Raw genomic sequence first — 144,179 nt, forward strand, 5'->3', positions numbered from 1 at the left:
CAACTAGAGCCCTATTTCAACAGCTTCGTATTAAAATGTTAAACAAAAAGTATACAAATAATCCAGGCATCATAAAAACTAATCCTATGTGACATCTCATGCTGACTGGCCACCTACTTTTAGTAGAAGAAAGTGATGTATATCCCATTTGAAGTTCCAGTTAGGATACTACCCTAAGTATGGGTCTGCTACCACTCATCTGCATAGTGTGTGTGTGTGCGCGCGCGCGTGTATTTACCAACACACACGCAATAAATGGAAATATAATATAATAGGTTGCATTTTCTCACAGTAAGGCTACATCTACACCACAGCAACCTTTCAAAAGAAGTCCCACTAGAAGATCTCTTCCGAAAGAACTTCATTCAAAAGAGTGCGTCCACACGCAAAAAAACAAAGGATCAAAAGAATGATCTGCTCTTTCAAAAGAGAATATCCATGCAGCCACCACGCCTTCAAAAGAACAGGCCAGGGATTGAAAAATCAGGTGCCATGAGGACTGCTCTTTTGAAAAAAAAAAAACGGGCCTGTGGAGCATCTACATACGTTTTTTTCCAAAAGAAGCTTTCAAAAGGAGGCACTCTTCGTGAAACAGAAGTGGAAGAGCACTTTTGAAAGGAGTGCCACATTCTTCTGATTTAATTTTGAAAGAACACTTTTTGTGCGCAGATGCTTTGCTGGATATATTGAAAGAGCCCTTTCTTTTGAAAAATTTCAAGAGAACTTGCTAGTGTTGATGCGGCCCATGGGGAAAAGACACTAAAAATAGGACTATGGAATATAAAACCACAAAAATAAACAGGACGATGCGAGTGCAACTGACAAATCCCCTGTTTTTTAAAAATAGACTGGATTTCCATTTAATTGTTTTTAAACAATTAGCATTCAGGTTAAAAATAGTCTGACACTAGTACCTCCTGGGGGTATGAGGCAGTGATGAATACAAAAGAACAAAAACAGTATTAAAACCAGGTCTAAAGTAGGCAGCCAGTCCTGTGCTCTCAAAGAATACACTATTAGTAGTGAAACCAGAATATTTAACAGTCACAGTGCAGTATTCAAATGTGACAACTGTAGCAAAGAAACCCATCTTATTCTTTTCCTTTTTTAAAAAACAAAGATTACAAAATTGAATTTTATTGAATTTCACACAAGATGCACTTATAAAATTGATACAGAATGTCATTTAACAGATGAAAATCATTCCAAGCTTCCTTTAGCAACGGCTAAGTAACTGAAAAATTTAAGTTATACCAAATTCACAGAGTATCTGAGTTGAATTTTAATGTGTAAATTTCTCAATGAGCATAAAATACATCAAAAGTAAAACATTTTAGATTCTCCGCTGCCCTCTCGCAACCACATCCATTGATTATGGACTCTACTGCTGCTGCTGTTAGTAGGAGAGGAGGAGAAGGGGTAGCAACAGGCTCCCTTTTTAGCAATGATGCTGACTTGTATGGCAAAGGCATTTTTCACGACAACTTCACATTCTGCTCAGTTTCATAACATTATTTCTGGACATTTCTCTGACGTGTCATATAATACAATTTGGCAGATTTTAGGAATTCACATGTAATTTTCCATATTTCATATTCATAAGACAAAATACTAAACTGTCTTTTCCACTCTGATCACAAATTAGTTAATAAAAAAATCTGTGGTTTGCGCCTCTCTGAAATCTCTGTATCATAGCCAAAACCCAAAATAGAATTCCAAAGGGAAATAATATAGCAGGCAGCAACTTAAACCTTTTGAAAGGATTTTGAAAACAGAGGTTAACGGTGCATTCAGTTCTCCAGCCTAGTTATTGAGCTGAAATGCAGCAGTTCATTCTTGAGGAATTCAAAATGCCTTTCATCAATCCCCCCCCCCAACAACCCTGCCCCACACACCAGAAATTAAGATGCCCTGTAATTCAAACCAAGCGCGTTATAACAAAACTGTTCAAATCTACTTAAATTTGCTTAAAAATCTATCAATTAAAATGGACACTTGTGATTTTCTGTATAATTCTTCTATGGACAACTTTTCCAGCTAACATACAGATGCCATTTTTATCAACTTGTTTAAAGCAAAAGGTATGAGTCATCATTTCTTCCATTGCATTGGAATTATCTGGAATTGATGCAACACTGATGTTGCTAGTTGCAGTTCTCACTACTTTTCCTCAATATAACAAAGTGTCTCTCTACAACAAAATATTTCTCATTGCAAAAAAACAAGCCTTAGCTTTTTTTTAAAGCCTTTCGTATTTATAAATGTGTACAGTTTGCCTTGCAGAACCCACTGTAACTGAACATAAAAATGATGAAGTTGTATTTGCTCAGTTATGTGGAACCTTCACTGCATTTTTTTTTGTATTTGTGATCCATTTCCCTCATTGTTTCAGATTTTAGATAAAATACTATACAGTAGGTCTTTCATTTGAGATACTGCAGCATTTTATTCTGATTAGTTCAGATACATCTTCAAAGATTTTTTTGGTGACAAGACTAATTATCATGACTTACTGTTTAATCTGCCAGTGATTTTCTACATGTTGGCTGATAACTACAGGTTTTGAAAACTATTTGCAGCAGTTTGCCAAAACAACATGACACTGGAAAGATCAGCTTCCTATTAAAGTTGTCACATAACGCCAGGTACATCCTTATACTGGAGAGACCTTCCTGAAAAATGATATGTTCTGGAAGCATGGTTTCAAAGAGCAAAACAGGATTTTGATTTTTTTTCAGTCTACTTCCAAGACGGTGATATTGTAGCTCTGCCAAACAGACAGGAGACTCTCACAATCCATTATATTTTCCAAAGAGCCAAGTTAAATATTTCTGTCACTTGATTTGACCAGCTACTAAGCCTACTTACTTGCAGAAATGAATATCTGTTTGCCATTAATAATTTAAGTTTTTAAATAAATATTTAAGTGCCTTTTTTGGCAAGTGTCTATTCTGGTAGTCCCAACAGCTCAGTATCCTAGGCACATCTATCCAGAAAACTTAGTCAATTCTGTTTCCACAAATAGTAAACCTGTCTATCTCCAACAAATCCTTCTTTGAAGATCTTTGTTTTAATTCTGAATTGTCTTGGCTTATGTCTTTATCTTCTCCATCAGGAGTCGTCAGGAATTGATCGGAGTTGCTTGTCACAAGTAAAGACGTAGTATTTTCCTTCTGAGGTACAGGCTGATCGGTAAGTGTTGTAGAGAAACTTTCATCTGTGGAAATTCCTAATGAAAGAGCAGAAAACACTGAACAAAAACATGTTAATTGTACAAACACATTAATGTATTTGAAACTGATGGATCTGCCCATCATCAAAGCTCCTCTGAGGGCTCAGAAAGGTAGTCATGAGAAGAATAGTAGCGGCAAACAATCAAAGTACAGGAGCAAATGAACCAGTTTTGGAAACCGGGCATGTGTTAATATTCTGTCAAACCACATCACTTTTTGTTACCACTGCCATTAGGGTCCTAGAATGCTTACAAAAGCAGAAACATATTATGTATAAATTTGCATTAACACTGATAAAAAAATCCAGCAAAGTAAAAAAGTTCAGGAAAGCCAGGAGTATGCCATATGTCATTCAACAGTGAGGATGTAATAAAACAAGGAGCTAAAGGTCATGGTTATTGTGGCATCTTACCGAAATGCATATGGTAATTTTTTTTGCTTTACTTGCTTGTTTTTGATGGTTTGTGTAATAACTTTATTTTTTCCACTCATCCTATCTGAAGCCAGCTGAAATTATTTCAGTCAACAAATAGTAACATATCTGATTTCTCTGAAAGAATCTGAATGTTAGCACAGGTTGAAACTCTCTTGCCCTGCAACATCTTGTGATCTGGCATGACTACAGATGTTGCTGGACCAGAGAGCACCTGAACCAGAGAGCTCCAGCTGCCAGAGATGGGCTGGCGGGATGCTGCCAGTGATGGCAGGGAGCCCTGTTGAGAGCCCCATGGCAGCAGGGGTCAGTGAGCCCCATGCAAGGAGTCCATACAGGGGCAGGAGCAGGGAGCTGCGCTGGGCTGAGGATCCCACAGGAAGTTGTGCCAGGGAACCTGGGAGCAGCCCCATAGCATCAGGGAGCCTAGCTGAGGAGGGGAGACCCCCCCCCAAGGCATTCTGGGGGCACACAGCTGGTGATAGCCAGGAGGGGTGGTGTCTCCTGTACCTCACCCCGCAAGTCTGGAGGCCTGACCTCCCTTGTTCCAGCATATTCCCTCACTCAGGACCACTCAGGTCCTGAGGGTGCTGGACCAGGGAGGCACAACCTACAGTGACAGGACAGTATCCCAAGGCATCTGCATAGGAAAAATGGATGTCCTCCACTGGCGAATGTTCAGATATGGTAAAATAACTGTATGTATATTTTTATGCAATCTGATCCAAAAATAACTCCATGAATCCTTAATTTGTTAGGATTCCTTTCTTTTGTTTCCATAGAACTGAACACTGAATTCATTAACAAACTTTTAAAAAGGCAGTTATATGAATACTTGATACTTATCCTTCTATGCTTTATTAAAAAATGCATGATTTTTTCCACCACACAGGGAACTGGGCAATAAGAGTATCAAATTACTTTTTGTGCCTCTTAGAAACAAGATAATTGACATATTTTAGGGGAATTTTTGGAAAACCTCTGGCTTGGACTGAGAAGCTGTGTAAGTCCCAGCCAAGAGAACATCTTCTGACACAAAGTAATAATCACCAAAACAGGGGGTTAGTAAAATAGGGGTCAGTAAAATACAAATCACAGGCTGAAGGAAAGTAGGCTAGATGAATTCCTTGACACCAGAGACTAAATAGCTAGCAATAAATATTGTGCTGTTCAAGCCTGTAACTGGGGCATAGGGATTAATCAATAATGCAGAATTCTGCAATAATAATGAACAGTCAGGAGTAGAGGCAAGCTAGAAAATTTCTGCGTATGATCTGGCTATATGGGGAAAAATTGTTGTTCAGAGTGTCACTGTATTTATAATGAAGTGACACCACTGAAGAATTGAGCATTTTTCCACCTTGGAGGATTTTATAAAAGCTGAGAATATTTTTAAGTGACATTCACAGAAAAATGTAGGTCTCCTCTTCTTTTAAAATTGTGTCATTTGAGATATAAGCTCTCTGCTGGACTGACCTGGGTGAGCTTACTGCAGCTTCTGCTAAAAATAGTCTTCAGGATGTATTTACTGGGAGCTGTTGATAAGTTTTAATGGTCAACTCTTAAAGCAATGAATTATTAAGTACTGTATACAAATGAAGTATTATAATACTCAATAATTCAGGAAAATTAGCATGGTAATACTGTAACATCTAGTGAAAGCTTAGAAAAAGCATCTAGACCCACTGTACATACATTTTTTCACCATGTAACCAACCCCCCCCAATGTTATGGATTTAAGCCATTTTCAAATAAACATACTAAGTTTCACCCCAGTGTGATTCGACACAGTTAACATAGGATTTTATAACCAAAAGGCTGACAGATTTTTAACTCTAGTATGACTGGTGAGACACTCACTATGATGTGTAATAAACACCCTACATTTCATGCTGTTCAAGTCTTTGGCAACCCTTAGAGTAAAACATAATAAAGCTTCACTGTTAAATTCTCAGGGACTCCCACTGGATTCTTCCCAGGGATCATATGCAGTCCAAGTTTGTTGATCAGAACAGTGAAGGTTTCTGTTTTCTCCCATATTATGTTGAGGGAGATAAAAATATACCATTCTAAGTATTAGTAATAAATTTTAATTTTTAATTTTCAAATACCAGATGTTAAAGGTACTGTATGTTAATTGCACAACACTAGTGTACATGACTGTCTAAACAACAAAACCAAAAACAAGGAGGCAATCCTCAGACCAGGGGATTTAATGTTAATCCCATTTAGAGAATGGAAAGCTGCCTGATATGCTTCTATCTTCATTACAAAATTTTAAGTAATTATATCTGCTGCATGCCGTATTTTACCTGCATTTCTAAAAGAATTCAGTGCAACACTTTTTATGGGACCTCAGCACTGCCACAGCTCAAGCCAAATGTGAAATATCAGCATTTACAAAAGGGTTCTTCTCTGAATGTGCATGCACATGCACACAAAGCCAGTACAGTTTTGCTTCCCCACCTTCTTCTTCATACGCTGGAGGAATTTATTGTAGCAGAGAATATCTAGGTCTGTGAAGGATGAAGTACTGAATAATGGAAAATGAACGTTTCTGTTTTCAAAATTGTGCTCCAGCTGTTACGCGTATGCTCACAGTCCTAATGTGTTATCATGTGGTAGAGTTTGTGGTAAAGGTAGTGTTCATCAGCTGAGATGGGAACCACTCACTGAATATTAAGTTTAATCCGGAAACACCTTTCTTGTCACTGAACATTGGAATAAGGTGTTAAAACTTACCTTGCGTAGATTTCAATTTGCTTTGGGGTTTACTGAGAGGTTTGCTTGGGGTGCCAGCAGGTGGAGGATTGAACAACTTCTCTTCCATTTTTGCCTCCTTAACGTATTGGCACGACTTGCCCAACAACACAATGCTGTTAAGGACTTTTAGTGTAATTAACCTGAAAAAAATAAAAGGGCACATTTACATATTGGCATTAATGGATGTTCATATAAAATCAGCTTTGTATCTGGTTTCTGCTGTTTGAAAGAGATTTAAAGAGCTAATTCTTCAAACTGTAAGCTTCTTTCTTATGGCATATAGACAGACAAAACAACAGAAGCAGCATGCTAATTTGGTTTCAGGCTTAATGTTTTAATGTAAAGAGTTTCATAGGGTAAAAAATTCAAATGTTTGTAGAAAACATGTGGATCCTGATACCAATATTTTTAGTCACCTGATATCAACACTTACTTAATGAAGCAGCTAGGGGAATTTCAATAAATTTTCAATATATTACAAAACACCTAATTTAAAGAGCATATAAAAAATGGCAGCAAATCTGTGACAGCTTTCAACTGTCTCTACTAATGCACACTATGTGGAACTCTCGATTTTGCTAGACCATGGGGCACATAAGGAGTTCAAAGACTATACCTAATTTCCATAAAATGACCAAACTGCAGCAGCTCTCAGCTTTAATATTGAGATATATGATTTGCAGGGTCTATAAGCCATATCCCATTTCTGACTGAATAGCAAGGCTGCGAGTAATGTGACACAGTAGATCTGGAAACCTAGATTCTTTTCTGCTACTGATTTGCTGTGTGAACTTTGAAAAGTCACTTTGGTTCTCTCCTTCAGTTTTTCCATCTGTAAAATGGAAGAGAGGTGTAAAGTGCTTTGAGATTCATGGGTGAAAAGCACTTTATAAAAACTAATTACTACTATTATTGGCAGAACATTGCATGCAAGGATTGGTCATATTTTTAGACTACATCTCCATATTGAAGATGAAGGTGGCTGATTTATAGCTTTGATTTACAGTCTAGTCTGATGGGCTCTGCGCTCACAATTTGGGTCTCCTAAACTTACTTCTCATTCAAGGAAGTGCAAGAAAAGTTTATATTTCTCTCATTATATAGCCATGCAGCAGTTATGATACGATATGCATAAAGCCCTATGTCCCTGCTCAGCAATAGTGTAGTAAATAGGTGGAGAACAATATGAGGACATACTGAGTATGACCACCTCAATACACACCGTGATGATAACCTATATTCAGAAAATTTCCTGGAAAAAGTGATTGTTTTCAAGTTAAAATCCTTTGAGCAGGTCTAACATGCTTATAAAGAGAGGTAAGAATACTTCAATGGCAGCTCAATTATCACAGTGCATTAATATGAATGTCAAAAAGAGAAAATCTTAGTATATAACATCTCTCTCTCAAATGAACTTTTAATACATTGTCCTGTAAGAGAAAATCAGTTTGAGGGATTGTAAGATAAGCAGAGCAACCCAGCTCAGTATTTCAAACATCTTATTTTGCTGTTGAAGCAACCACAAACTAAACAAAACTAGATTCCCAGAGGTCTGTAACAGCAGTCTAAAAAGTCTCTTCTATTAGGGAAAGAGAATAGGTTTCTTTCCACAGAGACATGTCCCCTGCCTTCTTTCCCCACAGTCCCAAGCCTTCAGGAGGTGTCCCACTCCTTCACAATAACAACATATTTTCACAGATCTGTACCTGATTTTGAAAAATGAGGCTTAATCCAGTTATATGAGAACTGGATCAGGATGCAGGTGGGTTACAACCTACCCACTGCATGTAGCAACAACAGCTTGTCATCATGAATTACATAGGGACTTCCAATTTTATTTTCCTGTCACAGAGTTTTGGGTTTTTCACGACTGGGAGGGCAGAAGTTGGTTATATTAATCTGCTGGGAACAGCTCAAAATTCTGCAATATTAAATCAAAATGCAAGTTACAAATGTAGATTACATTTAAGAACGTAACTTAAGAATTATTGTTGCACCTCATCAAAACAATTTTCCTCTTATTTTACTCTAAATCCTTTGTGATAAAATCTTAATGCTCCACCTAGGCAGTGGTTCTCATATGGCTGTATTATACTTAAATTGTGTCTCTCACATTGCAGATAATGCCACTCATGTAGATTATAATTACAGACACTGAATGCAGTGTGTAGAACTTGAAATTACTCAGAGGATTTAGAAAATGCACTAACTCTAAGCCTGAGATCACAGCAAAAGAGTATGGTCCATTCTCACTTTGAAATTCATATAGTATGACAAACACTAATCTAATAAATTAAATCCAAAGAAGGAACAGCTCACAGCTGTGTTTATTCATGTACGCTTAAGACAACATAATAGCCTCTATCTCCTGTCATTTTTAAGGTCAGCGTCCCATCTGAAGAAGAACTGGTGAGTTGCAGTCAGGTGTTTTATTAGAGTATATTGTTTATATAGAAAATACGAACAGCTCCTGTTTCCTTGAATAAGGCTAGTAACAAACGCCACAAAGTCAGCTCCCTGCTGGACCCAGGATTCTTGCATTTTGTCATTTTCTAAGTCCAGACCCAAGTCTTACTGCACAGAGTACTCCTGGGGGAATTCTGCGTCACTGAGCACGTACAGAATTCATCATGGCCCCTGCAAATTCCTTTGCTTCCCTGCAGAAAAATGACTTTTGATGAGGAAGTAAAGGGAAACCACAAAACTAGTCTCCAGTCCTTCCCTGGGAAGTTGTTTTGGACGTCCGCAGCAGCGGGTAGAGATGTAAAATGACTGCCAGGGTGCAGGTCTGGGCAGTCATGCGAGAGAGAGAGAGAGAGAGAGAGCGTGCATGCGTGACAGACGGACACAGACACTGTGTGCTTGCAGCATGGTTGGCATAGAAGACCATGGCTTTGGGGGTGCTTCTGAGGAGGTAGGAATGGGGCAGGCTCTGCTCCCTCAGGCAGAGAAGAATTTTACAGCTTACTTGCTTAGTGAATTGTTCCCATTGTTCTTAGCAAACTCCCCCAGGAGTATAGAAAGATGTAAAAGTTTTAAGGCTGCTTTGCACTGCCAAAGTGGTGTAAAGGAGCCTTATAATAAAAGGATAGTATGGCCATATAAATGCTTGGGGTACTTTAGTGTTTAGAAGAGCTAGTCTAAGTTTTTGAACTGAAGGAACTTCCTGTCAAAATGCGGTCCATGTACTGTTTGCTACTGACCTTTCTGGAGATGGTCAGTAGTCAGTATAAACTGTGAGTCTCCAGGCCTCACTTGCTCGTCAGTTGTCTGTGATATAATACTGCATATATTAGCTGACTGGTAACTAGAGGGGTCAATGCTAGCTACATTACTATTGGGCAAAGGGGATTTGAGGAGTTCCTCCAGTGCTACCCAATCCCATTCTCAATCAACTATACCGTAGTTTAAATGGAATTACCATAATAACTAAAACCAGCCCGATTATATGTCATTATTTTAAGAAATAAAATGTGCTGAATTTTGCAGAGCTTTACAATATGGTGTGCAGAAGTTTTACTTTTTGGAGCAAAATTCCCCAGGAGGAACAGAAGGTATGTCTGAGTACGTCTATACAGCGAAGAAAAACCCAGTTCTGGTTCGTAACTGACTGGGCGCTTGGGACTCCAGCAGTAGGGCTATTTTATTGCTGCATAGACCGTCAAGCTCTGGGACTCTACCACCTCACAAAGTCCTAGAGCCGGGACTCCAACCTGAGCCTAGGCAGCTGTACAGCAGTCAAACAGCTACACAGCCTGAGCCCTGATTGCCCACATTGTCTAGCCGAGGCCAGCTATGGGTTTCTCTTTGCTGTATAGACATACCCTTTGTGATCCTGCTAGCCCTTCAACAGCAGCTGTCTGTGGGATCTCCCCCAATAATGTAAGTTACATCAGCACACTGATGATAGAAGATATACCTTTGAAGTGTCACACAAACCATGTATAAGCTGGTGACATGCAGGTCCTGGAAATCATAGTGTGATGCATGCACGGGTTGGATACAAAGAGTTATAGATGCACGATGCAAATCTGTTCTTAAAATATGTTTTGGAAGACAGAATACAAAATCTAGCCTGACGGAGACAAAGGAATGTATATATGTTCAACACTGACTGGCTTGGTTGCCAGCAGAAGCCAATGGAAAGTACATTTACATACAAAGTAAACAAAGCCATCAAGCTAAACAGGGGAGAAAAGTATTTAACAATCATGCTGAGGGATAGAATCCGTACAATAGGAATTCTTTCCTGGCTCTTGAAGCAGACACATTAAACTGTAAGTAATACAGATTGAACCGCTCTAATCTGGACTCTCAGGCCCTGACTAGTGACAAACCAGAGAATTTGCCAAACCACAGGAAGCTGATATTGTTTAGCAGCATCACCTACACTTCCACTACATACTAGGCTCTTAGAGGACATTTAAGGGTAAATTACAGCTAAATAACAACAGCACAGCTCTTCGAGTTCCAGGACTGGTGGCTGTAAACAAACTTTATGGGACCACAGGAAACTTGGTCCCACCCATGGTAAGCGAACATCCAGCTAGCTAAAATCATGCTGAACCTCAGATATTGCCCGACTAGAGAGGTTCAACTGTACAAGAGCAATTTTTTGGTTATCCATCACTGAAGGGATCCAGGCTATACCACTTAGGAAAGTTGGATCCTCTTTGTCTGAAGAAAGGCAAGAGCAGCTGAAAGCTTTTTATATTGAGAAGATGCTTAGGAAAAACTAACTTTTTAAAGTTAAGGGTGAGTCACTGGAGAGAGTGTTTTGTTTGTAACCAGACTAGTCTCTTCTTGCCTAGTATCATTTAAATCTCTATACTCAATCTCTCTTATTTTATTACAAAACTATCTTTGTGCTGATGTATTAAAGAGAAGCAGGAGTCTTCAGCTGAACTAGCTGGCACAGTCCTGAAGAGTCTGTTGACCTGACACATAGCTGAACAACAGCAAAACTCATACGAAGAAGTATAACAGTGGCTCACAATTCTGGGTATTCTGAGCAGGACGTTAGCCTTCTCTGATGCATCTGATGAAACGTGTCTTTGCCCACAAAAGCTTATGCTCCAAAATATCTGTTAGTCTGTAAGGTGCCACAAGACTTCTTGTTGTTCTCAAAGCCTTCTCTGAGGGAGTTAACTTGGTTTTGCCTGGCCTGGGTGTGAGCAGACACATTGCAAAGACACACAAGTTACAATGCCCTCACGGGTGCTGTGCTCCCCAGTGAGATGCAGATGCTAGGACTTCTGCAGAAATATTGCATAATTTTGTGCAGCAGTTAGCTGAGATACTGTCGAAGAACTGTTGGAAGGCATGGAATGACTATCAACATCAAGGCGGTTATCTTGCATCATTGGGCTGGTAACCTGCCAATATGAAAGCAGCACCAGGCTTTAGCTTATACTGGCCAGCTAGGTGGGGTTGAAAGTAACATTTAACATGGGCCAAATAATTTTATATGTAGATGAAAGAATCTAAGTGAGTGTCTGGGTTAGTGTAACAATGAAAACATGTTCAGACATTCTCAAAATTACCCCAAGCCCTATAGTTTTACATGAGGAAAACCTCTAGACCAACACTACTTACTGAAACCATACGCCCAGACTCTCCTTTGTAGGTCACCTACCTTCCTCCTGTGCAGAATCTCTGTAACATGGAGGCTATACCTCTACAATCACTGTGTCCAAACACATTTGGCTACTCACCACATATGGCAAATAGGATGCTGCGTTGTGGCGAATACAGGGGTGGCCAACCCCTGGCTCTCAAAGCCTTTAAATGTGACACCTTCTGACACATTCATGCACCCCACTGCTTGGTGAAAGAGATGCGCCATGGCCCTGGCAGCAGCTCCACTGGCCGTGGCCCGGGCAGCTTTGGTGAGTTGCTCGCATTGAATTAGAATATGGGGACTGGGGGTGCCTGGCTCTGGGGGAGGGCATTTATTTAGAGGGAGGGGCTGGGAATGAAATATAGATCACAGATATTGGGTAAAAACCTGGAGGCAGAGTTGAGATGCTCAGTCAGCGAGGCCCTTAGTAAAAGATAAAGACTGGCAAGTGTCACACTGATTTCTAATATTATTAATAAATTAATCATTTGAAATTTTGTTGTTTGAATTATTTAGTATGAAATACCTATCAATATTGTTTTATTATTTAATAAAGTTTTGTGTAATATAATGTGGCACATATGGAAAGATGACAACCACAAGTGTAGCGATCTTTGAATTCTTATCGGACACTGCTGCTCTATAGTATCCTTAGTGACTCGCTGGGTGTGGTTACTGCATGCCATCTTTAGCTCTTTCCAGAGGGACTTAATCCAGGAAAGCATTTACATCAACAATCCCCAATGTGCAAGGCAGCCCTGTTTATCATATGATTTTTCAATTTAAAATTTTTTTTGTCTAGTTCTTCAGTTTACCAGTTGAGTGGTACAAGTATTCAGTCACTAAATACAATGGGAGTCATTAGCAATTGTACATCTCTACATTGCACACTATAATAACCTATTTTAATTTTAAATGCACTAGTGTTTCGTATTTTCATGCAGTCTTACTTATTAATTAAAAACTGTTTTGGGGACTGGAGTGATGGGGGAGTGAATTACCAAAATGTTCCCTTAACCCAAATGAGGCATGTAACTACCTTTTCTTGAAAGCAGAAGAGTGGCATACAGAATCCACAGATACCATAGCATAGCCATTTGGACTTGGATGAAATCTGTGAGGATGTATGTTTTCTAGGGGCAACAGCTGGGTGTTCAAGACAGGGGTAAACAATCTGCTCCATTCTATCCGCATTTGATGCCATCCTCAAATTTCTGGCCAAATGTAAAGTTACCTCCAGCAGAGAAAAAGATGTATGCCTCTGGTTTAAGCAAACACAGCATCAAAAATTATTGCACAAGATTCAGTGAGGTCTTATAAGCTAATGACTATATTTCATAACTATGGTTACATATAACCTCAGAAAAATGTAAAATAACCCAAGTTTCATGCAAATATATAAAACATTCCTTATACTCTATTTGATGCAGACATGAAAGATAGTACAAGCATTATCCCTTCCTTTTTTAACTCCTCTTCTTCTGTTGACCATAATCATAACTTCTCATTAACTGAAAAGGAAGACTTTGAAGCAGATGTAAGTGTATCTGCAAACTGCTCAGTGATGGCCGTTCACTGCATGACTGTTATTTTTATTCTCCCGTGCCTTTGCAAAGGGTGTATTTCACTTCTATTGGAATTCTGCAACTGTGGTATTTGGAGCCATAGTACTGTTGCAAAATTCCAACAGAAGTAATTCTGTGATGAGTCTGAACTCCATACAGCTAACCTCTGCCTCTGCTGCTATGAATCACTGTTCAGCCATGCCTTTTATGTAAATTGCACACCTACTGGGCTCCATGGACAAGTGATTGTATTATGTTTGTACCATGAATCAGAGCAAATTATTTCTTACAATCACTTAGTTAAACAATAGAAATATTGCATAATTGGTTATTTTACATTCTGCTTACCCACAATAGAAGAGCACAACACAGGCGTAAGCCAAGACTCCTTGTACTTTTATCGAGCTTGTTACGACTCTGATGAGCTGTTTTAAAAATAAAAGTTCAATAATTCAGGCACATGTATTAATAATTAATAGCCTATTTAAAGAGCAAGTCTGTGACAAAAATGAGACATTTACACTAATAATAAGCTTTGTAATGTTCTGCATTCTTCTTCATATTGTTAATTATTCAAGAATTGTCTAACTAAATATTACACAAGTATCTTCTATTACTTGATTATCCAGCAGAGCTGTAATTCCAGGAATAACTTTACAGTTTGTTACTCTATAAATGATTTATATCTAGTTCAGTATTATGACTTCACTGCAGAATCAAGACAGAAAGGATGGGATGGAAGAGGATATCAGTTACAGATTACAAATATTTGTGGAAACTACCCAGTGTATGTATGTGGGGCAAATCACATTAGATATTGACAAGAATAATAAGATATCACTCTGCACAAAGAAAACTTGAGACCGAGCTCTTGTGTGGAGTCAACACGTTATGGAACCTGTAGGTGTGCAAAATTGGAACATTAAGAAATCTCAAGTTTCGTTTCAGTGTAGTGATTAAAGTCCCAATTCAGGAAAAAGCCTATCCCTGGGCTTTAGTACCACCTTATTCAGGACAGCAATTAAAGCACATGTTGAACTTTAGACATGTATTAAGTCCCAACTTGAATAGGGATACATATCACGTAACAGAAATCTAAATAGGTAACTACTGAACTTAGACAAAGTTATCAATAATATATTTGCTTAAACCAACCCCAACAATTTTACATCAGTAGTAACTCTACCAGTATCATCATCAGACTTTGCTGGCAGAGTTGGTGCTTCTGGACAGACTTAGGGCTTAGCTATTCAGAGATACTGACCAGAACAAAAATCGCTGAATATGGTATTCCAGAACAGCTCCCTTTGTAGACACTAGTTCAGAATAAAAGTCACTACGTCAGCTAATTTATTAGCTCAGAAATCACAAAATGCACTAATCATTCCAATATAAAGTGACTTTCATTCCAGAACAGCAAGCCCACCTTGTGTGTGTTGGGGGTGGTGGGGGAGGGAGAGAAGATGAGCATGCACAGAGAGCTATTCCAGAACAGTTTATACCACAATAAACTCTTTGCCACCAGACTCCTTGTTTTTGCTGAAACAAACTAACACAGATACCTCTTAGTCTACAATAGTTGTTATAGACACCTTCCATGTGCAGACAAGCCCTAAACCACTGAACATAGCAATGCAAGGAAGGGCATGATAAGAGAACACTGAAGGTGTTTTTTTAAAATTTTTCCCACCAACAGCCTGAAAAGCCTGCACTACTGTTAGCCTCCTGGCAGCCAACTGCTTTTGCTATTCTGACTGAACAATCAGGATACTTGCCAAAAGGAATAAATGTTCAATCAGCAGGACAGCAGCCTCTTCCACTATAACAGTCCAAGTCATTATAAACTCCATAGCAGTAATCTGCAGTTAACCCTCTATGTTGCTAGGCTAAACACTAACACATACAATCAAGTCACGAGTCTGAATCAAGTGTATCCTTATGTTGAGAGCTAATTCATACATGTAAGCCTCATTCAGATGTGTTAACATACATACATTCTCATTCATATATGTTTTTACAACACATTGAGCTGCACAGCCAACTGATAACTATACTTATCAAATCCCTCAACAGAAGTAATAATTAAACCCTTCACTCACTTCCTCCCCACATAATGGGGGGTGGGGGAGGGAAGGCCAGGTCCATCCCTGGGGGTGTGGCAGTGAAAAGGGGACAGATGCCCTGGGGCCCTGCATTTCAAAGCAGCCCAGAGCTCTGGCGGCTGCTGCTGCTACTTTGGCAATGGTGGCAGCTGGAGCGCTGGGCCCCTCTGAAGTACTGTGGCAGGTGCTGCTGGTCCATTGTATATGGCTGTGAGGCCAACTGAGGGCTGATTGCCCTAGGCCCCGTGCCTTCTGTCTTTGACCTTGCCCCTTTCAGGGTATGGAACCAGTCTCAGGGCTCACGGCTGTTGTAAGCCTCGCTGGAGAAGGCTGTTCCAACATATCCAATAATAAAGAAAGTAACTCTTTTCTAGACTAAGCTGTAGAGTGAATTCTGAAGTTAAGGGATTTTCAGGTACAACACTCTTGTGGTTAAGGCACTGAACTTGAATTTAAGTGATGTAGGTTCAATTCCTGACTGTCAGACTTCCTATGTGACTTTAAGCAAGTCACTCAATTTCTGTGCCACATTCTCATATATTAAAAGAATACAACACTTTCCTGCTTCACACAGAATGTGAGGATCAGCTGAGTGTTTGTGAGGCACACTGATATTAGGGTGATTGTGGCCACAGAAACAGACAGCTCCCTCTCACTTATATGAAGGAAACTCAAGCAAATGTATATGCTGACCACAGCTGTGGCACTAATAAACAGAGAAAGTTTTTTCAGGAAATCAGGTTGCCAAGCCATTTATAGGCTAAAACGTAATGTTATGAATTCTACCAGGAAACTCAGAAGCAGCCAATAAAAATCCTGGGGCATTTATGCTCCCTGCATGAAGTTACACCTAATAATCATCCACCTCATTCTGCTCCAGCTTCAGTTTCTATGTGACCTTAAAACAGAGCACCAAAATCAATATTGTCTCCTAGTGGCAAGCCATGAGTCCTTGTCTATTTCACATGGAGTTTTTTCAGCAAAATAAAACATTTTTCTATGACCCTGAATTAATATTTTATCCTGAAGCAGAATCACAACTAACCACTGAAAGATTCTTCTTTGAAAAGTTAAAATGCATTACTTACTAAAACAGCCAATGGAAGAGGAATAAAACCCATTCTCCTGGAAACAGAATCACTATAATCTGTGTATGCCTGGAAAAAAGAATAGGAATTTGAGGCCTCTCTCCCTTATTTATGAACCGCTAATAAATGGACTAGAATAAGTTTGTTTTGACTTGGCATGCATTCTAGGAAGGTAGCAATTACTACTAACGCATATGTAACTGATAAATAAGCAAGTATTTAAATTGGGAAAACAACAAATTTATATGGATATGCAAATACAGATGTGTGTGTGAACACAATTAACACTAACATGACTTAAAATTAGCCACAGAAGCCTAAATCAAGGGCAATTAGCAAGTTATACCTCAAACCATGCCAAAGTATTTGAAAAGTGCACTACTGCCACTTCACTTAGAGATATTTTTGTCATCCGTTTGGTTCTGATCCCTAAATATAAAGTGCAAAAATCCACACCGCGAAAGAACAGGTGCTTATCCATTGCACGTAACACTTTCAATAGTTATTCCAAGTTCCTCCATAATTACGCTCAAGATAACACCTCTTCCTACTCCCATTTACAAAATCAATTAAAGACTTTGTTCTCATTGGCACTTTAAAAATTGTCTATTTTCCCTGAGAATTCTCGCATGGTGCTGAAACTTTTCTTACACTCAAGAACAGTTATACAGGTTGCACCTCCTAAAACTGGCACTCTCTGGGGGACTGGGAGCAGCCACTCAGTGCCAAAGTTGAAACTGGCTTCCCCTGGGAGCTCAGTGGGGCCAGAGTCATGTACTGGGCAGTCCCAGGAGGCTAGGGATGATGGCAGCTGCACAGGGCTGGAGCCACCTCCCAGCAGCCCCAGAGCTGTCTTCTTGCCTCTTGTAGTCCTACAGGACCAGAGCAGATGTCTCCCAGCAGCATGGGTAGGAGCACCAACAGCAGCCTAGGCCTAGGTGACCACCCATCTACAGATGGGTGAGCAGCCTAATGGAGCAGGGTCTTGGTGCCTTGGGGGCCGGTGACAGGAAAACTCCCTGGTCCAGCAAATTCTCTTACTATGCTGAATGTACCGAACTTCTCTGAATGTATTGCCTTTGAAGATCCAAGCTGCAAGAGTAACGAGTATGGCACAAGGGATTAGCAAAGGCAATTCATATGGTTGTAGAAAAATTACCAATGAATGTTGGTATCCAGAGATAGCGGAGTTTGGTGACCTGCCAGAGTTAAGATTAAATGGGAAGAAAATGTAGACCTATTTTATGAAAGGCTGAAGGTAGTACAAAATTACTTCAGGAGAACACAAGTTTGTTCAGCCAGTTTACTAAAACATATCACACAATTAAAATGGCAATTAGGATAAACATAATAAGGCTTTTGTTATGACTATCAATGGACCTGTGCTAGCATATTTCTTTTAAAAATCAAAAGCAATTTATTGCAAGAAACTGAACACAAGTTGTGACTAGATCATGATGCAATGTTCATTTACAATAGTGTTGACATTTGCTGTACTGAAAACAATACCTCAGTAAATAAAAGAACATGCCCTTTTACTTTTCATGCTCACATTTTTCTGTCGACTGCTAACAAGGTCAAATGCCAGGCTGGCTCTGTACTCACTGTAGACCTAACAGGAAAAGTCAAGCACATTGATGTGAGATTAATTTACATGAGATCATAATTTACAGCAGCAACAGGATTTCATTGATAAAATATTTATCAGTAAGACGACATTTATAAGGCTTTTGCAGGAACTGATGCACTCGAGCTTGCCCTTTCATGGAGGTAGACTGTCATATAATTAAGAAAAACTATTGTATGCAGCTGAGCAAACAGATGCCAAGTTTTTAAAATACAGTACACAATAGTGCATGATACAGTTAGATTACTGAATTAAATGCACACTTACAGTATATATATTTACTTTTGGATTTTAGATTAATTAATTGGGCCACCTGTATTTTGCTAGGATGATTATCATGGATATTAAAACCTGTGTGTGACATCTGGAAAAGAACTTAGAAATGAGGAAACCCATGTTCTGACCAAATTCCAAATGAGAAGTTATATTGGCTTGGATGCAGAAAAGAAGTTTGCTTCAGGATAGGTATTTGGTGCATTCTGGATAAACAATTAGTTTTTCTGGTGGATACACAAGAGAGCAAACAGGCATGAAAAAAGACACTACAGTTGGGTGGTTAGAACACTCATCCAGGCTGCGGAAGACCCAGAATCTAGTCCCTTAGTTCCCTGCACGAATGAATTTTTAAAATATATGTTCATAGTACAACAGCTTCAACAAGAACAACTGAGGGAGGAACTCCTTCAGACTGTACTATAATCCAATGGCCAGAACACTCACCTGAGAGGTGGCAGATCCCTGTTCAAATCCCTCCTCCCCCTCACACAGAGGGAATATGTAAAACTGGGGTCCCCATATCCCAGGTGACTACCTCAATGACAGGACCAGAAGTCCCTCAACTCCCCATCCTGGTCTGTTTTGTGTGAACTCCTCTGAAAGGCAAATCCAGCAGGTGAGCTCAGAAGGTGCCTACTAGATTGGGCCTCAAATGTGACTTTGGTGGCCAGCTGCCTATCTTCTCTTGGTTTATGAATCACTCAAGGGGTTTCAGTGAGAGCAAGATGTCCAGATATGTAGAGTGGGAATGCAGGTAGGGATGTTAAAGTTTAACTGGTTAACCTTTAACCCAAATCAATGAGGCTTACCCATTATGCTTAACTGGTAAGGAATGGAGCAGGGCTGCCATGTGCAGGGGGTGCTCCAACTGGGCTAAAACTAGTCTTGCCCATGATGGTCCTGGGTGGCTGGGGAGGCTGCTCCAGCCCCGTGGGGTTGGAGTGGCCTGCCTTGCTGTCGACACAGGTTGCTTTGGCTTGGATAGAGCGCCCCTGCTCATGATGTGCTGGGATCGGGGCTGCTTTGGCTTGGCTGAAGCACCCACGGTTGCCAGGGGCTGTTGTGGACGGGGGCTGCTAAGGCTGTGCTGGAAAACTCCTCACAACCAGGGCAGTGGTGTGGGCAGGGACACACCACCTGGGCCAGAGCTGCCTGGCATGCCATGAGCTGGGGCACTGCAGCCCAGCCACAGCAGTCTACATATGCGGCGGAGGGCCACTCTGGCCCAGTAGCTTCCCCAGCTGCCCCCTACCACGTTTCATCAGTTAACTGGTTAAGTCTAGCCTTTCACCAATCAACCAATTAAATGGATTTTACACCCCTAACTGCAGTGTACGGGTTCAAAGGCAGAAACATAGGTATGTAGGGAACTTTTTAAAGCAAAAGTTTGAGTACCAGATAAATTAAGGCAACTAGAGAGTTCAGTGAGATTTTTGTGCATCCAGCCATTCTGTCTGTCGAAAATGTTTTCAACAATGTCAATTTGATACAGCCGTGCCATCTTCTTTTGTTAGGTACCGTGATGCATGCTCCACCACGCTTAATGACAGTGTGTGCAATTTGTGGTGACTGCATTTCAGTGATGAAATTACTTTGTGCATATATAGGCACGCAGTTTTGGGAATCTCTTTATGAAGCCACTGTGTAAATGTCAAGATATTGGTTATCTAATCAATTATTGTAAATGATCAGCAGCACCATAACATAAGAGAACCTGTGGAATCTTAATGCCATTAAATTTAAACTGCAGATCTTTTTGAGTCAGGACCAATAGCACAAACTCAGAAGGACATACTGTAGTTTGAAGGTACTATGATTTTTACAGTTTGAATCAGAAGCTGCATAAAGGATTAGACTCTGTTGTAACAAAGCACTGAACTTGAAATCATATGCTGACCTATTGATCCCATAAAATGTTATATCAGGCAGCTAGGAAGGAAAACAGGAAGACTACTTAGATAATCTTTGCAGATACTAAGGAAAAAGTAGCTATTTTAAGATAAAGAGGCTGACCAACCACTTCAATTAGCACTGCAGGTGCTCAGCACCTCTGAAAATTAGGCCCAAAGGCTATAAATCTTTAGAATCGACATATTATATGGTAAAGGAATGTGTTCAATAATCAACCTTGCAGGACAGTATATAACTGATTCAAAACATTGAAAGATGTATTTCTGGCTATTAATTCATTATTCCCCTCTTCTGTACTCTTTACATGAAAGTAGGGCACGTGTAAACGCCTGTGGCATAAGGGAGCTTATTAAATGCCTCTATTAAACTTGTTTCTACATGACATACTCTAGTTATTTTAAAAGGATGCTGAAAGTAATAGCATTTCCAAGTTTTGACCTCATTTTTAGAAAAGGGGATTAAGGTACTGAGAAGAAAATTCTGATACAAGGATGCTGAAAGTAATAGCACTTCCAGTTTTTGACCTCATTTCTAGAAAAAGGGATTAAGGTAGTCAGAAGAAAATCGTGATACACTCACTCTCAAATTTACAAAAAAACCGCTTGAATCTACACATCAGTTTCTAAGGCCTTGTCTACACTTTAAATGATTAAACAACTGCACCACTTCAGTGATGCTACAGTAACTATTCAGGGTAGACACAATCTGCACTGACAGGAGTGGTTCTCTCTCATTGGAACAGGCAATCTGCATACTCCCAAAGACACTAGCCAGATGGACAGAAGAATTCCCTTCTCAGCCTAGCACTACGGTTTAGATTAGCTTAAATGCACCACTCAGACGTGGAAGATTTTTTCACACCACTGAGCAATGTTCTTAAGCAATATTCTAGTGCAGATCAGGTTTAAGACAAATATAGCATGTGAAGTATTTATATTCATATTAACATACAACATAAAACAATATTATCTAGTATATTAAAGAAGGCCCGCATACAAGACACATCCCCTAGAAACTACAGGAATGGGAAACCAACACTAATATTCAGTGCAGGAGGGACAGAAAAGAAAAAAAAAATTCTGATTTCACATTTCATCTTTAAAAAGATACTGAAACAGGAAGATTCAACAGTCTCACAGAGGAATAGATTCTTCTAAAATATGAATTGTATATGAATCCATTTTGTTTAGAAAAATATGCTCTGAGTGACTAATTTAAAACAAACTCTATGTTTATGTTTTCTTGACCTAGCAACTGCATCAGAAATGAGCTATAGATTACGTGAATTGTATCTGTTGCCCAACAGTCTCAGGTTTAATATACAGATGTGGAACTCTGAGTTTAGAAGCAGAGGTGTTTAACTCTCATTAAATTCATCCTCAAAAATGCACTCTTTATAAGAAAATTATTATTGGAGCTTTATGAAATGGCTTTCCTAACTAATAAAAATCCACATTTTCTACATTGGACGCAATCTTTTTCTACTCTTTATAACTATCTTTAAAACAGGGTAAACCACGAGAACAAACTTGTTTAGAAGTCCAACAGAAAACCTACATCTGCTGTGATGTCATTGAATTTTGTTATAAATGCATGCTTCACAATATCCACGGCAATTTCTGATGCAATGACCATGCAGACATCTGGAAACAACACCCAAAGGTGATCTAAAGGTTATAAAAAAAAAATTAAGTCAGTTATACTATACAATTTGATCTCACACGTAAAGAAAACTTACAATCATTATTTAGCAGAACAGTCACATTTTCAATAGACAAAAGGTAAGTTTTAACATGTGGTAGCTATTGTGTTTTAAAATCCTACTGCAGACAAAGCAGTTGGAGTTTAACAAGTTACTTGGTAAACTTGGCGAACCTGTGTTAAAAACTCCTTTTGTCCTAGGGGGGAAAAATGCACAAACCCAGGCCCCAAATCACTAAATACATTTCCAATCTGCTACATTAGAATAAACATCAACATTTATTTGAATTCATTATTTTTATAACGTTTAACCAATATTAAAATCAGGCTAGGAACTTATTTTTAATGTTATATTTATTTCCTTTCTTGCCAGTATAAGAAACTAACTATACTTTTCTCATGGGATTTCTTATACTAGTAGAGTCAAATATCTAAAAAAAAAAAACTCTCGAAACTTTCGCAAAACACATCAAGTTTATTTACATGACAAAGAGAATCAATGGAATCACTGTCAACAGAAAAGTCACAGTAGTTTTCAGATACTTCAGGTCTTGTGACTTAAGGTCATAGTAATCTTCGGGTATCTCTTCTCTACAGAAAAGATTCACCATGTCAAGGTTGATCTTCCAGAGTTCAGTTTAGCACTCCTAGTAGGGGATCAAACTTACAGGGCACCTGCATTCAGTGTTAGTCCTCTTGCTCCTTGTTAGGAGTAAGGGAAGTTGACAGGAGTATTCACTCCCATAGACCTCCCTTACTGGAGATGGTGCAGAAGCCCGAATTAAAGTTCACCAGCTTTAGCTAGGTAATTAATGTAGCTGGAATTGCATACCTTAATTCAAGTTTCCACTGTAGTGTAGACCTGCCCTTAGATTTTAAGAGAGCTGCTTGCTGTTTGTCTTTCAGATAGATGCACTGAGTAATGTATGAATGACTTATATGTGTACCTGCAGCACTGTAAATTTCATACTAACAAAAGCATAATTACCTGGATTCCATGAGAACTGTTCCATATTTCTCAGACATACTATCAACAACAACACATAGTTGGTAAATCTCTCCTTTATATCTGAAAAAAAAATTAAACTGTCAACTCCAAATAAAATATTCATGTGTTTTACACACACACACGATATGTACTTGGTGCTCCAATGAACTCAAATGACCTTAAGTTAATTGAGTGCACCATATTTAAAAGATTTCTAGTAATCTGTCTTGAACATCATTAAAAGCAAGTTGGAAGAAGTTGTCAGTTCTGCTTTCATTAAGGTAAAAAATGGTGCCACAAAGGCAGTCAAGCTTGATATAGAAACACTTGCCATACCAGATCAGACCATGTGTCCTCCACTTTGGTATCTTGCCTATGGCAACAGCTAATAGTCAATACATTATGTGCAGCATCTATAAATATAGTATGACAGACCAAGCTTATGAGGTCATCTGCTCAGCTTGCTAGCACTTCTGTCTGGATGTAACAAAATAACTTTGGAACACTGCATTCTATCAATTCCAGCACTTCAGTGATTTTTTTCTAAGCATCAGTGGGCAGATCCCTACTTGCTTTGGTTAAAAACAAATTGGAAAAATAGAATGTGGGAAATGGATGACACATGGAGCTACAGGCACACTTCTGGTTAGCAGAGCTAAGCAGCTTCAGCTGCCTCTGTAATGGTCCATAGAGCAAGGAAGCAGCTTATGGCAGCCATTATCACATTCCACCTTAATAGCCTCATTTGAGCTCACTACATCCTGCCAATAAAGCGTCAAAATATTCACCCTCCCAAGCTGAAAAATAGGTAAGATTTGGGAGGTAAAGGGGGGGAATGAGAGGGGTACAGTGGTAGGGAATACACATAAAACTCCTAACATACAGAACATTGCAGATGCGGGGGGCACAGAGCTGCTGGTATGGGGGACAGCGGGAAATGGTGAGCCCACATAGTCCCTGGCATGGGGATATTGGATGACAAAATCCATGGGCATAGGAGAGAGAACTGGAACGGGTTTGTAGTAAGTCCTTGAAATAGAGTAGGGTGGGGGAGTTGTGAAGGAATGCAAGAAGTCGAATGGATCGCCCTGGTCTGGCACCCTTGGGACCTGACTGCTCCCAAATGAGGAAGTTCTCCATACCAGGTGAGATCAATTCCAGTTCTTCAGCTGATGGACTCTAGGATCTCCTGGATACATCAGCAGATTTGGCTGCGCTCCCCTCCAGGCCTTGCCAGACTGCAGATGTTACTAGGCCAGAGAGTTTCAACCTATATAACAACAAGCTTAGCCTGCAGAAGTAAAGAAGGGTGCAACCTCCTAGTTTCTCATCTGTTTGAAGAGAACATGCTACATATGAAGCAAATTTTTAATGTACAGTTCAATATACCAGCTGTTATAGCAGGACCTGCACATAAATGGTGTTAAGATTTACCAATGACAATTCTATCTGTAAGGAAGCATAGGGATAACCTGGCACCATTAGGTTTCATGTGCATTCTGATGTACTTTGATATGACTCAATCATCAGAGCCACAAAAAAGGTCATGCAGTTTTCAGGTGCCCTTCTCTTTTACCAAACAAAAAAATATAAAATCCTTCTCTCTCTGCCTGTTATGCTGCAATAGGAACAGTGGATCAATATGTACCACTTATTAAAATGTAACATTGCAAAAAACAAAATCAAAGACTACACCGATGACATTACAAAAATAAATGAATACCGGAAAGGGAGAAATTCCAAGATTTGAGGAAGCATTCAGAAGTATGGGTCCCCACTGAAACCTGGAGTGGTCAGAGCAGGTCCCAGACACCTCCTAATTGTTCAAATGTGCTTGCTCTCCATACACTGTGTAAGCGGACGTAGAGAAGGGGGCAATCCTAAAGATGTTACTTTTACAGTTCCTGTAGATGGACACTGTCCCACTTTCTGTCTCTCCCTGTCTTCTGCTTACGGTGCCTTCTTTTTTTATCCTTTCCCTTTTAACTGTCACTACTGTTGAAAAGGGGTAAGGTGAGTAAGGCAATAACTTTTAATGGACTGACTTTGGGGTGGGAGGGGAAGAGAGAACTTTAAAGCTTACACAGAGCTCTTCCTCAGGTCTGGAAAATGAAGGCCACACTTGCACCACAAAATTAATCCGGACTAACTTATGTTGGCATAGAGCTGCCACAGTAATCACACCACTTGCATGTGTCTACACCAGTCAGGGGCAACCTTAGCTAGTGAGCGGGTCATGAGTGGCCCTCTATTTAAGTGAGCCACAACACTGTTTGAACCATAACAGTCTGCCTGGATAGCCTAGTTTTGCTAACTGTGCTTGCATACACAGAATTTGCAGAGTATGCCGGTGGACTGTTGTAGCACCTTAATCGGATGCAGAGGGTGCACACAACTCTCGCAATGTTATGTGCAATCAGCATGTTCCTCTCTTTGTGTGCTCTTGCTTTAAGTGTATGTCACTTTTGTAATATTGGTAGGAAGAAAACTGATGTGGAAGAAAACCAGCAGAATCTGGCAACTTTGTGCACGGATAATGGTAAACAAAATGTCTGTGGGCCACACGTAGAATCCCATTGGCTCCATGTGGCCCTTGGGCCACAGGTTGCCCACCACTGGTCTACACTCTACTCGTTGTGTTGGCAACACGCATCCTTCACGGAGGTGGTGTTATGAAGTCAGCATAATGGGGCAGTTATGTCGGTCAAGTGAAATTTTAATTATGGATGCTTCCATAATTGGGTCAACATAAGCTGCCTTGCATCGACCTAACTCTGGAGTGTTAATTAGATCTTAGTCAAATAGGTCTACCTGCAGAATTTCCCAGAGTAAAACGACGTATTTGGCAATATCCAGAAATAGGAGACCACTCATGGTGACTGGAGAAGATCCTGCTCTGTCAACCTGCTAACGTGTTCTCCTTCCCTGGAATGTAAGCAACTCTGAGATTAACTGAACTGTTTATGCAAAAGACCCAGAAGCATGTTGCATCCTGTCAGAGCTGGGTCAAATGTGCCCCTCCTTGTCTATTTACGTAAGACATGGCTGCAGAGTTGTCAGAATCAGCAAGCTCTTTCCTGCTATATGTTGGAGGAAGGCTGAACAGGCTAGAGTCAGAGCTCCTAGTTCTGATATTTCCGAGACTCATTAGATCCTGGGGTGCCCAGATACCTTGGGTCTGCAGGGACTCCTCCAACTTAGACCTAATGCATCTGTAACTAAAATGAGGACTGGTGGGTCTGGAAGGGATGAAGTTACTCCAGAAAATACTGGAAGGGGTTAATGTAGGCCAACGAAAAAATGCAGAGGCTGCACCTGGAGAAGGAGCCAGCAGGCAGCCATTAATCATATAAGTCTCAGCTGGACAGGAACAGGAGGAGCCTATAGAAAACTGAACTGCTGGGGGCTGAAAGACCAGAGTCTACAGTCATTCCCTGGGAAAAAGGAAGTGGATTTGGTGTTACAGAAGGAAGTACCCTACAATTTCTCCCTGGGAGGAAGGAATTTGGGCTGACAAACCAAGAAAGATAGAATGGCACAGGGGAAAAGCAGCAAGGGAAAGGGCAGCTCCCAACTGCAAATGAGATGGTCCCTCAATTCAAACAGAGTTAAGAAGGTGGTCCAGGTTCTCCTACTAGCCTTTGGGGAAATGGCACAGACTAACCAGTCAAGAGCAGACTGACCATTTGCCCCTAAAGACTTTGATGCTCTGAAAAGGAGAAGCATGCAGTGATCCAGCTTGAGGGCCAAGTCATGAAGAAGGAGCACTTAAGAGTTGCAGAGACTGTAACACTGCCAGAGGGGACACAGCACCTGGAAGGAGCTGAATGCTAGAGTGGCCAGAAGACATTGCCCCAATGATGAGTGGACTCCCTCCCTCCACCTCAGATTGAGAGGATCCACCAATCCAGGAATGATAAAGTGGATATTGGCACCTCAAAACACCTTGTTCAGATTATTTCAGTTTGAGGTATACATAGATGTTAGCCATGCAAGAAGCATTCTGAGATGTAGCCCAGTGTGTTGAAACATAAGAAAACAATGCCATGTCACCCAGAGTGCAGAAAAAGATCCAACGGGAGAGGAATGACTCACAGCGTTCAGAATGGTCACTGATGTTAGCCTGGGACACAGCCTTGGTATGCCATTGTCTTTTAGGGGGAGGGCAAGCCAGTGTCAAAACTGCTGCACTGCCCAAGGTTCCCAAGTCTCTGATGGATTTTATGTCCTCTGTCTTGGATGAGGAACAGATAAATGTACTTTGTGTCTGAAGATGAAGCATCTGAATTGTCTGGTGATGGGAAGTGTGGAGGCAAACCCAGTAAATATCAGAGACAGGTACTCTAAGCCTTGAGAAGCAGGTACTGGGGTAACCCTCAGTATGCACCAGCCTTTACACAGTCTTGGTAGCTAACGGCAACATGAGTTAGGAGCCACAAGCATCGATAGGGTGGCAAGGTGTCCCTTTGTCCAACTCGGGTCCCTTGCTTCTGCCTCTGACTGTAGGGTCTAGGCTGCAGCTATCTCTACTGTTCTGGTTGGTTGGCTGGTCTTCTCCTCTCCTCTAGTCCCAGCCAGAGCTGTCAGCCTGGCTGGGGAGAAAGGGAACCCAGTCACTCCTCCCTCCCCAGCTCCTTAAGAGCACTTCCCCTTTCCTCCTTCACAACGGCTCTCCAAACTCCTCCACATCTTCTCTCACACACCCCCTTTCCCTGTTTGCCTTGGCTGCTTTTAAGCCTGCCACCAGTCAGATCAGATGGCTCTTGTTAATTGATTACCTGCCACCACACCCTATTGCCTCCACCTGGGAGCTTAACTAGCTCTGTCTGCTTTTCCCCTAAATCCAGGCTGGGACCTGAGCTGCCTTCCACCTGGGGTCTGCTGGCCTGACCCTGTTACAGTAGCAACTGTGAACCTTCCTGCACCAGCAGGGATAGTAGCACCATGAAGCTAAGTCTCTTGTGGCCGCACAGGCTTGGGAAGCAGCAATGCCTTCTTTTTAGTTGAAGACTGCTCCATCGAGAGACTTTCCCCAGCATGCCTCCTGGCCTCTGACTTTACTTGGCTTAGACACAGATATGACCAAGCATGACATCAAGCCTGAGGAATGTCTAAGTGTTTTCTTTAGTACCAGTGAGTGGGACAAGAAACATCCCTTTTGTGCTCTGCACTGAGCATGATGTGTGCTTTGTCCAACAGGAGCCAAAATGCTGCCTCAATGAGTAGATAATTAAGCCTTGCTGCATGGTTCTTCTTTGAGCAGAGCTCAAGACTTACAGATCTGACATGCAATGGATACAGGATTCTCCCCAACACTTTACAGAGGCTAAGTGTGGGTCACTGACCAACATGTGCCTAGTGCCAGTGTAGCAGAATTTAAATCCTGGTCAACATGGCATTGCTTCAGCACCAACAAAATGAAAAACAATCCAAAAAAGGTACTGTTTGACTAAAACTATCAGTGAAAACTAGCTAAAACTAACAAGAAATTCCAAGCAATAAGAAGCTATATACACAGAGGAGGGAAGCATTTCTACCACTAGTTTAAGATCCTTCTTACAACTGTTACTTGGGTAAGAAAGAACTAAGGGTGCGGGCACAATACCGTCTTCTTATACCAGCATACAGCCATGTACTGCAACAGAGGAAACTCAAGCCACCCTGAAAGGGTGCTGTTCAGTGAATGAATGAAAATATTCTCCAATAATGGTATTCAACACGAGCACCTAACTACAGCAGAATGGACACGTGAAAGCACTCACAGAAGAACAAAGAATCTCTGAACCAGGCATGAGGACAAAAATGGGACTGAAACCTCTGGCCAAGACAATGTACTTTAGTCCAGCTGTAACTGTTCTAAGGCAAAAAAAAAAAAAACAACGTCATGAAGCCCAGATGGTGTAGACAATGCTGGAGGCAGGCTCCAGTGCCTCAAAGGAAGACATTTTTTAAAAAGACAAGTTATATTTTAAAGACAACAGATATGATAAAAAAGCATATTTGTGGGGAGAGAAGGGGAGACAAGAGGATGATGGTGAGATGGCCATACTGGTTGAGGTTTTATGGCAATTGATTTCTCAGTGTGGTTAGACATGAATTGAACTTTGAGCTATGGAAATTCCCATTGAGTGCAGGTGCAGAGATACAGGAGTGGCATTCTAGTCAGACGAGCATTTTTAAAGAATACTCTTCCAAGACAAATCAAGCAAGCAGGAGTCAAACCACTCGAATCCTACATTAAAAACCATGCACGTTGAAGTGAAGGTGCAAAAAGCAGCATTAACAGCATTAAAAGCAGTTGGTAGGTCAAGAGGGATAAGAATAGTTGAAAGGCCTTCTGACTGTATTCTCAGCAGACATTAAAAACTACTGAAGGCTGTCTCATTAGAATGAGAACAAAAACCAGCTCAGAGAAGATCAAGACCAGAATGCTGAAACAGGTAAGGACATATGTGACAATCAGCGTCTATTCCAATATTTTTAAAAGAACGAAAGAAATGGGATGGTAACTTAAAGAGATGGTAGGATTAGAGGAAAAGTATTTTAAAAAATAAAAACGGAAAGGAGAGAATTAGCTTGTGGAAAATGGAAATTCAAAAGTCAACCATAATGGTGTTGGTGAGTGTTGTGATGAGAACAGAGAACCAGGGAAGAATTGAGCTGAAATCACAATCAAGAAAAATCAAGCAGTAGGATGCACTTAGACAAAAGAGACCATCAAGAACAGAGTGTAAAGGTAGAAAAGAAAGGTGAAGCCAAGAGTTGTAGAAAGGAACATAGGTTTTGTTTGTTTGTGTATTAACAAATTAGAGAAGTAATTAAAAATGGAAGAAATTGGAAAGTCAACAGATTGAAGAACTTGGCTCTCACAAGCTTTTCACCGTAAGAGATGTAACTGGTTTCTTTGTGAACCTTTCCTCTCTTCTACTAACCCCGCAACTTCATGAACACATGGAAGGGACCCATTTATACAGTTATAAGTTAACTATTTATACAAGAGAATATATTGTTTAAATTAGTTAGGAAGATTTTTTTTCAATTGCAAATTCACATTCCTTTATATAACATGAGTTAGCTGTGATTAAGTCAGTAGCACTAATTAAAATAATGAATGCTGTTGATAAGCAAGCTTTGAAGGGAACCATTTCCACTCCACTTCGGCAAAAAGGATGGAAACCATAGCAGTCTGCAGCAGAGCACACAACATACAATACGGTTTCCAAATGTAAGACAAAGAGTCTCTATTTCCCCTACATAATAAATGAAGTCAGTTTCTTCTTGTTTGTAAGATTTTTCACACAACTGGGCAAAGAAAAACAATCACAGAAGCAAGAAGGGGGAATTCAGAGACAGGTAAAGTACCAAATACTTTTTACAAAATGAATTAAGAGTTCTAACTGACAGCATCCCTTTAAATGGGAGAGACCTGAAGTATCCAAAATGGAGGGTGAAAGAATTTTCAGTGTTCTAATGATAAACTTCATTGTTATAAATATGAATACCAATTCTAATTACATTCATTTCTGCTCTTATTCTTTTTTAGACATAAAAAAGCAGACCATCTATGTACTACATGTGAAGATTAAAAATATTCTCAGATTAAGGAAATTCTTTGCGAATATATATTTACAAATAAGAAACTACAGTAGAAGCTTTATTAGCCAGCATGCTTGGGAAGTGGGGGTGCTGGATAATTAAATGTGCTGGATATTGGCGCAGGGCTGCTGGCAGCTATCCCCATCCAGGCACCTGTTCCCTTCTCTCCAGCAGCCAAGCAGCCTCCTGCCCTGGCCCCAGCAGGATGGCCACTGACACAGTAGCTGCCAGTCAACTGAGCGTGCCAGTTATCTGAACTGCAGATAACTCAGCTTTTACTATATTTGGTTCATCAACATAAAAGAACTAAATCAAGATTAGGTAGTCAGTAGCTATATATTATAGACAAGAAGTCAACCAAATGAATGGAACCAATATTCAAATTGTGCACGTAGATAAAGCATAAGAACAATCATTCAGATAGCAAAAATATAATTTTTTAAACCCTAACAGTCACAATATACAGACCAATATTTCAGTCTTTATATTCAGTTTAAGTCTGATAATTTTAACCGTTCTACATTATGAGATTAAGGAATTTCAGTTCTAACTTGTTATTATGCAAATGGTTGAGCCCAGTAAATTCAATAAATGAAAACCATATTGCTATTCATAACAGTTTGAAGTAACTCACTAAACATGCAAGATCTGTGTAAAATGTTTTGGGAAGAGGGGGCTTTCGAAATCAGGGAGATCGATTCAAAAGGCCCCCAGCTACATGGAAGGCATGCGTTTTGAAACCAGCAGTTACGAAGAGCGTGTGGCAGCTATTATGCTAATGAGATGCTGCATATTCATGATGGCGTCTCATTAGCATATTCTGAAGTGTCACATTACCATAGCCCTTCTGAAAGGAGGGGCTAGTGTGGCCACTGCCAAACTGCAGAACCTTAGGTTAAATTTTCAAAAATAAATTTCTAGGCATCATGACTATAAGAGCATCTCATCTCTCAGAATGTGAAGTAAGTGTAACTAATCAGTACTAAACAAACATGAGTCAATCTTTACAGCATCACTAGGTGATGAGATGGTGAAACTGACATGAGATTAGAGATCTATTAAGATTAGGATTAAATATATATATATTTTTTAAATTAAAGGGTAGCTTTGTACTATTAGACACACATTTCTAAAAGGTTGAGGGGTCATGTCAACAAACTAAATTTGAACAGTTTGCTCTTTATCCTTGAGTGGTTTCATAAACCCTCTGTCAAACCAATTTATTAAGGTTACTCAAGAGTAGTGTTAAATTGTTAATCGTATCAAAGAAGTATTTTTTAAAAAATACAGATACATTAAGTCTGTGGAGAGTGACAACAAACCACAAGGGCTTTTGTTTTGATTAGCACTAACTCCTCTTTGGCATTTTTCAGGACTCTGAAGCTGCATATGAAGCTAGCATCTTTGCAGTCACTTAGGATTTTTCATTCTCCTCATGAAAATACATTCAAGATTTGTGAATATTATCGATCTCTATTTTTACCCCACTCTACCTTAGTTATTCCTCCCTGTATATGAAATTCATAAGAAAAAAATATGACATTTTAAGGAAGGAAGGATGGCTCAGAATTTTCAGTAGCCAGGTTCAATTACAAGAGAACCACTACCATCAGTATAAGTAGCGTCTACACTGACGTGCAGTGTTACAGGATTTTAAATATAGACATGCCCATAGATGTTTTAATGCTTTGGAGATACAAGTCAGAATTTCCACAGTAAACCAACATGGTTTCACTGCAAATGGAGGCTATCACATTACAAATGGTACAGATTTTTACCAATTATAAAAACAATCTTACAAATTGATTTAGAGTGTAATTGCAAATTGCAGTGCTTAATTAGTGCTTTTGTATTGTTGGATTACTGTACCTCAGAAATTCTAAACTCATGGACATCTTAAAAAACTTGCTACTTTTTTCTTTTTAAGCATACTATATAATAATTCATGAGTGTTCTATGAATCATTTCAGAAAAAAAGTTAGCTGTCAATCCAAAGAAAAATTCACTTGTTTTGTGCACTCTTGCATGCACTCATCTGCTTCTATACCCATCTGGCTCAATGCATGGCCTCACTTGCCCCATGGCTAGGAGCAAAACTTGGCATTGCCATTACAGATCATTGCTAACAGAGGCCAACAATGAAACAGAAATAAATTTGTTTTGCTTTATCATGCTATTGTTGAAGATCATTTATGAAAAGAATGAGAAATGGTTGATCAAACAGATTAGAGGTTAGGATTAAGTAGAATTCAACTAATTTACTAATTTAAGAACCACAGCTGGTCTTACGCTTTTCTAGATCCCTGAAAAAACAGAGCTGGATGACTACCACCACCATTTTTTGAGTATTCACTCAAATTTTAAGACAGAATTTGTTTTGGCCTTGCTCTGATTAGTTTTCATTTTCACTTTCAGTGAACATTCCAGGAATCCAGTTTTACTTGGATAAATACATTAAGCAGACTTTAATTCCACCAATTTTGCAAAGGGATGAACTAACTGAAGCAGACACAAATTATCTTACTCAATCAAAAAGCAAGTAAGTGGAAGACCTAAGAACCCCATCACCTCCATTAGACAGATTCTTCTCCAGAAGTGAAGAATGTGACAGAGCTGTGATCTTAGGGGCAAATGCTGTGCCCCACATATACAAATCAGAGTGGAAAATAATTAAATGCTTTGCCAAACTCTTGGAACACTTAGGCTGTGTCTACACTACCTCCCTCCTTTGAAGGGAGGATGGTAAGTAGGGCGTTGCAAGTTTATTAAGTTTTAAAGTTTGAAGTACTGGCTCACATCTAGCTGCAACTCACCAGTTTAAATCTTCGAAGTTGCCGCACTGGGGAATTTGCTTAATGAAGTGTTGCATATGTAGCGCAGCACTTCATTAGTAAACTCCCAACACCCTACTTACCATCCTCCCTTCGAAGGAGGGAGGTACTGTACACAAGCCCTTCAATTATGTTTTATATAAAGCTTTGCAGTTAATCATGGGTTTAGTTTCTTTACTAAAGCTTGATTTAAAAGGAAATTATCTTAATTTAAAAATTGACTGGGCCTCAAAAAGAAAATTAAACCTTTTTATTTAATGTGATTGGGTACACCTATACACTTTTTTGTTTGAATTTTAACTCTTCCCATAACATATACATGTAATAAAGAACTGGTAGACAAAATATTCTTGTTTCTAAAGTTAATGCACGGCACCTGAAGAAGAGGATGAGAAGAATAAAGCAAACCTAAACACCACTTCAACATCATACTATGTCTCAAGGCACCAAAAACACATTTTCTCACTAACTGCAGCAGCTCTAGACTAGCTAAAAGGTTCTTCTTTGTCAGCCATGGAAACTCCAGTGAGTCTGGGCCGGGCTGAAGGAGGGCACCTCTCTCCCAGCCACAAAAGGTCCATGCTACTGGGGAAAGCTGGGGTCAGAACTTTGAAAAGGCACCTCTTCCCCCGGCCACAGCAGCTCTCTGCTGGAGTTGAAGATGTCTCTCTCCCTCAGCTGTGACAGCTCTGGCCACAGCAGCCCTGAACCCCTGTGTGAGGCATGTTAGGCAACTGTGCAGCCATACAGCTTAGAGGAAACTCTGGAACGGTCTGAACTGTAGAGGACACTACCCTGTCTTATAACTAGCCTGAATGGGTCTTGCTGTCTTATACCAAAAATTCTCTAGTGAGCAACTGAAACATGACTATATGAATGTTCAGTAGGGAATTTTTAGTATGTGTTAGAAGGTCCACACAAGCCAGTTAGTGAGCTACACACTATTCACGAGAATTTACATCCTTTTTAGTATGGACTAACGTAACACAGACAAAATGTAAGCCTTTTGTTGTCTTAATTTCATCTAATGTGCAGCCTTATGGTTCTAAGGCACATACTAAGTTGTATTTAATAATACTATAGTCCAACAAAGATTTTCCAATTTGGTAATAGTCTTAAATCTGCTGCTTGAGTAGGTTAAATGTGTAAATTTTGAAAGAGTATTTAAGTTAACTTTAGACAATGCATAGACAGATCGCTGGCATATTTAGGTATTAAATGCAAAAAATGTTATTTTAGCAAATACAATGTTTCTAAACCCACATTTTTGGTTTCTTCCTACTCAACAAAGCAGTAATGAAGAGATCTAGAATTCAGGTCTGCAGTAACAGAAATGTCGAGTGTTCATTATCCACTTCAAGGTGACATTTCAATTCCAAAAGCATAATGGAAGATTGCCCTTGAAACAACATCAAATTTGAATTAGCAATATTCTTGTGGTCCATGTAAATATACATACCACTGTTTGACATTTGAAAAAGATTATTCTTCTCAAACTTCTTGAAAACGCTTCCTTTTATTTCAACAAACTGCAATTTTAAATACAAATAGTTAGCTTTATCACAAATTATCCATGTGCTGTAGAATGTTCAAATTTTTTAATTCAAAGCCAAAGATGATCAAACAATTTATTCAGATGCTATGTTTAGCATAATTCAGCGTACATATAAAATTGTGAAACTATACTACTATCTAAGCATTAAAAAGGCATCTTGTGGAAAAATGATGCCAAAACGCACAGCTTCCAGTTCATCTTTATGAATAGTTGCTTATTACTGTGAGGTAAAAATCAAATCTACTCCGTACTTACATTATTAGACATCATGATGGTAAGCAGTGACTTGTTGTGGGAGTTGAAGGCTACATTAAGTGTTGTTGCTTGAACCATTATAAGAATAGCATGCAAGACTGAAAATAACAATGTTAAAGAAAATGACATTTGAAAGGTACATTTCTGTACGGTACTATATTGACATTAAACAAAACTAAAAAAATTCAGAGAAAGATGTTATTTTGTCCTCAAAATTAATGCAACTACAAAACTATTTAATACATCACTGAAAAATTAATTAATGGCGTAGATTAGTAGTGTAATACTTGTGGAGGCAAAATTCTCATCAACTTCAACGGGCCCAGGATTTCATCACTGTTTTGATGTGGCTATATGAGCACTGTAACATTATATTCAAGCCTGTGAGTTTCAGAACTGCTGACATTTCCACAAACTTGTAATGCACTACCCTGTTTTACAATATTAACCACGTATTATTATTTAGTTAAGGCACTGAAGTCCTTCGGTAGGCAGATCATTTTACTCAGCTATAGGAACAGCATTCTTTTGCACCTCATGTTCTGGGTTGCAAGGTTTCTTTTTTTGAAGGAACTCAATGTCAATATAGCCTGAAAGTACCTGAGACTACTCTGTACACTGTAATTGGCATGTAGTAACTCTGGAGTTATCATTACTGCTGCTTTCTGTACTTCTTGATCTATGTTAGAGATGCCACATCTTGGTCAGTCACAGAGAAAACAATGCCACTTTCATAAAAGCAGACCAGTGAAACAACAGAAGCTGTTAGAAATTTAAGTCTATCTAATAATAAATAAAGAGAAAAATAAGCATGAGGGGATTCTCACCTTCCTTTCATATGCCTCCTTCCCACCCCATAAGCATTTCAGGGGAAAAAAAACAAAACAAAACAAACACTTTCCTAACTATAAGGATAGTTAAGCAATGGAATAGGCTTCCAAGATAGATTAGGGAACCCCCATCACTGAAGGTTTTTAAGAATAAGTTGGACAAATAGATGTCAGGGACAGACTGGGCATATGTGGTCCTGCTTTCAGGGAAGAGAGATGGACTAGAAGACTTCAAAGGGTCCCATTCAAGCCCTACATTTCTAAGGTTCCATGCTTCTTTCTTTCTGGAAGCTGAGCAGGAGACTGAAGTGGACCCACAGAATTCAACAGGGAAAAATGCATGGCTATATAGCATACAATACACTTATTTATTCTTGAAGGGACAAACATCTATTGGGACTCTTTTTCCAATTCATCATACATCAACAAACAGAAGTCTAGGAACTCAACTGCATGCTACAAGAAAATCTTCTGCCTTTAACATGACAAAGAAAAAAGAACCACTCCCTTTTGTCTATTGACATGAGAAGACATTAAAAAGATGTGAATTTCAGCTGTATGAAAATGTCTTGCTTCTATAACCCAAGTTTGAAGTCAAAAAGCTTTGATAGACAAGCTCCTCTGGATGGCACCTCAAACTAAACTCCCCAGTGAAAAAACATACTGTGTTTCAAGGCTTCATGGGGCCACATCAGGAGAAAAAAAAAGACTATTGGAGCATACCTAAAATAGTGACAAGCTAGAAAAAACACTAGATCTGGATGAGAGAAATAAAAATATCGTTAGAGTTACATTTTTTTCCAAATATTTTCAAATTAGGACAGCAATAATGCAATGCCAAAGAAAGTAAAACTCCTGTTTTAAAAGCCTCTTGTGAGCAAATACTTAAGTATAATCAGTATTCATTCAGGCTGTGCCCCTTCTTCCTAAAACCAAATAGGAAGAGGGGGCTTTCAAAGGCAGGGGGTCTACATGGGCATTGTGCATTCCGAAAGCAGCACTTTCGAATTGCGTGCAGCCAGCATTATGATAATGAGGCACTGCATACTCATGTCAACTTTTCATTAGCATCTTCCAAACTGCCTAATTAAAATGCTCCGTCTGAAAGGAGGGAACATTTGTAGACACAGCCTCAGAGTCCCCATATAAAAATTAGGGATTTGTTTCCAATTGCTCCACTTTTGGTTTTTGTGGTGTCATCAATGGCTACATGAGAAATACAACCCTTAACTCACATTTGGCAGATTAAAAGCTTTTCAATTCACTCTTAAAAATGAAGTACTGTAAATCTTATTCAGAAAACGAACATGAGTACCTAGTTTCAGGTAAGCCCAGAAGCATCTCATATAACTTTAAACAAATGTGTCTTAGAATCATTCTATTTTAATTGAGAAACTTTTAAACTCTAATGTACCCTGTGTTGATTCTTGCAATTAATTCTGATAAAAAGAAAGGATACAGACATATAGCACTGCCATGAAGAAATGAGGAATCACACCTATATGAGCTCTTTTTCTCTCCTTAGGTTCCGTAGCTGTCCAGTAAAGGGCATCCAAAATATCTTGCCCAAAAGAGGAAAACAGGCGATCGGCCACCTAAAGACAGAGACCTTTTAATATTTTAAAGCAATGTTTCTCCTACTTAAAAAAAAAATTAATTTAAATATAAATACATTGCAATAGTGAAAGCCCAACACACAAAAATGACCTTTTTCGACACTTCATTCCAATGCAAAGCTCCCCCAGAGCTATATTACAGTTGCTCTCTTCATATCTCTAGGCAGTCTATTCTTCTCTAACCCTATCACAACTTTTTCAGCAGAACTTATTTGGACACTGGATGTGGTAAATACACAATAGAAATAATAATCCCAACTCTACATACAAAATGATGGGGTCTAACTTAGCAGTTACCACTCGAGAACCACCTTGGAGACATTGTGGCAGTCAAAAAAGCTAAAATAAAACTAGAACCCTTGAGAAACGGAGAGATAAAACAGAAAACATTATAATACCACTATAAAAATCCATGGTACACACATGCCTTGAAGAGTGTATGCAGTTCTGGTTGCCCCCATCTCTAAAAAAAAAAATCAGAACTGAAAAGAATTGGTAAAGAAAAAGGCAACAAGAACGATTGCGGGTAAAGAATAACTGCCATATAAGGAGAGATTAAAAGGACTCGGAACATTCATCTTAGAAAAGACATGAGTAAGTGGGAATATGTTAGGGGTCTGAAAAATCAGGAATGTTGTGGAAAAAATAACCAACTAACTAAGATGATCAGGAATGTAACCCCATGCTCTGTGTCCCCCTTAATGCCTACATGACAGAACACGAGACAGAATGACCAAGGATGAATCAATCATCATTGCCTATTCTGTTTGTCCCCCCTGAAGCAGCTCACTCTGGCCACAGTTAGATGACAAGATACTGCACGAGATGGACCACTGGTTTGACCCAGTATTGCCATTTTTATGTACAAGTTGGATGTCCCTCCTTAGTTACTCTCCGGACTTCACTGGTTTCGAACGAGGGGATTTGACCCTGGGAGGTACCCTGCCCTGGCTGCAGTCCTGTTGCTGCTCGGCAGGGGCTCCAGCTGTGGCTCCGCTGGTGCAGGCTTCAGCCTCAGTGGCCATGTTTCCTCTGTTGTAGGCTCTGGTCTTGACCATGACACCAGACCCACATCTGTAGGCTCTGGCCTTGGCTGCACGCTCTGTTGCAGCCCTGCTGCCGTGGGCGCCGGCCCCAGTGCTGCAGACTCTGGCCACACCTCACTGTCCCTGGTTCTGGACCTGGTCCATTGCCCGAGTCTCTGCACAGACCCAGCCCTGCTGCCGTCCCTACTACCACAGTCTACAGCCTGGGACACATGAGTCCAGCAACATCTGTGGCTCAGGTGGATCAGAGAATCCCAGTTTTTAGAGGTACAACATGTACTTATGACATGAAATATTGGGAGTGGCAACAACTTAGCTATGGCAGCCTGTGGAAAGTGTCAGATTGCAATTCAGGCTACTTTTCACAAAGGAACATGTTCTCTAACAGCCTACCAAGCCAGACTGTGTCTTATTTTCTTTCAAATATTTAAAGAGAATGAAGAAAAAGATTATGATAGACAGCAAGTTTGCAAGATGGAGAAAGAGAGGAATGCCTAGGCGTACTACCTAAATCGACATTAGGTTCGTTCATATAACATCTTCACTAATTCTCTAGAACATGGAGTAAGCAGCACAAATCAGGATAATATTTAGAGGAGTTACAAATACCAAAGAAAAACGATACAAAGGGCTCTAAATGGATTAGAAAAATGGGCAGAAAATGATGAGTACTGATTTGGAAAATTGCAGATGTATCTGAGGAAATGAAATCCAAAACATACACACAACAGGGGAGGAGGAATCCATAAAGCAATAATTCTGAAAGAAACCTACAAGTAATCATATAAAGCAAATTATACAAGTTTGCTATTCCATACAGGAGCGAGAGAAATCAATGTGATTAAATTTAGTTCTCAGCAACTGGAGATATTGCCAAATTGAAGGCAATTCAGAGGAGAAGAAATGGGACTCTTTCCTTCAGCATATACATACAAGTCTGGGATATTTAAAATTAAAATGAACAAATCACTAGAAGATGTACTTTAGAGAATAATTCACAGGCAATGTCTGGCTGAATCAATAGGTGTTTTCCATCTCTTTTGAGTGTGACCCAAATAAACAGATAAATATGACAACATTAATCCTACCATTCCTTAATAAACTCAAGTAATAAGATCAGGATATAAAACAACGTAAGATGTATTAAGATTAATTTTTCATTTAGCTCTTTTGTAACAACTACTTTAGACAAGTACAAATAATAACCAGTAGTCTCAAGGAAGAACAGAAGACTGTCCTATACCACATTAACCTAAAACAGGGCTCAGCAACCTTTCTGAGGTAGAATGCAGAAATTTCATCTTTTGACCTCTATGTAAGGTCTGAGTGCCAGTGATACTTTTTAAGTTACTAATAATCTTACAACAGCTTCAGTAATAAATAAAATGCACAGCTTTACTGTTTCGGTCTTGAAATCTCTGTCTGATCAGGTTTTTTAAATATCTAAAGATGTCTGGGATTTCTATGATAAACTTCCAATTAAACAGTAACTACCACTGATCTTAATGAGAATTTTGCTTAAGAATTTCACGGCGAGGGGAAAAAAAATATGGGGCTATGCCTACACTACCAAGTTCTTTTGGAAAATCAGGCCCTTTTTTGAAAGAACACCTGGAGCATCCACACAGAAAATGCGCTTTCAATGTGAAAGCGAAAGAATGTGGCTCTTCTTCTGAAAGCCCCCTTCGGCTCACGGAACAGGAAGAGAGCCTCCTTTTGAAAGCTTCTTCTGGAGGAAAAAAAAGTGAGTAGATGCTCCATGCGCCCTTTTTTCAAAACAGCAGTCCTCCTGGTGCTGAATTTTTTGATCTCTGGTCATTTCTTTTGAAAGAGCAGGAACTGTGTGGACACTCTCTACTGAAAGAGCGGATCAATCTTTCGATCTGCTTTTTTGTGTGGGGATGAGCTCTTTTGAAAGATCTTCTGGATGACCATCTTTTGAAAGACCGCTGTAGTGTAAACACGGCCAGGATGAAATCCCGACCCTGTTAAAGCCAATATGATTATGATAGATTTCAGTAATGCCAGGGGTTTCACCCAACAGTCAGATACTCAGCTGATGTAATTTAGTACTGATCAAAGCAATGAACAATTTACATCAAAGGAGGAACTGGGTGCACATGTTTACAAAGCAAAAAAACACATACCTTAGTTCATACAAATTTTTCTTACAAAGAAGTTTTTTCAGATTTAGAATGATGAATGTTAACTCACAACCAGTTTACAACAAAAGTTTCAAGTTGACTAGTAAAGACATTATAATTTTATTTCAGAAATGTATTTATTAAGCTCTCGTACGCCTGCATATTTTTAAAGTGAAGCTGTTTACTTTTCTGTTTTCAGTTATTTTGGTTTTGTTAGCTTGCTCTCATCGTAACAGGCTGATACTACTTTGGAACTCCGAAAGCACACTGTTCTTCAAAACAGACAGGAAAGTCAATGAGGAAAACCAATGCATCTTCATTTTTAAGTGATTATTTTCTTCATTAAAAGGATAAAACCTCAAAACACATTATTTACCTACATACTGTAATAAAATATGGCTTTATCTAGAAATATGGGGAAGTATTTGAACTATGGCTTTACATTTTTTTAAACAGTGAAATATTTCCTGACAAACCAAACAAAGAACTTTGGGGTTTTTTTTTAATAATATATGCTCTAAAGGGCTCTTCATGTTACTACTTTCTGCAGAAGTACAAACTTCAGTTTTAAAATTGTTCCCAACAAAACTCCTTAACTTTAAAAGGATAAAGGATAGCTCCCACTCAACGGCTTCAGTGATTAAGTTTAAAAAAAGTAGAAACAACAAAGTAAACAATTATCACATTTAATATAGGTTACCTCCATGATAAATTGTATATTCGGTTCAGCAGCTTGTAAGTTACCACGGAAGTGGTGCTTCCCCAGCTTTGTTTGTTATGCAATTGGGGGCTGTACATAGAGCACATGATTTTACTGGTCTGGGGGTGAACAGCCAGTGGTGGCATCTGCAGAGGAGCCCCGGCAGCCAGGCAGAAGGGAGCTGCCTCCAGCCCCACACCTGGAGCCCCAGTGGACAGGTGGGGCAGCTCTGGGGTGCTGAGCCCCTGGGGCCAGGCAGGGCAGAGCTGCCACCAGATCCAGGGTGCAGAGCCCCTGCCAGGGAGCGCCAGCAGCCAGGCAGGGTGGAGCCACCTCCGACCCTGGCGTGGAGCTGGCTCTGGCCCTGGGGCACAGAGCCCTGGCTGTGGGGAGACCCAGCAGCCAGATGGGGCAGAGTTGCTTCCAGCCCTGGGGTGCACAGCCCCAGCAGCTGGGGGTGTGGAACCACCATCAGCCTTGGGGCCGACGGTGGGAGCTACATGGGAGGAGGAGGGGTGGGGCTCAGCTCCCACCACATGCCACAAACAATGGGCTCATGTGTCACTCTTGTCACATGTACCAGGAGTTGTCAAGCTAAATGTATTTCCACAGAACAATGTGAAGTCAGCCAGGATTCAGTATTTTTTTTTAAGCAGCTGTTAGTCAAATTTTAAAAAGTCATTGAACAGCACATTCTGACAAATTAAAGAAGCTCAACACCTCTCTCAAACTAACATTCATTATTTAGTACTACTAAAATAAATAAAACTACTAAATTAATTAGTACTATTAAATTAAACGTGAAGATTTGACTGAAACAGCAAATGGGTACAATTAAATGCTGAACGTCCCATATAAGGCAAGAGCACCACTTAGCATTACCTGGCTACCATAGAAGCACAGAACTCTAGAACTGGAAGGGCATTGAGAGGTCATGGAGTCCAGTTCCCTGCCCTCTCAGCAGGACCAAGCACCTTCTGGATCATCCCCAATAGGTGGCTGTCTAACCTGCTCTTAAAAATCTCCAGTGATGGAGATTCCACAACCTCCCTAGGCAATTTATTCCAGTAGTTTAACCATCCTGACAGTTAGGAAGTTTTTCCTAATGTCTAATCTAAACCTCCTTTGCTGCAGTTTAAGCCCACTGCTGCACGTCCCCTCCTTATAGGCCAAGGAGAACAATTTTTCTCCCTCCTCTTTGTAACACTCTTTGAGGTACTTGAAAACCACTATCATTTCCCCTCTAAGTCTTCTCTTTTCTAAACTAAACAAGCCCAATTCTTTCAGTCCTCCCTCATAGTTCATGTTCTCTAGACTTTTAATCATTCCTGTTGCTCTTCGCTGGACCTTCTCCAATTTTTCCACATCTTTCTTGAAATGTGGCATTTCCTGCTCTAATTATTTCCAACTCTGAAGCTTGAAATTTGAAATCAGGAAAAGAATTAGCTTAATTCAAAAGAATATTTACAATGGCATTGTTTTCGGCTTTTTACTTTACTTAGTGAAGGTGGTCAACATTCCCGAGCTCCAGCTCCATGTGATGCCCCATCATGCACTTTATTTGGTGAAGTGGCATATACTATAGAATACCTAAGGAGTCAGATAAGTTTGGTTTTGTCCACAATATTGCGGGGGGTTTAAAAGTTTTTTGTTTTCCTTTTTAACGTTTTATATCCCTTACAGTATGAAACAAGGAAACACCACGCAATATTTTTTTTTTTTTTTAAAGTGGACTTACCTAAACCCTATTTGCCGGCTCCAGGCTCCAGTTGAGTTCCATGATGAATGTTGCATCACCAGCATAACGCACGCTGGGGCTTCATAAGGAGCAGGAGCCGGTGGGTCTGAATCTAAAAACAGACAAGTGTCATTTTAAGCCAGCTGGGCTGAATGCACCCCTTAGCCTGGTTATTTGGGGGCATTCAGTACATAATTTGGAAGAAAAAAAAATTCCTACCAAATCCATTTGCAGGGCAATTTTCTCTGACCAGAGTCAGCCGAAAACTTCATTGTAAATATCTTTGTCAGTCTAATCATTTCCCCAAATTAAAAATTTCAAAATCAGATATTTGAGGTAAGTATATTTTTATACAAATACAAGTCTGTTTATTGCCCTTTTTAAAAAATGAAAAGTGCCCATTCCTATACGGGCAGCTTCAAAAGTGCACTGCTAGTAGCAGATCTGCATTTGGGTAAAATGGAAACAAGCTCCCAACAAGCATGCTGACTTTGACCTAGGACCTTCTGTTTTCTGCTGATATGGATGTAATTTAGGCTTCTGAAAAGCTTGCAGAAATCACTTTTCTTGCTCTGCCAGGCATCATGTTTTTCATGGTACATCAAGGAAATCCAATACACTTTCTAGTTGGATCTTTCGCCACTGAAAGCAAAGGGAGTTTGCTTTGCTAGTAGCTAGAAGCATTATCAGAACACAGAATTCTGATCAGCAGGATCTATTCTCTTGCTCTTGAACTGAGATTGAACCATTGGTTCTGCTTGGACTCAGGTAAAACCAATTTCGAGCTCCTTCCCTGTTAATTGAGTCAGGGGAGAATGACATGCTACACTTAAGTCTCATTTTACAATTTGTAATAAGTTGCAACTACTGTATTTGGTCAGTGTTTTAAAACAATTACGCTGACGTGAACTATTTTGACCATTAATACGCTGTGCCATGCTTGGATTTACTTAAGTTGTGATCATGCTGTCACATTAAGAAACTATATGTGGGTAAAGGTTCCATAGAATTCTGATTTCTAGATTAGTTGCAAGTAGTAATAAAAAAAATATCACATGCAAGGCAAGAAAGCCTTGATAACTAAAGATCCACTTACTTCAGAGAGCATATTAATATTTTGGTTATGAACTATGTTTATTTACTATTTTCAAACAGCAATAGGGAATAACTCATGTCAAGAATAAAAGTCTCCAGATCTGGACAAACCTCAACTCAATTTCAATAATCCTCAAAGTCTTCTGCGACATCTGTATCTTACTAATTATTGATGGACTATTAGGAACACTATAGTATCCTGGGAAAACAACAAGGGCAGTAGTAGCCCCTTAAACATATTATGCCATTTTCCTGCTACAGATATGCAGAGCTGACTTAAGATATATCCACTTTTCTTTTTAACATTTTGCAAATGTTATGACCAACTGTAAATAACATTCTAATGAAAAGAAAAGCAGTTGCTTTCCAAAGTCTTCATATTAATAACGAAGCAATAATACAAAACAGACGCTTTGAGTTTTTACAGTATTTCCCTTTATCCTACCTCAGTGACTTCTCTCTCTGCTTCCCTTCTTACCCCCCATGTTTCTCTAAACACTTCTAAACTCATCACAGAAATTCTGGCCATGTAGTCAGATTTTTTTTCTGACGGCATGTATTGGGAAAGGTTGACAGTACAGATTTTATTTTTTGTAGAAAAGCCTAAGCATAGTGAAAGGCACATTTCTAAAAATATGCATCTGACGAAGTGGGTCTTTGGCCACGAAAGCTTATGCTCCAATCTGTTAGTCTATAAGGTGCCACAGGATATCTTATTATTTCTTAAAAAGAAAAAAGTAGACAAATTTCACCTGTCTCTTTTTCTTTATTCTTCCATTAGATGCTGCCACTATTAGGTAAAACTTTCTCAGCAGCAATTCCTATTTCAAATAATAATTTTAACTATCAGAGTCTCTGACTCTTGCAGTTCAAATATCACCCCAAAAGTCACTTAGTTTCTTATTTTCCACTTTCTTTCCCCCCCTCCCCTCTTTCTAAACTTATTTAACTCTGATGCATTGTAGGAAACAGATTTATTAAAGAGAATATATAACAAAGTTGTTGCACCCTTTTTCATGGAAGCATCTCTTGTAGATCTTTTCAGATCCATGTCTATTTTACTCTGTTAAAGCCCACCTTGAGGTTTAGCACCTTTCTAGCTACTTCATTAGGGAGATGTACAAATGTCAAAGTACAAACTTCCTAACAATACATTATATTAGATACCTGAAAGAAAAATATACTTGGACATTTCCTTGTGATGTCAATGCCCTTACCTCCAGCATGTTGTAGATGATGTAGAGTTTTATGACAGACTGTCCTCTTATCAGATGGTACATCATAGAGTAGTCAACATAGTGCATCATGAAGTAGCAGATGACCAATATAACTCCTTTGAAAATGTCACATACCTGAGCAGGTTGTAGCAAACGTCTATCGCTGAAATATAAAGCACACAATAATGCTACTATATGTTATACAGTCACAAAACACAAATGTCACTAGCTGATATGCACAGACAGATGTTGTTGGAGAAGAAAATATAATATTTGAAAAAGAGTTTACTGATGAGCTAAAAAAGAAACAGTGAACTAAGAATAATTATACAAGATTACAGATCACTGTCTTGAATAGGATTGCTTCTCTCTCATCTTCCAAAGTCCTATGAATTTAAGTGAAATCTCATTTGCCACCAACCTGAGAGCCTTGTGCACAAATGTATAGCTGTTTTTACTTGACCCTTCATTCTGGGCCATTTTACAAATCAATTTAGTCCTCTCCCTTACAGAAGTAGCCTTGCTTGCTTCACTGTTTGGAAATGATGCAACCTTCTCTAAAACTACAGTACAAAGATGCAGAGGGACAGAGAACAAACCCTCCTAATATACTATTCCTTGCTCTTTTTAGTATTTAAATTTTAAATTCTGAAGCTTTCTCAAAACCAGACAGCCTAAAATGTGCAAGTCTGAAGGTAGCTCCCAAACACAGGTAGCCCACATACAAGTACACTTCCCAGGCACATTCTGCTGGTTTACTAGTATGGGCTACCAACCATTCAATATATTTGAATTAAAGTCATAGAAGCATGTCAACTTAGCCCAAGACACCCACATTTCATATTTAGCACAATAAAATTCCACGAAGGTGCTCATCTATCATTGCTTACACTCAACTACTTAGCAGTAACTGGATGCTCAACACTTAAAATTCTTAAAAAGAGTATGTCACAAGGTTAAAGCACCACAGTGCCATATCAAAAGCACACTGCAAAACATTAAGGAAGTAAGGTTCATAACACTTGCGAGGTACTGTATGTATGCATGTTTATATTTGAATTCAAAGTTATGTTTTAACATGTTTACTAATTCAGACAAGGAGACTGCAGTTAACTATAGCCAACTTAAATTATTATTGACTGTATTCTTGTCTACTCTAGAACCTTCTGTTCCTTTCCTTCAAGTTAAAACATGATAATTAATTCAAGTGTAGATCAACATAGAATGGTAAGGCAATTCTGTTCTAGCTGGAATAAATGCAAAACTGCTTGGAAGCTGAAAACAAGATATGCTCCTTTATCTTCAGTGTTGTCTATATTTCAAAATTTTCAGGAACAGTTGTTTTGGTCTAATCCCTTGTGGGAATACTCATTCGGGAAAGGCATTCTTTTCCACGAAGCAGATTAAGATAAATCAGGGGAAAGCACTCATAAATTAGAATTATTGTGGACTTCTATTCAAAGGTCTATTTCTATTTCAGTAGATTTGCAAATGTGAACAAGCCCTTATTTTCTACTAGTCTAAGGAAAATAAAATATGTGCAAGAGAGAAACTGCCAGAGTTTCTCTCTTGCCCACACATACACGAGCCAGAATCCGATTAAACTCAAGCTTATCACAACATGAAATGGAGACAAATCCCTCTACATTTCAGCATATTCCCAGAAGTTATGGTATAAAAATGTAATGAACATGTTAGGGTAGATGCTTATAAAAGATATACAAAAAGATATATAGTTCAACTACAGCAGATTATTTTTCTTATTTTAAATATGATTGTAAAACACATTGGTCCCAGGATATGACACTCACAAGGCAGGTGAACTAACAACTTTCATTGTGGGTCCAATAAAAGATATCACCCCTCACATCTTTGTCTTTGATCCTTTAACATATCTATTCCACTAATAATAGAAGCAGGCAAATTCTATGTCCTATTACAAAAGACCAGGAATAAATCAGATAGATGAGGCTCCACAATGTCTTCATCAAAGTCTAGCTCAAGCCACTAAATTGGATAATTAGCAATGGCAGCTGAAGCTGTACTAATACGGATTATGTTACATGGTTTATAAGTTTGATAAAAAGCGTTTGACAAAGTCTATGGACTAAAAAAAACCAGAAGTCCATCTACTCTGTGTTTTAACATATACTTTACACAACTGTTTAATGGTTCCAAATGATAACTCACTTATTTGAGAGCTAAACTTGAAATATACAGTGAAACTAAAAAAAAGAGCTCATACTTTCAGTAGTATTATCCTTGACTTCCTTTTCTCTCTCCTGCTACTGTTCATTCGCCACTCAGTTATTAAGCCTTGTATTAATTAATCTGTAAGTTTGTAAAAATCTGAACAATATTTTGCAAATCTAGCACAATGGGATTCCAATCATGATTGGTGCTTTTGGTATTCCTGTAATATAAATTAGATAGTGTTAACAGTGGCCAATGTTTCAATTTTAAGGTGTGATATATTCTTTTCATGTGTTCATTGAATTTTTAAGTGTAGTTTAATACAGCACAGGTTCTCAATAAATGCTCATTTCTTTTAAAAAGCACATGACTATTGCTGTTTGAAGCAGCCGTTCTTATGGATTCACACTCTTGATGGGTGCACAAACCCAAGAGATTTTATAAAGCCACTATCTCTAGGTTCTGAGAATTTACAATGGAAGAAGTGTATGCGATTTGTACCAAGCAACTGTGTGTATGTACCTATGCTGAGGCGTTTAAGTTTCATTTTGCTTCTGTCTTCACTGAAAAGCGAAATGGTTACTAGGTAATCAAGACAATTAACATGAACAACAAAGGGGAAGGAATGTAATCCAAAATAGGGAGAGAACACATTAAAGAATGTTTACATGATTTAGATGTATTTAAATTGGCACAACCTAATAAAATTCATGTTAAGATACATAAGGAGCTAGCTGAAGAAATGTTGGAACCATTAGCAATTATTCGTCAAGAAGAAAGATGAGGTCCTAGAAGAATGAAGAAGGGTAAACATACTGCTTGTTTTTAAAAAGAATAACGAAGAGGACTCAGGGAATTACGCAACAATCAAAATAACACTGATACAGAAAAAGATACTGGAAAAAATAATTTACTGGAGGATAAAAAGGCTATAAGGAATAGCCAGCATCAATTTGTCAAGAACAAACGATGCCAAAGCAACCTAATTTCCCTCACTGACAGGATTACTGACCTGGTAGATTGGGGAGAAAGAGGGAAAGAGTGGATACGATAGATCTTGATTTTAGTAAGGACTCTGTTCAAAAGGCCACATGACCTTCTCATAAGGAAATAAGGACAATGTCATCTAGATGAAATTATTATGAGATAAGTACACAACTTCTTGAAAGAGCAATAAAGAATAGTTATCAATGTTTGGCAAGGTGTCCCTTTGTCTGGCTCAAGTCCCTTGCTTTTGCCCCTGACCGTAGGGTCTAGACTGCAGCTACCTCTACTGTTCTGGTTGGCTGGACAGTTTTCTCCCCTCCTCTAGCCCCAGCCAGAGCTGTCAGCTCAGCGGGTGGGTGGGTGGGGGGGCAGGGGGGAGCCCAGCCACTCTCTTCCACCAGCTCCCTATGAGCACTCTCTCAACTCTTGATCTGCTTTTGCCTTTTACTTTCCTCTTTCACAATGGCTCTCCAAACTCCTCCATCTACCCTCTCACACTCACCCCTCCCTGTTTGCCTTGGCTACTTTTAAGCCTGCTGAGTCAGATCAACTGGCTCTCCTTAACTGATTGCCTGCTGGTGTAACCCACACACATGTGCAATTAACTGTCCCATGTAGGGGCACCTAGAGAAAGAAAGAATGAGTCTCCTTTACAGCCTAAGCTGAGAGCCAACTGGCCTTTTGATCAAATTGTAGAGGGGCCTGCACTAAGCTCCAGAGACCCCAGGCTTGAGAGTGCCTGAGGGCAGTTATACTGCCACACCCTATTGCCTCCACCTGGGAGTTTAATTAGCTCCTTCTGCTCCTCCCCTAGCCCAGGCTGGGTCCTGAGATGCCTTCCTACCAAGGTCTGCTGGCCTGACCCTGTTACAAATGGTTTATTGTTAAAAGAGGGAGAGTGTCATGAATGAATACCTATAGGGTTAAATCCGAAGACCACGGGTTCTCTGTTGGCAACAGCAAGGTGAGCCAATGAGAACAGACAGGAAGATTTTTGAATTGAAGCAGTTGCCTAATGAAGGGTCTGTCACTTGTGTGGCCAAGGGGGCAGGGGAGGAGAGAGAGAGAGAGAGAGAGAGACAGACAGAGAAATATTTATCCTGAGCTGTCTTAAGAAATTCAGTAAGTATCCAGACCACAAGATGATCAGGGCATACGGATAAGTAAAAATGAAATGTTTAGTCAGATGCAATCAGGTTATTTTGAGTTTGGTGCAGGACATCTTAGGCTGGCTGATGCACCTTCCTGTACATTGTAACTTCTAAACTGAATCACAGCTCATGGAAGTAACTCTCTGTGCTTTAACATACTACCTCCCCCCATTAACTTTTTTAAAGTTCCCATTAATACCTAGCAACCCAAGCATGCTTTATCCTGTAAATCTTTTGTTAATACATCTCACACACACACACACACACACACACACACACACACTTTTAAGGATATTATTTGATTCCTTGTGTCCTAGAGAAGGGTCTGTGTATAAATGGACCTTTCAGTCTTAAGCTACAATCTGACTGCATGCCCAATTTGTTTCTCTTTGTTTTCAAGCTCCCTTCTGGAGGGAGGGGGAGGCCCTAAGAGCTTGGGGTTACCCCACAGAGAGACATCTCAAGTGTGTCTTCCTGGGTTTTAAAGAGGGGTTTTCTCACGTGGGTGGTGGCAGCAACCTCCCAGGGTCAGGGAATCTGTGACCTTGGGAAGCTTCTAAACAGAAGCCTATAAAAACAAGGTATTTTTGAGGTCTCGTTCAGGCCCTCCCTTTCTACATTCAGAGTATCAAAGTGGAGATCAGCCTTGACAGAGGGCATATCTGAAAAGGTCCTGCAGGGATTATCTTGCATTATTCAACATTTTCATTGATGTGTTGCATAATGAAGCTTATAAAATTTATGATGAGAAGCTTGGAAAGGCTGCAAGCCTCTTTGGAGGCCAGGATAAGGATTTAAAATGATACTGAAAAATTCAAGCTTCTGTCTAAATGCAACAAGAAGAACTTCAACAAAGACAAGTGCAAAGTCCTTCACATAAGAATTTCAGAAGCACAACTACAAAAGGAGAAAGAACTGGCTACATGGTTGTACTGCTCAAAACGCTCTGGGGCTATCATGAGTCACAAAATAAATAAAAGTCAACACTGTGATGCACATGAAACAAAGACTAATAATCTAAAGTATACTGAATTGTACCAGTCTACTAAGAACTGGTGAGACCTCAGAGTAGTGTGCTCGATTCTGGGTTCCACGCTTTCAGAAAAATATGGGCAATCTAGACACCTCAGAGAAAAGTAACAAAAATTATAAACAGCAACCAAGGGTCCTGTGGCACCTTATAGACTAACAGAAAAGTTTTGAGCATGAGCTTTCATGAGCAGACTCACTTCATCAGATGCTGGTCTTGGAAATCTGCAGGGCCAGGTATAAATAAGCCAGAGCAAGGCTGAGGATAACAAGGTTAGCTCAGTCAGGAATGGTGAGGCTTAGTACCAGCAGTTGATCTGGAGGTGTGAACATCAAGGGAGGGGAAGCTGCTTTTGTATTTAGCCAGCCATTCACAGTCTTTGTTTAAGCCTGAGCTGAGGGCGTCAAATTTGCAGATGATGTTCACACCTCCAGATCAACTGCTGGTAGTAAGCCTCACCCTTCCTGGACTGAGCTAACCTTGTTATCCCCACCCTTGCTCTGGCTTATTTATACCTGGCCCTGCAGATTTCCAAGACCAGCATCTGATGAAGTGAGTCTGTGCTCATGAAAGCTCATGCTCAAAACTTTTCTGTTAGTCTATAAGGTGCCACAGGACCCTTGGTTGCTGTTACAGATCCAGACTAACACAGCTACCCCTCCAAAAATTATAAAAGGTTTTAAAAAAATCTGACCTACAAGGAAAAGTTAGAAATATTGGACATGTGCAGTATCGCAAAAGGAAAAATGAGGTGGGAGCTAATTATGGTCTCACATTTTTGACGAGGATGTTAAACGATTGTTCTTTATGTCCTCTGGAAGCAGAACAAGAAATCGATTAAATCTTCAGCAAGGGAGATTTACATTAGACATTAGGAAAAACTTACTAACAAAGGTAGTTAAGCAGTGGAATACACTTTCAACATCTGTCAGGGACCTTTAGGTTTATTTTGTTCTGCCTCAGTACATGAGGCTAGCCTTGATGACTTCGAGGCCCTGCCAGGCCTGCATTTCTGTTATTCTATCATTTCCAATTCAAAACGTCACATCACATTTAATGATCCACGTCAAGAAGATACGTTTCAGGAGCTGCTGAATATTGGGAGAAATGTAGTATCCATGCAATTAGCTGCTTCAGAGTAAGATCTTTGACAGATCCAACTTGTGGGGGGGGGACGGGACACAAAGTGTTATCTTAACCTGCCTCTAATATACAAATAATGTCTCACATATCTCCTACATTCATCTAGTTGGCATACTTGCCTCTCTTTTGCTGTCTCCACTATAAAATAGCTATTTATTGTCTCCAGCAATTGCATAGTCATGAGCTCAAAAGGAAACTCATGTTTAACAGGTCTGACTGCTATAGTTTAATTCCTATATCATCTTGGACAAGCATTACTAAATTAAACAGACACTTAAGCATAGCCCTTGGTGGACCACAGTGGGAGAAAACCAAAAGCCCAGAACTGTGCCAGAAAGGTACTGTCAGACCTCTAATATTGGGTATTATATAGGTTTTGGGAATTAATCAAATATGCCGATGCAATATCACCACACACTAATTAGTAAGTGCCTGTATTTATTACCAGCATACTGAAGACAGCAGAAAGTCAGAGGTAGAGCAAGGAGAAGTCAGTCTTCCCACTTCGTTTAGTGACCATACAGATGCCAAGGTTCAGGGATTCACTACAAAGGTGAATATACAGTAATCCCTCAAAATGTGCGATTGAGTTGCACCTACTTTGCATTAACACGAGTTAAGCAGAACGAAAAATCCTACTCCCCCAAGCTCTGGCTTAACCCCCGCTGCTGCCCCCAGTTCATCTCCCGCGCTGCATACGCAGCTACAGCTCACACCCCTGCTCCAGGCGGCTCAGGCTCGCACCCCCGCTCAACTCCAAGCCCCCATCTCCCCTGCAGCCCTAATCCACCCCAGGCTTAACCCCCATGTCCCTCTCCCATGGCCCCAACCGTCAGGCTTAACCCTCCCCAACCCCAGGACTTACCTTTCAAAAGGAGCTCCAGGTGCTCCTGCTGCTTCTCCAGTTACAGAACATGAGTTCCACTGGGGGGAAAATGGCCTCCTCTCCTCCCCTCCCCACAATTTACATGAAATCTGAGTTATGCCAGGGTGTGTGAGAATGCAACCCACACATAACATGAGGGACTACTGTATCGTAGACACCTAAACAAATAAATAATAGTTCCTATGCTCACCATAAGCCTAGCTTCATCCTCAAAGTCTGCTCCTTCTGGTAATGCCAGACCACAGGAAACTGCCTATAAAATATTTCTGTGCCAGTCAGCCAGCAAGAAATAAGGAATGGAGCAATGGATGGTTGGGAATGCTCTGGAGGCTTTATCAGACTAGGTCTACTCCCACATGGACACTTTGGTATGTGTTTATAACCTGCCCCTGAAAATGTAAACAGCAACATCCACACAGTTGCAACAATTCACTTAAAGTGCTTTGAAACTACCTTTTCAATTAAGCTTGGGCAACTATATGTACCCAACCTTAGCCAATTCCAGATGAGAGATCAAAAGGAGAGCAGGTAAAGGACGGACGGACGGACACACACACAGAGTAGCACCACTTATTCTTGAGGAAAGAAACTTGACAACAGTCCTGGTGCTAGAAGTGAGCACAGACTAGCAGATTTCTTTACTAGGCTGCAACCAAAATGAAAGTTGTCATACAATTAGACTGCAAAGGTGAATTAAGTGGATATCAAAGCTACTAAGTGAGTAAAGGCATAAGAAGTTTATTCTGGAGTTTCCATGGAAAAGATTGGTGGTTGCCAAAGGACACTATATTTTTAAATTATCAGAAAAATTCCCTGCCAACTCACTCTCAGTTCCTTGCTTCCCTAAAGAGGGATGGAGTAGATTTTATTTAACTGGAAACTGAAATTTGATTGTTTATGTACAGTAAACCCTCGATTTAATGGACCCTGACACAATGGACTTCAGAAATAATGAAGGCTGTCTGCCAGCCCACGCCCCACACAAACAAATGCCGGAGACTCACCAGAGCTGCCACTGGGCCTGGAGGAGCTGTCGGAGCAGCTGGGGCTGCCAGGGCTAGAGGGGCCACCACAGCAACCAGGGCCGCTGGGGCCAGAAGAGCTGGCAGGAGGGAGGGCTGCGGTGGGGCACAGGAGCTCTCCTCCTCCAGCCCCGCGTGCATGGAGCATATTGGCACCTGGCCACCACTGCCTGCAATGGCACTGATAGTTATAGTTGACAGGATGCTTAGGAGAAGAAGGAGGCCCGAACTATTGCCATTTCAAACTATCAGAGAGCAGGTTTTCAGGTGACAGTTTATTTCAACTTCATCTCCAGCCTTGGAATATTTCTCACTGGTGGGAAAGCAAATAGGAACCCCACAGAAAGCCTTCTGTGGAAACATTTTCACAATGCAGCTATAAAGAAAACATGTCTGTCTCATGCTCTGCACAATCCACACACTTTAAAAAAAAAAAAAGCTGTTTGGTACATGCTACTGCCTGTAGAATAACATCTAAACAGCCTGATGCCCAAAGTTTTATTTTTTTTATAATTTTACTGGATTGCAGACGTGTTTTTTGTAAACTAATTACATTCTATTATATGCAGGCAATATAGCTAAACTTGGCTTAAGTAATATTTTCTACATCTCCATCCATCAATCTACAGAATTCTTTGAGGGGAATCAACAAGGATGTGGACAAGGGGGCTCCAATGTATACAGTGTACTTAGAGCTCCAGAAAGACTATGACAAAGTCCCTCACCAAAAGTTAAACAAAGTAAGCTGTCATTGGATAAGAGGGAAGGTCCTCTCGTGAATTGAAAACTCGTTAAAATACAGGAAAAAAGGTCGGAATAAATGGTTAATTTCCAGAACAGAGAGAGGTAAAAAATGGCATCCCCAAGAGCCTGTATTGGGACCATTCAACATACTCATAAGTCGTCTGGGGGCGGGGGGGGAAGGGGTAAACAAAACGGCAGACAATAGAAAACTATTTAAGATAGTTAAGTCCAAAGCAGACTGCGAAGAGTTACCTCACAAAACATGGTGACTGGACAATAAAATAACAGAGAAATTCAATACTGACAAATGCAAAGTAATGCACATTGAGTGTTACCAATCAAAGAGATCTTGAACTCATTGTGAATACTTCTCTGAAAACATCCGCTCAATGTGCAACGGCAGTCCAAAAAGCTAACAACTGCAGGATTTGTCAAGAAAGATATAGATTATAAGAAAAAACACTATTTTCTCTGTATAAAATCAATTATGTGCCTACTTCTTGAATACTGCATACAAATATAGTCACCCCACCTCAAAACAGCCATGTTGGCATTGGAAAAAGTTCAGCAAGGTCAACAAAAATTAATAGGAGCGTGGAATAGCTTCCATATGAGGAAAGATTAAAGACTGGGACTTTACAGCTTGGAGAAGAGATGACCAGGGGGTGGTGTGTGTATGGTGGTCAGGGGGTATGATACAAGTCAAGGTGTGAAGACAAATAAATGTTATTTACTCCTCATAGCATAAAGAGGGGTCATCAAATGAAATTAACAGGCAGATTTAAAAACAAAACAAAAGGAAGTTTTGCTTCACCTAGTGCACAACCTGTGGAACACCTTGATAGAGGATGTTGGGAAGGCCAAGATCAGAAGAGGGTTAAAAAAAAAAACTAGAGAAATTGAAGGAGGATACGTCAAAATACTGTTTTACTTTATTATTGCTTCTGATCGATGGTATGTTAGTTTCCATGAACTACCCTTTTTGCACTTGCAAATGCCTTACAACTTTGTTTTATTAAGTTTGTGTCAAGCTCCCTGGCACTGCCTCACCTTTCCGCATAACAGCTATTCAGGGTGGAGTGGAGGGTGTTAATAAGAAAGAGGCCATAAGAAATGCCAGATTATCTCTGGGACACATGTTGCAAGCTGAACAACTCAAGAGATGCAAATCAAGACGACCTGGAGACCACTGGTCAGCAAACCAGGATAGTCTTGGAGCACTCTCAGCACACTCTCCATTGAAAATCCTTAGATGATACAGACCAAAGAGCTAAATCTCTCTCAGTGTTTTAGCCCAACAGCAAACCTGTAAGAGACGCTACCCTCTTAAAAACATACCAGAGGCCAATCTTCATTAGGAGTTTTTTGTCCTAGCAAACTATTTTGTTATTGCCTTATATTATTAGCACTGGAAAAGATCACCCAGGGCAGGGAACACTGGCAAATGGTTGTCAACAGCCTATGCTCTAAGATGTAGGAGTGGGAGAGGCTTACTACTACCTATGTTGTTTAAAATAATACAGTGGTGTCACAGTTCTATTGCGGCAATGTATCAGAGTCTAAGAAGGTTGATAGGTGACAGCGCGGGCAGAATCGCGGGGGAGAAACGACCCCCCGCTGACCCCGCACCAGCAATCCGTCGGATCCCTCACGGGGCTTCGAGCGAGGGCACAGAGGAGTCGGCAGCAGGCCCCACCAACTGGCGGTGTGCTGCTCCGCCCCTCCGCAGACCAACCCCACCCACCTCCGGCAGGGGGGCCTGGAGCACAGTGTAGATGTGAAGGGAGAGACCGGGGGAAACTGATCACTGGTAGGGCAGGAGCTGGCCTATTGGCTAAAGGGAAGGGTGAAGCACGGAGAGGAGGGTAGAATTAAACAAGGATTATATTTATTAGCACAAACAGTAATAGTCAAACTAACAATACAACAATTAAACTATAACACTATATACTAACTTATCTATAATTTAAAAACTTACAACAAATGTCATTAAGGATTCCATTGATGAAGTCTATGAGAGACTTTCCTTGCTAGACACAAGGACAAAAGGTTTAGTGAGCTCTTTTTGTTTTCTCCGGGTTACAAAGGGTAAGTTTTAGTTTGCCCCCCTCATATACCCTGGGCAACTGATTAGGTTACCCTATCGGATCCCTTGCGGACCAGCCTGACAAGGTTCCTTTCCCACTGATTCTTTCAGCGGGGATTGGAGAGGATGGGGAAAGAGAGAAACAGGGAAGAAAGGGTTATAAAGAGAGAGAGAGAGAGAGAGAGTATAACAATAAAATCCTAACTAACAAACTTTCAACTATGGGGTTGTTAAGCAGGTGTGCAGCCCCGAATAATAATTAGAAATTAGCTTTAAGCTACGTTGTGGTAAATATACCACGTGGCCCGGTTTAAGTTATAAAGTTAATATCCTGGGGCGTGGGGATTTTACGTGTCCTGTAGTTTGGTCCGTTGAAGTGGCTGCGTCCGGTGATGGAAGGCTGAGGCGGTGACAGCGAGGTCGATGGTGCTGCGCGAGTTGCAGGCTTTAGGCCTCAGTGGGAATGGGTGCAGTACCCCACCCTATTGATGGGGCCAGTTCGCCCCACTCCCCGTCCGCTCTCGGCCTGTTGTCGGCGGCTGGATCGAAGATGCCGCAGTGATTTTTTCGGCAGTCTCTGGGTGCTAAAGGGTGCGGGCGCAGTACTTCACCCTAAGGGTGAAGCCAGTTCGTCCCTCACCTGAATCACCTCAGAATACACTGCCTAAGCTCTTTTAGTGAGAGTCATTTCAAGTAAAGTGATTTCAAGTAGCCTGTCTCAGCAGAGCGGACTCTGCTGGGTGGCTGCAGCGCTGCAGGCTCAGGAGACAGGAGCTCTCCTCAGCTCAGGAGCTCTTCGCAAAGTCTTCTACTGGGCGAGCAGGTGCCGACTGGACTGGGCTGACTGACTGACTCACTGGCTGGCTGACCCCCCAGTGCTGCGGGGCGCCGCCTTATATGTCCTATACTTATGAATTATTCATGAGTTCATTATCATATGAACGTTCTGAGGGGCCTGTTCTCAACCAGGTCCCTCTCCAGGAGCTACCTCACCTTGGACCAATGAGGTGCCTGGATTTTGAAATTCATGATTTGAAATGTCTGTGAGTTCAGGTTACCGGTAAAACCAACTGACACAGAGTGACCGTTACTAAGGGCGCAAAATGGCAGCCTATGTACTTTTTAGGGTCTACCTGCCCCTGTGGTGATATTAATGGCTCAAAGGCTTGTTTCCCCTGGCCCACGGGGACGATAGTGCCTGAGGGATGAAAAATCCCTGACAATAGGTAGGTAGGCATCCTTCAGTCTGCACAGACTATGGATCGCGCCCTTTAAAGTTTCAATTGAGGACTTCATTTACAGCGTCTATTGTGACTATGAAGACCCACACGAGAGTGACAGTCCTTGCTGCATCTCTTGCAGATGTAGTGGGTGTCTGGCAAGTCCTTATTGTGCTTTCTGTGCGCTCGCTTCTCCTCTGCTAGCTGTCTGATCTTCATCTCGCCCTTCTGAAGGTCCTTGTGTAACCCCTGCCTCCATCTGCTGCGGTCATCTGCTAGTTCTTCCCAGTTGTCCAGCTCGATGTCTACCTCTCTGAGGTCTCTCTTGCAGACATCTTTGTGGTGCAACTGGGGGTGTCCGGGAGGTCTTTTGCCAGAGGCTAGCTCACCATACAGGATGTCTTTTGGAATCCTTCCATCATTCATCCTGCGGACGTGGCCAAGCCAGCGGAATCTACACTGCCTGAGGAGGGTGTGCATGGTTGGGATTCCAGCTTGCTCAAGGACGGTGGTGTTGGTCACTCTGTCCTTCCATGATATTCCAAGGATGCGCCTGAGGCAGCGCAAGTGGAAGATGTTCAGCCTCTTTTCCTGGCGGGCATACAGGGTCCAAGTCTCGCTGCCATAAAGGAGGGTGCTGAGGATGCAGGCTCTGTAGACTTGCATTTTGGTGTGAGTGTACAGCTTGTTGTTATTCTACACTCTCTTGCTGAGTCTGGACAGAGTTGTGGCTGCTTTTCCGATCCTCCTATTTAGCTCAGTGTCCAATGACAGGGTGTCAGTGATGGTGGACCCAAGGTAAATGAACTCGTGGACGACCTCTAATATATAGTTGTCAATGCTGATTGATGGGGATTCAGAAGGTTGATAGCACTAAAGTCAGATCAATTAAGTACACCTTTCCAGCTGTCAATAAAAGGTTACTTTAAGCTAAAATATATTTTGCTTTTAAAAAAATGGAAAAAAAGGAATATAATGGGAAAAAGGGTATATTAGCAACTTTGAAAAACTTATATTTTTGACATAAGAGAAGCCACTAAGACCTACACGAATACCCATTTCCTCGTCCTCAGTTAAACAGCTCTGACTAGTGCAATACAATGTAAAACTACAGAAAAACAACAAGGTTTGCCCAATGGAAAGGAAAAAATAGGGTGAAATTTCTTTGCTTCAGACCATAAACCAGTGTGCACAAGTTTCATGCCATGCCATTCTATATAAATTTCTTATATGCATTTCATACAGCAGATAAGATTTCTATCTCCATCTATTGTTTGGGAGACACAAAACACAAGTGTCTAAACTTGTGGACAAGATCAGGAGCACCAATGGCATTATGAAGAAAACAATTACAAATGCACACACTTCAGAAGTATTTTAATAACACAGAATGTTTGTTTAGATAGTATTTGTACTGCACATTATTCTAGCTTCAGGCTCATACTGCACTGCCATCTGTCCTTGCCAAAACATTCTTTGTTTTAACAGCTGTACCACTGAAGTTATTTATCAAATGAGCCACAACAAAACCCTAGCTTACTGGTATCCAGATTAACCCACAAGTTAATGAAACATACAAAAGATGATGAGATTTCTAGCATCCAAAAATCTGTAATCTGACTAAAATCTGCATTTATAGCTATTTTTATTCCACATAAGGGATCCATAATATGATGATAAACTTAACTCACAATTTTACTCCATATAGCCAATATTGAGAATAGAAACCAGGCTACTAATTTCTACCAAATTTATCCCAAGGAAAACCAACATCATCTTATGAATACACCACAAAAAAACAGAAGCCAAATGAAAAACATTTACTTTTTATTGCATTAAACTGCAACATTTAGGTACTTTTAAAAATCTGTTTAGAATATAAATTCAAGCTTCACCATGACTGCACAGAAAATGATAATATAAAAATACACACAGTCATATTTGATTCAGCTAAGCTACCCATCTAGTAAGCATCTTGTTATTTCTAATACTGATCAATGCTTCAGAGGATAAATTCTCATGATAGAAAAACATTCGGTAACATGCCCAGGAGGGAACTTTCTTTCCAATACCAGGCAACAAATGATGGGCTTCTATTCCAGAAAAGTTCGTTACCCTTTATAATTCTTAACTAAAATAACTAATAGCCTTATTCATATAAACACAATTTGTTTAATCTATTTCAGTCATTTGGTTCAATATTCTTGGCAGTAAATAGTGAAATTAAGCAAAAATGGTTTTACCAATATTAAATATGTTGCCTTGTTGTCTCATTACTGTTGACAATTTTATCATTCTGTGACATATGTGAAAGAGTGTAAAAAGTCACACCCACTTTATTCCCTGTATAGACTTGTTCTTGAAAAACAGCAGAATCATCCCCCAAAACATCAGACCTGCCAATAATTATGCTTTGAAATTTACAGGTTTCTTATTTTGATACTGTACTAGGATAATTATGTACTGTATATATATTTATTTTGTATAGGACTATTCTATTTTTGTAAAGCTTTTTAAAAATCTAAGTATACATATCAACACAATTACCTTTAGTAACAAAAACTTATAATCACATCCAAGAATCAGACAAGTTATACGATGTCAAATGGCACATTTCTGTTCTTTGATTATTTAAAGGAAAGGTTGGTTTATGGAGCAACAGGATACTTTTCATTTGAATTTTTTCCATTCAATATTAAGCATCATACTTTTAAAACATTATTAAGTTTTTGGTCTTAATGTATTAACCATGTCTCTAATGTCAGAGAGCATTTAATGTAGCAATAGCAGTATTCAACAAATTGCTTCTCCTTTTTAAATACAGGTAACAATATTTACATGAAAACGGGCTTGTTAAATTTTCAGCTCATTATAGCATTGCTAACCTTCTAACTGCAGAAAAAACAAACATCCTTGTCCTGTGCCCTGAACCTCCCTTTCCCTGAGGTCCTATCCCCCACTCATTCCATCCCCATTCCTCCCATTTCTCACTCTCCCTTAGCCTTGCTTGCTTTCACCAGGCTAGGGCAGGGGGCTGGGTTGCAGTAGAGAGTGAAGGCTCCAGCTGGAGGTGTCGCTCTGGGGTGGGGCTGAGCAGTTAGAAGTTCAGGAAAGGACGGGGATGACGGGTGTGAGATGGGGCTCCAGGCTGGGACAGAGGGTTGGAGTATGCAGGGAAATACAGGCTCTGGACTTGACATGCAGGCTCGGGAGTGGGGCCAGAAATTAGGGTGCCTAGCAGAGGCGGGGGCTGCAGTGCAGGATGAGTTGAGGACTCTGGCTGCGGGGGATGAAGGCTCTGGTGTTCAGGACGGAGCTCTAGGCTGGGGCTGAGGAGTTCAGTGTGCAGTAGGGGGCTCAGGACTCAGTATGAGGTGCAGAGGAATCCAGGTTCTGGGAGGGAGTTCAGAGCTGGAGCCGAGGGTTGAATTGTGGGTTCTGGGCAGCCCTGATCTCAGGGGATTCCAGTATTTTCTGTATATGTACGAAGTCCATGTGGCTCCCAAGAAGTTACAGCATGTCTCCCTCTCTGCACTCTTAGCTCTTTTTTATTTACCACCCCTGCAGCTCCCATTGGGTGCGATTCCCAGCCAATGGGAGCTATGACATCAGTATATGTGGCCTCTAAATACCTATGGGTGGGGGCAGTTCATGGAGCACCCCCAGCCATTCAGCTACTTAGGAGCTGGAGGGATATGTCACCTACTTACCAGAAACCACACTCAGAACCTACCTGCCCTGCTGAAGACAACTGGACATTTAGCAGCTTGGTCAGCTGTGCCGAATGAAGCTGCCAGGGTCCTTTTTGACAGAGCATTCTGATAAACACCAGACAGCTGGCAATCTCAGCTACTTAATATATACTTTTCATCAACTGACGCCCTAATTCTTCACTTGTAGCATCATAATTATTTCCAAGTTATTGAACTACAATATCAAAGAGGACTGTAATTTTAAATAAGGCACAAGTAAGTATGACCAGTCTACTGATAAAGAAAAGATATTTTTCATAAAAATATTAATTTAAACATCAGAAAACTAAATGAAAATGCTATAAGCATGGCCGCATATAGATGCCTGAATTCTAATAGATTACCTTCACTAGCCATTTTCACCACATTTAATTTAGATAACAGAGAGAAAGCTGTGCTAGTCTATATACTATTAAAACAAAAAAGCAGTAAAGTAGCACTTTAAAGACTAACAAAATAATTAGGTGAGCTTTGAAGTGGGGCTGTCCCATGAAAGCTCAGCTAATAAATTATTTTGTTAGTCTTTAAAGTGCTACTTCAATGCTTTTTTGTTTTAATTTAGATAAGTTACCCACATGCCCTTGAATTTTCAAGTTTATGTATGTTCGTATGTACAACATTTTGTAGCTTTCTTTAACTAGCTTCTAATCTTAGGGTTTTGCTCACAGACATCTATTTGAAATACAAGACAAACTGGGCACTAAAGTCTGCCAACATAAAATGGCACTTCACTTTTCAAATAAAAAAAGGTACATGCAAACACCACAGCACACCACCATGCTAAGAATGTAACATAAAACTAACCTGATTCCTAGGCCCTGAGGAGAGCTGTCTCAGAATAAATGCAAAATAAGATTTCATGTAAGTGAGAGCAATCAAAAAATCTTCACTTGAGCATTTCACTTTTTACAATAATCAGCAAATGAAGAATACTATAATTTAAGTGTGTATTTTTGCAATGTAAATATGCTTAAAGTTTTCACAATGTCTATAATTTTCTGAAAAAGAAAACAATTAGCTTAGTCTTTTTCACCTGGGCTATTTCTACACTAGAAGCATCTGTCGACAGAAGTTACTGTCAACAGGGAAATCTTAACACAACCTCTGTCAACAGATTGCATCTACACACAACTTGCTCTGTTCACAGAGACATGCCAAACTGCACTGCCCTCTGGTACCAGAAAGGAGAACGGCAGCTGTGCAAAGAGGGCTGTCTGGCAACCAGAAGCCCTCTCCGTTGACAGAAGTGTCCACACTGCACTTTTGTCGACAGTACTCTGGCACGAGATTGTTATGCCTCAATTTTTTGAGGGACAATACTGTAAAGGCAAATGCAGAGTTCTGTTGAGAATCCGTCAACAGAATGCTTTAAGGGTGTAGACTCTCCCTGAGTTATGTCAACAGATGGGGTCTTCTGTGGACAAAACGCTTCAGTGTAGCGCCAGCCCTGGTGAAATGCAGATACACTTTAAAAAATCCAGAGGCTAAGGTTGGTCTTGTGGTCACCCAGAGACAAAGTAATTGTATTCAGTCAACTGAATTACAGTTTGTATAAATCTTCTGTAGTTTTAATTATAAAATTTGCTTAAAAATAAAATACAAGCACAAATACAACTAACAGTGCAAAGAAGCATCTAGAATATAATGTAATACAATAAAATGTAAAAACAAACTATGTACTAGTGTAGATAATATAGAAAAACAGACAAGTGCTACCATGTTAAGAAATTTTTATGTTGATTGAAGGGGTGCTCATACACTGTACCTATAATAATTTTAAAACCTAGTGATTTAATACAGAACTTCAGGTTGAAACTCTCAAATCGGGCACTCTCTAATCTGGCAATTTATATGGTATGGCAGGACCATGGATATTTTAGCACCAAAGGGTCTGGCGGTTGGAAGGAGAAGGGGCCAGATAAATCAGTGGCAGAAGCATAGGGCAGGGCAGTCACAGCTGGTCTAGCAGCAAGACGGGGCCAGAAGCAGGCAGGGAACCAGGCTGGGAGCAGCAGTGAAAGACAGTAGCCAGAGGCCAGTGCCAGGAAGCTGGTAGCACAGGGCGGTGAGCAGCTACTCATCCCTGGGGCTAGGCAGGAAGCTGCAGCACAGGGAAGCTGCCGCTGGGGCTAGGTGGAAACCTGTGGTCCAGGAGCCAGCAGCCGGGAAGCTGTGGGCGACAGCTGGGGGGGAGCCCAGGAGCTAAGGCCAGCAGGTGGCGGAACTGACGTTCCCCATGTCCTGCAAAATCCCCAGTCCCAGACAGCTCAGGTCTTGAGGGTGTCAGATTAGGGAGATTGTACCTTTATTTCCATAGCCAGGATAAAACAACACATAAGAAAACAAGTCTATTATAACAGCAATTAATAGCCCTTATGTTTTTGTGTAGAGAGCTATGCAACTGTGGCTAATGTATAGTAAGTGTCTGGCTTTTTATCCAGGAATGTTCATTTATGATCTTCCTAAGCTTTCCATTGATATATTGTGATCAGTCATTCACTGACTACAAACAGATGTGAATTTGGCTGATAGTGTAAAAGGAAAATCAGTATTTACTCACCATGGAGAAGTTCCCTGTGACACCACATTCCATCCTATAAAGGAAGTGAAAGTGCTCTTCCCTTCAGTCTGATTTACAAGAGAGAAAGAAAGAGAAGGTTGTAATGTTGCTACACTACGTACTGTTATGGCAAGGAAAGATGGATGTCTGCACTGACACTTTTAAGGTTTTCTAATGTAGCATACACAGAATGCACATGGACAGAGTTTTGGTTTTTTGCTTAGAAGGAATAATAGTACAGCCTGATGAAAGAAGACACACATTTGCCTTCTTGGTGATTTCAGACAGTGAAGAATCTGTGTGAGTACAAGGACTGGAAGTAGTCCTTGAAGGGGCAGGGAGAGACACACCCAACAAAACAAGCAAGCAAGCTTGAAACTAAAGTCTGTACTGTAAACTCAAATGTACCTTTTTATTCATTTTTTAAAAGTTCTGACAGCATAAAGTAACAAGATCCACAGAAGAAAAGCCATTATGTTTGGTGTTTCTAGAAGTTTCTCTATGCTGTAGTTCTTTCTTTGAAGTAAAGCAGTAATATTTATTTCCATGGAAAGGACTGAAGCCCTACATGGGTAATGGGAAATTTTATAGTTACAGCTGCTACACAGCTAGGCCTAAAAGGGAGCTAAATTAATTACTATACCTAACTCTACCTATCCCTTTTATGAAGAAATGAGCAAAGCAATAACATACCCAGTGTATCAAGTATATGTAAAAGATAAATATGTTGACTGCCACATAACAAGTTTGAACTTTTAGGGAAACACTCCAAGGATTTAATACTTAGATACTGATATTTCACCCCATAGGAGAATATTTATAATCTAGGTTAGCAATTGCTAGAATGTTGCATTAAAAAAAAGTATGAGGTTATAGGAAAAACCTCACTTTTAGAAAAGAACAAAGATGTAATATAATCTAGTACTTATTCATTCTATGGCTTAATTATAGAGTTAGTTTTACTGGATGGGATCTTCTCTAGACCTACAAATCTAAGAAACTGTCATGGATAATGTGCAATTTTAAGACTTCATCCTATGACTCTTTGTACCATTAGTATGAACACAGATCTTGCAATTGTTTCTTCACGGGCCCTGTGCTACGCTAGGCTGAAAAGAAAAGATCTATATTTCTTACAAAATTCTTCCAGCAAAAGATTAAGATTCTTAGAAAATCTGTAGATCTGGCTCAATTGTCAGGAAATAGCTACTACTCTCACAATTATAGCTCAAGTAAACTACTCCTGAGAAGTATCTTAAGAGATTTATTCCAACAATTTTTCAGAAATCCCTCACACTGGAATCGGTATTCCAGCACACCATGATTGAGTAGTTGAAGAATATCTGGTTTAGTATTCAGAATTTAGTTAATAGCAAGAACGACAAAGAAAGATATATTGAACTTAGGAGAATTTTTCCCTTCCTTGGAGGAACACATACTGGAATTAAGAGTTTTGTAAGACTGCTTTACTAATTCTACTTAACTGCCTAAAGTATTTGTCAAATGCTTGGAGGCACCCACTCTCTGTTTGGAATATAGACCTAAGGAAGTCGGGCCAAGCAAACTAACAAAACATATACTATCACTCTCTCAGGGGAAATGGCACCAAAATCCTGCCAATTTTGCTGTACAAGAATGACAGGCAGCCAGTTTACACTTATTACCAGACTCCTGAATTACTCCAATTGTGAATGTGCTGTAGATCAGCTGCAGCCTCACTAACTTTGAGCATCTGTGAAGGTATAGCTAACTACATTAACATGCTACCCTAACATAATGAACCAAAATTTGCTCTACAAATTTAAATCTAGACCAAAAGGAAGTAACCTAGAATGATGACTTTGTGATCATACTGTTGAAGATCTTATACATTCTAACTTGTAAAGTATGTATGTCAAAACCTGGCAATACACAAATTGAATGGTGACAGAAAATTTATCCCATAAATGGGAATCTCCTTTTTCAATATTTCAACTATTTTGTTTCACGGGGATATTAAAGTGTTGTATAAATATAAGAAATCAATGTACAGTTCCCTCTTCGCATTTAAGCGCCATACACATTACCATGAATACAGATTAGCCCTTTGTAAAAGAACAGGCTTTAAAATCTTTCAAAGTAAAGGTGGGGGGGGAAACAATCCTTTTCTATTTTATGAAGATAAAGTTACAAAGAATAGAATAAATGAGAGCAAAAGGAGAAGGGAGAGAGAACATTAATCAACTTCTCTAATGAGGTCTTGAGGAAAAAGGTCCATGTGAAGGGAGGAGCACTTTTATTTACTATACAGAATGGAATATGACATTACAGGTTACAGTTGTAAGGAAGAACTAGTCAAATCTTTCCAACCAAAAGGGAAAATACCTACTTCAATTGTGTGAGGAAGACAAAGTTAATCAGCCATTTGCTCTTGTTAATAACTTCAGTAATAATAGAGGTGCTTTGCCTACTGACATAACATTTAGATATACAAAAATGTATACTGACATTGACAAGCAAATTAATGGTTATTAAATTTAAAAAAGTAAAACGGAGAACTCATCATGCTAGGAACAGCATCACTGTATCACGCTAAACAAAACTACAGTGCATTGTGAACATGACGTTAAGTGTGAATACTATATAGTCATCACATTTAAAATATCTATGAATAAGAGAATGTATGATAATCTAATCTAATGAAGAATCTGCCTACCTAAATGTATTTGGAAAGGTGTGTTTTGAGTCAAGTGTCTTTGAAAAAGCCACTGAATAAAAATGATTCTTCTTACTGAAAAGAACTGTTTCTTAGGTATACCGAAAATCATTGCTGCTGCTATTAGAAATTAAGTAAGTTTTTTTAATTACTATTTACTTCTTTTAGCGCTGCATAGCCAAAATAGCAAAATGAGTTGGATTGTTTTGCAAGCTTTTTTTTTTTTTTTTTTTTTTTTAAAAAAAAAGTTAAATTAGTGGAAGAAAGCGTTAAATTATTGACTCTTGGCTACACCTGTAAAACACTGATTAAAAGACAATTCCGTTACCAAATACATCTAAAGACCAACAGTTAGCCTATAGATATTTATTTACAAATGATTATGCACAAGAAGAGATTTTTGCCCCTTATCCTAGTCTGGTCCTGCAAGCCTAGCATCAAGAAGGGGGAAGAAAACCCCATACGTTTTACCTGTGACCTTTGTAAACAGAAAGGAAGTAATTGAGAGAATAAATTACCACCATGCCATTTTTAAATTACATTTTTAGAGTGGAATTGCATTTGAGTATTTTGATTACGTCTCCTCTTGTAAGAATCTGCATGTTGTTGTTTAATTGGTGATGATGAAGAAACAAATTAAAATTCATAAACTGGAATACTGTGCTATACTACACAATAAGAAAATCCTTGTTTTGAACTACAAAAAACTCCCACATTAATCTCACTAAACGAGATAAAACACATGGAAGACTGCCATCTAGCGTCCATTTTTAATAATTTTAAACATTTCCCAAACATGTGCACACAAATTTCACAACACAAAGCAGCAAGACATTTTAAAAGCTATGGTGGTTTTTGTCACATATTAACACTAGCATTGCTTCTGTTAAAAAGATATGTTCTAAAGTAAAACATTTCAAACCCATGAACCACTGTGTGTGTATACAATACATATTCAAGTTGACTTTTCATTATTTGGTCAGCCCAGTGCTTGTGAAAGTGCAGATCACAGCCAGAGAATATTCTATTTTTAAAAGAAATACTGCAACATAGACACTTGTACAGAAAACTCTCAAATTAAGAGGTCTAAACAGAGATATCCACTTTCCAGGATTAAACTGATTTAACCATTCAGGGTTAGAGCAGGACAGCTAAGGCACAATTGTATGAGGGCCCCCAGATCAGGAAGAACCCCAAAATGTCAAACTTGGGTATATACAAAGAGAAATGGGAGAGGGAGAAGCCCCAGTGAGTATGAGGTACTAAGGCCCCACATTTCTCTGGACAGGCCTGCATCCATTCAATCTTTGTTCTCTCAGCCAGAAAGGCAAAAAAATTGCTATTAACTGGAAATATCTTCTATGAGTTAACAATCAGAACTATTGATTTCAGAGTGTATGTTGTTCTACAAATTTATCAATTCCCCAAAGCAACCAGGTTTCTTAAATAATTTTAGTAAGCCAGTGGCTCTCAACTCTTCCAGAGTAATGTTCTACTTTTAGGGAATCTAATTTGTTTTGTGTATGCTCAACTTACATCTCAATTAAACTACTTGTTTACAAAAATACAGCACAGTATTACTAAAAAATTGCTGACTTTCTCATTAATCATATGATTATAAAAATTAACTGAAATATACATATTGTACTTATATTTCAGTGTACACTATACAGAGCATTATAAATAAGGCTATGAAATTTTATTTCGTACAGGCTTGGCTAGCACTTTTTATGTACCCTTTTGTAAAACTAGGTAAACAGCTAGATAAGTTGCTGTACCCCATAAAAAACTTTTGCATAACCCCAGAAGTATGTGTACCCCTAGCTGTTGAAATATGGTCCCCTCTCTGCCCAGAATTTACTTCCTTACTGAAGTAAAATCATGTTATCTTTGATTTCACAACACAGTAATTATGTTCTAAGCGCTCATTTCAACGCAAAGCCAGAATACGTCAAGGTGCCCATCAATAAGAACTCAAGTAAAATGCTATTTAATTCAATACTTTAAAAAATATGTCCACATAATATTATGGGCCACATGTGTGGCAACCTAAGGGGTGAGTTAGTGATGAAATTAGTCAGACAATGACTTTTTTCTGCTTTGATAGGTTTAAGTGAGATCTTCTGTTCACAACACTAGAATCCATTATCAATATGAGTCTAAACCCAGAGGGCCATAAAATTAAATAGGCAAATTACAAACAGTTAATTAAGTAGTTAAAATATTATTCAAAGATAATAAACACAAGACAAAAATCTTACCGTAAGCCATAGCAAGGCAGAGTGAGGACCCGGAACAATGCCAGGAAAACTCGCAAAGGAAGTAGGGTGAACACATAGAGAAAAGCATCCAGGCACAAAAAGATTCCAAAAAACATCAGCTAGATTATAAAAAGAAAACAAAAAGACAAACATGTCATCCTTTTACACAACTGTCTATATTGCACTAACACAGAGGCTACATCTACACTTGGAAATGGGGTGGGGTTAGAGATCCTCAGCTCAGGTAGACACACACACTAGCTCTCAAAGCTAGAGTGCTAAAAACATACCATGGCCACTGTTGCAAGTTAGCTACTAATGGTACGTCTACATTGAAATTAAAAACATGCAGCTGGCTTGGACTCATGGTGCTCGTATTAAAGGGATGTTTAATTGCAGTGTAAACATTTGGGCTGGAGTACAGATTCTAGTACCTTGCAATATGGGATTGCTACAGAACTCCAGCTGCAAAAATAAAAAAGGCCCATAAGCCTGAGCCCTGCGTCCAAGTCAGCTGGGAAAAGCCAACAATAGTGTAGGCATGTCCAATGAGTACAAACCCACCAAGAGGCAGTGCATATACACTTGGAGTGGCTAGCCATACTCTCAACTTGCTACAACAATTGGCACCACTATTTTTAGTATACTGTGCAAGTAGGTCTAGTCAAGTTGGCACTGATATTCCCAACTCCAAGTTTAGATATAGCCACCACCATAGGTAATCTGCCAGTTAGCCTCTGCTATGCATGACCCAGCTGGCACAAATCATGAGGCTAAACAGACCTCTTCTGTAGTGCCCTGTGTGGACACAAAACTTTGTATCCATATCCACATCTGTGGCCACAAAAATGACTTGTGGGTATTCACACTGACATCCACGGATGCAGACACAAGTGGATATAAAGCGGATATCATAGATTTGCAGGACTCTACTTTTCTGGCCTCCAAGAGATATAGAGATTTTGACTACAGTTTGAACCTCTCTAGTCACCCTTGGAACCTGACTGGTGCCAAAAGAGAGAATTTGTCAGCTCACGGGAGATCAATATTGTCTAGCACATTATGAACTCTTCCACTGCTTACTGGGCTCTTAGAAGACATTCGGGGGTAAATTAAAACTAAATCATGGCACAAAACACTGAGGCTGGGTCTACACTTGCATTCCTCTTTGGAAAGAGGCATGCAAATGAGGGAAATCGAAAATACAAATGGAGGCAGATTTACATATCTGGTGCCTCATTTGCATATTCTTTCGAAAGAAGAAAAGCAGTGTAAACACGGCTCTTTTGAAAGTAAACATCTTCAAAAGAACCCCTTTTTTTTTAAAAAAAAAGGAAGAAGGGTTCTTTTGAAGATGGGGTTTACTTTCAAAAGAGCCATGTCTACACTGCTTTTCTTCTTTCAAAAGAATATGCAAATGAGGCACCAGATATGTAAATCTGCCTCCATTTGCATTTTCGATTTCCCTCAGTTGCATGCCTCTTTCCAAAGAAGAATGCAAGTGTAGACAGCCTGAAAGTCAGGACTGGTCGATGTAAACAAACTTTCTGGTAGCAGGGAAACTTTGCCACACCAATGATACGTGGTCATCCGGCTAACTAAAATCATGCCAGATTTTGGATGTTGCCGGATGAGAGAGGTCCGCCCTAAACCTAGATGCTGTGACCAAATAAAATTTTATAGTCCTATGATCAGATATTGTGAAAAATCTTTTCTTGTTTTTGGCAGCACAATGCCCTGATTTAAACGGAAGTATGACCAGACCTTGGTTAAGAAACTAGCATGGGAAGGGGAAAAAAAAAGTGTCTATAAATATAGGGAAAAATGTAAATTCGTATAGCCCTCTCCCCCACTCTCCTACCTGAAGTTATGGCTATTGAAGTGGAAGATTAAAAACTGAAGTTAGAATTTTTTTTCCTCCTAAATGCTTCACTGCACAAGCTTAACATTATAATGAAGTTTTCATATGGAAAATACCAATATAATTCCATATACAATGCAGAGATAAAAATGACCATTGAAAAAGTGACTACTATTTCAGAGCAGGGTGATTCTGCTGCAAAGAGAAGCTATAAGCAATAGCAGAAAGACACAATGGAAGTATTCACTGGGTAGAGGAGCCAAAGGAGAGGTGAAATACGATAAACTCTGTTTTAACTGGCATTCTACTATCTGGAATTCTCAAACAACTGGCATTTTAACCATAAGACACATCTCATTTCATTACTTCATCTGGCGGCATCAAAAAGTTTCATATAAGCATGGTACATGTATAGTGAACATTAAAATAAATACAGTATACTGTATTGTTTAAGTTAAAGATCATGTAAATTTTAGTTACATTTTCCGTAAGTACAGTACAGTGAAAGTAAATACAAATAAATACAAATACAGTATTGACTGTTTTGGGTAAATAAAATACTCTGCCCATATTTATTTGTTTCTCAATATATAAATCTTGTTTTTCTTTAGTATTATGCATTGTTAGGTATACCTCTCTACTACCTAGACTGTTTGACCATCTGGCAACTTCCCAGTTCTAGGGCTGCTGGATATGAAAGAGTTTACTGTAAGATGAAGAATTGCAGACACATCCATATCATTCAGCAGTCAATATGCTCTAGGGCAGTAAGGAGAGAGGTCAGACAACTCCTATGTCCTTCCAGAAGCCAGTGAGAGCTAAGAAGTATCTTTAGACCTCTATTAACAAAATACCATACAAAATATGCAATCCCAGAGAAAGGTCAAACACCACCATCCTGGTAGGAATTCTGAACATCATTCTCTGTCCCAATAACTGAGTGTAGGGGCAGTTTCTCACCCAGGGACTGCTCCTGGGCAGTGGCACACTACTCAAACCCTAAGTATTTGCATCGTTCTTGGAAAAAGTCTAGTAAATTTTTTATTTTTATTTTATATTTTCCCTGGTTACCAGAAGTCTGAATTTTTCTAAAGCCCTACATGAGAGCAGATGTGGATGCTCGTATGTGTGTAGAGGCTGGCAAAATATTTGAGGGAAAGACTGGCATAAATCAGATTGCAAGAGAAAAGAGAAAATAACCATTGAAGACAATTTAGGGAAAAGATGCAAAATATTTTTCCCTTTATATTGCAGGGTGTACAGCAGCACAGGTATTTTTATACTGGTTAGTAAACACCAGGATTTTTTAAAGCTCTGCTTAGAAAGAAAGGCATCTTCCATGTAAGTGCTAACCCTTTACTAAATTAAATACACACCAACATGAAAACTAAAATTACACTTGAATGTTGCTAAGCAATAAAAACCTAGAGCTGATTTTTAAGTCAGTGAAACTAAATAACTCCAACAAAAGTTATTTTCAGAAAGAGCAAGAGCATCACAAGTATTAAGCTTCAAAATATTATACAGGATATAATATGTATACAATCAAATTTGATTAAACAGGTAAGACATAATAGAAACTGTCGGTAAGGAATTGGGAGAACAGGGCTTGTTGTGACTGCCCCCACTTTGCAAACATGAAAAATGCCCACTGATTTTTTTTTCTTAAATCAAGGTTCTGTTAACAGAATCTCAGGGCTGGAAGGGACCTCAGGAGGTCATCTACTCCAGCCCCCTGCTTCAAGCAGGATCAACTCCCACTAAGTCATCACAGCCACAACCTTGTCAAGCCAGGACTTAAAAACCTCAAGATATGGAGAATCCACCACCTCTCTAGGCAACGCGTTCCAAAGCTTCACCACCCGCCTGGTGAAGTAGTTTTTCCTAATATCTAACCTACACCTCTTCCTCTTAAACGTCAGACCATTACTCCTTGTTCTGCCATCTGATGCCACTGAGAACAGTTTCTCACCCTCCTCTTTAGAGCTCCCCTTCAGGAAGTTGAAGGCTGCTATTAAATCACCCCTAAGTCCTCTCTTCTGTAAACTAAACAAGTCCACATCCCTCAGCCTATCCTCACAGGCCTTGTGCTCCAGCCCCTTAATCATTTTTGTTGCCCTCCTCTGAACCTGCTCCAGCAAATCCACATCCTTTTTATACTGGGGGGCCCAAAACTGGACACAATATTTCAGATGTGGCCTCACCAGTGCCGAAGAGAGGGGAATAACTACTTCTCTAGATTTGCTCAAAATGCTCCTCCTAATGCACCCTAGTACGCCGTTAGCCTTCTTGGCTATGAGGGCACACTGTTTACTCATATCCAGGCTTCCATCCACCATAACCTCTAGGTCCCTTTCCATCATACTGCTGCTGAGCCAGTCGGTCCCCAGTCTATAACAATTCTTGGGATTCTTCTGCCCCGGGTGCAGGACTCTACACTTCTCCTTGTTGAACTGCATCAGATTTCTTTTGGCCCAGTGATCCAATTTATCAGGTCACTCTGGATTCTCTCTCTATCCTCCAACGTATCTACCTCAGATTGGTCAGGCAGGTCTTGCCCCCGGTGAATCCATGTTGGCGACTTTTGATCACTTTCCCTTCTTCCAAGTGCTCCAAAATGGATTCCTTGTGGATTCCCTCCATTATTTTCCCAGGGATTGAGGTAAGGCTGACCGGTCTATAGTTCCCTGGATTGTCCTCCTTTCCTTTTTTAAAGATGGGCACTATGTTTGCCTTTTTCCAGTCATCCAGTATCTCCCCCGATCTCCAAGAGTCTTCAAAGATAACGGCCAAAGGTTCAGCAATGACCTCTGCCAATTCCCTCAGTACCCTTGGGTGCATTAAATTCAGACCCATGGATTTGTGTACGTCTAGTTTTTCTAGATAGCTCAGAACTTGTTTCTTCCCCACAGATGGCTGCCCCTACCTTTCGATTGTCTAGGACCCTCATGTAGAAGCTGACTTTGTCTGTGAAGACTGGGGCAAAAAAAGCATCAAGTACTTCAACTTCTCCTACATCATCTGTTAACACTGCAACTCACTTTGTAAACTTACTTTTCAAATAGACACATAATCCAAAATGAAAAGTGTACAATTCTATCTGTAACACAAGATAACATAAGTGAGTCCCACAGCTCTATTTGCTCTTAGATAGCCATAAAATAAAAAATGGTAATTGTAAGACAGCTGTGATATGCTATACATTGCACGAGTGTTTTGTAACCCCATATTCTTCTTCCATATTAAATTGTGATATTACATACAAAACTTGCCAGTTTTCTATCCACCTTATATTCCATTCACCAAAGCCATACTACTTTAGCTTAGTGGCACGAATACTGAGGGAGACCACATCAAAAAACTTTGCTAAACTCAAGGTATATCACATTGAGTGCTTTCCCCATATCTGTGAAGCCAGTTATCTCACCACAGAAGGCAATTAGGTTGGTCAGGCATGACTTGCCATTGATGAATCCAAGCTCTTAGTTCCTGATCACTTTTCCTCTCCTCCAAGCATTTCAAAATGAATTCCTTGAGGGCCTGCTCCATGATTTTTCCTGGGACTGAGATGACACTGACTGATCTGTAGTTCTTCAAATTCTCCTTCCATTTTTAAAACATGAACACTCCAAGTCCATTGGCTTGTGCATGTCCAACTTTTCCAAATAATACTTCACCTTTTTCGTTTTTACACTACTGAGGGCTGCTCACAACTTCCCCATACTGTGCTGCCCAATGCAGAAGTTTGGGAGCTGACCTTGTCTGTGAAGCTCAAGGCAAATAAAGCACCGAGTACTACTACTACTTCTACGTTACCTGTCACTAGATTACATTCCCCATTGAGTAAGGCCCTTGAATCCTCCCTGACCACCTTGTTGCTAACATACCTGTGGGAACCCTTACCATCCTTCATATACCTTGATAGGTGCAACTCCAACTGTGCTTTGGCCTTCCTGAGCAATGTTTTTATACTCCTCCATTGTCATCTGTCCAAGTTTCCATTTCTTGTGAGTTTCCTTTTTGTGCTGAAGCTCACTGAAGATTTTTCTGTTATGTCAAGCTGATCACCTGCCACAAACAGCCCTTTGAGCTACTTAGATTGCATTGTTGGTCCCCTACCCCCTCATTACTTCAGAGCCACCATAGCATTTCGAAGTGGCCCAGAGCTTGTGCAGCTACTAAAATAGCAGTGGTTCTGGCTGGAGCTCCAGGTTTCTTTGAAACACTGGGCCCTGGGGCAGCTGCTCCCTTTGCTCTCCTCTATCAGCAGGCCTGCTGCCAGCTCTTCTGGACTCCTTTCCTTTCATACTAGCTTCCCAGAGGACCCTGCCCACCAGTTCCCTGAGGGAGTCAAAGTCTGCTTTTCTGAAGTCCAAGGTCCAAATTCTTCTGTTTTACTTTCTTCCTCTTATAAGGATCCTGAACTCAACTGTCTCATGGCCACTGCTTCCCAGGTGCCTCCACTTCCTCCACCAATTCTTCCCTGTTTGTGAGCAGCAGCTCAAGAGAAGCATAATCCCCATGGTTCTCAACACTCACCAAAAATTTCCTGGCTTGTTTGTGCACTGCAGTATTGCTTTCCCAGCAGATATTAGGGTGACTGAAACCCCCAGGAGAACCAGGACCTGTGATCTGAAAGCTTCTATTAGTTGTCTGAAGAAAGATTCACTCACCTCATTCTCCTGGTCTGGTCGGTTATTGCAGATGCCCATACATCACCACTCTTGTTGATCTCACCTTTAATCTTAACTCAAAGACTCTCAACAGGCTTACCTCCAGTTTGATGGTGGAGCTTTAAGCAAATGCAATGCTCTCTTACATACAGTGCAACTCCTTTACTTTTTCCTCCCCAGATTGTCCTTCCCTGAACTGTGTTGCTACAGTTTTGTGGGTTACCCCATTCACATGATAGTTCCTTGACTATGCCAGAACCTCCTATTCTTCCTGTTTGTTTCCCAGGCTTCTTGTATTCATGTACAGATGCTTAAGAAAACTAACCAATGGCCCTACTTCCTCAGTAGCGATCAGGTGGCTTCTTCTGTTGCATCCTGCTTCTTGTTTCCTCCTGGCATCCCACTTCCCTGCTTACTTCAGAGCTTAGGTCACCACCCACCAAATAACCTGGTTTAAAGCCTTCCTACCATGGTTAGCAAACCTTCCTGAAAAGATGTTTTTTCCTCTCTGTTAGGTGGATCACATCTCTTCCTTGCAATCCTCATTCTTGGAACATCATCCTCCAGTCAAAAGAATCCAAAACGCTCTCTCCAATGTCACCTGCACGACCATGCATTTACCTCCCTAACTGGGCATTCTCCTTCAACAGGGAGGATGGAGGAGAACATAACTTGTGCCTCAAATGCCTTTATCCTTCTTTCCAAACCCACACAGTCTGCAGTGAACCACCCAAGATAATTCCTGGCAGTATCACTGGTGCCCTATAGAAAATAAGAAAGAGATAGTAGTTCCATGTCTTGATAAGTCTTAGCAGACAATCACATCCTGAATTCTAGCTCCGAGCAAACAGCACACTTCCTGAGTTTTTCCAGTCTGGATGGCAGAGAGGCAGGGAAGGAATCCCCAACCATATTCACTCATTAGTCCAAGGCAACACCTGAAGGAATAGGCAACAGGGGATGATCACTTGATTATTACCTGTTCTGTTTAACCGTCTGGGGCACCTGACATTGGGCATCGTTGCAGGACACGATACTGGGCTAGATGGACTTTTGGTCTAAGCCAGCAAGGCCATTCTTATGGCCTTATTCTGTTCATAGCACTGCAAAGCTCCCTGGCAGTATGTCTTACGGTTTCCCACCAGCTGCTGCCATGTGCTAACTTGCTCAATGGACTATGACATTGGGGTGCATTCGCCCTTTTCCTAACATCTATCTCTGTATTTGAAACTTTCCAGTTCTATGGGGAGGTCCAAGACTATTTATGCCCTCATCACTCCTGCCATTGCACCTACGGAGTGGACCACAATGCTCATTAGAAAACAACATTAGTAAACATGACATTCTTCCTCACAAATCTCTGAACAGAACAAGTTATGCTGAATCAGGTAACTTTTTAATTAAAAAAAAGTCTAATATGATCTTTGAGGTTTTCAGAATGTGTGCTGGAACTTTTTGGAGAGTCATAATTAGCAAAGCAATCCCAAAGAACCATGACAAAAACAAGACAACATGGTGCTCATATTTAAATGGTCCCACAGCAAACCCTAACATATTTTATTAATAAAAATCACATGGAAAGTGAAGTTGTTCTTCAAAGTGTAATAGTGCCAAATTCAAACTAAATAATAAAGACTGAAACAGGAATTTAGTTTTCTTAAATACTATTCACAACGCACTGTAACGCTAGATATACTAACAAAGTATTCTTAACAAGGATTAGTTCCTTTGAATAAATATTATGTTGATTAGTCCCATTATCACTAGTAAATGCTAAACTTCATACACATACAACCCTTCATAAAAATATATTTTTAAAATTAGGTTAGTTATTAGTGCAAGTTCTAATATTTTTTCAATAATTTAAAAAGTTAACTACTAAGATAAAGTCAATAAGAAATAGTAGGGAAAATGGCAAGCATGAATGGTTTACAGCAAATCCTATGTACATGTTATTGATCTGAGAGCATTCTGGAAATGTCTACACAGCAGCGTTATTCCAAAATAAGCTATTCTGGAAGAGTTTATTTTGAAATAATTCAGCTGCACACAAAATGCATTTTGAAATAGAACTTATCTATTTCAAAATACAGCAGCTACACAAAATAGAGACTATTTCGAAACAAAACCATTGCACCCGCTCTATTTCAAAATACGCTCTATTCACTGTGGCTGCATCTACACTAGCAAGTTTTTTCAAAAGGTTTTTCAACAGATCAAGGGCTTCTTTCTTCTTTGAAAGATCTCAGTAGTGTAGACGTAGCCTGTCTAAACAGCTCCTATTTCAAAACAGCAACTTAAAAATAGGCACTATTCCTTGTGCAATGAGATTTACCCTCTTTGAAATAAGCCAACCGCTATTTCACAATAGCCGCCATGTTGTGTAGGAAACCTGCTAGGAAAGTTATTTGAAAATAACTTTAATGTGTAGACATAACCTCCCAGCTCAGCTCTGAGAACACAGTTTCCCTTTCAATGATGAAAGGGTGGGAAGGGAACTGTTCCTTCCTGCTCACTCCATTAAGAATAAGAGGAGACATTCAAATAATTCAATAAATTCACTCTTGCCCCCTAAACTTAATGTGGTTACTTCTGTCTCTAGATTTTTGTTTCCTTTATTTCTTGTGTTGGTACTGTTTTCTTTTCAGGTGGGGGGGGTGTTTCCCCCCCCCCACGGCACAGAGGCATCTTCTGAAAAGATCCTTCACCTGCTTTTCGTAAATAGCAAGTAGCCCCATTTAGGTGGGACAATTTTTTTGCAGACGATTTTCTATTTTCTTTGGTCAGTGGTATTTAAAAACAAATTTAGAGAAGAATCCATATTTCTCTCCAGATGTATCTACTTTTAGCTTTCAAATGTTGGCAGCTATTTTTCTCCATCCCACAAACAACTGCATTGCAGCTACTATCTTTCCAACTAAACTCTGGACACTGCTGCCTTCAGAATCACTCAGCCTTGTTTCTTCTGTTGGTCTGACTAAAGTACTCCCTCCTCACTGGTGGCTTAGGCTTGGTCGACTCTAGAAAATAAGGTCAACAAAAATTATGTTGCTCTACATTCTTCTGCTGACCTACCTACTGCCTCTTAGGAAGGTGGATTAGCTATATCACTGTAGTGTTCTAAATGGAGTTTTGCAGGGATACTGTGGGTATTTTATATATCAATACACACACATAATAATGTACTATAAGGTGGAATATGAGGCTTCTACGATAAACCAGTACCCAACATAGCTATGGATAGTATTTAAAAAATTATATATCTACACCAAAAATTATATTCTTATGCAGATAACCAGGAGGTGACATGCTTCAGACAGGTACCTTTCTGAAAGTAGGCTTCTCTCTGCTTGTTCATTGTACATTGAGTCCCCCAACGTATGACTTTGCATACTGAATCAAATGCTGATTAAGGGTAGGGCTACAAACTGTTTCTTTCAGCTATGAGAACAGCACATACATGGATACTTCCCCAGCATGAGTATAAATAGCAGTGTACAGGACAAGATATAGCTAATGTGAGAAAAGACAAGACTAGAGGATGTGGGTATATACTCAAGCACATACCCTATACCGCTCTTTACCTGACAAACCACACCCTTTGGCCCACCCTGCTACTTCTAGCAGTGCAGTGTTTTGCTGCCTTGTTGTTTGGTGTGGAGGGGAGTGGGGGGAAGGCAAGACACAAGCAACAGGTAAGTTATTGAGCAACTTCCTATGGCTGAAGCCATTCGTCCACTCAGGGAAGGACTCTGACAGCAGGAAAAGCCTCCACCATCTCCCATTTACTGTAGCTTAACCTCAAAAGATGCAGGTACTAGAGAAATGCTGGGCAAACAGGAAGCTCCTTCCCCTTACCAGAGCCTTTTCTCACTGCAGGGTTCCAGCAGTGAGTAGTTGTACCAGGAAACATGAAGGCACCTTGCTTTTCACTTCACCATGTACCTACATGTACCCCAACAGGCCATCACTAGTGATATGTAGTGCAGGCACCTCCTAAGAAATTGCAAAATCTGCACTAAAGGAATGCATGTGAAAAAACAACCTTTGAGAGGGTGTCCTACTCATCAATGACAAGGGATAGTTTGGTTTTATCTAGGGTTGCAAACAGGCACCCAGGGTCTTGCACGGAGGAGGGAAACTGAAAGAATGACTTGTCTCATGAAAAGAAGATCACAGCCAAGACTGGCTATAAAATGTTGGGTGGGCTTTGGTAGAGCATTATTCTGGAAGACATGGAATTGCCTAATTAAGGAAGTTCCAGAATGTATGTTGTAAGTTTATTTTATATATAACCATTTGTTTCCAATGCTTCTACTAGTTACTACTGGAATCTCTGTACAGTTTGTTGAATAAACCTTTGCTTGTTTTTGCTACAAAACGATACAAGAAAAGTGTATCTAATGGAACAGTGATCTGAGACGTAACTAATCCAGAAACCACTTATCATGGGTATGGCCAAGTTTCCCGTGGTCCCATAAAGTTTGTTTACAGCCACCAGTCCTGGCTGTCAGTGTTCTGTGCTGTTATTTAGCTATAATTTACTCAAAAATGTCTTCTATGAAGCCAGTAAGCAGCAGAAGTGTTGGTAATGTGCTAAACAATATTGACCTCTTGTGGTCCAGCAAATTCTCATTCGGCACCAGTCAGGTTCCAAGGGTCCTGGATGAGAGAGGTTCAACCTTTAGCAAGCAGCAAATCTATGAATACGAGTGTCAAGTGCAATAGGGGCTGGACGCTCCATGGAGATGGTGAGAGAGGGCTTGAGGACGGGATTGTACCTACTACACTGGTCACAAACCTTTTCACATCACCCTCCCCCCACACCTCAGTCTGTGCCCCCAGCACAGCTCTGGAGGCATAGGGAGGAGAAGATGTAGACAGGAGTGAGGAGGCTGAGGCTAAGGCTATAGTTGGGTGCAGGCTTACGGCAAAGAGCAGAGCTCTGAACAAAGTCCGAGCTAGGGGCAGAGCTGAGGCCAGGACCAGGGGCAGAACTGCAGCTGGGCCACAGCCAAGGGCTAAGGCTGGGACCGTGGCCAAGTACGGAAATGTGGGCAGGCTGGGAACTGGGGTCTGAAGATGACTCTGGGAACAGAGTTCAGACCACAGCTGGGACAGAGCAGGGGTGGGGATAGAGCAGAGCTGGGTGATGCTCCCTGCATGGCTCCTATAGGGACTGGTCCAGAACCTGCCACTTCCTCCCATTGGCGTACTACTAGCAAGCAGAGGGGTAGCAGGACCTGCGTGGGCCTAGTATTGAGCGTTTGCATTATTTGTGGAGCTGACCACCAGAAGGTAACTCTCTCCCAAGCTTCAAAGCCCAAGCTACAACTTCAAAGCACCACCTACGCAGTTATTTTTAAAGGGCTAGTACAAACCTTATTAGACCAAGCCTGTCATCACAGGTGGTGTAGATATAGGCAGTGCTTTCTCTTTTTTCCCTGCCAAACTTCAATCCTTCCCTACCTCTTACCGGCTGCTGGGAGAGAGCAACAGCATTCTCTCCCTCAGTCATTTTCCTGCTTTAAGTTGTTTATACTTTCACTGTTCACTCATGCAGCATAAATAATATCTGACCATGTCTTTATGTGTAATTATGCCCAAGTGCAATTCAAGCCTATGATCTAAGTCACATATGAAATGGAACTACACACTGTTCCAGCACCACAAGAATACCAGAAGAGAAAAGCCAGATGCTAAGAGCCATTACAGTTTAACTTAGAGTTGGAAAGAAATAAATAGCCTTCCTGCTCTATAAGATATAGCATTGCTTAAGGCAAAAGAGTAATCACAAAAATATAGTGGATAGTGGGGAGATCAGTATTAACATGTACTGAAGTCATTAGTCCAAAAACATAATTTTATCAAGTAGCTAAAATAGGAAACAGTAAGGGACATTGGTGTGATTAACCAGGCAGCTTACACACTATTGTTCACATGTCTGCATGTTTGGATTCCTTTTAAGTGTAATCTTAGCACTATATTTCTTGTTTTTAAGGTTGTTGCTAAGCAATATTTAAGGACTTTTACCACTGAGTTACTGACATATAATCTGAATTTTCATTTCATCTTCTAGATGATCTGCAAGGAACTTTTCATCTTACACCTTATTTTTGTGCTGCACACTGACAAAAACAATTTGAATATTTTCTGTATGCACCACTGTCTGACAAGGACTCCTTTTCCCCCAAATTTACTTTAAATTTAGCAAAAAATATTTACCTAAACCTCACACTATCACTTATGAGGATAACATTCTTTTTCTATCAAGATTCAAGAAAGAGAAAGGGGCTCATAAAAATTCAACTGCAACATTATTAACAGACTGGCAGCCACAGTACCATACATTTAAAGAGCTGGTATCATTTTCACCTCAGTATGTTTTTAGATTAGGAAGGACTTTTTAAAAAGACACTGGTGAAAGCAGAAGTGAATTTAGGGATCAAATGTATTTTCTCCAGCCTCCACTTTCATTTTCTGATTGCCAATAGTGAAAGAATTTTGTTGATCGTCTGGACTAGTAAACAGGTTAGTTTAACTGCTTTCTAGCTTCCGCTAATCATATGAGCATGTGACCACTCCCACAGAAACCTAGTTGGAATCTGAAATTGGAGGAGCAGTGAGTGTGCTCTTGAACAAAATAAATTAAGGAAAACTGAACTATTACTCCCACAACTGGTGTTTATGAACAAACCTCAATGCAAAATATGTTTTAAGGAATTAAATTATTCTAAATATCTTAACACGACAACCATGGTTTGAATGTGTAAACCAGTAGGTTCCCACACTTTTCAGCATCATGCTCACCCTATGATTTCTGAGAAATCCTCACGCCACCCCCCCACCTTTTCTTTACTATCATCCCACCCCCCACTAACAAAAAAGTTAAATTAATAATTTAAAATAAACAAATATTTGATATAAAAGTTACTTAACATTAAAAATAAGCACAAATAGTTTTTCTTGGCCCTTGTGGGTGCCTGGTGCAGCCCCAGCTGGCCAGCTGCCTGAGCCCTGTGCCAGGCACCAGAGCTGCCTGCACTAGCTGCCTCCCAACCCGAGACCTGCACTGCCAGAGCCGCTTGCCCAAGCCCCGCACCCCCAGGGCCACCCATCCACCTGCCTGCCCACCGGCCACCCAAGCCCCATGCTGCCAAGACCAGCCACCCATCTACCAGCTTCCTGACCCAGTCACAGGCCAGACACCTGAACTGCCTGCCCAAGTCCCACGCTGCCAGAGCCAGCCACCCGCCTGCCAGCCCATGCCGCCCAAGTCCCCCGCTACCAGGGCCAGATGCCTGAGCCCCACATTATTGGGGCCAGCCACCCACCCCTCAGCCCAAGCCACCTGAGCCCTGCAATTCTGGGGCCAGCTACCAGCCCGAGCTGCCTGAGCCCTGTGATGCTGGGGCCAGCCACCCAAGACCCACAAGTCGGCCAGATGCTCAAGCCCCGCAAGCCGCCCACCCCAACCCCTCCCCTCCTACAAAGCCAGGCACCACCAGGCACCCCACTTTACGCCATCTCCACCCCCCAAACCAGGCACCCCCATCCCCCATCTAACCCCATTCTCCTCCTCCTCCTCCTCTCCCCCACCACAACCCACATGCTCACCTTTACACGTAGGTCTTCACAGGCTGCCTGCTTTTTACAGCAGCTGTGCCAGGTCATTCAAGTAAAATGGCAGGGGCTAAGAGCCGGAAGCAAAGGCCAGCTCTTTCTTTGGGTGGGGGAATGATGGGGGGCCTGGGTCACCTCATGCCCCCCCTGGAATTTCTTCAGGCACCCCAGGGGGGCACGGCCCCCAGTTTGGGAAACCACAGTGTAAATTAAAATAAACATCTCAACAATACTTCACCTTTTCCAATTCTCTTGGTATTCGCATACACGTGTATACTCTTTCTCGACGTTCTGTATATTTTGCTTCATTATGTTCAAGAAAGTAACCTCTTGTTAGTTCAGCACCAATGAACCTCAGCAATGAAAGGTCTGCACAGAAGAAAACAGATAAGAACATAAGAATGGCCACACTGGCTCAGACCAAAAAGGTACATCTAGTCCAGTATCCTGTCTTCCAGTGCCCGATGCCCCAGAGCAAACGAACAGAACAGGTAATCACAAAAGCAATCCCTCTCCTGATATCCATTTCCAACCTCTGACAAAAAGCAGTTAGGGACACCATTCCTACCGATCCTGGCTAATATCCATTGATAGACTTAACCTCCACAAACGTATCTATTTTTGAACCCTGTTAAACTCGGTCTTCACAACCTCTGCTAACAAGGAGTCCCACAGGCCTACTATGTGCTGCGTGAAGAAAAACTTCCTTTTGTTAGTTTTAAACCTGCTACCCATTAATTTTATTTGGTGACCCCCTATTCTTTTGTTGTGGGAACATGTAAATAACTTTTCCTTATTCCCTTTTTCCACAGCAGTCATGACCTTACAGACCTCTTTTTTCCTAAGCTGAAAAGTCCCAATCTCTTTAATCTTTCTTCTTATGGCACCCATTCCAAACCCCTAATAATTTTTGCTGTCCTTTTCTGAACCTTTTCCAATGCCAATATAGCTTTGATACAAACAAAAACATTCCGTACAGAAGACATATCAAACATTAATTTAAGTCTAAAAATGATACGTCCAACTATGCTTTCTTTTTCAAGCCCTAAATATTTCTTGACCTGTAAAGTCTCCCACAACCTTTAATTCAGGCCAGGTCTACAGTAGGAGCTCTCTGTCAGTACACTCCAGCAAAGTACACCTGCAGATATGGTTTATTCACACAACTAGGTTTTTAACTGTATGGCTTGTTCCAGCCTGGATGAAATAAGCTGTAATTGCAAAAATCACAATTTTGTTGGTGTAACTACATTTATACAAGATACTTTTGCTGGCACAGTTAGGTCAGTCAGAAATCACAGCACGATGCTGAGTGACACAGCTATACTAGCAAAAGTATGTAATACAGGCCTGGCCTCAGTCTTTAGGAAATTTCTCAAACAAGTTTAGCATTACTGAAAGCTTGAAAATATTTAATGTTTTCCCTCTCAGAGCACTTACAGTTTGCTTTTCATGCTTTATTAAAATCGTGGTGGAAAACCCTCTTAAGATGTTTATAAACAAATGACCAATTTAATGCACAAAAATTACCACAAATCAGATATATCTCTGACCATCTGAAGAAACCTAGACCTCTCAATCTCAAAGGCACATGGATCCGATACAGTAATATTTGTTTCTTTTAATGTGTTAACAGCCATTCACAGTACCTACTGTTTTACTGATATGTAGTACTCAACATTTCTGGAAGCATTTCATCTTATGATTATGTGAATTAATAATTCCAAAGGTAGATGGAACCATTGTCATCATCTACCCACACTTCCTCCAAAACAGAGCACAAATCTTCCCTAAAGACTGCTGTAGGAGTTGGGGCATTGTGGAACAGCTGCCGGACTATGAGGGTCAACGCAATTACGCACTGTATACACTAGCACTGTGTCAGTTTCAGTTGTCTCTGCACTGTTCAGGGATGTGATTGTATTATGTTGCTGCAAGGGCCATTTTGTTGACCAAAGACAAATTGAAGATGTGCAAAAATAGCTCAGTGCCAAGCAACTCAGGTCAGCCTAACTTTGTAGTGCAGACCAGACCTCTACCTCCCACCCAAACTTTACCCTGTCAGCCTGTTTCTGAAACCTGCTTCCCAGACTGCACACCCTCCCTGTCTCCCAGAACCCACAGTCCCATCCCACTCCTATACACTTACCCTGATCCTAACACCTTATCTCCCACCCAGACTCCCTTTACCACTGCCTCCAGCCCACTACTGGCCTACCCACTGACCTACATATTTTGGTCTCACGCACACAATCTACTAACCTCAGGCCCTCAGAAGAGTTAATCTGGCCCTGAGGGGTGTAAGACCTGAGCCTTAACATATCTTTATCCACTCCCCTCCTGGGGACTGGAGCTTGAGGAGAGTGTGATTTTTTTTTCCGATGCTTATCAGTCAGAACCACATGTGTGAGGATTTTCTTCTCCTCACGTGGGGATGAGGAGAGTGAGAGTTTAGTTTGTTTGTTTTGGGAGGTTTTTGTGGGGGTGTTTAATTCCAGACTTTCCATCCTTTGCAAACCTTGGATAACAGCATGGTTCCCATTCCCTGTATCCTGCAAAATACTACGTCATATCATCAGTCGCCCCCTAAAACTTCCACACCACAGGACATCAAGAGAAACCACAGCCCAATATACCCTGACATGAAAAACACGAAATACAGTTTGTGTACTTGTAGCCACAATGGACTAAATCTTAATTTTAAAGTTTCACTCTATTAATATAGAAATAACATTATAGTGTAAGTTAATTGTATTCTATTGCTGTTTTTTGCATAGTGTTTTTCAATACAATAGCTTCATTCTCTAAAACCAAAGTTATCATCATTAATTCGCAAACAGAATTACAGAGTGCATAGCAGTACTTAACGAAAAGAATGTTTGTACACGCACAGCAAGTGCCACTTAATTCTTGGTTCAGGAAAATACAGTCACTTTTACTAATGTAAAACAAGCACTATGAAATTTTTAGCAGTACTCAAATCTCTGGGCCCAGCAAACACCTCCCACCCTTAGTCCTCTTCTGCACCCTCCCGCCTGGCTAGACATCCCACCCCCAGCTTGCTCCTGCACCCTCCCACTATTCGACAACCCACCCTTCCATCACCCTAGCTCTCATCCAGAACCCCGCCCTCATGCCACTACCCTGCAGCCTCCTCCCACACATTTAATCCCTTATTGTTGGTCTCACCACAGACCCTGGGTGGTGTCTCACAAAATCTACTAACCCCAGGACCCCAAGAGTGTTAATCTGAATCGTGGCAAGCCCTGAAGCTTGGTACTCCCTGTCTCCTCTCTCCACCCACTCCCCACCCTCTGCCATGGGAGGGAAGTCTCTTAGTTCATGGGGTTGATTTTTCTCTAGAACAGTGGCCCCCAACCCAAAAAGGTTCCCTGTGCTTGCCAAAAATAATGACAATGTTAAAACTTTTTTTTTGGACATAAATTAACATTTTATTTTATTTAAAACAAAGTTTGGTAAACCAACATGCGCTCAACCTGTTTAATTATTTTGATTTTGATTACTAATATTTCCTTCCTTACTGGTCATCTCTTACAGTTCCAGTAGACTAATATGACTAATTTAGTATTTAAGGTATTTAAAGATAAACACATACATTTTGTCATCATGGGTGGTAGGCTGGAGGTTCAAGGAAAGGTTTGCATTGAGCAGAGTGGGCCACAGACCAAAATATTTGAGAACCACAGCTGTAGTGCTTTAGTGAAGATGATACTACACAAAGAGGAAAGCTTCTTCTCTCAGCATAGTTAATCCAACTCAGTGAGAGACAACAGCTATGCTGAGGGGAGAAGTCCATTCATTCATAAAACTAACTATCTGCACTGGAAATTTAAGTCAGTGTAACTGTGTCGCTCAGAGGGTGGATTTTGCAAACTGACAGTTATATACCAATGTAAGTTTATAGAGTAAATCTCGCTTCAGGCACTGGTTATAATCTTCATAGTCTGAAGGATTTCTTTGCAACAATAGGTATACTTTTTCCTCTAAATGAAGACAGACACTTTGGTAAAGAACAAAGAGATTTGTCCATGCTCTCCCCGGTTTGTCCTTGTGAGGTCTGCTATATGCTTAAAATTTAGGTTAAAATACATATTCCTAAGAGGTGTAGCTATGCTGACCTATTCCCTGGTGTAGATGCAACTAGGTCAATGGAAGGATATTTCCATTAACCTAGCTATTGTCACTTCAGAAGGTGGTGTTCCTACGGTGACACAAAAATACCTTTCATTGCATTTGTCCAAGATCAGAAAACCAAGACAAGGACAGGACATAACACTCCATATCCTATGCTCTGACAACTAGGTCACATTGACACAAACATCAATCTATACTTGTTTGCACAATCTGGGTAAGTTTTTACAATACGCATTTATGGGAAATTTAACTATTCACCCCACAAAATTAAATCTTTGGCTAATCACATGATTTTCTATGTCACTAATACACATTCCCTACATTTTAATGGTGAAAACCACTATCTCACATATTTTGTCTTAACAGGATATGGAAACAATGCTACAAATGAAGTTTTAGCATCACTGTAATGTTCGTTTTAGCTTAAAACTTAATGGAATGGACCACCATCTAAAAGCAAAGTAGGCACAGATTCCATGACTTCTGTGACAAAATCTTAGATTTAGTTACCAGGCACCACCTCTGCCAAGTATGATTCTCCTCAAAACATTCTAGTCTGTCTCTCCCTGAAGGAGGCAGATCTCACAAAAACAAACTTCACTAAGGAAGTCAATGTAAGATTGAAACATGGCTCCAAAGTAAGTGGAAAGCAACACGCAAGACAAAAAACCCACTTCAAATACACTCCAAACTGAGAGAAGGTGAATGGGTGAGTAGGAATCCTAAAAGATGTTAGTCAGAGGTTGTGTCCGCCCTAGCCCCCTGGTAATCAGCCTGAGTGGGAAATAATAACTAAGGGCTGTGAGGAATATGCAGCACCTCATTAGACTAATTCTCCCCACAGCAGTTTCGAAGTTGCAAACTTCAAAGCGCTGGCATGCCATGCAGCTGCAGACACTTTGAAGTACCCGTACAATTTCGAAGTGCCCTTACTCCCAAAATTTTTTGGGAAGTGCCTGCAGCTAAATGGCATGCCAGAGCATCAAAGCTTGCAACTTCAAAGTTGCCGTGGGGAGAGTTAGCCTAATGAGGTGCTGCATATTCATCGCAGCACCTCATTATTATTCCTTGTTCACACGGATCACTATGACCCCTTCGAAAAAGGGGACTAGTGTAGACATAGTGTGAGAGCCGCAAGTATTCAAGCAAGCAATTTTCCTCTCCAACGGTACCTATCCAGAATTCTCCCTCTTAAAAAGTAAGAAGCCTCAAGGATAGCTGCATAGAAAATGAAAATAGGCAATGAAGAAGGCAAGACTCACAGTTAACAAGTACATTCTTAAACATACTATTTTACAATATACGTCACAAGGAGGCTGAAGATTTTTGTCAAAACTAAATATCGAGCACAACTCACTAGAATGAGCAAATGGGAGGGGGGAGTATGTAAAAATGTAGTCACCTGAAAAGAATGGACATCCTCAGAAAAACAAAGCCTCTTTTGGTAATGGGGAGAACTTTTAGCAGCCTTTCAGATGCCTATGATAATAAAAACATTACTAAGACAGGCTGGTGCAATATCTTGGCTCAGACAGAGTGACACAACTGTCTAGTTCAGACCACACAGTTCAAAGCACTTTGAAAGCCATGCAGATATTGCTACTAAGAGAACCATATTTCCCGATGAATTAGTGAGAATTGAAAAAAGGTTCCTGGGTGGATTTTGTGAGAGCTCTAGTCTACTCCAAATAGGACCCCAAGGATCTCTAACTCTGAGCATAAAGACAAGGGCCTCATGAAGATGGACAGATGTGGATGCAGAGGGAATATGCTGGCAGGATATCAGGTGTATTAAAATGGAACTCTGACATCACCTTGGAAAAAATAAAGCTATCTGGCAACCCTGTGATAAGAGACTGGAAGGCGAAGCTAGCATGCTTTGAGCTACAAGAGTCCTGTGGCACCTAACAGACTAACAGATATTTTGGAGCATAAGCTTTTGTGGGCAAAGATGTGCTGTCTGAACTTTTTGTTGTTTTTGTTGCAGAATGGCTACTTTTAAATTTACTGTGTGTCCAGGGAGACTGAAGTGCCCTCCTGCAGAACTAAACTGCCATCCAGAAAATGATCTTCTATATAAAAATCTCAAGCATAGGAATGGAGAGGTTCACAAAGAATTTCCATCAGTGTTATCACGACCACATCAGTAATCCATTATAGAGGACTTCTTGACAGGGAAGTGCCACATTTATGTAGAGATTGACAAAGGCACTAGTTTACATTTGACTACAGGACAAAACTCTCTAGCCCAGCTCTCGGCACCTGACTGGTGCCAATGAGAGAATTTGCCAGACCATGGGAAGTTCAACTTATAGTACATAATAGGCCAAATTATCGCCAACTGGAATTTGATATCACACAATCATGCCTTCTAACAAGAACCACTCTAATCTCAAGCCTTCCCCTGACCAAACTCTCCATATGCTGGAAAAGCACCTCTGTCCTTCAGAGATGCAGCCTTCTCATGACCCCCTCTAACCTTTGTAGTCTATGGCCAAATGGTAACTACCAACAATATGCCAGTTCCATCTTCATTCTGCCCATCCAAAATACATGCTATGTCCCTACTGCCATTTCCCACCCTGAGACAAGTATTGAGAACTAGCAGCAGTGGAAGTAAACACAAATACTCTCAATGGACAAATCTTTAAAAAAAATACTCAAATAAAGCATGAGCTCCCCCAAAATGTAAGACATTAAAAGGGACTTTTTAAAAAAGAACAATGATACTGATTTATGTAAGGTATACTGCAGTATGTTAATATTCGCATGGTAAATATAGTATAAACCAGTGCCTTGCAAGCAGTGTGCCAGGGTAACTGTTCAACTGTGCCATGAGATTTCATCAATTTCCCCTTTGCCACAGCTTTTCGCAGAGCCACAATGGGGGAAGGGTACAGAGAACTGATGACTCCATCAGCTGGAGCTCAAGTCACAAGGTTGCCTGAATCCCAGCTGGTGCAGGGTTGGTCAATTTCTTCCTGACAGTGGCTCTTTGCAGCGCCACCACAAGGGGAAATGCCAACTACCACAGGAGCTTCCTTCTGCCATGAGGCAGCTGAAACACTGATTCTGGGCTACCAGGGAGTTGACTGCATCCTGGCTCCAATGGGCTGGTGAGGAGGGGAAACATTTATGAGCAATTGATTCAGCTGAGAAGAGTGGCTGTGCTGTGGAATTGTCTGTCTCACTGAAATATACCGTGCAATTGAGAAGTACTGGCATAAACCACTAAGTAGAAAAGGAGAAACGATTTATAAATGTGTAAACACAACCTTATCTACAGATCTCTCTATGTCTGCATTACTTACAAATCACTCTGCCATTTCCAAAATGCCAAGCTGCTACTTCTCTGCACTTGGATACAACTTAAACATCTACTTCTTTCATAAAGTACACTGAACTGAACCAATAGGACAATAAAGCTTCAGAAGCATCAATTATTTCCTCTTACGGCCTCCACTGACCATCCTGTCCAGGCTAGCTTGCTTACATTATAATAGAAAGAACCATTATTAATTTTGGGAAGTTGTATAATATTAAGCATACGGATAGAATCAGATATATAGATTAAATTTTTAGCTATTATTTCAAGGTAAATAGATAGGTAAAGACCGTTTATTTTTGCTAGTGTTTTTATTCTTAAAATTCATCATGAAAAATTGGCTCAAATTCTTGCATTTAAATGTTAACTAACCAATACTAATGTTAAAATACATATTTTGGGGTTTTTTCAACATAGGAGAATATTTTACAAAGACGTTGAAACATACTATTTATGCAACAACCTTTTCGATAAATCAGTTTAAATTGTGGTGATTTGACATTAAAGCAGTTTCAGCAATACCACAAAGGCAAGAGGATACTATAAATCTTATGACATAATTATATTTGTCAGGAATGCCGTAGAGTTTGAGACAGACATAGCACTAGTCAAGCTTGAATGTGAATATCTCAGCTTTTAGTAAACTGTTTAAATTCACGCCTACTCTGTTTTCTCTTCTAATGTAAAGTTATGCTCAAATCCACAAAATGGTATATAAAAGTCTCAAAGTATGATTTATTCTTCAAGCCTGTTTTCAAAACCCATTTTTTGGAAAATAGTATGTTAACATTTCTAATATAGTTCTAAATATCCATATTTAGAACCTTAAGAAATAAATCAACCACCAACAAAATAAACTACAGTAAATTAAAGTTGTATTCATAAAAAATAAAAGTTATCTATTTCTTCTAAAGGAGAAATGGTTTATAAATATGTAAACGCAACCTTATCTACGGATCTCTCTCTGTTGCGTTACTTACAAATCACACTGCCATTTCCAAAATGCCAAGCTGCTACTTCTCTGCACTTGGATACAACTTAAACATCTATTTCTTTCATAAAGCACACTGAAGTGAACCAACAGGACAATAGGGGTTCCATGACTGAACAGAGGTCATGGAAATATCAGCAATTCAAGTGTAAGGTTGAACTCACTTGTGGCAAAACTTCCATGTAATGTTTTCCTTTTACCAGTGTTCATTTAAACTAAATTTTGCTCAAGGCCACAAGTGTTAACAATGCATAATTATTTTTGGAGGCTTATACACCATATAATATTTACATTTTGTTCTAGAAACTAAATACTCTGACTACTTTATTTACAATATTCTGTATTAAGCAAATTCATTTATCACAAACTGTTTATTCAATGTGTATTTTCCGTTACCCAGTAACAGAGAACACTGATCAAGCACACCCAAACAGTTCAAAATAGTAGAACAGACAAAACACTGTAACTGTGCAGATCGGAATCTCTATATGATTAGTTGAAACATATTACAGTTTGAATCTCTACAGTCCGGCACCCTTGCAACCTGACTGGTGCCAAATGAGAGAATTGGTTCAACTATGGGAGGTCAATGTTGTCTAGTAGCACAACACTTCCACTGCTCAGAAAATATCAGGAGTAAATTAAAGCTAAATAACAGCACAGACCACAGAGAGACAGGACTGGTGTCTGTAAAAAACAAAACAAAAACAAACAAAACAGACACACCCTTTATGGGACCACAGGAAACACGGCGACACCCATAAGTGGGCATTTGGCTAACTAAAATCATGTCAAATCACAGATGTTGCCAGACTACAGAGTGCCAGACTACAGAGGTTCAAACTGTACACTATTTTGCAGAATCATTTTCTTAGCTGAAGTCACAACAAATTCTCCAGTGACTTCTCCTAATGCTGATTTATAGTACTTGTCAATTACAGCTGATTTATCATCATTGCACCCCTATTACATTAAATGACAGAGATGCCACTATTGTGCTCTCTTGTAAAATTGAATGAAAGATGTAAACCACTTAGATCTTTTTGGAAAGGTACATCATTTACTAAATCCAAACATAAGGAGAAAACGAGCAAATGCAATGACTAATAAGATATTGTTTACTAATCCACAAAGCTGTTTATCTCATTTAAGCTACCACAGATGCTACATACCATCCATATTTGAACTATACTGCAAAACTGAAGTTTTTAAAGTCTCTGGTTAAAATTTTCAACCATGGGTGTCTAAAATATTCTCAAATGGATATGCACAATGTAGAAACCTAAAACCAAACGCGAGATCCTGGCTCTAGGACAGTGCTCTGCAACCAGTGTCTTATGGCACACTGATGTGCCAAGACATGGTGCTAGTGTGCCATCTGCCACTCTGCACACACATCCTGCCACTTGGTGGGAGAAGCACATGGCAGCTACAGCTGCTCTAGTGAAGTTAGAGTGGGGGCAGGAGTGGGGGGGGGGGTGCTTGGCGTTGGTTGAGGGGTGAGATTGGGTTAGAGTGAGGAGCTGGGCGTGCCCAGCTCTGGAGGAGAGGTGGGGGAATGGATTAGAGAAGGGAGCAGGGCGGTGCCTGGCTCTGGCAGAGGGGATTGGGTTGTGTGTTTGTCAATACACACACATATATTAGGCGTGCACTGAAATTATGACAAGTGCTGAAGTGTGCCAAGAGATGATAAAGGTTGCTCAGCGCTGTTCTAGGACGCAGCCACGTTTGAACACTGCAGACCACAGACTTTAAAACAGTGTCTGCTGAGAGCGACCAGAGAGCCATTCACTACGTCAGGGCTTTCACGACCACTGCTCCGATAGCCGGAGCCAAACTCCTCCTTGAAGGGCACCTCTCAGGTCCAACCCAGGGCTCTAGGGAGGGCTCCCCTAGCCCGCCCGGCTAAAAGGCGCCGTCACCCTTACTCCCCAGCCCAAGTACAACTGACGCCTCACCACCAGCCTCTTCCCCTCGCTAACTTCAGCCCCAGGGCGCCCCCCGCGAATTCCTTCTTTCTGACACTCTACCCGAGCCCCAGCCGGGACCCTCCTGCCCCTCACCTGAGACGCTTCTCTTCTTCTTCCGCTCCCGGTCGCTCTCGTAGAAGCCCAGAGTTTCGGTTCGCTGCGGCAGTGGCGGCTGCCCGGGGCCGCCAGGAGGCGGCCAGGACTCACCACTGGAACAGCTGCTTTTCCGCTCCCCCCTTGCCACGTCCTGCTGCTCCGGGGCGCCGCCTCGCCTCCCGTCCCCGCTGCTGCCGGGAGCGGCGGCATCAGCGACGCCCGCCATGTTTGCTTCTAGCAGCGCAACAAACTCCACAGCCTCGCGCCCTCGATTGCGTCATCACCAAGCGACGCTTACGCACGAGCTCCCCCGCCTGCCGTCACGTCCGAGAGAGGGATGGGGGAACGCTGGTCGCCATCTTACGTAGGCAAGACTCCGTGTTAACCATTTGCTCTCCACGGCCCTCAAGTGCTGAACTTACGCTAAAGTCTCCGGTCTCGCAGGCCTCGTACAAAGCCGGCCAAGGGCGCAGCCCGTCCTGAGGGGATCTGGGGCTTAGCCTTGGTTCTGCTCTTTACGTGCCGTTAAGTCTGAGGAGAGCGTTTAGTACAGGACAGAAATAATGGGCCATCCTAGCCTACTGTCTTCTGCCCCCACATCAGCATCAGCATCAGCATAGGATTGTAATTACAATAAAAGAAATATCTTTATGTGCCGCCTTCCAGCTCAGCGCTCTGGGTGCCGAACGGTAGTATCCGATCACTCGAAAATATTGAAACCCGTTTACTTTTAATAATTCAACACAGCTTAACACTAGTGCAATGAAACAAATGTTTCAAATAAGGGGCAGAACGGGGCAAGGTAAACTATTAACTAAAGTCAACAGTGTGCCTATGCTATGCACTAGATTGTAAACTCTTCAGGATAGGGCCTGTGATGGATTTGAAATGCAAAAGTCCCCCGTATGATCATGCCACTGACGCCCACCTGCTTGCTCTTTGGGGCTCCCCACCACCCTGTCCTGCTGGACCAGATCCTCTAGTCTCCCCCTGGTCAAGGAACAGAGTTGGAGTGCATGGCGCTGATGTGGGCCGAGGGGTAAAGGGCAGGGACAAGGGTGAAAGGGGCGGAACTTGGGGCCCTTGGCTCCCCATGTTCCCCCCGAGCTACCCGTGAAGTGGTTCACAGCGCTCCACGGCATTTCAAAGGGTCTGGGGCTTTGGCTGCAATGTCTGGAGCTCTGGGCCCCTTTGGAATGCCAGGCCTGGGGGCAATTGACACCTTTACCCCTCCCACTTCGGCAGGCCTGTTGGAGTGGCAGTGCCCCCCTTTAGAGCAACACAGAACTGAACCAGTTTAACTCTAGAAGAACTCTGCTCTTAACACTTAGCACCCAGAAAACCAAACTCCAAATGCGACCAAACCCCAAATAATCCATCTTACTTTTTGTAAAAGTTTTATACAGAGAAAGCTACAAGGATGGACACCCTCTTTATCAATGAATAACAGATGTGCACACTAGTTTAACACCCATCCCCCAGTAACATTTATTTATGTAAGGCTTGATAATAAACAAAAGGGTTTCATTAAGTCTAAAAAAGTAGGATTTAAGTGGTTGTAAGTAAAACCTGTCATCTCAAAGTGCATTCCTGAATTGGAATAAACAAAAATGCTTCGCTAGTTCTAATCCACTAAGAAACTGTTACATGCAAATTCTTAACCTAAGCAGTTGTCCTAAACATCTCTTTCATAAGCTAAGCAGCCTCCCAGCTTGGACCCAATCCTTCTCCCAGTTCAATCATAGGTGGTAAAAGTGGAGTCTCCTCTGAAAACTGCCTGTATTGTTTGGTTTTCCCCAATTATATTCCTTCTAGGTCCAACCACAGTTTGGGCTTTTGGACAAACAAGGCTATTCACAGGTCACTGACTTGATTACCAAGCCATCCAGGTTTTGGGGCCTCAGTAATCGTCTTTATTAGCACATTTAGAAATATAAAAAGATATACACTTCATATTTCTCACTTTGCATACAAGAATGATGTCTTCCGGAGGATCATCATCCGGAAGAGCACGTCTACACGTTAAACATGGCCTCTTGAAAGAGCCACCTTTCCTTTTGGAGGAGTGCATCTACACATGCACTGGCACTCTTCTGGAAGAACAGGGTGGGAAATGGCATGGATGGGGTCGCATGGCTGGAGAGCTCTTCCCGGGCTGCCAGCCATGCGGCCCTTTAAAGGGCCACCCAAACAGCCCCTCCCTGCACAAGCTGCTGAGGCCTGCTGAGCTGTTTGCAGCAAGGCAGACCCAGGTCCCAGTCCTGCGTGGCACAACCATCAGGCATGGATCCCCAGAAGATGCAGGCTGGCTATCCTCCTGGCCACCCTCCTCAGCCTCAGTCTGACCCCACACCAACCCTGCTGAGCTCCCTCCAGGCTGTCTGGAGCCACATGACCAGCACAGACTTGGGGGACAGGGTCGTTATGGGTGAGTGGGACACCCACTGCTGTCTGCAGAATCTCCAGATGAAGAAGGATACCTTCCTGGAGATCAGCAGCTGGCTCGCTCCTATGTTCCAATGCCAGGACACGTGGACAAGGCTGGTCTTCTCTGTGGGGAGGCACATGGCCATTGCAATATGGAAACTGTCCATCCCGGACAGCTACTGGTCCATTGGGCAGCAGTGCAGGGTGGGCACATTCATAGACTCATAGAATCACAGAACAATAGAGCTGGAAGAGACCTAAAAAGCCATCAAGTCCAGCCCCCTACCCCAAGCAGGACCAAACCTATAAGATCAGCCCCGCCAGGGCTTTGTTGAGGCGAGACTTAAACACCTCCATGGACGGAGACTCCACTACTTCCCTGGGTAGACCATTCCAATGCTTCACCACCCTCCTAGTGAAAAAGTTTTTCCTAATGTTCAACCTGAACCTTTACAACCACAACTTGAGACCATTGTTCCGTGTTCTACCATCCATGACCACTGTGAACAGCCTCTCTCCAGCCTCTTTGCAGCCACCCTTCAGTAAGTTGAAGGCTGTTATCAAGTACCTCCCCCAGTCTTCTCTTCTGCAGACTAAACAGTCCCAATTCCCTCAGCCTTTCTTCATAAGTCATATGCTCCAGCCCCCTAATTATTTTGGTCGCCCTCCGCTGGACCCTCTCCAGTGTATCCACATCCTTCCTATAAATGGGGGTCCAGAACTGGCCACAGTACTCCAGATGCGGCCTCACCAAAGCCGTGTAAAGAGGAATAATCACTTCTCTGGATCTACTGGCAACGCTCCTCGTGATGCAACCTTATATGCCATTAGCTTTCTTGGCTACAATGGCACACTGTTGACTCATGTCCAGCTTCTCATCCACTACAACTCCCAGGTCCTTTTCTGCAAAACTACTATCAAGCCGGTCGGATCCCAGCCTGTAACAATGCTTGGGATTCTACCGGCCCAAGTGCAGGACTCTGCACTTGCCCTTATTGAACCTCATCAGATTTCTTGCAGCCCAGTCTTCCAATTTGTCTAAGTAAGTCTGGACCCTATCCCTACCCTCCAGCATAGCTACCTCTTCCCCTAGCTTTGTGTCATCCGCTATCTACCTCTCCCCCAGCTTAGTGTCAAACTTGCTGAGGGGGCAATCCAATCCCTCATCCAGGTCATTCATAAATATGTTGAACAGAACAGGAGCTAGAACCGAACCTTGGGGCACTCCACTAGAAACCGACCGCCATCCCGACATCGAGCCGTTGATCACCTCTGGGCCCGACCTTCTAGCCAGCTTTCTGTCCATCTTACCATCCATTTATCCAATCCACATTCCTTTAACTTGCCAACAAGAATATTGTGGGATACTGTATGAAAAGCTTTGCTAAAGTCCAGATAAATCACATCCATTGATCTTCCCCTATCCACAGAGCCAATCATCTCATTGTAGAAACATTCAGCATGGCAGACGTCATACTAGAGGTAAGCCCTGCCTGGGGGGGAGGGCCTGGTATGGAGGGAGTTGGGGATGGGGAAGGGGGCAGGGAAACCCCTGCACATGCCCATGAGTGTGCCCACTCCCATTCCCCTGAAGGTCGTGAGGGCCATCAACCACAAGGGGTACCACTCGATCATGTTCCAGACAGTGGTGGACGCCTGCGGAAGATTCACGGACTTGTACGCCATCTGGCCAGACAGGGCACATGAAGTGCGCATCCTGCAGAACTCCACCCTGCTCCACAGGATGGAGGCCAGAACATTCATGCCCCGCTGGGAATGCATTGTTGGGGAGGTTGCCATGCCCCTCTACCTCTTGAGCCACCTGGCCTACCCTCTCCAGCCCCTGGCTGATGTGCCTGTACACAGGCCACCTCACATCCTCCCAGGAGCTGTTCAATGCCCGGTTCACATGGGCCCAATACCTGGTTGAGTGCGCCTGTGGCTGTCTGAAGTCACGGTTCAGAGGTCTCCTTATGCATCCCAATGTGGGGGTGGAGAACGTCCTGCAGGTTGTGACCACCTGCTGCGCACTCCACAACCTCATCAAGGCACTCAAGGGGACCCTGCCCCAGGGCTGGAAGGTGGAGCCAGCCCCCCGTACCAGCAGCCCACCGTGGACTGATAGGTGGCTCAACTGTGATGGAGTCTGCATCTAAGAGGCTCTCTGGGAGGCCTTTGTCCGGGGGGACTACTAACCCCCACCCCATACCCCCTCACACACCTCCCCACCTCCTACCTCTCCCGACAATAATCAGGGACATGCGGGGGTGCGAACTGTAAATATGCATATAACTCAAAACTTAGAACAATAGAAAACATTTTTGTACATAGTTGTTAGGAACGAATAAAACAAACTTGTATATACCCAAATCTCCATAACTATATACATGGGGGGTCAGAAAACGGGGGCATGTCAACTGGGATGGGGCCTGGGATAGGGATGGTGGGAGCCCTAGTTGAAGGATGGGGTGGAGGGCCATGAGCCCTGGCTCCTGTTGGTGCCCCTCCCACCCTGGGTGTACAGTCCCCTGTGGGGCACCGATGGGGCTGGAAGCCTTGGCAGGTACAGCTGGTCCAATGCAGGCCCGACCTCAGGAGGGTTGTGGCTTGGGGGACCCTTCATGGGGCCTGCTGTGGCCACAAGCCAAGCCACAAGGTCCCTCAGGGTGTCTGCGGGCCGACCTGGGGACAATAGGGCAGCCAGGGCCTCAGGCACATGGGCTGGGGGAGGGCAAGAGCAGCAGGGGGTGCAGCAGGAGGGCTGGGAGCTGGTTGTCCAGGGCCCCTCACACTGTGTGGAGCGTCCCCACCACCTCCCCCACGTGTCCTACCTCCAGTTCAGCTCAGCCTTGTCAAGGGCCAGCTGCCTCTCTGCCAGGGTGTTCTGGTGGTGGGGGTCAGCAGTGTAGGCTGTGGCCTCATCCTTGCGGCCCCGGTATCTGGTCCGATGCACCCCTAGCTGCTGTGCTGTGAGGCCTGGGCCAGGTCCAGGCCTGACTGGTGGGTGCTAGGTCCTCCGGCCTGGATGGGGCTGGTGGGCCCCAGCCTTCCCATCCAGCTCCTCTGGCCCTCAGATGGTGCTGTTGTAAGAGGGTGAGGGGGAAGAAGGAGGGGTCAGTGCTCCATCTGGACCCTGGGTGGCATGACCCCAGCCTCCCTGGGTGGTTAGCCTCACCCTGGACCCATGGGATGGCCATGTTTGGGGGGATGCTGCCCTGTGGGCCCCCCTGCACTTGCCATGCTGGCCCCTGGTGCATGGTGCCGGGGCAGAGGTGCTGTCCATGGTGGCGCCCCTGGCCATGGGCTTGTGGGCTGGGGAGGGCGCTCACGGGACGGGGGTCAGCGGGGGGACTCACCTGGGTGGGGGTCCCCACCCGGGGAGCAGGTTGGCTGGGTGCATCTGTGCCTCCTGAGGGTCCCGCAGCAAGCTCGGGGGGCTCTCCACAAGCGAGGGAGCTGGATGTCGCCTGCAGGCATAGATGCACCCCAAGCCCTGAGCAGGGACAGGCCACCTGGGGTCCAAGCATGACACGCCCAGCTGTGCGCCCGCCCCGACCTCCAGGGCTTTGCCATGGCACACACTTACCCAAGGTAGCCTCAAACAGGGCGGGTGATGCCTGACCGGAGGGTGCCTGGCTGCTGGTGGCAGGGGGCAGCTCGATGATGAGCGAGCTATTGGGTGACTCCCCACCGGATGGGACATCCATGGTGGCAGGGCCCTCCTCCCCCTCTGGTGCGGCAGGGGGCTTAGGTGAGGCCATCTCCATGGTGACCCAGGCTGGTGAGGCATCATCCACAGCCAGGAGGTCCCACAGCTCTCTGTAGAAGGGGCAGCTGGCTGGGGCATGGCCAACCTTCAGGCACTGTCCTGGTCCCACATGTACCCCTGCCACAGCTCCTTAACTTTACATCAGACCTGCTCGGGAGTCTGAGAGGGGTGACCCTGGGCGATCTGTCCTGCGCAAAGCAGGCGAAGGCAGGGTCGTTCCTCCGGTGCCCACTGGTGTCCCAGATCACCTCTTCATTGCTCCAGAGCCCCAGGAGGTCCTGGAGCTCTGACTCTGTCCATGAGAGGGCCCTTCATTTGGGAGCCTGGTCAGGGTCCTGGCTGCCCTCGTCTGGGTTCCCAGGGCTCCCCTGGGTGGTGTGGGGTGCTGGCCTGCTGGACATTTCTACAGCACAGGGCCTGTTGGAGCTACAGGGCCTCGGTGGAGTGTGGCTGGCACATGCTGCCTGTCTCGACATTCTCAGCTTCCTGCCATGGTGGACTGCTTTTCCGGAAGAAGCAGTCCGCGAGCATCTACACATGCTTTCTTCCAGAAGAAGGTGCCCTTGCTAGTTCTGCAGCAGAGTAAGGAATCCAGAAGATGAGGCACCTTTTGCCAGATTCCTTCTGGAAAAGTGCCTTACATGTGTAGATGCTCCACTGATCTTCAGGAAGAAGGCATCGGTCTTCCAGAAGAACGTGCATCTGTAGAAGCGGCCTTAGTGACACATTGCATTGGCATAAAGCTAGCATAGTGTATCATGTGTTCTCATGGCTCTGTGTGTCAGCACTGTGTTTTGTTTTGATGGACAGTGCAGTGCACTATGGGTAGGTATTGCAGCAAATAATTCACCACCATTCAGCAGACTGTCTTTTGGGAAGGTTTGGCAACCTTGCATGTTGGGGCAGACGCAACTTGCTATGATTAATTGGTACTACAAGGTCAAACTCCATCATGCAACTTTCTCTCCCCCATGCCATCACATAATTTTCTCACCCATTTTTAATATCCCACAGACCCACATGGGACTTGTTGCTGTTTTCCATCTCTGATACGCCTGGCATCTGTATACCTCTGCAGTATTGCCATGAGCCTTACGTGCTCACAATGCTTAATCCTCTAGTATTAGCAAAATGCAAGAAAAGTCACTGGGAAAATGATTTCCTGGAAAGCAGATTGCAGTAGAACACAGCAAGACCAACTCAAGGTTGCTGCTAGCATTTCTGGAGTAGCCGCAAATGGACAACTTCTTCTTCTTGTTCTTCTGCTTCTTCTTCAGTAATGAGAAATGAGCACTGACTGGCAAGGTTACCTAAAAATGCAGGCTTGGGATGATAACTGGTGACTGCAAAGCTGTCAGATGTTCAGGGCCACATTCCTGGATCTGTGTGCCAAGCTCACTCCAGCTCTCTTGCACAAAGACACCAAAATGAGAGCTGCAGTAACACTGGAGTAGTATGTGATGATCATACTAGGAGAACTTACACCCTGGGAATGCTGGTGGTCAGGTAAAAAAAACATTCTGTAGCTGGAAAATCCACTGTGGGGGCCCTTGTCGTGCAAGAGCGCAGGATCACTTACTCTCTCCTACTGCACAGGGTTGTAACATTCAGCAATGTGCTGGACATAATGGATGAATTTGCAGCAATGGGGTTTCCAAACTGTGGTGGAGTAATAGATGGCATGCAGCCCACTTTGCCACAGAGCATATCAACAGAAAGAGTTATTTGTCTATGATTATGCAAGTGCCGGTTGATCATCAGTGATGCTTCTCTGGCATCAATAATGGGCTGGTCAGGACTCTTCAGAAAACTGTTAGTGGGGACACTTTCTTGAGCACTGGCAGTTGCCAGTGGCAATGTTGAAATGCCATTAGTGATCTTGGGAGATCACTCATGAAACCATACACATGGCACCATCATAGCGCTTAACAACAATTCAGCTACTAGGTCAGCAGGTACAGAATGATATCTGAATGTACTTCTGGCAGGCTGAAGGGGCGCTGGCATGTTTACTCACAAGATTGTATCTCACTGAGGAGCATATCCCAATGGTGATGTCTGCCTTTTGTGTCCCCCATGACATCTGTTCAACAAAAGGGGAGAAGTTGCTACTGGGGTGGAGGATAGAGGTGGAGTGCCTAGCTGCTGAGTTTGAACAGCCAGACACAAGGCTATTAGAAGAACTTATCTCCAGAGCTATATGGCTCAAAGAGGCTTTGAAAGAACATTTTTACAGCAAGCCTCGGTACTATGTTGTGGTGTAGTATCCTCTACCTGGCTCTTAAATTTGGGGGCCTGTTAGGAACTAGGGGTGCTTGTTGTCCAGATCAAAATATAACACTAACAGGCACATGTTAATTAATTCTGTGGTATTTGCTGTACCCTTAAGGTTATTACACTGTCTTTATCACTGATGCTACAAGTTGTGGTACACTGTACACTAACAAGTAAGTGGAAGCTTCCACTACCGCTATGCATTCTGCAGCATATGTTGGTAATTGATCAAAATGAATTATTTTCCATCAATACAATTTTACAGAGTAACAAAAATACTTAAAACACTCCGTACAAGTTAAAAGCAAATATGTTAAAACCTTACCAGATTTATGGAGAGATCTTAAAGAAAAGGCTGGAATGTTCATGTCCGTTTCAGCTACACATACATCAGCTGTAGCGCTCATGCATCAGTGTATGCAAATCTGTGGTTGGCCTTAGTGTCTGAGACTATGTCTACACTAGAGTATAAAGTCGATTTCAAGGGACTTAGCTCAATTTTATAATTTGCCTGTCTTCACTGCAAATATCATTAGGTCAGTTTTAAGGGGGTTAAAACTGACTTTTGTGCCCCCCCCTTTTTATAAGGAGTTTCAGAAAGAAGGGTTCTTTTGAAAACATGGTTTGTTTTTGAAGGAACCCCAGAAACACGGCTGGTTTTGCGTCTGGAAAAGCCTATTCTGGAAGTACAGTCATGTGAGACTACACAAATGAGACATGCGATATGTAAATCTGCACTTCATTTGCATTTTTGATCTCGCTCATTTGTATTGCGCTTCCAAAAGCGGAATGCAGTATAGACATAGCCCTGCTGTTGCTGGTTCTCCAGTATTCACGTCAGCCACTGTTCAAAATCCATCTCTACTCCACCTACCCAACCAATCACTCTCTTATTTTCCCTGCCCCCATTCTCTGGCTACTTTCAGGCCTGGGATACCATATCATCCATATTCTCCACCACATGTGATACCCTGTTCACAAGTCAAGTATCCTAATAGCTAATAGCAGCTGATTTTCACCCTCTCTTTCTTTCTTAGTGGGGCACTGCCTGGTTCCTGACCCCAGGACAGGAATGGTTGGGTCTCCCCCCACACCTGCATTTGTGTCTTTGTCCCTAAATGGGGCATGATAGGGGGCCCTAGCCATGCCTCTGCACTAGCTCCCAGCCCAGGGCCCAGTGTGAAGTAACACAGGCAGATTCCTCCTTGTAGAGAGTCTAAGTCTGCTGCCTGGAGGTACTTCCTACATATGTGCTCTTTCAGTTTGGAGTGTGGACCCAATAACACACAGTCATGGTCGGCATATACCCCAAATGAGCAGGACCTGCTGTTTCACAAAGTGTATGGTAGTTAGCCAAGGCACTGTCTTGTTGTGTTCCCTCTAAGCTGTGTGGCAGGTGTTCAAGGCTGCTACAAGTTATGTTCTTCTGGCCCCAGCAGGGACTTACTGTGGCTGGGGAAAAGTCTCTTTCCAAAATTACCATCCTACTGCCCCCTTACCAGCACTTCCACGGCCAGGAGAGAGGCACCTCTCACCTGTTGAGGAGCTGCTGCAGTGAAAGAAGACTGGGGGAGAGAGGAGCCTGCATCCAAATCCTTTATCCCCATCCCAGATCCTGCACCCCCAGCCTTCACCCCAACTCTTTCCCCAGCTCTGAGCCTTCTCCTGCATCCCAAATTCCTCATTCCCAGCCCCACCCCAGAGCCTGCACCCCCAATCCTGACCCACATCCCACCCCTCAAACCCCTCAGCCCCACCTCTGCTGCAGATCATCCATGTGCAGAATGAATTGTTATGTGCACCTGTGGTGGGGTCTCCTGCCTCACCTCACTCTCAAGGGCTCCTGAGTTACCCTCAGGGCTCCACAACTTGACCCGGCCTCAGTGTCCTAGTCCCAGTATGCAGGGCCTCACAGTCCAATCAGGCCTCTGTGGCCTAGTCACAGTACACAGGACCTCACAGCCCAATCAAGCCTCAGCAGCCTAGTCCTAGTTTACAGGCCGTTCAGCCTAGTCAGGCCTCTGCAGCCTAGACCCTCCCTGCCTTAGGCTCACAGGAAGGTGGGGGTAGGGGAGCTTGGGCCCACCCGCTCCATCAAGCTCCAGCCCAGGGCTCTGTTGTTGGTGGGTGTGGGACCCCAGCCACCAGCTCAGTGGGCATCCTCACCACAACACGCTGAGCTCACTGGGTACCTTCCTGGTTTCCCCCACCCTGGGCTACTTCCACCCAGTTCCTGGTGTGGTCCAACATCTCAGCTCTGGCTGCACTTCCTCCAGCCACTTCTGCTACAGACTGCTCCTCCAGCGGGGGCTGCCACCACTGTCACTGCTGCTCCTTGGGTGCCTGTGGGTGATGCTGCCGCTGCTGCCACTGGTCAGGTGGTTGTTGTGGCTACTCCTTGGGTGCCTGTGGCTCTGAGGCTTCCACAGGAGCGCCTTCCCCCCTGCTGGCCAGCCCCAACTTCCAGGCTTCCCCAGTCTTTATACCCGGTCTACAGCTGGAGCATGCCCATCAAGGACTCAGTGGTGGGGCCTTTTCTAACCAGTAGGCTTGGCTCTCACCCCCCTGCTCAGTGCAGGGTTGGTACACCCCGTCACAACACCAATGTGAAGATGCGTCACACATTACCTCCATGTTGGTGCGTTCCTCACATGGCATACAAAACTAGAGGGAACATTGCGGTCTTGGGGCTTTACCTGCTCTGTGACTCCTATTCAGGCTCCATGCTTGGTCTACTTTGCTGGAGAAGGATTCTTCTCCTCGGCTGCCTGTCTTTCATAAATTGGATGGTCTACTGAGTTCCTTTTAACCTGCTCCTTGAGCTAGAGCAGGGGTGAGCAAACTTTTTACATCAGGCCCCACTTTTCATCCCTACAATTAGCAGCCCCCCCCCCCCCCCCCCCCGGCCCCACAGCCTGTCCAATGTAATCCAAACTGATGGAAATTTCAGTTATATTCATATGAAAAAACCCACCTTTGACACATGTAAGAAAATAAATATGTAGAATGAAAAAAAAAACCTTTATTTCATCAGTATATAAATGTGAATACACTTAAAGAAGAAACCAGTAACTTATTTAAACATTTTTAATGAGATAGGTAAGGCCAAGATTCAGCAACCGATTGTGCTGTACACCCCTTATGAAATTTCATGCCCCCCCGTGGGTCTACCCCCTGAGCTAGAGCGTGCTCAGAAAGCTCAGAATATAGGGCTACCTGCACCCAGTATTGCCTTTTAATCCCTTCTGGCTCTTCCCTCTCTGCAGGTTTATATACACCATTTAACTCCTGTTTTTTGAAAATTGTGGCCTAATTGTATAATCTTAAGAACACAAAAATGGCTGTGCTGGGTCTTCCATTGGTCCACCTAGCCAAGGATCATGTCTTCTGACCAATGGTCAGTACCAGATGCTTCAGAGTGGCTGAGGAGAACAGGAAAATCATAGAGTTAGACATTCCCTGTTGCCCACTCCCACCGAAGGGTAGGGATGCATTCCTGACCATCTTGGCTAACAGCCATTAACAGACGTATATTGGTCTATAAATTTATTTAATTCTTTTTTGAACCGTTATAATTTTGCCCTTCCCAACATCCCTTGACAAGTTTTCAAAGGTTAACAATGCATTGTGTGAAGAAGTAATTTCTTTTATTTTATGTGCACGCTGAGCACATGTTTTCAGAAACCTATCCCTAATGACTCTAAGATCTTTTTCTTAAGTAGTAACAGCTGATTTAGAATCCCCATTTTTTATATCTCTGGGACTGTATTTTCCAATGTGCATTAGTTTTTACTTAGCAGCATTGAGTTTTGTCTGATATTTTGTTGCCTAGTCCCTCCATATTGTGAGATTCCTTTGTGAGTCTTTTCTGTCTGCTTTGGACTTAACTGTCTTGAGCAATTTTTGTATCATTTTCTAATTTTACCAACCACTGTTTATCCTTTTCTCCAGATTGCTTATGAGTATGTTGAACAGTGTTCATCCCAGCACAGATCTCTGAGGGACACCACTATTTGGCTGTGTCTACACTAGCCCCAAACTTCGAAATGGCCATGCAAATGGCCATTTCGAAGTTTACTAATGAAGCGCTGAAATACATATTCAGCGCTTCATTAGCATGCGGGTGGCCGCGGCACTTCGAAATTGACGTGCCTCGCCACCGCACGGCTCGTCCCGACGGGGCTCCTTTTCGAAAGGACCCCGCCTACTTCGAAGTCCCCTTATTCCCATGAGCTGATGGGAATAAGGGGACTTCAAAGTAGGTGGGGACCTTTCAAAAAGGAGCCCCGTCGGGACGAGCCGTGCGGCGGTGAGGCGCATCAATTTCGAAGTGCCGCGGCCGCTCGCATGCTAAAGAAGCGCTGAATATGTATTTCAGCGCTTCATTAGTAAACTTCAAAGTGGCCATTTGCGTGGCCATTTTGAAGTTTGGGGCTAGTGTAGACATAGCCTTTACCTCTCTCTCTCTTCTGAAAACTGACCATTTATTCACAACCTTTTCCTTTGTCTTGTAAATAGTTACTGATCCATGATAGGATGGTCCCTCTTGTCCCACAACTGCTTACTTTATATAAGAACCTTTGGTGAGGGACCTTGTCAAAGCTTTTGGGAAGTTCAAATAAAATTATAGTGACACATTATTTATTTGAGTCATTCAAAGCTCAATACAATAGAAGCTCTATTATTTATTTGCATTTAGAGTCTGTCTAATGGTACAACACAAGTAAGTTGACTAATCCATTGTGCATAGTACTGAAAGCCTCAATCCACCACATGCTCTACAGTATTAAAATCAGAACAGACAGTAAAGGGGAAATTCTGTTTCGGAATAACATAGCATCTCTCTGTGCTCAGAGTCTGCTCTTCCTCCATGCTCGGAACTAGAGATTCCACATACCTAAGGAAAGTAGACTATTGGTGTTGGGATGAACTCCTAGTGCTACATGTTGCTTCAGACTTTCTGAGTTCTAGTTAAGGCTACAATTTAGTCATGGGTATTTTTAGTAAAAATCATGGACAGGTCACAGGTGACAAACAAAACATCATGACCATGACCTATCCATGACTTTTACTATATAAATATTCCTAACTAAAACTTAGGTGCCCTGAAGAAGGGGAGGGCTCCCTTGGCTCCTGCTTGGGGTTGGGAGTAAGAGGTTGCTCCAGCATGCTGCTGAGGTGTGGGGCACTCAAGCAACAGTTGGTGTGGCTGACCCCAGGGATTGCCTTGGCAGCTCAGGCTGCCCAAAGTGAACCACATCAGCTGCTACAGAAGTCCCAGAAGTCCCGGAAAAAGCATGGAATATATGACTTCTGTGACAGAGGCACCGCCTTAGCGCTAGTGAATTTCTAAGTTTTTGCTAATAAGGATTCAAGGCTACTTTGTAAACATGCATCTTTCCCAGAAGTCAGTGTTTTCCAGAGTTATTTTCTTTTCAATGGCATTCACATTGCCCACAACAAGATTTGGAAGAAATTCAACCCTAATTGTAACCCCACCAAAGTCAAAGTTGTCTACATTACATTTTACATATTACTGCACAAAGATAAAAACGTGCCCCAGACCCAGTTACTTAGTTCTTTACAAATCTGTCCCTAACCATATCTGCTTACAAAAGCATAGCTACAGGATCAGGGTAGTGATTAATGCTTTATTCTAACCCTCTGCAGTAGCAGGGTGAAGTAAAGATGGAATTTCAACTTGAACAGACAAAGGATTGGAATTTGTGAGTTAAAGCCAAACTTTATCATTATTTTAATGCAGGCAATTTTACTTTGGCAGCCTCTCTATAATTCTAATTAGTATTTGGAACCCTAGGTGGATTTTTGTGTGCTGATTAGACACAAGATGCAGTGAAACGTGTCTGTGATTCCTCTTTCAGCTCTGGCCAGCCATCTTACACTGAAATGTTAGATATTCTTCAGAAGTTGCCCATTCTGTCCTATCTTTTTATCACTAGGATAGCATTACCTAACATGCGATCCATTTCCATTTGTAAATTGTTACTGTTGTTAGTGTCCATATCCCACACAAATTACATAACACTAAAGTCACATGATGAACTGACAACCCCACAGAGGTATACCATATTGTTGTAGCCCTGTCAGCACCAGGATAGCAAAGAGATAAGATGGATGAGATATTTTTTTATTGCACCAATTTCTGCTTTTGAGAGACAGGCTTTTGAGGTACACAGAGCTCTTCTTCAGGTCGGGGACAGGTATTATGAGTGTCACAGCTAAATACAAAAATTAATATGTGCTAACTATTTGTGCTAAACTATCTGTTTGATTTTGTATTTAGTAGGGCTGTCAATTGTTTGAAGTTAACTCAAGTGATTAATGCTACACAAATTAACTAGATAAAAACTAGTTGTGATTAATCAGTTTTAATCAGTTAAATCACAGTATACCAATTTACAATTATTGAGCTGTGACACCTTTAGTAATTTTCCCAGACCTGAAGAAGAGCTCCCTGTAACTCAAAAACTTGTTTTATCCCCAACAAAAGTTGGTCCAATAAAAGATATTACTTCACCTACCGTAGAAGCACATTCAAAACAAAAGCTGAGACACTCTCCCTCCTTCACTCATGTCCTTGAGCTTGGGTTTGGCAGCACATCTGTTTTATGGAAACAGCAATTGTTTAAAGAGCCCTGCCATTTAGTTATTTTGTTAAAAAGAAGATATCAGTCCAACACATCTTATGACACGACATATTCAAACACTAGCAGATGACTAAGTGCAAGATTTATAAATGATACCTGCTAATACTACTTTGCTTAAGGTTCGGTCAGCAGTTCTATTACAGGGATTTATAGTGGAGAACTAGATTAATCATTAACCCAGGTAATAAAAATTGTTTCTGCCAAGCCTGGTGGCTGACTTACTCTTGTAAAACATATGCACTTCCACGCTGACATTCATGTGTGTATTTAGAGTGATTGCATGTGTAAATGATTATTTACATATGCTATAGAAATACCATAGAAATGCCAACAAATTAAAACCTCACAAGCAATTACCCATCTTCCATGGATGAATGTCAGTTCCCCTGTATGTACACTTTTTTGTGGACATTAAGTTGCTGGGTTATGAACATTTGTCCCCAAGTGTCATTCTGGAACTATTTTTATGATTGAGTTATACATTATTTTAGTTCTCCGTTATAAATTCATATAATAAAATTGCTGACAGAACCTTTAGCAAAATGGAGGTTGCAGGACCATTTACAATAAGTGTCTGTTCATTCAACCCAGGACTGGATGTTATAAATTTCAAGAAGTTGCAATCCTGAAGTTCTGCAGTCATGCAGACTCCTTTATTGATAGGGCTCATGAAGGTTATGTGACTCATCGCATTTCTTGTTCACTTGCCATTAGTACACCCAGTCCCAGTACACCCATTCTACATCCTTCATGGTCTTAAGTAAAAACTGTCATGTGGGAATTTGCAAAGCTACAAATTAACATAAAAACAAATAAATATGTGAAAACTGCCATTTGGGATGAATATATTAGGGATCCAGAACAGTCATAAACATATGCAGCACTGCTTACACAGGCTGCCTCACTAAACCATATGCCATATGACAAGGCAATAGGAGAAGCTCTCTCCCATCAGTTTAGAATATCTTCATCAAAGCACTGCAGTTGCGCCAATTCAGTCTTTTAAGTATGGAACTGCTCTGGAATTGAGACGTATTACCTACTGCATTCCCTGGTTTAATTGCATCACATAAGATTGCACTAAAAATGATGGTCTTAATAAAGGCACCCAATTTATGGCATATTACAGTAGGAGCCCACAAACACACTTTTTTTGTCCTATGACTTCAATGGTGTGAATGGGTCACTTCACCTTCAGTGGTTCCTGTCAGTATGTACTAACAACTTATGCTAACCAATCAGTTCCACTTTGGCTACATCTACACTAGCACACGACGTCGAAATAGCCTATTTCGATGTAAGAACATCAAAAAAGGCTACTTCAACACTTATTGTCTACACATCCTCCAGGGCTGGTGCCATCGACGTTCAATGTCGAAGTAGCAATGGAGAACATCGAAAGGAGCTGCCCCGGAAGGAAATGCGGCGTGTCCACACACACAAGTGCTCCCTGTCAATATAAGGGGCCAGCAAAGCCCCAAGCTGCTCCCTTAAAGGGTCCCTCCCAGACACACTCAGCCTGCACAGCATGAGATCCACAGAGCCGACAACTGGTTACAGACCCTGTGCATGCAGGATGGACCCCCAGCTGAAGCAGCAGCAGCCAGAAGCCCTGGGGTAAGGGCTGCTACACATGGCGACCATAGAGCCTCGCAGGGGCTGGACAGAGCGTCTCTCAATCCCTCAGCTGATGGCCGCCATGGAGGACCCCGCTATTTCGACGTAGTGGGACGCGGATCGTCTACACATGCCCTACTTCGACACTGAACGTCAAAGTAGGATGCTATTCCCATCTTCAGATAGGAATAGCGATTTCGACGTCTCACTGCCTAATGTTGATTTCAACATCGAAATAGCTCACGGCACATGTAGATGCGACACGTACTATTTCAACATTGTGCCAGCTACTTCGAAGTAGCTGACTAGTGTAGACGCACCCAGACCTAAACAAGAGGTCTGTACAGCTCAAAAGCTTTTCTCTTTTATCAAGAAAAGTCAGTCAAATAAGAGAGATTAACTCACCTATCTAGCCTCTCTAATAACCTGGAACAAATAGGCCTACAACCCCACTACAATCACAAAAGAATAGATTAATTTTAGTTTGAATCGATAATGTGGTTGAATTATATTGCAAATAACCAGCCCCATGTTATCCATAGGACAAGGTGGGGTGGCCTCTCCAGGACCCACGCTTTTGGGGGCCCTGCGGCAACCTGGGGTTGGGCAGGGTAGCACAGTGCTGGGCAGCAGAAGGGGGTCACATCCTTTGCACACACCCCCAATTTACTCACCACACAGGCAGTGCAAGCGGCAGCCTGTTCTGCTCCACCATGCCGCAGCCTCCAGAGACCTGCCTCTCTGCAGTAGTGGGAAGCAGCCTCTGCTCCCAGCTGCCTGCAGAGAAGGTGGTTCAGCAGGCCAGGAGGACACGGAGGAGCGGAGTGGAGCAGGCTGCTGCTTGTACTGCCTGCGGGATGAGTGCAAGAGGGGCTGAGGAAGGCAACTCCTTGCTGCTATCACCACCTGCTGACATGCCATGCTCTGCCCCAGTTTACTGTTTCCCTGGTTGGTCAGGGAGGAGTTAAAGGGTCAGGGTGGTGGCAGAATAGGGGAGGGGCAGGGCCTGCAGTGCAGGGGAGGTTGCCCAGGGCCCTGCACCTGAGACACTGTATGGGGGTTGCTCCAGGCCCTTCCTCCTGCTCAGAACAGGCCTGCAAACAACAAAGAGTAATGCATATTTATGTAGCTCAAAGACGTGCCTATGAATTAGAAAGAAAGGGTTTGTGAATTACAGGCTTTTTGTTTTGACTCTTCCCTTTTGCCAGCATTTCTCTGCCTTCCGATGCTGCCACTTGTAACTGCTGGTGCAGCCAGTTCACTTTCTTGGTTCCATGGTGACTCTTGCACTTTTCTCCTTAGTCATATTGGACTCTCCTCAGCTGGCAAGTTTCAGCCAAAACTTGGTGGGGATGATAGACCTTTAGCATTTTCAAACAAAATTCATACATGTCACTCACTGCTGAAAAATGCAGTGATTGGCATGGTGCCAATGAACCAAACATACCCATGTTAAACATTACACATTGCAACATAGAAAATAACAATCATAAGTTTATGGTGGCAGTTCATACACTTGGACCCCAAATATCCCCTGCATCCATCCTCTGTGTCAGAAACCTCTCCTGCACCCATACCCCTTCCAGAGCCTGCATACCAGTTCCCTGCCCCAGGTCACAACTCAAACCTCTGCACACCCTCTGTCACCCCTGCCTCAGGTCACAACCCCCTCCCAGATTCTTCGGCCCAAAACCCCTCCTTCCGGTCAAAGTCCTTTTCTGCACACATACCAATACCCCCTCCCAGAACCCACACCCCCTCTGCACCCCAATCACCTACCATGAGCTCACTTCTGCAGCCAACCTCCATTCCAGTCCCTGAATCTCCTTCATGAATATCATGAACAATATACTGGCCACTTACCAAATTCTTGGAATGACCCCCGCGCCATTAAAAATTATTGGCAACCCCTGGATTAGAATGAGGTTGGGCCAAATTTTTCCATATTGTAGCATGAATGTGATGAAGGATTTGAAGATGTAAATGCTCACATATCCCACTAGAACCAATGGTAGCTGTGGGTGTCCAGTATCTTTGAAATTCAGACACTTATTTGGGAGCCTAGTTTTAGGCATCTAAGTTTGAAATTTTTGATTATGCTGTGACGTACACCCCATATTCTTTCAGGAAGTATGCTTAGGAATATAAATATGCATAACTAGGGTATGCTTGCTACAAAGTATATTTTGTAACAGATTAGAAAGATTATAATCTGCACAGTCTCAAGGCAATCTCCATGACTGAACCCATCACATATGGTTATTACTCAAGATGGGGCATAAGTCACTCAAGGTGGGGCATAGTGGCTAGGTCACAGATCAGGAGGGCCAAAAAAGAGGGGTGCTGGCTCCCTCCCCCTGCTGTGCTCCTGGCCCAGGAACTCCAAACCCCTTCCTAGTCATGACCTTAAGTTTGGGGCATGTCCCAAGAATCCAGAAACCCCTTAGTTGAGGCCTGTCAGTAGGTTTCCATCTTACTTGCTCCCATGGCGGCTGCACAGACAGGCTATAGTTCATGTTCTTTGACTGCTGTACAGCCCCAAACTGAACCAGGCTCCTTCCTTATCTCCTTCCTTCAGGCCTATCTGGGCCCAGACGATTTCTCTGAGACCTGGGATGCTGACTTTCCTTCCTCTACCGCCTCACAAAAAACCTTCTGTTTGTGAGGAGTTCAAACTTAGATTTTCATTTCAGGCTCATCTCTAGCTTTTAGGCAGATTTACTCAGTACGGTCAATCATTTAAATTTGAAGACGCGAGTATCCAATTACATTAAAAGCAATGTATCGACTGATATAGTGAAGTAATTAGTTGGATGAGGAAATGACATTAAAATTAATATAAATGTTTTGAGCCAAAAAGCAAAGTACTAAGATCTGGCAGAGTTAAATGTACAGAGCAAAAAGAAAAGTAGATCTTAAGAAAGAGTTATCTCACTACATTTGAACAAATTAAAAACACATCTGCTTTTCCACCAGCGTGGGGTTCAGTGGATTCTGTTTCTAAGGCTACATCTACCCTAGAAAGTTTTGTCAACAAAACTCACAGAGCATCTACACACAAAATGCATTGTGTCAGCAGTCTGTCGACAAAACACAGCACTTCCGTTGTCAGCATTATCTGTCTCTGCGATGAGGAATGCCTTTAAGCCACGTAGACACTCCGGGGGGCCCTCTGTTGACAGACAAGGCTTCTGGTTCACTGTGCAGCCCTGTTTGCTGAGCTTCTGGTTGGCCCTTCTGTTGAGAGAGTCGCCGGGCAATCTGGTCACTCCCTGTCGACAAAGTGGATTGCTCTTCCAATCTGCTTTTTTGTGTGGACATGATCTGTCGACAGAAGTTTTGCTGGAAGATCTCTTCAGATAGTACCTTCTGTGTACAGATTGCTGTAGTGTAGGCATAGCCTTTGAGGAGCCATATGCAACCATGGAAAAAAATATAGGTAATACCTGATTTCATTAGTAGTAGTAGTAGCATCCTTCAGTCTACGTAGACTATGGATCGTGCCCTTTGTAGTTCCGTTTGGCATCCTCATTTGCAGCGTCGGCTGTGACTGTGAAGACCCACACGAGAGTGACAGTCGTTGCTGCGTCTGTTGCATATGTAATGGGTGTCTGGCAGGTCCTTGCTGTGCTTTCTGTGGGCTCGCTTCTCCTTTGCTAGCTGTCTGATCCTCAACTCACCCTTCTGAAGGCCCTTGTATAGTTCCTGCCTCCATCTGCTGCGATCATCTGCCAGCTCCTCCCAGCTGTCTGGTTTGATGTGTACTTCCCTAAGGTCTCTCTTGCAAACATCTTTGTAGCGCAGCTGGGGGCATCCGGGAGGTCTTTTGCCAGAGGCTAGCTCGCCATACAGGATGTCTTTTGGGATCCTTCCATCATTCATCCTGTGGATGTGGCCAAGCCAGCGGAGCCACCGCTGCCTGAGGAGGGTGTGCATGGCTGGGATTCCAGCTTGCTCAAGGACGGTAGTGTTAGACACTCTGTCCTTCCACGATATTCCAAGGATGTGCCTGAGGCAGTGCAAGTGGAAGACGTTCAGCCTCTTTTCCTGGCGGGCATACAGGGTCCAAGTCTCACTGCCGTAAAGGAGGGTGCTGAGGATGCAGGCTCTGTAGACTTGCATTTTGGTGTGAGTGTACAGCTTGTTGTTATTCCACACTCTCTCGCTGAGTCTGGACAGAGTTGTGGCCGCTTTACCGATCCTCCTATTTAGCTCAGTGTCCAAAGACAGGGTGTCAGTGATGGTGGACCCGAGGTAAATGAACTCATGGACGACCTCTAACGTATAGTTGTCAATGCTGATTGATGGAGAAACAGCAACGTCCTGAGCAAGTACATTTGTCTTCTTTAGGCTGATGGAGAGCCCAAAGTCCTAGCATGCTTTGGAAAACCAATCCAGAAGCTTCTGAAGCTGGTCTTCTGTGTGTGACACGACAGCAGCGTCATCTGCGAACAGCATCTCTCTGATGAGGACTTCCCGCACCTTAGATTTAGCTTTCAGCCTTGCAAGATTAAATAGTTTCCCATCAGATCTTGTGTGCAAAAAGATGCCCTCTGTTGAAGATCCAAAGGCGTGTTTAAGGAGGAGTGCAAAGAAGATCCCCAACAGTGTCGGAGCAAGGACACATCCTTGTTTGACGCTGCTCCTGATGCTGAAAGCATCTGATAATGTGCCATCGTATTGGACGGTTCCTCTCATGTCTTCATGGAAAGACTGGATCATCTTGAGTAACCGTGGCGGACATCCTATCTTGTGGAGTAGTTTGAACAGTCCATCTCTGCTGACCAAGTCGAAGGCGTTGGTTAGGTCAATGAAGGCAATATAGAGTGGCTTCCTCCACTTTCATGATTTCATGATTAGAGTATGCAAATCTAAATTCTACTTCTGGCTCTTGTTTGGTCTATTTATGCGGCTAGAGTTTAGCCTCTTTGTGCCTCAGTTTCCTTATATGTAAAATGAGGATAATACCACTGCCTCCTTTACAGTGGAGTTGTGAGGCTTAATTAAATGTCTATACATTGTTTTGATCTTCTTAGATAGAAAGTACTATAGAACTCCAATTATTCTTATAATTATCACACATCTAGACACACAGCATGAGAAACACCATATTTTACATACAAATTAGAAGACAGGAACCTATTCCAATGATTTTCAATCTAAATAAAATATTCAACAATATATCAAAGGCTAACAATAAAAAGATTTGTGGGTGTGATGCTTTTCAGGGACCCACAGTCATGAATCATGGTACTGCTACCTGCCTCCCGTGTGAGGGAGTCTTTTCTGGGGTAGCCAGATACTAGCTCCTGTGACAGTTTGCATACCAAACTGGTGCCTCCTGTCAGCTGCCATAGGAAGTAGCTCTGCTTGCCAGGGTGCCCACTTCTGGTAGTGCCTTGCCACCATTACTTTTGATTGAGGACCCACGCTACTCCTGGGACTGTGGTGATCCCTGCTGTACAATGCCTTCTGGCTGTGCCACACTCCACGTATTCCCAATTTCCAAGGAGCATGCAGTCTATCCTGCCACTCTCTCAGTTCCCCTCACCTACTTACAGGGCCTCTTCATCAGCTGTCAACTTCTTCTCCAGCTCTTTTACCTGGTGCACCAGATTCCCCCAGCAACCTGTTCTGGGGCTGACTTCTCCACTATAGTCTCAAGGGGATTCTTTAATAAAAAAATTCAAAATACAGCAAAATTCTGCATAATGTGTATTTGTCAAAATAATGCAATATATTACATCAGTTTTGATTAAATTTCAAAACAAGCTACGTTACAAAAAAGTCACAGTAAACGTTCAGCATTTCGTAAATGCATGATACTTAAATTACAAACACTTGCTAATTAATAAACCTGCATTCCAGGATTATCATATAATAATTATATGATAATCCTGGATTTTCATTTACATTACAGAACACCAAACAGAAAAAAAAATAGAATCTCATTTTAAATTCATCAGACTTTCACACAAGAAAATGACTGGTTTGATTGTCCTGACATTTATTGACTGTTTGGTAAAAGTTTTATTTTCCCTCAGAATACTGAATTGAGAATTCCCTTGCTCAGTAGTAAGGCTATGTCTACAGTAGACATAGAAGTTGACCACCGATATGCAGTTTTAGTTATGCCAATCACTGTTGACTTCTGTGTCTGTCCACACAATGGGAGCATTTCTCCCTTTGACCTTCCTTATTCCTCTCCTCTCATGAGGAGTAGAGGAGTTGACCTTTGGAAGATCGACTCCTTTTCATCACAATGGCAATGAAGGGGCCTTAAAACTTTCTTAGGGGGAACTGCACTGAGAATCACAGATGCTGAAGGAACCTTGAGAGGCCATCAAGACCAGTCCCCTGCACTCATGGTAGGCCCAAGGATCATCTAGATCATCCATGACAGATTTTTGTCTAACTTGGTCTTAACATTTTCCAGTGATGGAAATTCCACAACCTCTCCCAGCAATTTATTCCAGTGCATAACCACCTTGACAGTTAGGAAGTTTTTTTCCCTAATGTCCAATCTAAATTTCCCTGCTGCAATTTAAGCCCATTGCATCTTTTTCTATCATCGCAGGTTAAGCAAAATAATATTTACTCCATCCTTGTGACAACCTTTTGGGTACTTGAAAGCTGCTCATATCCCCTCTCAGTCTTCTCTTTCCCAAATTAAACAAACCCAATTATTTCAATTTTCTCTCATAGGTCATGTTTTCAAGACATTTATTTTGTTGCCCTTCTCCAATTTGGATCTTTGCAATTCCTTCATTATTTACACTGCTATCTTTCCTGCACAGAGTTTAAGCTGACTGGCATGTAGTTTCCTGTTTTGTCCTTAGTCCTCTTTTTGTAGATGGGCATGCTAGTCACCCTTCCAGCCTTCTGAAATATCTCCCATCTTCCAGGGTTTTTCAGAGACAATAGCTACTGGCTCAGAATGGGAATGGTTAACTAACAAGAGGAACAATAAGAATTCTGCTACATTTCTGCTTTAGGTAATGTGAACTGTCAGAAACTTTAACAAATTTACTATACAGTTAGGGTGTGACATTTGGGCCTCACATACTGAGATCCTGCCTCCCTTCTGCCTCTGCCCCAGCCCCCACCCCACTCCTTCTCGCAAGCTCAAGGGCATCATTTCAGGGAGGGGGCAGTGGGGCTGACAGCCACGCCAGGCCCCAGGGCAACATGGGAGGAGGGCCAGGTCCATGGCCCCAGAAAGGGGCAAGGTAGAGTGCAGAAGGGGCAGGGCTGAGGGCAGTCAGCCCTCAGGACCCCTCCCAAGCTGTCAGATTGACAGAGAGGCTCAATGCCACTCCAGCCACTGTGAACTGCTCTGCACAGAGGGGCCAGGAGATCCCAGCCATCCTTGAAGGCTTGAAGTTCCCCTCTCAAATTCTGTTGTCATGTGAGAGGTGGAAGGGCTCCCCCTTCCTTCTGGGGGGTGTGCATGTGTGGCTGGACTCCCCACTTCCCTCTGGGGGTGTGTGTTCCCTCTGCCCTCAACTTCTACCTCCACTCTACCCAACACTTAAATTTCTCACAGGCACTGTTTTATTGCAGCAGCCCTGCCCTCCACAGGCTTTACTAGGCCCTTTAATAGCCTTCTATAGGCTTTAATTCAGGCTATTTGTCCCCTTTTGAAGGCAGTGATGAATTCAGACCTGTATTTAGTTACATTGCTTATTTATGCCCATATATTTGACTTTTTACATGCACATTCTGGTTAGTGGCTCATCTATATAGCTGGCAACTCCTAGGACTTTCCAGCTGCTGAATTGTCATCCTATACTATAGCTCTGATGTGATTATTAAATTGTCCACATGCAACTGCCCCCAAAATAAAACCATCTGGAATGGGTGACCACCCCTGTCCGTGATAGACTTACGACAAAGGACACCCAAGGATGATAAGTGAAAAATGCAAAAAAGGTCCAGTAATGTACAGGAAAATATGTAGCACTAAAAAGGAGTATGAAAATGTTTAAGTAATGCACATGCTAACAAAAATGAGGAAACCTGTACTCCTTAATTTAACTTCAATCAAGCTGGTGAATAAGAACACACCACGCAATTTTAAAGCACCAATAATTTTAGAGAGTATAGTGTTATTATTTTCTATTCCATGCTGCCACCTTGTGTCTGCAAGTATATACTGCATTTACAATGAAAACAAAAAAACAGTCATATAGCACTTTAAAGACTAACAAAATACTTTATTAGGTGATGAGCTTCTGTGGGACAGACCCACTTTTTCAGATCATAGCCTTACCAGAACAGACTCAATATATAAAGCACAGAGGTCCAAAACTTGTTATCAAGGTTGACAAATCATAAAAATTGTTATCAAGGCTGGCAAATCAGAAGAGCAGAGGGCCAGGGAGGCGGGGGAGTTAAGAGTGAGGTCAAGCATCGAAGTATGTAAAAGAGTCCTTATAATTGGTCAAATAATTGCTGTCCCTGTTCAAACCACATGTTAATGTGTCGAATTTGACTATGAATGTTAGTTCTGCGCATTCTCTCTGTAGATGGTTGTTAAAGTCTCTTTTCAGTAGAACACAAACTGTCAGGTCTTCAACAGAATGATCCACTTGATTCATGTGCTGGCTGACAGGTTTGTGCATTTCAAGATTTTTGATGTCTGCTTTATGTCCATTCATTCTGTATTGAAGAGTGTTTGCAGTTTGTCCTATGTACATGGTGTGTGGGCATTGTTGTCACATGATGGCATATATGATGTCAGTTGATGAACAGGAGAATATGCCCATAATTCTGTAATTAACATGGTTAGGTCCAGTGATGGTATCTCCAGAATTGATATATGGACAAAGTTGGCAGTGGAACTTGTTTCAAGGAAAAGTTCCTGGATTAGTATTATTGTGGTATAGTCTGTGGGTGTTAGTGAGAATCCTCATGAGGTTCGGAGGTTATCTACGTTCTTACAAGACAGACATCTAATGCTTACCATGGTAATCTCAGCTGAGGGTTGCATTCAGAGAAGAGTCAGAAATTTGGTTCTGAACTCTTGCTAGGATTTAATTGCTATTTTTTTTAATGCAGATGAACCTTCTAGTCCTGACACCTTATATTATCCAGAACAAGAACCAGAATACCAATCCCACAAAGCTTTCTACAATGCAGCTTTTATTCAGCTGCTGCTATAATACTTAAGTTACATCTATCCATCACCTTGACTTGACACTTATTTCCAATACACACAATAAATTTCATTTTTCCGCCTTTCCCTACACTGAGACAAGCCCTTCTTATTTCTAAAGGAGGAAGAGAGGGCACATTATGTTCCAGGTACATACCAATTTCTCATATTAATGTTGATGTCAAAATATTGGCAAGAGTTCTGGCACTGAGTCTGAAGATTTTGGGTTCTGTGATACCCCCAAATCAAGTGGGATTTGTCACAGCTTTGATATCAATAAATTATCAAAAGCTATAGAGGTGAAATATGATGACCCAAATCACAAGCCTGAGATACAGATAGAAGTGGCCAGAGGTATATATTTTATACCTCACAAAAACTTGAACAAAATTTATTTCCTGGATCCAACTGTCAACCAACTTCTTGTATTATAATCAAAGATGTGGCTTTCAAAACAATTCCAAGATAGTATGCAAAGGTGCCTGCTGTCTCCATTAGCATTTGATTTGCAGTGTGATCCCCTGACAGCAGCTGTGTTAAATTATCCAATAGCTAAAGCATATAACATGATTTTATGGAGTAATGTAGCCAGACAGAACCCCCCCTTTTGCTCTACTCCATCTTGCCTTCCCTAGGTGCTTCAGAGCACGAAGGGGTTAAAAGGAATAGCCCAGCCCTGGAATGCCCCAGAGCGCAGATGGGCTTATTTTAGCCACAGTCTTTGAAGCTCCTGAGCAAAACTAAGAACAATGGGCTAATTAACAGCCAGGCCTCGGACTGCCCTTGGCTAATTACCATCAGTTGATTCGCTAGGACACTTGTCCCAGACAGGAGGAAAATCTCCCGGCCCATTAAGGAACAAATGCCCTCAATTGTCTACCTCACAGGTGTGAACTACACCGTTGAACTGCCTGTGAGAACCAGCATCAGACAGTTTAACTCAATTGGCATTTTTTTTAAAACCAAGGAAAAAGCCTACGTGACCGAATGTGTATAAAAGAGGGGTCCAGCAGACCCCCTATTTGAGCTCCAATCATCTTTCCTGCTGGACAGGAGGGTGGGGGTCTCCCCAGGTCCCCACGGATGCTCGACTCCTGGGAAAAAAAAGGACAAAGGACTTCTTCCCAAGGGATTGAGAGGAAACTTGCCACGTTGGTAATGCAGGGGTAAGAATAAGACCTGCTAGGTATTTTACTTTTCATTTCTTTTGCACGCATTCAACAAGTATAGATCTATGAATTTAACAAGTACAGATCTATGAATTAGAGTGTATGCTAGCTATTTGTAATCAAAGTATAAACCTTGTAACAATTGTAACCACAAGAGTTTAATTCTCTAGGTAAACAAACAAAGCAACATTGTAACAGTAAGAGATTAACTTGTTAGATAAATAAAAAAGTAATTGCTTAAGTGGTAACCTGACTCCTCCTGTTACTGTGCAAACCTGAACACAAAAACAAAAACCTAGCTGCTTTTCAGCGTCTCTCAGCCTGGTCACTGGTGGGCTCTGCCATAGACAAGGGCAAAAGTGGCATCTCACCTGGCCATCGGCTAACAAGTATAAATTGATATTATGTGCAGATGATGCCCTTTGGCATACATCTAATCCAGACACGGCTGTTGAAGTGCTCCCGTCACAGATTCAAAAGTTCAGAGCCATACAAAAAATTGTGAAAAATGTCTATTGGACTATTAGAAATTGTCTGTTTGTCTTGTAGTGGGGCATTTTCTCAGTTGAATTTCCACAGGAAACTGGAGCAATAAAGTCAGTAGCACAAAATATTAAATTAGGGGACATAAATTTAGATCTTGTGTGCTCTCAAATTAGTGATGCAAATAGATGGCATTGTGACGAGTTGGATCACAGGGATACCCTTGATAATGTCACCCAGTGTGCTGGTCATACCACTGAGCCTGCCAATCTATTCTCTGGATGCCCTAGCACTCTGTTCTGCTAGGCCAGAAGCTCTGGTTTTCCTCAGCCAAGGCACAGAGTTGGAGTGACAGTCCCCCAGCAAGGCAACACAGACACTGAACCAGCTCAGTTGAGGGAGGACTCAGCTACAAGGTGATAGACTGCACCAAGAACACAGCCTCCGAAAAGGACCAAACTCTCCAATAAATGCCTCTCAGATTTTACACAGAGAGATCTTATAATTTTACCCTCTATCAATGAAGGAGTGATATGCACAATGGCTGCTCCCCTCCGCAGCTAACAGTCATTTACACAAGGCTTGATAATAAACAAAAGTAATTTTATTAAGCATAAAAAGGATTGCAAGTGAAAATAGACAGATCAAAGTAAGTTACCGAGATAAAATAAACAAAACATCCCAGCTAATCCTAATACACTAAGAAACTTTTTACTTGCAAAGTCTTACCCTAACAATTGTTCTAATTAGCTCTTTCACAAAATAGGCAGCCTCCTAGCTTGGGCCTAATCATTCCCCCCTGTTCAGTCTTAGAAGTTTTCCTCAGGCATCTTGGATAGTCAGTGGGGGGGGTCTCCTGGCATCTGGCCACTACCCCTATTATTTGTTTCCCCCCTTCACATCCTTTTTGGCAAACATATAAATTTTTTCTGTTCGGTTCAAATCTTTCCCACCTTATGTGAAAAAGTACCAGGTTCAAAATGGGCTCCAGCATCAGGTGGCATGGTCACATGTCTTTGTAGGACTGACCACTGTTCAGTCTTAGAGGAAAAATAAAACCATTCACAGGTTGTTGACTTGATCACCTAAAGTTCCTAAAGTATCACTGATGGCTTTTACTAGAATGACTGGACTAATAAAACAGCCTCCCACTTAATATTTCTAATGTCACATACAAGAAAGATACATGCACAAAAAGTGGAATGTACAGATTCAAACTTTTAAAATAACTTTTTATAGAACCCATTTTGTATAAAGCATCTGACATACATTTTCATAAGCCAATTTTCAAAAGGCATGGTGGGGCACAACAGATACCCTTTCTCCCTCAGCATGTGAGAAAGCATTAAGATACACTCATCCCTCATTAAAAAGTGCTTTATTTACAAGTACTTGCTTAAAAGAGGGACATACATACATACTTACCTTTTGTTCACTGGACGAGTGAACTCCCCTCACTAATACAAGCCTTACCCACTCCCTGCAGACCCAACCTGCCGCAGCCTGACTCTCCCACTGGCCGCACACATCTAAACTGCAGCAGCCTAACCCTGACGGTGCTGCGGACCAAAACCATCACAGCCTAACCTTACCCGGCCCCACAAATCCAACCTGCAACAGCCTGAATCCCGATCCCTCTGCAGACCCAACCCGCCACCATGTTTTAACCTTCCCTCCCACTCATGTCCCCAAACTGCCCCCAGCCTTTAACCTCCCCAACCCCCTCCCCCCAACCCAAGGTTCACTTACCTTTAAAAAGTGGTGCCACCTGTTGCCACTCCTTCCCTGAGTTAGGAGCACTTGGAACCAATCAGAGACTTTTACACATATTTTAATGGTAATTTAGTGTCCCTCTCATGAGTTTTCGCCTATGAGCAGAAAGTTGGGAACCAATTGTGCTCATATAGTGAGGGATGAGTGTAATTACAATGAACATTCTACCTATGATAGATCCACTATTTTAGAAGAGATAACAATTAGAACCTTTCTGTGGAGCCCTGGTCATTGCCCATCACAAAATGCAGTTCCTATAGCTAAGGGCTGTTTGGATTTCCAGAGCTACAAAATTTCCGGTGTGATTTTATCATTCCACAGATATCAGCTTGGTTTCAGCCTACTAACATCCTTATACCACCTGGGCGGAAACCGAATGGGTATTCCTGCACTCAGTTCCTCCGAAGGGTCTGCTCAACTCTTCTTTTTGTTTGACGGAGGAAGAATAAGGTGCCCACAGTGATGGCTATGTGTAGGGTCTGGGCTGTCCTAGCTCAGAGGTACCACTCTTATCCTTGCTTTCATGTAAAAGCATCTAGCTGGTATAACTCAGATTTGAAAATTGAGAGACAAAGCTCCTGTGATTTGGAAGAAATGGCTGAGCTAAGGTATCATATGGATTGCCCAATTAGTCAAGACTGAGGGCTATGTCTCTTACCAGACTCTAAAGCAACTGGAAGACCTTCCACCCTCAGAAGACTAGCAGTACTTGTAGTATTGTCTTTAGTTGCACCAAACTGCTCTGGATGCCCTAGTACGGGGTGAGCAAACTCTTTATGCCAGGCTCCACTTTTCACCCCTGAAATTAGCAGCCCCCCCAGCCTAGGGGAGGACCACAGGAGGGGATGTCGAGGGGGGGGCATTTGGGAAGAGGGTGCTGGGGTGGCTCCAGGTGTGCTCCAAAGGAGGAGGGATGCTTAGGGAGGGGACCCCAGGAGGACATGCAGAGAACTCCTGGGGTGCCCCAAGAGGGGAGGGTCACATGGGGGGGTAACAAAGGGGGTAGAGGCACTTGAGGGGCAGGCAGGGGGACTCCAGGGGCTCACCTACATCAACATCTCCACCATGTAGGTGTTGCCCTTGCTGCTCTACAGTCTGTGGAACTTGGTGTTGCTGTTGAGCAAGGAGGTGGTGGTCCCAGACTTTGGCATGTGTGGGCTGGTACATTCCTCCCCTCTGCCCCCCTGCAGCAGAACTTGCTCTGCACCAGCATTTTGGGAGTAGGGGATTCTGGACACCTGCAGGCTGTGGGGACCAGACTGGCCACCTCACCCAGCCAGGAGCTCACTGGCTGCCCCAGTTGCCTGATGCGGGGCCTCCTGGTGATGTTACATCATGTTCTGATTGGCTCAGGGGGTACTGCAGTTGGTGGGGTGCCATTCCTATTGGTCACCATGGCACCCTTGGCAACAGTGGCAGTAAAGGACACAGGGGATGGAAGGGAAGCAATGGAGGCTGTGCGGGGAGGTGGGAGGTTGGGGTGAGGGAGCCAGCACAGGCCACTGGGGAGGCTGATCATGCTGTGCCCCACCTTACAAAATTTCATGCCCCCTCAGAGGGTGTGTTCCCCCACTTTGTGCACCCCTGCTCTTGGACTGCTAGGGGTCCCAGAACTATTGGGAGCCTTGGAAATGCTGCATGAAATCCTCATGCTCATCTCCACTCTGTACTTTACTAAGGAAAAGGAAATACATTGGTCTAGACTAGAGCAGCAGTTCTCACACTGTGGGTCGGGGCATCAAAGTGGGTCATGATCTATTTTGAATGCGGTCACCAGTGCTGGCTTAGACTTGCTGCTGCCCAGGGCTGAAATCCAGCTCAATACTTTCAGATGTAACAAGCTACAAAGCACTAACAATTACATTGATTCAAATAACCAGCTGTACGAAGAAAGTCTCCAGAACAAAAATGCACGTACACCTACGCTGTTACTTGGAGTTCTGAAAAAGACAGTATTGTATGCAAAGGGTACAAATAAATCATTTGAAGTATGTTATGAAATCTGTGTAAAACTCATCCTCGCCTCACAAAACAGAGTCTTTACCTATTTACCCAAGCAAAATATTTTATTAATTTTCCGAGTACCAGTAGTAGTAAGACTTTGTACCTGAGGATCAAAGAGAAAATTTATTGAGCCAGATGTCATCAAAGGTGAATAAAAGATTTTTACTATTTCACTCAAGAATTATTTTTTTAATTTTTGTATACCTGAAAGATTATGAACAATGTTGGTTTTCATCCTAGAAAACTAAACAGAGAGCAAACAATTACACTGGGGAGAAAGGGATAATAGCGGAAAAGTTTAACATGATGGATTTAATCTATTTAAAAGACTAATTGATCATAGATCAATGCAAATGAATATAGAACAAATCTTTATCACACATCTTCTGTGCTTCATCAAATCTGAACTATAAAAAGTCTTGTAAGATTAGAAGGTGAGTCTGCATATATTATTAATGAGATGAAGAAAAGAAAAGTGGGTGGAAGGAAATGAATTTCAATGTATCAGATGACGAATCTTTCACACAAACCGGTATTCTTTATAAAATATGAAGACTGATTAGTTAAATTGGCAAACGATGGGACTATGCATTTTGTGATTCATTGAAAACTTGACAGCCTGCACCTACTAAGCAGGTAATAATTCTGTTTTATTGCCAGTTAAATCCAAATGAGTGCTTGTCTATCAACACCACTTTGACATAAATTGAACCTTTCCTCTTTTTTGATGAGTAAGAAACTGTTTCCTTCTGATGACAAGAAATTCCTGAGATGCATTCTGTGGGTCTGGTTCATGAGTATTTTGCTTACATAGCTCGCTTTTCTTTTGTTATGGTTTTCTGTTGCAAATTTATTTTGAGAAAAAGAAACCATAAAATGACACATCCGCCATTAGGACTCAGACTCAAACAAATACACTTCTGCTTATAGTGGTATATATCTCTTTGTATCAGTAGATCTTAAAGTACTTCAGTCTTTAATACTTGCAACACCCTAGGAGGAAGGGATGAATTATTCCTTCTTTACAGATGGGGAACTGAGGTATAGAATGATCTGTCCAAGGGTAAACAGAAAGGCTATAGTGTAGGGATCTCTCAAGTCATATTCTAGTTCCTCACTTGACCACTCTTCCTACTTAAGTTTGGCAGGTGGTGTTATCAGATGGCAAATAAAAACAAGTAATTTAAGGGAGTGTTATAGCCTGAGATACAAAAAGATCTGAGATAGCATTTAAATTAACATTAAGAAATGCAAAAGCAAAGATGAGTTCCAGAGCTGGTTCTAAATTTCTCATCTCTGTGAGGGAGCAAAAGCAATGAGTCAGAGCACTCTTGAATTTGCTTACTTGAAATGCTGATCCAAATACATGCTCACTCTGGTGCCTCTGCTTACCAGTTAGCCCTTTTGCTATGTGTGGTCAGCAACAAAAAGGGCCAAGCTTAAATGTCTAGGGGCCTCTCTAAAAACTAGCACATACTAGTTCCAGAATTTCCAAGACCACTAGTTACTTATCTGGGGTACCTACTATTAGCAATACTGACCCACTGACAAGCATTAACACCATTCCAGAAACAGAGAAAAATGTATAATACAAAAGAGAACATAACATCAATTTATGAGCCACAGCAATAATGTATCTAAAATGAATTATATGTAAAAAACTGCTGTACAGTAAGTTGGATGGGAATCCATTGATTTGATTCATAATCCAACCATGTGAACATCCAATAGGCAAATGTCCCTTTACCACAGCACTTTCCCCTTCCTCCTCTGCTAAATTTCACTGTTTGGTAGGATCTCTTTTACTTCTAACATACTTTAAAAAAACCAACTTATTGTCCTTAGCATGGCCAGATATGGATTGTTTCCTGATTTTTTTAGTTTCATGCAGCTTCAAAACTTTGATTTATACTGATTATTGTTTTTAATTCCATTTGTTATGTATTACTTTTTATTTCTAAAAACTGCCTTCAGTTTGCCATTGAACCACGATGTGCGTTTAAGCAAAGATAGTCTTTAAGTCTGGAACTGTAGCTTTTTGACTATCTAATAAACTCTTCTTAAATAACTCCCAAATTCCATTCACAGTTTGCTGTCTAACTTTCTCCTCCTAATCAATGTCATTAGTAGTTTTCCTCAGCTTTGGGAAGTTCTCTTTTAAAGCACTATCTATTACTGGTTGGAGCACTGTTCACCCATAGGCTATGGTTACACTAGTGACTTTTGCCAACAAAGCCTGGGTTTTGTTGACAAAACTGGTGGTACATTCACACACAAAATGTGTTTTGTTAACAGCATTATGCCTCATGGCTGAGAGGCAGAATGCTGCCAGCGAAAGTGCTGAGTTTTGTCAACAGTGTTCTGCTTTTCAGCCATGAGGCATAACACTGAAGTTGACAGATTCTGACGACAAAAAAATCTTTGTGGATGTTGGGGGGAGCGGGTAGCTTCTCTCAACAGACAGGGCATCCAGAACAATGGGAAGCCCTGTCTGCTGCGCTTCCAGTTGCCCATTTTGTTGAGAGAGCAGCCGGGCATAATGTTATTACTACTCCCCATCCTGTTGCAGAAGTATATGCATTTATAAAAATGTGCCTTCACCACTGCACCAAAAGACTATATTCTCTATGGTTGACTTACTGTCAAAACAGAAGTTCACATTCTTCATTAAATTAACACAATGCACTAACTTTGTATTTGTTTCCATTTCCTCTTCAGGCACACTTTTATAGCACAGTAGTAAACCTGTTCATTCCCTTTTCCTACTCTGAAATCTGTCTTTCTTTTCATGATGTCATCCCCTACAGACATGCTGGAAGAACGGGTAGTAATTTTTTGTTTGAATACAGACTAACAGGCTACCTCTCTGTTACTAGGGCGCAAAGAGTCATTGTCCAAATTGAACTCTGCATATAATGGAAACCACCTCAAGTCATGGGTGCAGCAGCTCAGCTTCCAGCATCTGTGGCCACCTAACACTTGGAACACCCTCAATCCCTGTTCACCAAGCACCAACCTCTTGTGGATTCAAAGCTTACTTAAAATCTCATTTCTGCCATGGAGTGTAAGAGTAAATGTATACACTGTGTGCAAAACCATGATGAATTCATGTCTTAATGAAGTAATTGCTTAATCTTTTCATCATGCCCCCTTCATCGTAGTCCCTTTCATTATACTCCTTCCCTCCTTTTTATCATGCTCTCTTTTGCTGCACCTAAACTTTAGATTTTAAAGCTCTTTCCTGTAGGTACTTTTGGTCACAATATTCATGTCTAACTATGCTTCACTTGCAACAGGACTTGACAAGGGAAGGGGAAGATGGGTATACACATTTTTTTCTTCCAAAATTTCATGTTACCTGGGCTGCAGAAAGAAGGAGACAATTCAGACTGAGACACTGCTCTAAGGTATATCAGTGTCAACTAAGTTGGAAGACTTCTCAGCTACCCTTTCAGATAGAATCTCTTTGCAACTCTAGTGGCAATAAAAGTGAATAGCGTTGGCCAGGATCTAGCCCCTGGTGTCATACAAGTTCTTTTTTGAGGAGAATGGCTGTCTTATTTTCACATTCCTAGTAACACACCCGTTGTGGAAAAAAACATTTATTTCACCATCCTAATGATTGTTTTTTTCCCTTGAAGTTTGATTTGTCACTTGGGCTTCTGTTTCACACCTAAGACACCTCGTTGTACTTATTATCAGTATGTCCTCTTTGTTCTTTAACTCCCTTTCTGTGCCAACCCACATTTTTTAAAACAGACATCATAAGGGCCCTAATTTTTTTAATAGCCAGACTTCTGACAATGTAGCAGCTTGTTTCATTTGATATATTATAGTAAAAATATTGCTACATAATTTATACAGTACTTTTCATAATTGCCTGCAACAAAGCTCTTTTTGTTGCATAATGTTGTCTAGTAAGTAACCTTAGCTTTAAAGAATCTCATATAAGTCTATTGAACACAAGATAAGCACTAAGAAATCTTGTTTAGCTAATACTTATATCAGCTATCTTGGTAAGAGAATGGAATCTATATTAATAAGTATTTGAAGGTACTCATGCTCCAGAAGTAGTATTGCCTTATACCAAACATTGAGGACAGTGAAAGAGAGTGACTGTAATTAGGAATAATGGGATGAAATTAAGCAATAGTACTAATCAGCCGTGTCTACACTTAAGAAAAACTTGGAAATGACCATGCTAATGGCCAAATCGAAGAATATTAATGAGGCGCTGAAATGAGTATTCAGCACCTCATTAGCATGCTGCCAGCCAAAGTGCTGCATTTCGCTCTCACGTGGCTCCTCTGCATGGGGGTCCTTTTCACAAGGACCCTGCAAACATCAAAATCCCCTTATTCCTATCAGCTGGGGGATTTTAACGTTTGCAGTGTCCTTCTGGAAAGGACCCCTGTGCAGATGAGCTGCGCATGAGCAAAATGTGACACTTTCAAAGTGCTGTGGCTGGCAGCATGCTAATGAGGAGCTGAATATTCATTTCAGCACCTCATTAGTATTCTTCAATCCATTTCAAAGTTTTTCCTTAGCGTAGATGTAGCCATCATGTATATGGAGTGCAGGGGGACTTACTCCCCTCACCTTTTTGGCAAGGTGTTAAGAGCCACAGTATCTGTGCCAGACTGACTGCCTTTTTGCCAGAGGAGATAAGTGAGGAATATTAGGCACCTGGGCCTTACGAGGAAGTGGAGGAAATGGGATTTGACTTGGGAGAGACATTTACAGATAGCAAGTCACTCTTTTGCAGGGGAGACCAGAGGTAGGGCTTACCCAGCCTAGAAAATCCATATGGGGCAGATTATGTTCCTGGGCGGGCAGGCAGCCCTGAGGTAGGGCGAGTTAGGCACTTTGATGGAATCCAAAATGCTTAGTTCAGCAAAGAAAGCAGAAACTGGGAGGACCTACAGGTAAGCTGGAGGCTTGAGAACCAAATGGAGGTTGTATGAAGCACAGGCTGCAAGGGAGCAGTGAAAGTGTGTTTCAAAGTAAACAGCAGCACGTCTGAGGAAGCAAACCTAGCTGCTTGATATGTGGTTCCTGGGCTGGAACCCAGAGTAGACAGTGGGGAAGGCCCTACCAAACCCTGAGGAAGGGGTATGTAAGCTCAACAGAAGGAAATATTGAGCCCAGGACAGGGCTGAAGACTGACCTCACAGGCCATGTGAGGAATAGCCCATAAGAAATGGTGGGAATGAAGGTTCTTGTGTACTTTTAGAGGGATCTTCCCGTTGCATCAGAAGGGACTGCTTTGTGTTACTTGGCCAAAGGGCTGAGTTACAGAAGAACTGGTAAGAGGCAGTTTGCGGTGCTGGAGACAAGGAGCCCTTGCAGTGGTGTGCACTGACCCAACGCTTTTCATTCCCATTGTCCCTTACAAATGCCAATTGATGCAACAGCAAATATATTCCTGTCATAAAGATTCTCCTCAGCAAGATCTGTTAATGGAAGCTGAGCTGTATGAATAACTGATTTTTGGATTGCTTGCAGTTCCAAAATAATTGGAGGAGTCTTACTAGGAGTTCAGAATTTTTGGTGAATTTGAAAGTTGGAAAATGCTTATTTTTAGCTTGGCAACATTCTGAACACAGGCTGGTTCTGCACGAAGGTGCTTTCCCGGCAGCTTCATGATAATGAGCAGCCTCACAATATATGCATAATTCAGGTATAAGGCGCTGGTGACAGAGGGGGTTTTCCCTGGAAGAGGCATGTCCACACGACCTCTTTACTGCTTGCACCCTGCTCTGCTGAGAGCAAGATCTCACATGGCTATGCTAATGAGCCACAGGAATATGCTAATGAGCAGCCATTTGCAATTGTGAGGCTGCTTATTAGCATGGAGCTGCCCAGAGAGCAGCTCCGTGTAGACCCAGCCTCAGATTTTAGAGCTAAAATGGTTGCAGAAAACAAAGGGGATGCAGGAGCTTCTAGCTGTGTATCTGGTGAAGGTGACATTAGACTGCTTCCAGCTGTCTCTTCTTGGTGTGCTTCCTGCTCCTAAACCAACTATATGCTCCAATCATCTGAAACAGAAATACTCAGAAACATAAATAGGCATTTTAGTGCCAGGGCAAGCAAGCATATCTGTGACCTACTTTTTTTGCTTTTTCCACCTAGTGGCAACATGGGGGTGGAGGAAATGTGGGGTCATGTGTTCCCCACCAGCCCCAGACAGGTTGGGGTGTCCTGCAGAAGCAGGTAAGAGTGGAAGTGATGCATGGCTGACCAGACTCTGCCCTGTTACCTGGCATTGCCGTTTCCACCACATTCTTCTGGCCCCCACAGCTTTGCACCCCGGATGATTCCCTTGAGTAGAGCCACACACACACACACATTAACTCTTTCTGTACTGGTACCCATAATACTCAACTTTATTGAACACTGATAATCAGTTTTTTGCAGGTGCTCTACTCAGGCTATTAGATCCATGTGGCACCACTGCGATGTTTGCAGTTGCAGACTGCTCTGCTTGCTGTCCTCAGTGGTTCCCTCAGTGCTTTGTCCTGTAGCCATCAGTGAAATATCTGCTCCTTATCCCCAGTCTTCTTTAGAGGACATTGCAGATGTCTCTTGCAATGGTCCTTCTAATCTTTTTTAGCCATGCATGGAATTTTTGTATGTGCCCAGAGACATGTGTGACTGTGAGCCACCACTAGAAACAAAAAACCTAGCTGTGGGCGCTCTGCTAATCAGCTGAGCTGTATTTGAATCTCTCCTGAGCGGCCACACAAGTGTGCAACTTATAGTAAAGTCTGATCTCCTGTTCCTATCCTCCAGGAATCTGTACTTCATAAGAACAAGTGGCAATCTTACAAGTCACCATTACCCTTTGTGTCCAGCAAGTACCCCTGTGAAGCTGCACAGCATCTTTAAGATTTAAAGGTTCTCCCACAGTAGGCCCTCTTTTGTTTGCACTTTGTTGCTATTTACACCTAGGTCATTATTGCTGTTAGAGCTTATTACTAAGTTAGGAGTCTAGTTCTCAACTTACTACCTGTTTCTCTGCACACGATAATCCATGTTTCACTGGTGTGGTAGCATAACCAAATATGGATCAATATGTGAGTCAGTGGCCTTGTTCAAAAAAATCTTAATTTTCACACCATTCACTACAGCATGTATTGGATTGAAGATACCTGGGACTCAGTTACATACTTAAGCCCATCTGCTAGCAAATTTAAATTTATGTCCATCAAACAACAGACTTACCAGACATGATGCCTTCAGAGATTGTATGCCTGGGGAATGTATATTTCATCTACATTCCATGTTTTGATGTGTTGTTTTCTCATAACCTTGGGGTAGTGAAAATACAACTGAAAAAAACAAAACAGTCTTTATCATGTATGCAAACAAATACACCAAGCGCTGTCTGTTCCTTGTTTATCAACATAGGTTCTTTTCTGTTTAAGTGGATTTTTGACATGTTCTTGGCGCAGTACTTATCTCAAGTCAAAATTGACAGCAAGTTGATTTCGGGCATTGAATTATTTTTAAAGCAAAGAGCTAGATTCACAAACAGGACTTGTGCACCACTGCTATTCACACAACCATTTAAGCCATAATTGTGCCCCTAGTGGTTCAGGTGCTCATAGAATATAGCTGGAGTCAGCAACCCCCAGCATGGGTGCCAAGAGTGGGACATGAGTAGATTTTCATCACCACATGAGGCAGGGAGCTCTGCACTGCCCCTCCTCCTTTGTACAGCCTTGGGCTTGCTCAAACCCATGCCGCCTGTAGGTAAACAAAAGACCAGGTAATGCCACCAACCACCACCGAAACGGTAAAGCTCTGCATCTTAATTTATTTATTAATGAAGCTGTTGTAAATAGAACTATTAGTGACTTTAAAAAGCACCACCGGCACTCAGAGCATAGAGGTCAAAAGGTCAAATTTCAGGACTCCACCTCAGAAAGGTTTGTGACCCTGGAATATGAAACATCGATTTGAATCCCCACCCTGGAATAGTGACTCAAATTTCCCCCCCTCACAAGTGAATGTCCTGGATACGCCCCTACCCTCCACACACCATTAGGTGTTCTGAAGTAACTCACACTCAGTTTCTGCTACTGAAATGGTTGAAATTTGCATCAACAAACAGATATTAAGATAGCACTGACAAATGTTCTAGCAGGGCTAACTGTATACAGGCACCAGTATCTCAGGCTCTGTCCAGATTACTGAGACCTTTCAGCAAAAGATATGCAAATTGTGCAATGCATTTGCCTATCTCCTGCCTACAGTTCTGCTGGGAGAGGCTTTTCTGACATTTGGCCCATCCACATAGTGTCAAATGTCAGGAAAGCCCCCTCTGCTGACACATCCCTTCTTCCTTATGGAATGAGGGTGACTGGGATTTCAGCAGAAGGCTTCCGATGTAGCAGACTTCCGTTGGAAGACCTCCAGTTTTCTGACAGAAGGCTGAAATCTAGACATAGCCTCAGGAAGAATAGAATTTGACTGAGAAGTCTTAATGAAAGTCTTGGTCTAAATCTCACTGAAGTCAGTAGGAGTTTTACTATTACTTCCGTGGGCTTAGCCTCAGGCCCTAAGCCTAAAAACTGTATTCAAGACAGTGGAGTTACTTCATTGTTACACTGGTGTAACAGAGCAAAACTTGATTTATGAAATACAGATTCTAAGTGGATCGCAGGCTACAATACAGGAGTTGTCTAGGTTACAGCTATCATCAAGGAGATTTTACTGTTCCTAATGGGAGAAAGCTAAAAGGAGAATGTGTGACAATTATTGTGTCAGTCTAGGCAGGTTGAGACAGACAAGAAATTTATACAGATACTGTTGATGGTTGCGCTGTGGTGTTACTAGATTTACTCTGAAGCTCTGCACTGAAGATAGTTTACACATGTTTTTTAACTAAATTGCAACAATCAAAACATTGTGGCAGACAGAAAAATGAAACCACATATATAATCCTCCACAAGATGGAGCTCTGAGCTAGAGCCATGGAGTATGTTCTTTGTGGCATAAAAAAATTTTTTTTTTTTAACTTTCATGCACCTCTAATTTTTATCCTTTGCTAATATAATGCAGCTTGGTTTTATACATTATTCATGCAGCAGAGGGCCAGTGCTCATTTTAATGATTTAGATGGTTTTTATTATTACTGTGCTGTGTAGACTTTGGAAGACATTCATTTGGATTTTATTTAGAATACAGGAAGTTGCCCAAAACTTGGAAGTGAATCCTAATTTACTGAAATCCTTGTAAGGCTGAAAATATTTATTGCTGGCCTTTATAGGTCCTGAGAGAGTTGCAGAGAGAATGCAAAAGAGACAGCCATAATTTCAGCCAAAAGAACAAGTAACATATGTTGTAGTCATGTCAGCTTGCTGTGTGAGTGCAGCCGCAGAATTGTGTACTCTGCATACAATCAGTTCTGTCTGTCTCACTGTAAATTGTTTCCTGCTAAATCTGCAAGCCAAAGTAAGGGATTGATTTTTTAATGTGAAGGTTCCCTTTCTATAAGGAGGATTTCAGTGGCCATTCAGGTGACTTAATATGAGGCATAACAGAGAAAATTAAGCCCATGTTTTGCAGCAAAATTAGAGATGAATAAAAGGTTCAGAAAATAGAAATACTACTGAAAAATGCACTTTTCAGGGCTCAAACTGTCCATGATTTTCAGCTGAGATAGTTTTGGCTGGGAAATAACAGGAGAAACATTCCAAAAGTTGAAATGTTTTGTTTTGAAATGGCATTTTGTTTTCAGATGTGGCCAATTAAAAAAAATCACAGAAAAAGGTTGAAAAGACAACCAACCCCAACCTCAGCCAAACAGAAATGAAAAATCTCAAAATCATTTTGAGTTTTGATTAGTTTAAAAGGAAGTGAGAATTTTGATTAAATGAAGTTTCAGAATAACTGGGTTTTGTTCAAAGTAAACTGGAGTTTTCAGTTCATCTCTTGGGGCATAGGGAGCTATTAGCTTAATTCTAAGAAAGGTGGCCACCCCCCACTCCTTGAGGGTCTTCAGCTGCAAGCAAAGTTCATTTAAATATTTCTAAAAATTTCGGCCTTGCCCCCATTAGTTAGGATTCCAGAGTTGTTAAAAATGCAGCATTCCTTAACAAGTCAGTAGTCTGTTGGTTTGTTTAACTCCTAGCAGAAATAGTCACAGTGGTCCAGCCTATAAGAAGGGGCGGTTTGTAAGAATAAGGACTTCCAAACAAACTGAGGTCTGCCCTCTAAGAAAGATGAGACATGAGAACCATACTAATTCCTAGTGAAACTTAACTCAAAAAACACATTCTCTCTCTGGTCCTGTTATCTAGGGTATCAGCTAGCACATAACCAACTAGAGAACACACCAAATGGAGATTTAAACCAGTGATGCTCTGTGAGAGCAGGACACTTTGTTTTTTTCTCACAGAGCAGCTGGGGAAAAGGAAAGACACCCAAAAGGAAAAAATAAGCACTGAGATGTTTAACAGAGCAGACAACCCAACAAGAGCCCCTCTTTGCCACAGGTCTCAGAGCAGTGCCACTTGATATCTCAACTCTGTGTTAATTCCCCCATCTCGAGGGCTTTAAATAAATAAAACATCCAGTGTAAGACCTCTGGTGGCCAGTGATACCCCTTCTCAGTGCCAGGGGTTATTAAAAGACAAGTCAGAGAGCCCTTAAGATCCCAAAAGACAGTGATTCAACACACTCATCTCCAATATCTTCTTCCAGTCCCAGCCTACCTTGAATCAAGCATCCAGTCCAGCTCTTTCTAGTGAGAGTCCTTCCCTGATGTTTACAAAAACTCACTACTATTCCCTACTTGAAGACCTCTTTTCCCAGGAAGAGAACACACCATTCTTCACACTCTGTCTATTCTCCAGGTTTAAGAGGCAACTCCAGCTGCTAGCCCTTTAGTGCTAATCCTTCTCCTGCAGACACCTTCCACCAGCTCCTTATAGTCTTGGCTGCAACTTCCTCTTTTGTCTTAAGTACCTGTCCTTAAGCCCATTTAGGCAGCAGGTGTGCTGGACCTACCTCTTAAAGGGACCAGTTGCCCTGTGACAAGATGTGTATGAAATAATATATTGAATTCTCTTTTGGGGTATTGATTTTCTCTAAAACTGTTTTACCAAATCTCTCATCATTTACTTTCCTTACATTCAGTGCATTAGGGTGAGTCACCATTATGGATAAAGTGCTAGCTTCCTGCACCACTCCCATCTCCCTTCTGTGACCTTGGCAGCATAGGTCTAGGGGCCAGGTTCACAAAAGGGTTTTAGGCATTGGAATGCCTAACTCCTACATGCCCTACCATCCAGGGGAATTCCTGCCGACAATTCCAACACACAAGAAATAATTCTTCTGCGCTAATCTGTGCTGATTAGGCCTGGACTATATTATTGTGTTCAGTTTTGGGCACCACATTTCAGGAAAGATGTGAACACACTGGAGAAATTTGAGAGAAGAGCAACAACATGATTAAAAGTCTGGAAAATATGACCTATAAGGGAAGATTGAAAAAGTTATATTTGTTTAGTCTGGAGAAGAGAAAACCGAGAGGGCACATGATAAAATTTTCAAATACATAAAAGGTTGTTATGAGGAAGAGGGAGAAAAATTGTTCTCTTTAACTTCTGAGGACAGGACAAGATGCAAGGGCTTAAAACAGCAAGAGGGGTTTAGGCTGGACATTAAGAAATACTTTCTGTAAAGTGGATTAAGCATTGGACTAAATTGGACTGGAAATTTTTAAGAGCTTGTTAGACAGCCCCCTTGTCAGGGATGATTGAGATAATAACTATAGAAATATATTTGATTATATTAGTGTATCAAATCTGTGCGAAGGAAGAATCAGTCTCATAATGATGACAAATTGAACATTCTGTAGAAGATGATTTGCTGCAAATCAGACATATAACAGAAGGAACTTATTCTTGCCCTCATAGAATGTATTTTGCTACTGCCAAACTTTATTCCACAACAGTTGATAAAAAGATCCATATAATTCCAGGCAAACCTCAAATTTTTGGAAAGGGCATCAGATACAGTAATCTATTGCTCTTAAAAAATAAAGCCATCAAGTAGTACTTTAAAGACTCTTTAACGTGCTACTTGACTGCTTTTTGTTTTGATAGTGTATAGACTAGCATGGCTTCCTCTCTGTTACTATTGCTCTTAAGTGAAATGAAGGTGGTTAATTTCTAACCTCTTGCCCACTTGTGGAAATGAACAACCCTAGCTCTGTCACGAAGTATCACCATGCAATGAGCACGATTACAATTGAGGCATTCTCACTCTCCCAAAGGTCATCTTGTCATGGTGAGGGGGCGTGTGTGTTCCAATGACCCAAGAGTGATACTGGAGGGAGTCTTGCACTCCCAGCAGGGTCATCCAGGGCAGCAAAATCAAGGGGGAGGGTCCCAATGAAGAATGATCATTGAAGTCCTCAATGGTAGAAAAGGCGGAGGATAGCAACGGTAATGCAACAACCGCTGTGAAGGCAGATAAAGGCTGCAGCAGAGAGGAGACTCCCAGTCATCATGGATCCCATGCCAGTGGACCCGAGCCTTCTGTCCGTCAAGGCTCATTTTGGTGGCTGCAGTGCAACAGACCCCCCACGTTAAAAGAAATCACTCACGGGCATCTTCTTTTGCATACTACTCTTTTAAACTTAAGCCCTTCGGCAACTGGTGAACAGTGATGGGAGCAGGATTGTGAAATGTGGAAGCTTGTAGTCATGGACCAGCACGTAGGCAGTGGAGTATGTATCAGTCGTTCCCTTTTGAGGACTGAGGTGGTAGAAAGGCCCAGTTGCTGCATGCATGACTGAGCAGCCCTATTTAGAATCCACTCTGCTCAGCCCACATGACAGGGGGAGAGTGTGCCTGAGAAAATGAGCCCTAAACATAGTCCACCTCAACTCCCTGACTAGATAACCACTTACAGTGGGTTCATCTCTATGAGGTCCAAATTGAACAATACATTTTGGAACATGGAATATTTGGACTGTAATGGACGACCCAGACAGTGAGTGACCCAAAAGATAAATGGCAATTATCGCCCTCAAACTAACAATTCAACATCAATATAGCTGCCTTGGCAGAAATGCATAGACCAGAAGAAGGAAAGCTTAGAGAAGAAGGTGGAGGATACACATTTTTCTGGAAAGGAACCAAAAGGAAGAAAAATGAATTCTTGGAGTAGGATTTGCCATCAACAACAAACTGACAAAGATCCTATTGAGGTTTCTGTCAGCATAAATGATTGTCTGATGACTCTCCACTTGAAGCTTGCCAAAAACCAACAGGCAACTCTCATCAGTGCTTATGCACCAACTCGAGATGCTGAAGATGATGCGAAGAAGACATTCTACCCTCAGTTCAACACAGTTCTGAAAGACATCCCCAGAGAAGATAGGATTATTCTCTTGTGGGATTTCAATGCCAGGTTTGGAAGAAACATGGACCTCTGGCAAACTACTACTGGGAAAACAGGAGTTGTCAACAACAACTCCAGTGGAGAGCTCCTATTTACAAAATGTGTGGAACGTGAGCTTGTTATCATGAACACCCTGTTCCACCAGAAAACACAAAATTTAAGACCTCATGGCAACATCCTCCATTGAAGCACTGGCACCTCATAGACTATGTTATCGTCCGCAGTTGGTATCAGCATGATGCCCTTCTCACAGGTGTAATGACTAATGCTGATGGCTGCTGGACTGATCACTGCCTTATTTGATCCACAATGGTGATTAGGAGTGTCATCAAATTGAGAAGTCAGAGGAAACAGGTTCAATGAAAGATCAATGTACAATGCTTGAACGACCCTATCAGATGAAGTGATTACTAGATGGTACTCAAAAAGAAGCTGCCAACAGTACACCCTGAAGATGTGGAAGAAAACTGGTGTCAATCGAAAAAATGCTGTCATTGGGGCTTGTGGAGAAGCCATTGGGTAACAGTCCAGGAAACATCAGGACTGGTTTGATGAGAACGTTGTGAAAATTGAACACCTGATTGAGGCAAAAAGGAAAGTCTGGCAAAGTGACATCAATTGCACATTGAAGAGAGAAGCACATGTCAAAGCCAATGCTGAAGTACAATGTAAAAAAAGACTGAAAAAACAGTAGTGGACTGAGAAGGGGTGACAACTCCAGTATCCTGCAGACATCAATGATACAAGAGGTTTCTTCAATGCTACCAAAGCTGTTTATAGACTGAGAAACTATGGGCTGCGTCTACACGTGCACGCTACTTCGAAGTAGCGGCAGTAACTTCGAAATAGCGCCCGTCACGTCTACACGTGTTGGGCGCTATTTCGAAGTTCAAATCGACGTTAGGCGGCGAGACGTCGAAGTCGCTAACCCCATGAGCGGATGGGAATAGCGCCCTACTTCGACGTTCAACATCGAAGTAGGGACGTGTAGACGATCCACGTCCCGCAACATCGAAATAGCGGGGTCCTCCATGGCGGCCATCAGCTGGGGGGTTGAGAGATACTCTCTCTCCAGCCCTTGCGGGGCTCTGTGGTCACCGTGGGCAGCAGCCCTTAGCCCAGGGCTTCTGGCTGCTGCTGCTGCAGCTGGGGGTCCGTGCTGCATATACAGGGTCTGCAACTAGTTGTTGGCTCTGTGTATCTTGCACTGTTTAATGAAAGTGTGTCTGGGAGGGGCCCTTTAAGGGAGCGACTTGCTGTTGAGTCCGCCCCGTGACCCTGTCTGCAGCTGTGCCTGGCTCCCTTATTTCGATGTGTGCTACTTTGGCGTGTAGACGTTCCCTCGCTGTGCCTATTTCGATGTTGGGCTGAGCAACGTCGAAGTTGAACATCGACATTGCCAGCCCTGGAGGACGTGTAGACGTTATTCGTCGAAATAGCCTATTTCGATGTCTCAACATCGAAATAAGCTATTTCGAAGTTGGGTGCACGTGTAGACGTAGCCATGGAGTCAATGCCCTGAGATCAAAGAATGGTACCCAACTCTTTAAAGACAAAGAAGCCATTGCTTCTCACTGGAGAGATCACTATAATGAGCTGTTGAACTGCCCCTCCACTGTGGTGCTAGAATCCCTTGATCAAATCCCGCAGCAACTGCCTAGGGATGATCTTGCAACACTTCCTACCCTGAGTGAGGTCCAAGCTGCTATCAAAGTGATGAAGTGCAACCAGGTAACTGGGCTAGATGGAATCCCCACCAAAGTCTTCAAAGACAGCAAGCAGGAGCTTCACAAACTACTTCACCTGATTCTCAAGATCTGGGATAGGAAGCAGATGCCGCAAGATTTCAGAGACACACTGATCATCAGTCTCTTCCAGAGGGGTGATAACTCGGACTGTTGATACTATCATGACATCTGCCTCCTGGCACTGATGGGGAAAATCTGATCTTGAATCCTTGCAGACCTACTCCTGCCAGAAGAAATTCTCCGTGAATCCCAGTGTGGCTTCTGATCATTCTGGCTACGTCTACACGTGCACCCAACTTCGAAATAGCTTATTTCGATGTTGCGACATCGAAATAGGCTATTTCGATGAATAACGTCTACACGTCCTCCAGGGCTGGCAACGTCGATGTTCAACTTCGACGTTGCTCAGCCCAACATTGAAATAGGCACAGCGAGGGAACGTCTACACGCCAAAGTAGCACACATCGAAATAAGGGAGCCAGGCACAGCTGCAGACAGGGTCACGGGGCGGACTCAACAGCAAGTCGCTCCCTTAAAGGGCCCCTCCCAGACACACTTTCATTAAACAGTGCAAGATACACAGAGCCAACAACTAGTTGCAGACCCTGTATATGCAGCACGGACCCCCAGCTGCAGCAGCAGCAGCCAGAAGCCCTGGGCTAAGGGCTGCTGCCCACGGTGACCACAGAGCCCCGCAAGGGCTGGAGAGAGAGTATCTCTCAACCCCCCAGCTGATGGCCGCCATGGAGGACCCCGCTATTTCGATGTTGCGGGACGCGGATCGTCTACACGTCCCTACTTCGATGTTGAACGTCGAAGTAGGGCGCTATTCCCATCCCCTCATGGGGTTAGCGACTTCGACGTCTCGCCACCTAACGTCGATTTGAACTTCGAAATAGCGCCCAACACGTGTAGACGTGACGGGCGCTATTTCGAAGTTACTGCCGCTACTTCGAAGTAGCGTGCACGTGTAGACGCAGCTTCTGAGGAACTATAGAGATGACCTCCACTGCCTGGTAACTGCAAGAAAAATGTAGTGAACAAAACCAAGCCTTTTACACAAGTTCATCAACCTGACCAAAGCATTCGACTCAGTCATAGTGCCCTATATGGACCATCCTGTCAAAGACTGGCTACCAAAAAAATTTATTAGCATCTTGAGGCTACTTCAAGACAATGTGATTGCCACAGTATTGAGCACCAATGGATCCCAAATGAACCTTTTTGAGGTCAAAACGGGAGTCAAACAAGGCTGTATCATTGCCCCATCACTGCTCCGCATCTTCATCAACATGACCCTTCACCTCATTGATGGCAAGCTTCCAGACAGAGTGAAGATTGTCTATAGAATGACTAGGAAGCTTTTTAATCTGAGAACACTTAAAGCTAAAAGCAAGACTTCCATGACCTTGATCATGGAGCTCCAGCACATGGATGACAACATGGTTGCTGCTCTTTCTCTCACAGCCTTTCAGACCCTTTTAAGTGCCTTTGCTGAAGCATACGAGTATCTCAGCCTCACAATGAACATTAAAAAGACCAAGGGGCTCCACCAATCCTCCCCAACAGGACAATCTCACGTACCTTCTATTAAAATCAACAGAAAACTGCTGGAAAATGTGGAACTCATTTTTCCACTAAAGTCGACATTGATGCAGAAATCCAACTTTGTCTGAGCTGTGCAAGCTCTGCTCTTGCCTGCCTGAGACAAAGGGTCTTAGAGAACTGACACATCTATCCCAAGACAAAGCACCTCGTATACTGTGCAGTGGTTGTTCCAATGCTACTGTACGCATATGAGACCTGGACAACATACAAGTGTCATTTAAAGGTACTTGAACAATAACATCAATGCTACCTCAGGAGAATCTTAAGTATTTCTTGGGAGGACAGGTACACAAACACTTGAGTCCTGGAAGAGTCAAACATGATCGGCATTGAAGCCATTATCATTCATCAACAACTTTGTTGAACTGGTCACATGGTTCAGATGTCCAATCAGCACCTCCCAAAACAGATTCTGTTTTCTGAGTTGGAGGAAGGACAGTGGAGTGTTGGGAGCCAGCAGCAGTGATACAAAAACATGCTGAAGGTACTCAGGAAAAAGTGCAGCATTGGTGTGGACTCTTGGGAGCAGCTTGTCCTACACTGTCCCCAGTGGAGAACAGTAACTCATGAGGGGGTGGTGCAATTTGAGAGGTCCCACCACAATGTAGACGAGAAGAGGCGGAGAAGAAGAAGAAAATAGTGTCAAAACCTGCCCCATGTCCTTCCAACATCTACCTACATCTGTCCCTTCTGTGATAAGATCTCCAGCTCCAGAACTGGGCTGATCAGCCATCAGCGGACTCACAAATAGCAGGGTGACAGGAAGATGTCCACTCATTATCACGTGACGCCAAGAGAAAAATTGAGGCATTTTAGTGGGTTAGTCTCAAATTAGATTAAAGTGATTTTTAAACTATACTGTTTTTCCTTTCATATTTTGCCCCTTCTTGGTGTCATTATAAGGCAGAGTCAAGACTTTATGGGTGACTTCACTGAGTTTTCATATTTTAGCATGTTTGGATATCTTTTGAGTGTAAACTATGATTTCCCAGAATTCCTAACACTTGGTTTGGGGATAATTATAACATATATGCAATTTTTACTCATAATCAGTGATATTTACTCTAAATCATCACTCCATTTTAATAGACTTTTGTCTAGGAATTTTCTCGGTGTTTCAGAGTTGTTAAAAATGTCATACATTAACACTGTGCAAAAAACCCAAAGAAAATGCTACCAAGAAGGATTTCTAAATAATTTGATATGCAATATAAACTTTAAAACAGTTAAAAAATGCCAATTTTTGAGGGCAAATTCACTGGTACACAAGAAAATTGCAAACCAGCCAGAAAACACTGATTTTTAGCTGACTTGACTTGGCAGAGCAGCACAAAGCAGCTTAAACATACTGATGAATCTGTGCTTTAACTTGCAATTAATGTATACTTTTAGAAGGCTGTGTTCTTGGACTGGTGCCCTGTAAAGTTGGGCAGGTAGAGCCTGGTTATAGGGTCTCAGTGTCTATGTTTAAAGGATTACCCCCATGCTCTTGCCTCAGTTGCTATGGTAGTGCTTTCTCAGTATGCAGTGGAGTAAAGACAACAGTGCCATGGGGAGCCTTTCAAGCAGTGATGGCCAAACTAGCATGCAGCCACCAAACCTCCTAAAGAGCAGAGACAACACCACCAAGTAATCTAATGAGAATTCTTGACATATATCTAGTCTCCCTCATAGTACTGAGCCAACAGAATTCTTACATGCAAATTAAC

The 144,179-nt window shown here is 42.0% G+C and overlaps 1 protein-coding gene across 4 annotated transcripts; it reads right to left on the bottom strand.

Annotated features, from left to right (window-relative positions):
* Positions 1-1,121: 1,121 nt before the first annotated feature.
* On the bottom strand, positions 1,122-94,604 carry TAPT1 (transmembrane anterior posterior transformation 1). 4 transcript variants are annotated; one of them, XM_074992525.1, is made up of 15 exons: positions 94,352-94,604; positions 69,661-69,779; positions 64,705-64,772; positions 62,949-62,972; positions 45,931-46,093; positions 37,834-37,969; positions 35,545-35,642; positions 35,194-35,263; positions 23,308-23,388; positions 22,176-22,285; positions 18,357-18,416; positions 16,805-16,873; positions 13,963-14,039; positions 6,409-6,569; positions 1,122-3,229 (listed from the first exon to the last, which is right to left on the bottom strand). In XM_074992525.1, the coding sequence occupies exons 1-15, from the start codon at positions 94,578-94,580 to the stop codon at positions 3,000-3,002; spliced, it is 1,695 nt and encodes a 564-aa protein (XP_074848626.1). In that variant the 5' UTR covers positions 94,581-94,604; the 3' UTR covers positions 1,122-2,999. The 4 variants fall into 4 exon arrangements, with proteins under 4 accessions (XP_074848626.1, XP_074848624.1, XP_074848627.1 ...); XM_074992523.1 differs by lacking the exon at positions 64,705-64,772 and adding an exon at positions 84,056-84,186; XM_074992526.1 differs by lacking the exon at positions 64,705-64,772.
* Positions 94,605-144,179: the final 49,575 nt, after the last annotated feature.

The sequence above is a fragment of the Carettochelys insculpta genome, chromosome 4 (assembly GCF_033958435.1).
Source record: "Carettochelys insculpta isolate YL-2023 chromosome 4, ASM3395843v1, whole genome shotgun sequence".
In the NCBI taxonomy this organism is placed as follows: Eukaryota; Metazoa; Chordata; order Testudines; family Carettochelyidae; genus Carettochelys; species Carettochelys insculpta.

Bases quoted from the DNA above. Each gene is read 5' to 3' on its own strand.
- TAPT1 (XM_074992523.1), bottom strand. From the start codon at position 94,580: ATGGCGGGCGTCGCTGATGCCGCCGCTCCCGGCAGCAGCGGGGACGGG. The intron at 62,973-69,660 runs GTAAGATTTTTG...ATTCTGAGACAG, and splicing joins CTGCCTTGCTATGGCTTACG to CTCTCCTCAGGGCCTAGGAA. The intron at 6,570-13,962 runs GTAAGCAGAATG...TATTTTTTTCAG, and splicing joins GTTGTGCTCTTCTATTGTGG to GTTAATTACACTAAAAGTCC.